Source organism: Talpa occidentalis, unplaced genomic scaffold (assembly GCF_014898055.3).
Source record: "Talpa occidentalis isolate TD23 unplaced genomic scaffold, MPIMG_talOcc4v2.1, whole genome shotgun sequence".
Lineage (NCBI taxonomy): Eukaryota > Metazoa > Chordata > Mammalia > Eulipotyphla > Talpidae > Talpa > Talpa occidentalis.
In genome coordinates, this window is record NW_026555331.1 from 152,830,252 (window position 1) to 152,952,147 (window position 121,896).

General features: G+C 65.6%; 10 protein-coding genes and 1 long non-coding RNA gene across 21 annotated transcripts; 6 read left to right on the top strand and 5 right to left on the bottom strand.

Annotated features, from left to right (window-relative positions):
• Positions 1–7,761: 7,761 nt before the first annotated feature.
• On the bottom strand, positions 7,762–37,748 carry KCNH2 (potassium voltage-gated channel subfamily H member 2). Of its 4 annotated transcripts, XM_037515249.2 has the most exons (15): positions 37,280–37,748; positions 34,444–34,674; positions 20,428–20,592; positions 19,168–19,617; positions 18,202–18,413; positions 14,191–14,619; positions 13,374–13,761; positions 12,678–12,877; positions 12,048–12,300; positions 10,884–11,077; positions 10,609–10,708; positions 10,025–10,291; positions 9,767–9,953; positions 9,302–9,479; positions 7,762–8,313 (listed from the first exon to the last, which is right to left on the bottom strand). In XM_037515249.2, the coding sequence occupies exons 1-15, from the start codon at positions 37,353–37,355 to the stop codon at positions 8,164–8,166; spliced, it is 3,480 nt and encodes a 1,159-aa protein (XP_037371146.1). In that variant the 5' UTR covers positions 37,356–37,748; the 3' UTR covers positions 7,762–8,163. The 4 variants fall into 4 exon arrangements, with proteins under 4 accessions (XP_037371146.1, XP_037371159.1, XP_054548723.1 ...); XM_054692748.1 differs by lacking the exon at positions 7,762–8,313 and having other exon boundaries at positions 9,428–9,479; positions 9,767–9,832; positions 37,280–37,428; XM_037515256.2 differs by lacking the exon at positions 7,762–8,313 and having other exon boundaries at positions 9,428–9,479; positions 9,767–9,967; positions 37,280–37,428.
• A 12,868-nt stretch (positions 37,749–50,616) lies between these two features.
• On the top strand, positions 50,617–60,181 carry NOS3 (nitric oxide synthase 3). Of its 2 annotated transcripts, XM_054692752.1 has the most exons (16): positions 50,617–50,774; positions 51,852–51,954; positions 52,263–52,411; positions 52,629–52,791; positions 53,905–53,996; positions 54,074–54,215; positions 54,461–54,600; positions 54,695–54,869; positions 55,339–55,440; positions 55,926–56,120; positions 56,231–56,304; positions 56,379–56,523; positions 56,709–56,813; positions 59,208–59,272; positions 59,570–59,686; positions 59,785–60,181. In XM_054692752.1, the coding sequence occupies exons 1-16, from the start codon at positions 50,617–50,619 to the stop codon at positions 60,107–60,109; spliced, it is 2,250 nt and encodes a 749-aa protein (XP_054548727.1). In that variant the 3' UTR covers positions 60,110–60,181. The 2 variants fall into 2 exon arrangements, with proteins under 2 accessions (XP_054548727.1, XP_054548728.1); XM_054692753.1 differs by lacking the exons at positions 59,208–59,272; positions 59,570–59,686; positions 59,785–60,181 and adding an exon at positions 57,709–57,801.
• Positions 60,182–61,326: 1,145 nt separating this feature from the next.
• Positions 61,327–64,265, top strand: LOC129145251 (nitric oxide synthase, endothelial-like; the record flags this gene model as incomplete). Its single annotated transcript, XM_054691929.1, has 7 exons — positions 61,327–61,549; positions 61,648–61,726; positions 61,830–62,017; positions 62,441–62,613; positions 62,840–63,050; positions 63,137–63,224; positions 64,133–64,265. Coding segments are annotated over exons 1-7 (1,095 nt in total), but the record flags the coding sequence as incomplete, so codon positions are not given.
• Positions 64,266–66,344: 2,079 nt separating this feature from the next.
• On the bottom strand, positions 66,345–73,590 carry ATG9B (autophagy related 9B). 2 transcript variants are annotated; one of them, XM_037515288.2, is made up of 14 exons: positions 72,999–73,548; positions 72,838–72,881; positions 72,618–72,682; positions 72,265–72,426; positions 71,659–71,800; positions 69,477–70,231; positions 69,164–69,317; positions 68,821–69,000; positions 68,233–68,469; positions 67,943–68,076; positions 67,726–67,822; positions 67,478–67,601; positions 67,246–67,387; positions 66,345–67,115 (listed from the first exon to the last, which is right to left on the bottom strand). In XM_037515288.2, exons 1-13 carry the CDS (start codon positions 73,546–73,548, stop codon positions 67,260–67,262), a joined length of 2,772 nt encoding a protein of 923 aa, XP_037371185.1. In that variant the 3' UTR covers positions 66,345–67,115; positions 67,246–67,259. The 2 variants fall into 2 exon arrangements, with proteins under 2 accessions (XP_037371185.1, XP_054548725.1); XM_054692750.1 differs by lacking the exon at positions 66,345–67,115 and having other exon boundaries at positions 67,243–67,387; positions 72,999–73,590.
• A 3,376-nt stretch (positions 73,591–76,966) lies between these two features.
• ABCB8 (ATP binding cassette subfamily B member 8) lies at positions 76,967–90,365 on the top strand. 2 transcript variants are annotated; one of them, XM_054692757.1, is made up of 17 exons: positions 76,967–77,135; positions 79,849–80,158; positions 80,471–80,626; positions 80,704–80,798; positions 80,919–81,024; positions 81,612–81,773; positions 81,880–81,965; positions 82,075–82,172; positions 82,389–82,494; positions 85,012–85,045; positions 85,157–85,293; positions 85,451–85,545; positions 85,678–85,811; positions 86,424–86,571; positions 87,648–87,898; positions 88,306–88,444; positions 89,678–90,365. In XM_054692757.1, exons 1-16 carry the CDS (start codon positions 77,041–77,043, stop codon positions 88,429–88,431), a joined length of 2,139 nt encoding a protein of 712 aa, XP_054548732.1. In that variant the 5' UTR covers positions 76,967–77,040; the 3' UTR covers positions 88,432–88,444; positions 89,678–90,365. The 2 variants fall into 2 exon arrangements, with proteins under 2 accessions (XP_054548732.1, XP_037371253.1); XM_037515356.2 differs by having other exon boundaries at positions 88,306–90,365.
• Positions 90,366–91,854: 1,489 nt separating this feature from the next.
• Positions 91,855–95,314, top strand: ASIC3 (acid sensing ion channel subunit 3). 2 transcript variants are annotated; one of them, XM_037515461.1, is made up of 11 exons: positions 91,855–92,392; positions 93,025–93,175; positions 93,353–93,480; positions 93,605–93,806; positions 93,899–93,955; positions 94,061–94,208; positions 94,432–94,523; positions 94,612–94,691; positions 94,778–94,849; positions 94,944–95,002; positions 95,139–95,314. In XM_037515461.1, the coding sequence occupies exons 1-11, from the start codon at positions 91,859–91,861 to the stop codon at positions 95,215–95,217; spliced, it is 1,602 nt and encodes a 533-aa protein (XP_037371358.1). In that variant the 5' UTR covers positions 91,855–91,858; the 3' UTR covers positions 95,218–95,314. The 2 variants fall into 2 exon arrangements, with proteins under 2 accessions (XP_037371358.1, XP_037371357.1); XM_037515460.2 differs by having other exon boundaries at positions 91,859–92,392; positions 95,119–95,314.
• Positions 95,315–96,095: 781 nt separating this feature from the next.
• On the bottom strand, positions 96,096–99,990 carry CDK5 (cyclin dependent kinase 5). The gene is made up of 12 exons (XM_037515627.2): positions 99,850–99,990; positions 99,172–99,260; positions 99,018–99,085; positions 98,828–98,888; positions 98,669–98,725; positions 97,908–98,003; positions 97,689–97,763; positions 97,452–97,548; positions 97,206–97,275; positions 96,661–96,721; positions 96,478–96,558; positions 96,096–96,397 (listed from the first exon to the last, which is right to left on the bottom strand). The coding sequence occupies exons 1-12, from the start codon at positions 99,884–99,886 to the stop codon at positions 96,311–96,313; spliced, it is 879 nt and encodes a 292-aa protein (XP_037371524.1). The 5' UTR covers positions 99,887–99,990; the 3' UTR covers positions 96,096–96,310.
• Positions 99,991–101,630: 1,640 nt separating this feature from the next.
• Positions 101,631–103,492, top strand: LOC129145372 (uncharacterized). The gene is made up of 2 exons (XR_008550904.1): positions 101,631–101,641; positions 103,439–103,492. It is a non-coding gene; the product is annotated as an uncharacterized LOC129145372 (long non-coding RNA).
• A 9-nt stretch (positions 103,493–103,501) lies between these two features.
• On the top strand, positions 103,502–114,621 carry SLC4A2 (solute carrier family 4 member 2). The gene is made up of 22 exons (XM_037515762.2): positions 103,502–103,552; positions 104,978–105,143; positions 105,241–105,482; positions 105,562–105,680; positions 107,029–107,261; positions 107,343–107,485; positions 108,259–108,439; positions 109,596–109,731; positions 109,805–109,970; positions 110,091–110,205; positions 110,303–110,487; positions 110,567–110,792; positions 110,904–111,122; positions 111,208–111,356; positions 111,440–111,634; positions 112,100–112,366; positions 112,477–112,566; positions 112,766–112,932; positions 113,289–113,542; positions 113,623–113,792; positions 113,936–114,109; positions 114,184–114,621. Exons 1-22 carry the CDS (start codon positions 103,502–103,504, stop codon positions 114,262–114,264), a joined length of 3,729 nt encoding a protein of 1,242 aa, XP_037371659.1. The 3' UTR covers positions 114,265–114,621.
• Positions 114,316–118,454, bottom strand: FASTK (Fas activated serine/threonine kinase). Of its 4 annotated transcripts, XM_037515773.2 has the most exons (10): positions 118,328–118,447; positions 117,179–117,601; positions 116,535–116,714; positions 116,290–116,429; positions 115,667–115,880; positions 115,435–115,594; positions 115,171–115,262; positions 114,962–115,097; positions 114,775–114,889; positions 114,495–114,697 (listed from the first exon to the last, which is right to left on the bottom strand). In XM_037515773.2, the coding sequence occupies exons 1-10, from the start codon at positions 118,407–118,409 to the stop codon at positions 114,590–114,592; spliced, it is 1,650 nt and encodes a 549-aa protein (XP_037371670.1). In that variant the 5' UTR covers positions 118,410–118,447; the 3' UTR covers positions 114,495–114,589. The 4 variants fall into 4 exon arrangements, with proteins under 4 accessions (XP_054548734.1, XP_054548735.1, XP_037371670.1 ...); XM_054692759.1 differs by lacking the exon at positions 114,775–114,889 and having other exon boundaries at positions 114,316–114,697; positions 118,328–118,432; XM_037515782.2 differs by lacking the exon at positions 117,179–117,601 and having other exon boundaries at positions 118,328–118,454.
• A 555-nt stretch (positions 118,455–119,009) lies between these two features.
• TMUB1 (transmembrane and ubiquitin like domain containing 1) lies at positions 119,010–120,948 on the bottom strand. The gene is made up of 3 exons (XM_037523861.1): positions 120,919–120,948; positions 119,743–120,164; positions 119,010–119,481 (listed from the first exon to the last, which is right to left on the bottom strand). Exons 2-3 carry the CDS (start codon positions 120,132–120,134, stop codon positions 119,130–119,132), a joined length of 744 nt encoding a protein of 247 aa, XP_037379758.1. The 5' UTR covers positions 120,135–120,164; positions 120,919–120,948; the 3' UTR covers positions 119,010–119,129.
• Between the last annotated feature and the right edge of the window lie 948 nt (positions 120,949–121,896).

Sequence of the window (121,896 nt, forward strand, 5' to 3'; positions counted from 1 at the left end):
ACAGGACGTTCGGCCCCAGCTGCAGCCCGCTTTTTAAAATATCTTTTCCTCTTCATGTAGAAGACAAAGGACTGTTTCTGCTTGCAGGGGGAAGACACAAAGCACCGCAGTCGGGAGCCAAACCAGGTCTGTCAGCCAGTCGCCACCTGACGGGGAAGAGGCCTCAGCCCCACAAGCTAGAACTGTGTTCTCATCCTCAGCGCGGCCATCACTTTAGGCTGGAAAATTCTGTCCTGGGGGCTCTCCTATGCCTGGCCTGGTGTGGCCCCCTCCCTGGCCTCTGTCCAAGAATGCCAGTAGCCACTGTCCTGCCCCCTCTCCTGTGGTGACACCCACAAAGGAATCCAGCTGTTGTCAAATATCCTGGAGGGTCACCCCACCCCCGCTGGACAGCCATGGGCCAGACACGCCCCTCAGTGCCTTCCTACTCTGTCCTTCTACGGCTCACACAAGGTGCATCCTAGGATCTGGACAGGCTGGCAAGAAGCCAGAAATGGACAGGTGGGTGGTGAAAGGATCAGGGAGGCCGTGGAGCTGGGGGACAGGCTGAGTGACCGTCCAAGCAGACAATGATTGAAACCCACTCCAGCGCCTCCACCCTGTCCTTAGAAATGCAGTAGGAGGACACAATAGGGGGTGCTGAATGTCCCCAGAGAAGGACCCCCAAGCACAGGCTGTCTGCCAGAGTCTAGTGCACTGTCTGCAAGCCCAAGGAACAGTCTGGATTTGACAAGGGTCTGGCCAAGGCTGGGAGGGCCATGCGTTGGGCTTCTGGGACGGGGCAGGCAGAGAGGCCAGAAGATCCAGGTTCTAGACCCGGCCCTGCCGCAGCTACCTGCGTGCGGTGGGTGCTCTGGTCTCGCAGTGTGTCCCTGAAATGAAAGGGCGGAGCCAACTGCTCCCTGGAGCTGTCCTGGCCCCTTGGCTCCAGGTACCCGCTTCCAGCCCAGCCAGGCTCGCTCTCCCCGCTTGTTGAGCTCAAAACAGTTAACTTGTCCAGCCCTGACACGTCCAGCCCTGAGCCTGCACCAGCTCAGTGACGAGGGGCAGTGACAAAAAAGGACCAAAAGGGAACAGTGGGGTCCTGTTTGCCGTCCGAGGGGACATGGGCCCAGGGGACGGTGCAGCTGCGGCTGGGGAGCATGGCTGGCTCAGCTGCCTGCAGGCGCCCCGGAGACAAGCTCACACGTGTTTCTATTTTATCAAAAGTGAAAATGCCACCTTCTCAGCGACAACCACCAGTAAAATGTGTCCCCAAAAAGCCAGCTTAGGGCAGGTCTGCTTCATCATGTTTAACCCTTGATGTGGGCGTTTAAGCTCTGTATGAAAGTACAGAAGGAGCAGCCGGGGCTCAGGCTCACTCTCAGCACGACCCCCCCACACCCCCGATGGTCACGCAGACCATTCTGCTCCAGCTGGTCCTTTCTGCTCTGGGCTGAATATCTATGGCTCCCCAAATTCACATCACCCCCCAAAGGAATAGTAGTGGGGGGTGAATTTGGGAGGTGATTAGACCACAGGGGCGGAGTCCGGGAATAGGATTCAGTGACCTATAAAGGGCCCCCGGAGACCTCCCTGTCCCGTCCCCACGGGAGGTGAATGGGAACCAGGAAGCGGGTCCTCAGCACCTCAAAGTTGGACTCCCCCTTCCAGAGGGTGAGGAAGAGGCTTGAACTGTTAGAAGCTCCCGGCTGTGGTTGTGTCACCCACCCAGCAGCTTCTGCGCCCCCACCCCCCAAGAGCGGCGGGGACGGCTTTCTGGGTGGCTGCAGCCGAACTGTCACCAGGCTGTCCCTCCTGAGTCACCGGGGCCGACAGGAGCCTCTCCGGTTCCAACTTGTGGACCCCTCCCCAGGTGGGCAACTTTGTGCCCGAAAGTTTTCAGAAAATGCCCCAGTGCTGTGGTGCCTACGCAGGGCGGGCGCAGGGCCACGGGTGAGACCGGACCCAGTGCACCAGGTAGAGCGCAGGTGCTCTGAAAGGAAACTGCTTTTCAATCGAGTTCACCTGGCTTTGAGGACACGTCTCCAGAAGCAAAGCAAACGAAGGAAAAGACCAACAGCTGGGCCACACCAAACTAGACAGCTTCTGTGCAGCAAGAGACAACCAGGCCGAAGAAACACCCTACAGGACGCCAGCCAGGGAAAGCCCCTCCTGTGCCATCACTCGGGGTCTCGGCCGAGCACCCGCAGGCCCGCAGGACCTGGGCCACCTGGAGAAAGGTGGCTCCCCCACACCTGAACTGAATAGCGGACGCCCTCCCCCCACGACCATCCAGGGATGAATGAGAAGCCAGAGGACAGCAAGCAGAGCCCCCCACCCCCCGGCAGAGCCCACGGGAGCAGGAGGGGCAGAAAGACGAGCTGCAGACAAGTGCCCCCCAACAGAAACAGCTGGGGTCGGGGGAAAGCAGACCAAAACACTCCACACCTGGGGCCTCCCCGGTGGCGCAGCGGTTGAGCGCTGGGCTGCGAAGCTGCCCGCAGCCTCTGCAGTGCCGGTTCCATCCCCGGCCACCAGAGGAGGGTCCCACATGGCGCGCAGACCTCTCCTGCCGCCCGCTGCTCCCCTCAGCAGTGTCCTTCGGTCCTTCTGCCTGCTCTGCTCCCCACTCTGGCTCTGGTGAATTCTCTCACCCTCCCGCACTTCTGACTGTACCCAGTGCTTGTTTGAATAAATAAATAAATCTTAAAAAAAAAAAAAAAAGAAAAACACTCCACACCTGCTTCTCACTACAGACAACGGTGGGCGGCAGGGTGGGGGGGGGCGCTCAAACGAAGGTCTGATGAGGGTCAGAGGAACCTGGAGAAGCCGTCCCTTCCCCGGGGGGCGGAAGGAATTCCCCGGGGTCAGGAAGGACAGAGTTTGCACTGCAAGAGGGAACAACCTGGCTCCTGCAGGGGAAACCCGGGCGGGCTGGGCACAGGGCAAGGTGTGTGCCGCAGGTGTTGGGGCACCGGGCAGCTCAGCCTTACTTGGAAAGGTGAATGCTCTGCGCCAAGCTGACTGGGAGGACTTTGTCCTGCAGGCAGAGGGGCCGTCTGTCCCTGCAGGACCCATGTGCAAGGGCCCATCTGCTCACACAGCGTGGGCAGGCAGGTGGCCGAGAGGACCTGGCACGGCCCCTCCCCCCACCCTGGGAAAAACAGGGCCCCAGGGCCACCTCTGCACCTGTGGCCTGGCTGGTGGTGTGGCCGCTGAAGGGGTGCTGAGCTCAGCTGTGTTGGGAAGGAGAGGCAGGGGCTCCCCAAAGCTCAGGCAAGCAGCAACCATCACAGGAGGCCCAGCTGTGCCCAAGAGGCCCACCAGCCCCAGAGGGCACCAGACAAGGTCCATAATTGTAACTCAGAGCAAGCCCCATCCCCGAGACTGAGCCAAGCTGTAGGGTAAGGAAAAAATGTCAGGCTTTTCTGCCCTCCCGCCATCAGGATAGATGATGGATCCTTGCAGTCCTGAACGCATGCCTGATGGCGGCACCTGGACTAGGGTGTGGGCCTAGGGAGATGGGATTCCCCTGGGCTGAGACTGGGCTTTTAAGGGCGGCGTCACGGGGACTCCAGCAGAAGCTGAGAGAGAAGCAGAGCCACAAGAAGAGCAGAGAGAACGCGAGAGAAGGTCGGAGAGCCCAGAGTGAAGACTTGCTGGGGGCTGGCAGGCCTCCCAGCCCCCCAGCCTGCCGTGTACCTGGTAATCTAAATAAAAAACCTACAAAAGCCACTGAGAACTCTGTCTCCTCCTTTACCCGGTCTGCTGGATCCTAGAAAACCTGCACTGTGTCCTGTCCTGCCCTTACAGAAGCCTAAGAATAAGCTATAAGCTGCAAACAGCATGGGCCCTTAGGGGCCACCCCTGGGTACCAGACCCCACCTCAGCTTATCCCAAGGAGAGCCCAGACCCCAGCCCTCATGCCCCAAGCCTGCCGCAGCGAAAACACAGCCCCCAACTCTAGAGCTTTCTTCTGCCGCCTAAAGTCAAACACGCAGCTCCTTTTGATGGCAAGGATTTTGCTGCTAATCACCACAAACCCAGGGTTATGCACTCAGCAAAATGCCACGTGACCGCCTGGGGCACCTCTGTGCCTGGCGTGTGTGGGGGTGGGAGGAGGGATAGACACAGACACCCTGCAACACAGGAGGGATGAGGCCCCGGACCCGGCCGTCCACGGTGGGGGAGCAGAGGGTGCTCCCAGCCAGAGGGAGGGGTAATCCAACCATTACCCCAAAGAGTCACCTGAGAACCAGCAGGAATTCACTAAAGGTACAAGAGTCTGCAGGGGAGAGAAGGTTCTAGCAACCCCAGGCTCTTGCAAATGTCTCCTAGTCATTGTCCCCACAGAAGGGAGGAGGGTGCTCAGTGCTAAGCGGGGCAGGCGGAGGCTCAATGGTTGGGCTCACTCTCAGCTCCCCCCCTGCCCACCCCCCCAAGAGTCACTTGAGGTGCTTGGCTTGGGTTTCAGCGGCAGGAATAAAGCTCCCCACACAGGGCGCACTCAGTGATATCAATTACTCTTATTTGTCAAAGAAACGAGAGCTGCACCGCCTGGGCTGAGCAGGTGGGAGTCCAGGTAAGGACTCCAGGTAAGGACAGGTGTGCGTCGAGCTTGCACCTGGACTGGGGGCTCGGGCTGTGTCATGGATGCAAAGGTAGAGGTGGGGAGAGGTAGTGGCCCCACCCTGTTCCTGCCCCACCCTACCCCCAATGGTCCTCCAGCTCCCACACCACCCCTCTGGCCCTCTCGGTTTGAGGGGCTCCTAAGTTTTCACAACAGCCCTCCCAGCCCTGCAGCAGAGGAGGGCACCGCTTTGCCGCCCTTGTCCCGTCCCCACCACCAAAGTCCTGGTGCTTCTGGGAGCCCAGCTGACAGGGCCGGCCAGGGAACAGCTCCGGTGCCAGGGCCAGAGTGGGCATGGGACGGGCACAGAAGAGACATGGTGACAGGTGAAGGGGCCAGGACTCTTCTCACAGCTGCTCCCAACAGCCACATGAGGGCTTCCTCAGCCCTGCCCATCTAGTCCGCGGGTCTCTGTGCCTGGAAGGAGGCTGTCCTCTAATCCATTCACTCATCCACCCACCCTCCCACCCATCCATCCACCCACCCACCCACCCATCCATTCAGGAAACACTGAGCATTCCCAGTGCTAGGCTCCGGGCCAGACCCTGCGGAGCCCAGCGAGGCCTGTCCTCAGGGCGCTGACGCTCCGTATTTTATTGCCTTCAGCCAGGAGAGGAAGCAGCCCTGTGCCGGGAGACAGGGCTGCGCAGGGCCTGGCACCTCCTCTTCTCCTTCTTCTGCAGCCCAAGGCCGAGCTGCCCCTTGGGCTCCCACCTCCCGGGCTCATGGCTGCTGACCTCACATTGCTCCTTCCGCTTCCTTCCAAAGAGTTTTTACAGATTGTTTTCACACAAAAAAATACAATTGTGGTGGAGAGGGCAATGTGGGTGAACGAGGGCGGTGCTGGGGAAAGGAGCCTGGCATGAGGCTGTGCTCCCAGGTGACATGGTGGCAGAGTTGGGGCTCCCCCCGCCCTCTCAACACACCTAAGAACCCCCCAAATTCCAGGGATGCAGCAAGGGGCCGCAGCAGTCTTAGCACTAGCCGGGTGTGAGGCGGGGCGGGGCCCAGACTGGCAGGGCCTGGAATGGGGCAGGGCATCACCTGGCCCCGGGAGTCCATGCTGGGCTCTCACACTGGGCTGCACTGCCCTTTGAGCCCACCCCTGCCAGGTTTTTGGGTCCCCAAGGCCCAGGTCTGAGCCCACGCCCCCGGCCAGGACTGTGCCCCAGTGTGGGGCCCTGGGGGTCACGGTTGCTCCTCCCGGGAGTCAGAAGCTGTGGCCTGTCACCTGCCGTGACCGCTGGGCAGCCAGTGAGTCACCCTGAGCCTTATTCCCCTGCTGTGTGATTACACCCACCTCTGCAGTGCCAGAGTAAGTGACGCAGGCACCAGCACCCAGCTGCAGGCCGTGACTGTTGTCCCCCACCCACCCTCCACCCAAGCTAGCGCCTGGCAGGGACCTGGCACAGGCGTCTCCATGCAGAGCCGGCTCAGGGCAGCGGCAGCTCCTCCGTCCAGACCGAGCAGACTGACCCCTGGGCCCTCACCTGCGTCCACCAAGGACGAGCATTTAGACTCCCACTCTGCTGGCCTGGCCTCTCTGCTAAGAGCAGTGCATGCTCCCAGACATGCACACACACGCACACACACACACAGGCCCACACATGTGCGCACACACACACAAACACACATGCCCACAGGCCCACACTTGTGTGCACACACACGCACACGCTCGCCCCCAGATTAACTCACGTCCACCCCAGGCCCCCACGGCCCAGGCACCTGAGGCAGGAGCTGACTGTGGAGGTTGGCCCGGAACCCCAAGAAATAGCCTGTGTCACCCCTGCCACACAGCCTGAGAGCCGGGCCAGGGTTTCTTCTCCTCCCCCTGCCCCTGTGCCCACGGCCCACACGCCCCTCACACCTCATCTTGCCCTCGCCCTCACCATGGCCTCGCCTGGGTCTGCCTCCTGCCCCAGGTTGACATCCCCACGGGGTGTTCCCACCTCCTGAGTCCATAAACTGAATCTAGGGCACCCGTGGGCCCCCAAGTCCCAACCTGCACACACCAGCAAGGCCTGTGTGTGAACTCACAAACCGTGACGTGTGCTCACACTCACACGTACACACCTGTGCACTGTGAGGCATCTCCCGTTGTGCAAAGCTATCCTCTTGCTGGGGCGCCCGTCATCCCCTCCGCCTCTGAGCGCAGCTCTATGCTCCATGCCCATCCCCCTCCCTGGACACACTGGGCTCCCGGGTCCCTCCTGCCTCCCTCCTGGGAGGCGCCGAGGCTGGTGCAGAGTCCCCTGGGCAGAGTCTCCCTCTCTCCTGCCGCTCTGGGCAGGGGCCGCCCCAGCAGTCACCCCATCACAGCCAGGAGGCGCCGCACTCGCCCTGGCCCGTAAAGCAGAATGAACAAGCCATGTGGCGCTCAGGAGCTGTGAGGTCCGGCATCGACGGCAGAGTTGGCTGGGCCTAGCGGGTTTCCCAGGCCTTAGCAGGGCTGCCCAGGTGTCTGCTGCAGGTGGGCCTCACCTTGGTCACCTTGACCTTGTGATCGCTGAGGAACAGGCATGCCAGGGTCACCAGCAATGGCTCCTGGGGGCTCCGCCCTCACAGACCAGCCCCCCACACACACACGCATGTGTGCCCTCACACAGGCGCGTCTGTCTTGACGGTGCCCCGATAACAAGAAGGGGCCAGCCTGGAACTCCCACCGTCCTGAGGAAGAGTTCCTCAGCAATCGCTAGGTCAAGGTGACCAAGGTGAGGCCCACCTGCAGCAGACACCTGGGCAGCACTGCTCAGGCCCGGGAAACCCAGGGCACCCAGTGGGAAGGTGCAGGGACCCTCAGGCACAGGACCCTGGTCATCTGGGTCGGGATCCCGAGGCCAAGCCTCGGCCAGAGTAGGACCAGGCAGTCAGCCAGCGTTGGCAGCATGGGCGGGCTCCGGGCAGCTTGCACCCAGCGCACAACAGGGGGCTGGCCCAAGGCCCCTGCCCCCTGGGGCACCCCTATCATCAGACCGTCCAGGCAGTTCTCCTGAGTCCAGAGGAAGGGGAAGCAGGCCCTGAGGAGGCAGCCCAGGGCACCCCACCCAGACGACAGGGCAGCCTCTGCGCACCCAGAAGCCCCCAGATTCCTGCTGCATGTGAGCACCGGCCCACGAGTGACGTCTGCACCCTCCCGGTACCAGAGCAGGCTCCTCAGGATAATTATTTATTATTCATAGTCATCAGCATCTTCATTAATTATTCATATGATCCTTAATTATTATCCTTAACAATAAGAGCAGTAAATAGCAGAAAAGTCCTTGAGGTGCCTAAGGCCCAGGGCCGGATGCCTCGGGCAGTTAGACCAGCTAATGCCCCCAGGGCAGTGGGGGGACCACAGACCCCCATCCACTGCCCGGCCCTGCCCCTGCCCCTCCCACGGGGGCCCAGGGGACTGCGGAGGAGATGGTCCCAAGGGCTGAGGGAGGAGCTGTGCCTCACGGCTCCTCTCCCGTCTGCGGCCAGGGCCTCCTGGGCAGGGCCTCAGGGGGAGGGGCCCAGGCGGTGTGCTGAACTCTGGGTGAGCCACGTGTCCACGCTGGGCAGCCCCACTAACTCCCCGGGTCTGAGCCGTGTCTGTGCAGGGGCTGGGAGGTGAGGGCCCCCAGCTGGCCCGGCAGGGAGAGGCGTCGAGTGGGGCCGTCTTGGGGGAGCTCCGGGGCCCCCGGGGGGAGCTCCTCACACGCCATGAGCTGGGAAACCTGCAAAGAACACAGGGGTGAGCAGGCCAGGAGCCCTCGGGGGAGGGGGGAGGGTCAGCACCCAGAAGACAGGAGAGCCGAGGCGGACAGAGCAGGACGTGGCACGGGGGGTGGGGGTCCTCGAGGCCAAGACTCAGCCACGTCCGTCCCCAGGGAACGTAGATGGATCCAAACCCTCCAGAATGAGGGGACCTGAGTCGGGACAGAAACCGCAAAGGAGAGAGAAACACGTCCTTTCCGCCAGCCTAGGGAGGCTCAGGGACGAGCAGCAGAGGCGGCGGCGCGGGCCTCCGGAGGCCGGGAGAGCCAGGGCAGGCGGGAGGGGTTTGTGGGTGCTGCCAAGTCTGCAGTGAGATCCCTGCGGGGGAGGCTGAGAAGGGAGACTGGCACATTTGCTGACGTGGGCCCTGGTGTCTGCAAACAGGAGCAGGCAACATATGGGAGGGGGGAGCAGATGCCAGAGAGGGGGAGCAGATCCCAGGATGCCTCGGGGAGCCAGCGGCGTCCCCTCTGGGGGCCCAGATACAGTTGTCCTGTCAGGAGTCCAGGAAACTACGTGTCCACTTGGGAGAGGACAAAAGGCAGCAGCCCCATATCTGGCAGGAAGGGAGAGGCAGGCCCGGAAGTGCAATCGTGGGGACTCAGCAGAGACCCCGAGATAGGCCAGCACAGTGGCTGGCAGGAGAATCAGGTGGGGGGTGCCAGTCCCAGCAGTGACCTAAGGCCCTGCCCCAAGGGCACAGCAGTGCATGGCACCCACCCCCAGGTCGAGGGCTCCGTCGGTCACACAGGCCTCGTGAGCAGGTGAAGCTGCCAGCCTGCTGGCTCTCGTCCCCCGCCAGCTGGGGGCTTCAGCGGAGGGGTTCCCCTGCCCCCGAGGAGGGCAGCAGGGAGGAGGGCAGCAGGGGTGGGAGAAGGCTGGACCCGGGGGCGAGGCAGAAAGGGCAGCAAAGCCAGGTGCCCTGGGCGGGTGGGCTTTGGCACTTGCCTGAGAAAGCGAGTCCAGGGTGAGGGTGGGGAGGGGGCTGACAGGCAGCAGCGGGGAGGTGGAGGCAGGCCCGGGCCCCGGGGTGGTCACGGCACTGTAGGCGGGCGGGACCAGCGCCATCTGCCTCTGCAGCAGCTGCATGACGGTGGCCATGTCCGCGCTCAGCCGGGTCTCCAGCCTGCGTCAGCGAGAAGGAGGGTGCCCTGGGTCTCAGGGAAGTGGAGACACCAGTACCTGGCACTTCGGGAGCACCCTAGGGATGGGCCAGCGGGTCAGCCCCCAGCCCACGCTCCGATGCGCCCCAGGCCCAGGCCCCAGGTGGAAGGGGAGGGGCCCGCTCCGCACAGGCAGCCAGACCTTCACAGAACAGCCCCTGCCCCTTCGCCTGCCCGCGCCAGGGGCCAACGCCCAGCTCCTCCACCCTCCACACACAGCAGGGCTACGCCGATGGCAGGGCCCCCTGACCTGTTGAGCTGCCTCTGCAGGGCATCCAGCCTGCTCTCCACGTCACCCCGGGGCCGCCGGCCGGGACTGGCAAGAGGGATATTGAGGAGGCTGGGGGTGGGGGCGGGGCAGCGAGGCAGCTCCTGGTACTGGCGGCCCCGACTGTCCCCCCAGAAGCTGAAGATGTTGGACACTCCCGAGAAGGCGCCTGGAGCCGGAGAGCTGGGTTGAGGCGGGGACAGAGGCCACATCCCACCCGCCGGGCGGCCCTCGCCCTACCTGACAGCGGGTTGCAGGTGTCGCTGCTCTTCTCACAGTCCTCCGTGGGGGGCCCGGGCGGCTCCACCGAGGGCCTGGGGCTGGAGAAGGGCACCAGGCGGAGGGGGCTGGAGCTGCGGCCCGGGCCCTCGTCCTCGCTGCTCTCCGGGCTGGAGGGGCCGCTGGACGGGCTCTCTCCCCACGGGCCCCCTGGCCGGCCCCGGCTACTGGGCCCAGCCCCGGCCCGGCCCAGCCCCAAGGCCGACACCTCCCCGGGCTGTTCCGGGTCTGTGGGCAACAGAAAGGCGATGGGCTCAGAGGGAGGAGGCACGGGCAGGAGCAGAGCCTAGGCCGGGACAGGACGCCTTGTGTGTCCCCGCCCGCTCTCTTCTGCTCTCCAGCCCCACTCACAAGCGCCGGCCGCTGCGGGGCCAGAGTCTCCGGGAGCCCCGGGCCTGCCTGGGCCACGCCCCTCCCCTCGTGCTCCTGCCTCCTCTCCCCTAGTCAGCTCAAGGCCGTGCCCACCCAGAGAGCAGCCCCACGAAGACCAGAGGAGCCAGGCTGGCCCCTGCCCCTCCCGCAGCCCCCGTCCCCGCCCGCCTCACCCTTGTCCGTGCGCCGGCGGAAGGACAGCTTGCGCTTGCGTTGCCGGTTGAAGCCGCCCTCGAGCTCCGCGCTGCCGGGAGAGCCGGGGATCATGTTGGTCTGGAACCAAGAGCCGTGTCAGGGCCCCTCGCGCCCACCTTCCTGCCCTGCCAGGCCAGACCCTGCCCTGCTCAGAATCTGAGGAGGGGGCGCAGGGAAGCCCCGGGAGGGCCAGGGGAGGGGGTCACACCGTGAGGGGGCTGCCAGCCAGGCCGGCCGCGGGTGGCCCACTCACGTCTCGCAGGTTGAAGGTGATCTCCAGGCTGGACCAGAAGTGATCCGAGAACTCGGGGTACATGTCCAGCACCTCCAGCAGGTCGTCCCGGTGGATCTTGTGCAGGTCGCAGTAAGTGAGGGCCCGCACGTCCCCGTTGGACTTGCCGGGCCGCGCATACAGGTTCAGAGGCTCCCCGAAGATGTCGTTCTTCCCTGGGGCCACCGAAAGTGGGGAGCTCAGCCCTGGGCCCACAGAGGCAGCGTGGTACCCTAGCTGGCCCTCCAGGCGGTCAGAGCACCCACCAGCTGGCCCCCCGCCCCCAGAGCACCAGCCGGCCCCATGACCCTTGGCTCCCGTCCCCACAACAGATTGTGCCAGGCCTCAAGGGCCAGCAGAGCCAGACTGGAGCACCCCCTGCCCATGGCCCTGGCTCTTTGGGCTCCAGCTCTGCTTCTACCTCCCAAGCCCCATGTTCTAAAAACCCCCGATCACTACACCCTCATGTCCAGCGTTCCTTAGTCCGGTCATCACAACACAGCAGTGCACTCAGACCAACACCGTGTTTACTGAGAGAAGCCAGGACGGTGGTGCTTTGCACAGCAGAGGACAGAAACCCCCAGAAAGTATCACATGTGACATACAAGATGTGGAGGTGTTTGTGGAATGAATAATAAAAATCTAAAGGGACCCCCCAATACATCTGCCCTATGGTGTACAGAGCCAAGGAAGCAAGTGGAAGCAGAGGGCACACCTGTCCGCGTGTGCAGGTCGGGTAGAAAGGAGGGGGTGGAAGGGAGACAGGGGGTGTCTCTTTGCTTGGAGACCGCGGGGGCCAGGCTTGGCTGTAAGGTTTGAGGACATTTCCGTAGTAAAGTCAGACCCAGAGCCTCCACCACGACCCACCCTGCTGCATCTGGATTGGGTCATGCTTTAGGGAAGGCAGGGTGTCACCGCCCCTGAGGAGATCCCAAAGGGAGGTAGAATCCAGGAACCCCCAGAGCCCAGCACCCTGTTTTAGGCTCCCCTCCACTCTCTCCTTGCAGGGCCAGAGCTTGGGTGAGTTAAAATTGCCAGGGTCCCTGCAGGCCATCCCGGGAGGGCAGCCCCCGACAGCAGCCTCAGGGCTGGGCCCTCTCCAGGTCCCGGTGGGCGCCTCTGGCCCAGGGCCCATCCCCCCCGTACCCAGGATGGCCACGACCACGTCGCCCCGCAGGATCTCGATGGAGCCCCGGGAGATGAAGTAGAGGGCGGTGAGGAGGTCTCCGGCGTGCACCAGCGTGTCCCCGGGCGGCGCGTGTGTGGTCTTGAACTTCATGGCCAGCGCCCGCAGGCAGCCCTTGGTGGCCCCTCGGAAGGGCTTGCAGTGCTGCAGCAGCGAGCGGTTCAGGTGCAGGCAGATGTCGGCCTGCAGACACTCGGGGAAGCCCTTCAGCACCTGCGGGGGAGGGCGCTCAGCACACCTTCTCCGGAACCGCCCAGAAGGTTCTGGGAGGAGCATCCGGAGGTCAGTCAGGGAAGGACCCAGTGCCCATTTCAGCCCAGCCAGCCCAGCTGTTCCCCCCTGGGGGCTCTGGACCTGGATTTTCTTATCTGTAAGGTCTAGAGACCCGTCTCTGTTGGGGGCTGTGAGGATTACGTGCTCCCCTCACCTATCCAAGAGCGCTTTCCCCAAACCAGGCCTCTCGGGGTGCAAGAGCCCGGGGGCAAGAGGGCGGTAACAGGCCCTAAGCACTAACGCTGACCACCCCCGCAGACTCTGGCTCTTGGCGGCTCTCAGGCTCCCCGCTCCCGCGCTGGCCCCGAGCCGCTCACCGCGTTCATGTCGATGCCGTTGGTGTAGGACCAGGCGTGCTGGAAGTACTCCTCCAGGCGCTGGCGCAGCGGGTTGGGGATCTGGTGGAAGCGGATGAACTCGCGCACCCGCAGCATCTGCGTGTGGTAGCGCGCGGTGCCCGAGTACAGGCGCTGGATGATGGCCGACACGTTGCCGAAGATGCTGGCGTACATGAGCGCTGGGGCGGGGGCGAGGCGGCCCGTCAGCGTCCGAGGGGCGCTCCCAGCCCGCTCTGGGTCAGGGGCGCTAGCGGGCCCCGCTCCATGGAGAGGCGCGCGGGGCGCATCTGCATAGACGCGCGCCCTGACCCCCCACTCCTGGACGCGCCCTGACCCCCCGCTCCTGGCTGCGCCCTGACCCTGGCTCCTGGCTGCGACCTGACCCCCAGCTCCTGGCTACACCCTGACCCCTGGCTCTTGGCTGCACCCTGACCCCCCGCTCCTGGCCGCGCCCTGACCCCCGGCTCCTGGCCGCGCCCTGACCCCCAGCTCCTGGCTGCGACCTGACCCCCGCTCCTGGCTGCACCCTGACCCCTGGCTCTTGGCCGCGCCCTGACCCCCGGCTCCTGGCCGCGCCCTGAGCCCCCGCTCCTGGCCGCGCCCTGACCCCCCGCTCCTGGCCGCGCCGGCCCTCCTCCGCCCCACTCTGGGCCGCACTCCCCGGGGGTCACTCACAGCCGATGAGCATGACGCAGATGGAGAAGATCTTCTCCGAGTTGGTGTTGGGGGACACGTTCCCGAAGCCCACGCTGGTGAGGCTGCTGAAGGTGAAGTAGAGCGCCGTGACGTACTTGTCCTTGATGGAGGGGCCGCCCAGGCCGCTGCTGTTGTAGGGCTTGCCGATCTGGTCGCCCAGGTTGTGCAGCCAGCCGATGCGCGAGTCCATGTGCGGCTGCTCCATGTTGCCGATGGCGTACCAGATGCAGGCCAGCCAGTGCGCGATCAGCGCGAAGGTGCACATGAGCAGGAACAGCACGGCCGCGCCGTACTCCGAGTAGCGGTCCAGCTTCCGCGCCACGCGCACCAGCCGCAGCAGCCGCGCCGTCTTCAGCAGCCCGATCAGCTGGGGGCGTCGGAGGGCGGTGTCAGGGGGGCAGAGCGGGCACCGCAGCCCGGGAGGGCGGGCAGGGCTTGCGCAAGGCCTTCCTCCCCTGTGGGGGCTCCTGCGGGGATCCGGGCCCTCCCACGCGCCGGCCCGGAGTCCCTCTGTGTGGCCACTTTGGGACAGGATTCACCGACCCGTGGTGGCTGTGGAAGGTGGTACACCCGCCCCGAAGTGCCTGGCCGGAGCTCCCTCTGGCTTCCAGGGCACTTATGTGGGAATTAGCTGGCAGCAGCCTCTTGGCATGGCAGATTAGAAAAAGATGCCCCTCTGGACCCTGACAGCCCGGGCAGCTTCTGCGGAGAGCAGAGCCCCGCAGGTCCAGCCCCCCAGCCCTGCTCCCCACTCCCTCCCGGCCCTCCCCCACCCCGCCCACGCCCTGCTCCCCACCTCCTCTGAGCCGGAGCCAAAGATGAGCAGGTCAAAGGGGATGGCGGCCACCATGTCGATGAGGAACCAGCCCTTGAAATAGTGGACGGCAATGCGGCCAGGGTGGCTGACCACCTCCTCGTTGGCGTTGACGTAGGTGGTGCGGAAGTTGATGAGGATGTCCACGATGAACATGATGTCCACGATGAGGTCCACCACGGCCAGAGGCTGGCAGGTGTAGCCGCAGTTGGGGGTAAGGGACCCGTCCTCCGTCTCCTTCAGCAGGAAGGCGGCTGAGTAGGGGGTGAAGACGGCCGTGTAGATGACCAGCAGCAGGATGAGCCAGTCCCACACGGCCTTGAAGGGGCTGTAGTGCAGAATGGTCCAGCGGTGGATGCGCGGCGCCTGCAGCTTGTACTCCGGCAGCACGTCAGCGCCCAGGGACAGCACCTGGAAGGGGGCACAGGGTCCACCTGGAGGCTGGGCAGGGCTGGGCAAGCAGGGGGGACCTCAGGAGAGGAGCGGCTGACACGTCCGCTGGGCCTCCAGAGAGGAGATCCAGCAGGGGGAGGAGGGAGGCCAGCAAGTCTCCATCCGAGTGCCCACACCCTCGGCCCAGGGCCACCCTGCCCCGGGGCCCCGAGGCGCCCCATCCTGCAGGGGGACCTTCGGGCAGGGACCTGAGTACTGCCGAGGGGCACTGCTCCCAGCAGCAACACAGGCCCACTGTGGCAGCTTGCCCCCACGCCAGACACACCATGCATGTGTCATACATGCAGGGGACATGTCGCATCCATAATACACGAGTGTGCTGCGTGTGCAGGGCTGTTGCGCGTGGTGCAGACACACGTGGACCAGACATACACCACACACATACGCCATGGTCTCAGAAAAGGCTCTGGCCTGAGCATGGCCTGGGAGTCTGACGCTTCAGACAGTGCGGATGGCGCAGCGTCTGCCAGTCCCACTGCTGGTGGCCGGGGGCTGCGGGGCTAACGGTCCTTCATGCCACCAGCCACCCCATACTCAGCCTCCCAGGGAAGGATACTAAGACGCCCCCAAGCCTGCTCCTGGGGCCCAGGATGGTCTTCAGTTCTACACACACACACTCTCTCTCTCCCCAACCCCAAAGGGCCAGAGAGCCTCACCCAGCAGAGACATGGCCAGATGGACAGAGGCCACACACCCAGGCCAGAGTGCGGCAGGTCACACCAAGCCCTGCACAGGCTAATTGGCACCGGGCCCTCCTGGCAGGCAGCCTGTCACCCAGACCAGGGGGCAGCAGCCACATCCTCTCCCCAAGCCAGCTTTCCCACCATCCCGGAAGCTTTTGTCTGTCCCCCCGTGGCCTTCCCCTGCCCCCAAAGCTTCCCTCACAGGCATTCGACTTAAGCCCAGGGCCTAGGTGCGAGCTCTCCCCTGGGCTACCCCGATGAGAGCGAGGGTCACCCCCAGCCCTCAGCAGCATGTCGGACCCAGCCCCCACCCTCAGGCCCAGGGTTGGGGAGGGTGTGGTGGGTAAACCCCCCAAAACTCCCATGCATACTCAAGCTGGGGATCCCTTGGGCTGTTTGGGGAACAACGCCTCAGAGGAAATCACTGGAAGTTAAAATACACTCAGAGGTTTCACCACGCTGGGGACAACGTGGGGCCTCCAGAGGCACATGGTGGGTGAGGGGAGCCCCTGGGGCAGGGCAAAGAGTGGGCCCCTCAGTCCTGCCGTCAGCCCAGGCTGCCTGCTCCATACGCTGATGCCTGCAGGGGCAAGTGGGGGCTCAAAACTGGGACTGGCTGGGCTCCCCAAGACAAGGTAACAGAAGGAGTCACTGCCTTAGATGGGCTGCCCCACCCCCATGCCTGAGAGGCCCCTGGGGCCTATGGTGTGCAGCAGTGACCCCGCCCCAAGTCTGCCCAGGACAGGACAGCACCACGCCAGCACACAAGCATGCCTGGGATGGACGGTGGGCCAGGCCGGCTCTGCCACAGCTGCCCCGCCCAGAGTCTCACCTGAATTCCCCACACCTGCTCCGGGCCGGAGGCGCATGAGCCAGGTAGAGCACTCAAGTGCTGGGTGGGGGTGAAGGCGTGAGATTCTCAGACACCCCCTGAGCGGCCTCTAGCTCCCCCTCCCTGAGCCAACTCCAGGCTCTGACACTAGCCCCCGGTGAGCACAGAGGTGGCTCCCAGGAGGTCCTTATAGGATCGTCGGCTGCTGGGCCCTGGCCCGGGCCACCAGCACCCGGAGGAGGTGCACTCAGCCTGTCCTCACCACCCACCCAGGGGCTTCTGACCCCCACCTTCCCCAGGCTGTAGCCTCCAAGCCTGGACCCCTGAAGCGGCCCAAGCTCCCTGACAGTCCGCCCAGCACATGGGTGGCAGGGCCCCGGCATCTCCATGCCAGGCCTGCTGCTGCCGGCCAGCCCTCTAGACACCCCTGGCTACTGGGGGATACAGGGAGGAAGAAGCTTCTCACAGGAGAAGCCCACCCAGGCCCAGCGGGTCCAGAGCAGAGCACGCTGGCGCCCAGAGTGGGCCACCCGGCTACAAACCTCCTGGCTCCCCAAACCATCCAACTGCTCGGAGCTCCTCGGCCTGGAGCCAGAGCCCTCTGGGCAGCATCCGGCTGGCAGCTGCAGGTCGCGGTGTCCCAGGCCAGGGGGAGGGGCTGGGGTCACCTACCTCCTGGGCCACCAGGCTGGAGATGCGCACGGCCCGCCTCACCCGGCCTTTCTGGCCCCTGGGCTGCAGAGCCCCTGTCCCGCTCGCCTTCCCTGCCGGGGTGGCCATGGAGGCCTTGGTGCCCCCCAGCCTGCCTGTCCTGGGGCCCGAGGGCCCCACCAGCGCCTCACCCACGCCCCAGCAGCAGTCCCAGCCCCGGCTGCGCCCCAGAGGCTGGCGGCCTGGCTCCCCGGGCAGCCTCTGGCATGCAGCCAGGGTGGCTGGGGCTGGGCCCCGGGCAGGGGTCACCCTGGCCGTGAGCGTGGACAACAGCCCACTGGACTCGGGTTGCCCATGGCCCCCTGGTGCGGGCCCAGCTGCCAGGGTGCCGCGCTCTGCCCGCCGCCAGCCCGGCAGCGCAGCGGTCGGAACTCGGCTCCTCCAGCCGGCCCCTCCTCCTCCCAGGTCCCCACCCCCACCCCCACCCCGCCCGCCCGCGGTGCCCGGCCAGGGCCCCCTCCCCCGCGCGCCCAGGGCTCCGGCAGCCGCTCCCGCGCTCCGCGCCCCTCCCCCGCCGGCCCGGCCTGTCACCGCAGATTAATGATCTCCCCGACACGACACCCCCGCCCCGCCGGTCCGGTGCCCAGGCAGCCGGAGTCAGGCAGACACCGAGATGGAGAGCCCGCCATGCACACGCACAGACGGGCACTGGGCGGGCGGCGCGGGGCTCCAGGTGGGGGCAGGCCCGAGGGCTGGAGGGGGAGGGGCAGGCAGCCAGATATGGGGCCAGGGGAGAGTGGGAATGTTCTGGAGTCAAGGCCAAGGGGCTGGAGACCTGGCAGGGACTCAGCGAGCCCGAGGCAGCAGGAGCAGGGGGAGCGGAGGCCTGCCCAGGGCAGCTCCCTCAGGAAGCCAAGGGGCGCTACTCCAGGAGGGCCAGGAGGGGCCCGGGATTGAGGTGTGGCTCCCCCACTTTCTGGGTTCTCACTCTCCGCGGAGCCCCCACCCTCCCCACCCCCACATGCAGGGCGGAGAGGAGCCGCGGGATGGGCAGTGGGGCTGCCGTGGGAGGCCAGGCTGGCCCTGCCAGCGTGCAGTGCTGGGCAGCACCCCGAAGGCGGGTGGTCTTCTCCGGCCCCATTCCAGGACTTGATCTCACCCTGTCTGTGCACCCACCCCCTTCCTCCAGGACCTCTCACACTGCTCTCTCACCCCAACTCTGGAACAGTCCCCCCAATCTTGTCTACCCCAGCCAAAGAGACCCTCACTGACTGGACCCCTCCACCCCCACTTTGGCCACAGTCCACACCCACCCCACCTCCAATCTACTCCAAGGTGAGGGGAGGTGAGGGGAGCCGGGGAGCCGGGCCCTACCTGGGTGACCTTCTCAGTGACATTGTGGGTCCTCTCCTTTATCTTGGGTGCTATGATCTCCCGGTCGCTGGTGGGCGAAGCCAGGAAGGGGTCACCCTTGAGGTCCACAAAGTTGAGGGTGATTTGGGGAATCTTGCTAATGGTGCGATAGCGCACGAGATCCGAATCCGACGTGGAGTTAAGCAGGCCGCTGCGCAGGGGGTGCATGGCCCCTGGAGTGGAGGGAAGAGTGGGGTCAGGGCGGCAGGTGGGGGGTCGGGGTGGCGGGGGGGGGGTGGTCAGGGCGGCAGGCAGGGAGTGTGAGGCTCCTGGGTGGAGGGGAAAGCGGGGTGGGGGCGGCAGGCAGGAAGTGCAGGACCCCTGGATGGAGGGGAAGCGGGGTCAGGGCAGCAGGAAAGGGGTGCAGGGCCCCTGAAGTGGAAGGAAAAGCGGGGTCAGGTTGGCAGGGAGGGGCAAAGGACAGTCAGTCAATGACACAGATGAGGGGGAGACCGGACGCCGCCCATGCCAGGTGAGGGGCGCAGTGCACCAGGGAGGCCGCTTCAGAGACAGGGGCAGACCCCGAAGACAAGCAGGCCAGACCCTCCCACTCCCGCGAGAAGCGCCATGCGCCCCAAGGCCGTGACAGGTGACAGAGGAGGGGGGCCTGTCCCTGGGCTCTGGGAGCCGGCCAGGGGGCCAGGAGGCCATGGAACTCAGATGCCGCTCCTGCCCTTCGCACCCGCCTGCCCTCCCTGGTCCCTGCGCTGGGGGCCAGCCCCGTGGGCCCGCCCAGGCGCTGCGCGTGGAAGAACGAAACGGGATGAATGAACATTTAATGGCCACTTAATGGGATTAAATAAGTGCTTAATGGGATTTCCATCTCCCAGGCACACCGGACAGGGTGGAGGGAGAAGAGCCGGGGGTCCTGGACGGCCGGCCTGGCGCTGGGGGGCGCGGGGCTCCTGCGGGGGCGCCGGCCCTCACCGGTGCTGGCGTGGCGCGGAGGTGGCGGCAGGGCCCCGGCGCGCATGGCCTCGATGTCGTCGGCCGAGGAGGCCCGGCGCACGCTGGCGCAGCTCTCCCGGGAGCGCGTGCGGGCCAGGCTGCAGCTGGAGCCGGAGGCGTCGGGGTTGAGGCTGTGCGCCCGGGGCGACGGGTGCGGGGGCGCGCCGGCGGGGGGCGAGCCGGGCCCCACCAGCGCGCGCCGCTCCTCCGCCGGCCCGCGCCCCGCCACGTGGTTGTCCAGGGCGGTCACCTCGTCCAGGGCCAGCGACTCGCTGCTGTGCGCCGCGGGCGTCAGGTCCACGTCCACCACCACGGCCCCCGCGCCGCCCGCGCCGCCCGCGCCGCCCGCGCCGCCCGGCCGCGCCGACGACTCCCGGGCGGTCAGCGCCAGCAGCGCGGGCAGCTTCAGGCGGAAGGTCTTGGCGCGGCCTGCGGGGGCGAGGGGAGGCGTGCGGCTGTAGTGGGGGGGGCCGGAGCCCCGACAGCTGGCACCCCAGTCCCCGCGCCCAGACTCGAGTCTCACGAACGATTCGGGAATATAATCGTGCCTCGGGCTCTGTGATAAACCACCATTCCCCGGCGCATCTGGGCGGGCGGGCTGGACAGTCACCAGCCCTGGCTCTGACCCCTGCACTGGGGGTATCCTGGCCCCACATGCGGAAAGGGGACATAAGTGAGGCATGTGCCGGGGTCACACAGTAAAGCCACAGAGTGAAGCACCCTCCTGCGCTGTGCCTCCATGGCCGCCGCTGCAGCGGGGAGGGCCCAGGGCTACTGGCTGGGTCACCTTAGGGCTTGCAGGACCATGGCTCTGAAAGTAAATTCAAATTAAACCCCAAAAAAGGGTCCGTGGGGGAACACTGAACCTTCGTGTCAGGGGAGGCTGAGTGAGGCCCCCACGCCTCGGGCCGCAGGGGGCTGACCCACCCAGTGAGGGGGCCAGGAAGGAGCTCATGGGGGACACAGCCTTCCGAGGGAGCAGCTCCCGGACCAGCAGGTGAAGCCCCCACCCCTGGAGGGCACTGTGGGGAGAACCCCCCTAGGTGCCAGGACCTGTGAGTCAGTCCCTCCACCTGCGTCTCCATCCGGAGCCCTTCAGGCCACATCCTCAATGTTCTCACCCCACCTCTGAAGCCCCCCACCCCGCACAGTCCTTCCTGCAAAGCAGCAGCCCCTTGCGGAGACCAAAGACCTCAGGGAAGGGAGACCACGTGGTCCCAAGCCGGCTGCCATGCTTACCTGGGGCCAGCCAGCTGGAGGGGGGGCCGCGGTGATTGGTGTCACGGGCCGGGGACCCCCCCAGGTCGGTCTCCATCACCACCTCGAAGTTGAGGATGAACATGATGACGGCACCATCCTCATTCTTCACCGGCACCACGTCCACCAGGCACAGGAAGCAGCTCCCTGGAGGGAGAGAGACGCCGCTGGCACCAGTGGGCAGAGCAGAGAGGCGAGCAGGACGACCCCCCAAACCTGCAGGGACCCATCCACTCCTGCTCCCCCACAGCCTGCACACTGCCCGCCTGTCCCTATCTCCTGCCCCCGCCCTCCTACCCGCCCCTGCCAGCTTCTCCCTCGAGCTCTCAGCGGGCAGTTGAAGGGGCCCTCTCCCTGGCAGCCCCTTTCTCTGGTCCTCCCGCCCCGATGCACTCTCCCTCTGGCCCCCACACCGCCGTCTTTTCCTCTCATGTCCCCTTGCCTCCCTGTCGAGCTGAGCCAGGCAGTGCCTCAGGGAGATCAGCCACCGACGCCGGCAGGGGACCTCGGGATACAGATCCCCCTTCTGCGTGGTCATTTACACACATTCCTCAACCATCTCCCCTCCCAGGGCCACGCGTTCCTCAACGACAACGTGGGCATAACAGTCTTCTCATGAGCTGCAAAGATTAAGTAATCGCCACCTGCCAAGTGTCCTGGCAGGTGCTGGGCACTCTGGCTGGGTGAGCGGAGCCGGCACGCCCTCCTTCTCCCAGGGCCCCCTTCCTGAGCTTCATGATCCAGTCATTGGGGGCCGGCAACATCCGAAAATGTGCAGGAAGACATTTTGAGAGAGAGCCACACTCACCCAGCCCTCACTGCGGGCCCTGCTGCAACTGCTGGACTTTGTTATCGGTCACTGTTAATTTCTCATTGTGCCTCATTTGTAAACGAAGCCGTATGCCAGGCTTATGTGGATAGGAACATAGTACGTGGAGGGTTCGGGGGTATCTGCCATTTCAGACCTCCACTGGGGGTCTTGGAACCTGTCCCCCGCCGTGAGAGGGACCACTGTCGCCTGTGCCCCATCTCTGTTCTCTCTACATTGGCCTGGCGGTGTAGCATGGGGCCTGCAGAAGCCGGAGCCTGGCTGCAATTGGGCGCGGCCACCACACCCGAGCGCGTGGTGTTGTATTCACAAAAGTATCGGTCTGTGACAGGTTAGAAATAAGGAGCCTGGTGCTTCACCAAGGCGGCAGGAAGGACTGCTTCTAGATCTTTCCTCCGTCTCTCCTTGTCTTTGTCTTGGTTTTCCCCTCCCAATCTCACTCTCTGACCACCTGAGCCCCTGTACCGGCTGAGGTCAGCCCACTGGGCCAAATGGGCCAGGCCCACCTCCGTCCCTGTCCAGGGCACGGCCCTGAAACCTCCTCAGTGTCGATTTCTCCGAGAGACCTGGCATGCGCTCAAGTTCCCTCTCAGACCCAGCTCTGATCCTCCACCTGCAGGAAGTCCTCCCTGATACAGTAGCACCCTGTCCCTCCTCCTGGGCCCTCTGAGGCCAGACTAGGCGTGCTCCTGATCGTCCATCTTCCTTCATTCCAAAGACTTCTCGCCCCACCTCTTGCCCCCAGCTCACCTGCCCTCTCCGGCCTGCAGGGACTAAGTGGAGGAGGGAAGGATGGAGAGCACAGGGGCGAGTATGGTAAGCCATTTGGCCCCGTCATCCCTACCCCCCCCCTTCTCCTTTCTATGACCCACTGTCCCTTTGGGCTGGACTCCCATCCCTCTGTGCCTCCCTCCCGCCCACCCTGGCGGCAGCGCAGCTGCAGGGTGAGAGCGGTGGTGTAAGTCCAGGGAGAGGCCATTAACCCAGGGGCGCTGGCAGCCCGGGACTGGGGTGGGAGCTAGGCCTTGGGGTGGGGGCAGCCTTCTGGATCAGCCCGCGCAGTCCCGGTGCTGAGGGCCTGACTCCTGGGAGAGGCCGGCCAGGCTGGGACAGATGTGGGGACTGGCTGAGAGGGAAGCAGGTCAGCGATTCTAACAGCGGTAGGATTAATCACTGGAAGCAGATCCTCTGCAACCAAGGGCGCAGGATGGGCCTGGGGTGAGGGGGCTGGGCCAGAGGGGCTGGTAGGAATTCTGTACCCACCTCAACACACACCTAGGCCCCCGGGGATCGGCCCACAGGAACTGAGCTGGAGAGCCCTGCCCGGGGCCTCCCACAGCAGCCCTTTCTGTCCCCTGACCTCCGGCCTCTGACCTGGCCCAGCTGAGGCACAGCTGTGGGGCTGGGAGCTGCAGGGGGCCGGGCCCAGCTGGAGGCCGTTTGGCACCCAGACAGCCGGCTAGCGTTTATGCCCTAATATGGTGGTGGCCAGCGGCGGCCTGAACAGGGACAGACCTCAGCTACTAAAGAGAGGCTACACACCAGGACACCTGAGCCCTGTGACCTCCAGCGCACCCCCAAGGACCCCCACAATCCGGGCCCTGATCACCTGGAAGCTCATCTCCCAGATTCGTGGAGTCTGCAACCCAGAGGAGCCCCATCTTTTAGGATGGCTGAGGGGTTCTGTCCCGAGGCCTCGGAAGTCTCAACTTGAGGTCTCAGCTCCCTATCCCCACGGCAGTTCAGGCTCCTCAGTAAGAGAAATGCATTTTGCCACCCGGGATCCTGGCACCCCAAAGTGCCACACACCCTGCTGCACTGCGGAAATTCTCGCTGCTGGCACAGGCCTGCAGCTGCTTCAGCATGTGCGCGTACACACACGCACACACGCACACACACGCGCGCGGCCCCCTGGCCCTCTCTCCTGGTCGACATGCAAGGAATTTTTCCTTTCAAATAACCCTGTCAAAGCCTGGTTATTTCAAAAATGTGAACTGGAGCCCTGCCTGAGGCTGCGGGGGGCGGCTGGCGGGGTGGCCCCGGCTGCTATTTTCAAGGGGACTGGAAGGAAAACGGTGGCCCCTGAGTCAGCGAAGTCTCTGCCTGCGACACCCTGAAGGCTGGGTGGGGTCGTCCTGAGCCCCGCATCACCCTCCCGGCTCTTCAGCAGGCCCAGCCAGCAACCTGTGCCTCACGAGGGGGAATGACAGGGCCTGAGCTCCTGAGGGCAGCTGAAGATCCCTCCGGCCGGGCGGGTGGGGCGGGACGCAGGACCCCGGCGCTGGCATCAGCGCGCACGGGGCAGCCTGGGGGCGCCGGCCGGAGGGCACAGCCTCGCAGCAGCTCCCCCCTCCCCGGGGAGCCCCGCGGGGAGAACCGCGCCTCGCCCTATACGGGCCCAGGCTTCTGCCCACGCCGGTCGGGTCCAGGGCACCCCTCTCCCTGCCCCGGGCGGCGCCCCAGGGAGGCCGGCCCCCCGCCCACTCCCGGGCCACGGGCCGACGCCCGAGCTGGAGGTGCAGTTCCCCCGAGAGCCGCTCGGCGGCAGCCGCGGCCCGCCCCGGAGAGCCAGGAGCTGTCGGAGGAGGGACGGGATGGAGGGGGGCAGGCAGGGACCCCTCGCGGCTGCGGGGAGTCCGTGAGGTTCCCGACAAAGGGGAGGGCCGCGGCGGCGGAGTCAGGGGGCCTTTGCTCCTGGCATCAGAATGACCTTGGGCAAGTCGGCTCCTCTGCCAGGCGGCCCGCAGGCTGCTGGAGGGTGAGTGACAGGATGTATGTGCCAGGAGCCGGGCCAGGGGGGGTCCTGATGAAGGGGAAGAGGGCAGGAGCGGGAGAGGGCCAGGCAGCAGGGCACAGGGCTGCCGCTGAAAACAGCCTCTGCAACCCCCACCCCATCCTCGCCCACGCTGGCGACCCCTGGCACAGGACGAGGCCGCATGCCCAGCCTAGGCCACCTCCTGGGCTAAGCCCCCCCACGCACGCCTTCCAGCGAGGGCGCCAGCATCAGCAGGACACAGGGTGTCCTCCGGGTGAGGCGGTCAGAGGGATGGATGTGACAGGCAGGTGCTCTTAGGGGAGGACAGTCAGTGTCCCAGTGCGGAAGGGAGACGGCTCTGTCCGCACCACTGCCAGGGCAGGCCACCACCCTGGTCAGTCTTTGGACACGTGCTTACCCGGCACCCCCCACAAAGCCCATCCTAGCCTCAGAGCCCCGACTCTTGGGAGAGGGAGGAAGCACACCCCAGCACTCGCCTAGGAAGAGTTCTTAATGGGGAACCTCCCCTGATGGAGCAGTGGAGAAAGTCTTCACAGGGGGGCCCTTTGGGCCTGGTAGGATGGGAGGAGGAGGAGGGAGTGGGGAGCAGGGGTCCCAGTGGAGCTGGGTGGGCAAGAGGGGGTGCCAGAGCTGACCACTGTGGGGCTCAGTCTGTGTGTCCAGCGATGGGGCATCCCTCACACCGCCTCTGGGTGAGGAGGTCAGAGGAGGTCAGCCCACCTCCAGCAGGCCACCTGGGCATCATCCCGCCCACAGCCCCACGGCCAACGCCCCACCTCTGGGCACCCCTGGCCTCGACTGGGTCCCAGGCAGGAGCTGGGCCCAGCCTGATCTCTCAGACACTGTGTGTTGGGGGGGAGGGTGTGAAGTGGAGGCCCGCGGTGACCTTGAGTGTCCTTGGGTGCAGACCCAGGCCCAAGTCTCTGGCTGCTCCGCTGTAAACTAGATGTTGCTCGTAGCTCCTTGGGGTGGCCTTGGCCCCCCATAACTAGGCCCTGAGCACTCAAATGTGCAGTGTTGGGCAACAGGAACAAGACAGGCTGGCGCCAGCCCTCCCTGCACTACTCTAAGGAGTCACAGGACCCCAATTCAGAGCCCAGCAGGAGGCTGAGGAGGAGCGAACAAGCCAGCAGGGGGAGCAGAGCCCATCTGGCCCAGCCCCGAGGCCTGGCCTCTTGCTGTGTGACTGTGGACGGGTCTCCCACCTCTCTGAGCGCCAGCCTCCCTGTGGGCACCTCAGGGACAAGTGATTCCTGCCCCAGGCACCAGATGAGACGACAGATGGCCTGGTGGAAGCATCCAGAGCTGTAACAGGGAGGGTGCCAGGTCCCTGCGGGGAAGGTGACCTCGGGAGGCAGCCATCCTTGCCCCGTCACCTCCCTGCCTCCCTCCCAGCAGGAGCGGGGCCCAAAGTCACACTGAGGGCAGGAGGCTGGGGCCGGGCAGCCCTGTCCGCCCCCAGGCAGAGGCTGTCTCCGGAGCAGCCCAGGGCTGTGCAGTGTCAGGTTATATTTAGCCTGGTGGCGGCGACAGGAAGATGCAGCAGGAGCCGCTCCTGGCCGGGGGCCACTGTGTCGCTAACACCGCTCTCATGGGCGGCCGGGGGCCTGGGAAGGCTGGGCCGGTGCCGGCCGAGGACGGAGTCGGGAGCTTGAGAAGCCGGCAGTGAATGCATGTGCGAGTGTGCACACACGTGTGCCTGTGTGAGGCCATGCCTGTGCCGCTGACACCAGGAGCTGGGGTGCTCGTGTCACCAGGGCACACTCACGGCACGTGGGAGGAAGGAGCCAGGGAGCAGACCCCACTCCCAGAAGGGAACCCCCAGAGAGATACCTCCCCCAGGCCTTGCCGCCTGCCACTGCCCCCAGGGATACACAGGGCCATACAGAGGCCCTTGGGAGCCCCTTGAATCATCTAGACCCCCTCCCCGACCCATCGCCCCCCGCAACCCCCATCCCCATGACAGCCTCAAGAGAAGAGCCCTTTCTAGAAACTGCCTGGGGCCCACTCCTGCCGTAGCCTCTGGGTGCCACCCACATCTCAGGGGCGCATTCACGCTCTGTCCTGCCCTAGCAGCCCCCAGGAGGGTGAAGCCAGGCCATGTCTGCAGGGGGTGCTGCTCCCAGAGCGTCATCGACCCCATTCTGCTCCTCTGGAAGGCCTCCACACTGACCTCCCTCCTCGCCCCTCCCGGAGCCTGTCCCTAGGTCCCCACCACATCTGACGCTGCAGCCTGGCCCTCCACTGGGTGCCCCATCCCTGGACACACAGACTGAGCCCCACAGTGGTCAGCTCTGGCACCCCCTCTTGCCTACCCAGCTCCACTGGGACCCCTGCTTCCTACTCCTTCCTCCTCCTCCCATCCTTCCAGGCCCAAAGGGCCCCCCTACGAAGACTTTCTCGACTGCTCCATCAGGGGAGGTTCCCCATTGAGAACTCTTCCTAGGCGAGTGCTGGGGTGTGCTTCCTCCCTCTCCCAAGAGTCGGGGCTCTGAGGCCAGGATGGGCTTTGTGGGAGGTGCCGGGTAAGCACGTGTCCAAAGACTGACGGTGGACCAGGGCGGTGGCCTGCCCTGGCAGTGGTGCGGACAGAGCCGTCTCCCTTCCGCACTGGGACACTGTCCTTCCCTAAGAGCATCTGCCTTTCACATCCATCCCGAGTCTGGCCAGCAATCAGCAGCGGTGGGGAGTTAAGGGGTCTCCCGCTGCAGCTGCTCAGTCCTCAAGGTTAACATGGGGCCCGGAGGCCAAAGACCACCAGGACCCAGGCAGGAGCCATAGCAGGACAGCCGCAGCCGCAGTGTTTGAGTCTCAGGCCCTCCCAGCACTCCACAGGCTTCTGGAAGCCTGCTCCCACCAGCACCCATTCTCCTAACACTGACATACCCCAGGGGGCCAGGGAAGCCTTGAGAAAGCCCCACCCCAACTCCAGTCCTCCCACCGGGCACAGTCAGCCGCAGCTTCTCAGTCATTAAATGGAGGATTTTAATCCCTCCAGGACCCAGCCAGCTCACAGGACATGGACTCTCACAAACAAATGCACCGGCCGTGAATACCTCCTGGAAAGTCAGATGGAACATTCGCACATCACAACATATGACAAAACAGGCCTCCCTGGTGGCGCAGGGGTTAAGACGCAACCTATGAAGCAATCCGCAGCCACTGCAGCACGAGTCTGATTCCCGGCCGGCCAGGGAGCTACCCACATTGCGCAGCAGACCTCTCCTGTCTCCCCACTGCTCCCCTCAGCAGTGTACTTCGGTCCGTCTGCCTGTTCTGTTCCCCACTCTGTCTCTGGTGAGTCCTCTCACCCCACGCATCTCTGGCCTGTACCCCAGCTCTTGTGTAAAAATAAATAAATCTTTAAAAAAAAAAAAACAACAACAACATATGACAATGACCCAAACATAAACAGGAGAACCGCCTTCTCATGGATGACAAGATCATCTCCCTAGCGAGCCACCAGGTTTGACATCTAAATACTTAGAACTGGGCCACCCGGGTAGCCTAGGGGTTAAGTCTCAGCGCTACCACCATGAAGACCTAAGTTCAATCCCCAGCCAGGGAGCTACCCACACGGCGCAGCAGACCTCTCCTGTCTCCTGGCTGCTCCCCGCAGCAGTGGATTTCAGTAGATCCACCTATTCTGCCCCCACTCAGTCTCGGGTGAATCCTCACTCCCTGCACCTCAGCCTGCACCCCAGTTCTCCTACACAAATATAAATAAACCTTTAAAATACAGATATTAAAATATTTAAAAAAAATAAAGTCTGGCTAAGCCGCCAGCTCCAAGGTCAGCCAGCAATGGGCAGTGCTTCTCCCTACCCGCGCGTGTAGAATAGGGGGCCCAGGAGGAGGGCTTTTTCATCACCGCAACAAAACTCTAAGGATCTACAAATTGACGAAGGAAGCAGAGGGCCATCGAGGGTGGGGGGGCCACAACTTTGAGTGACTAAATGACACAGAGGAGAATGGGGGGCAGCCAGGTGCTTCGACGTCACAAAGATGTCCGTGCTCCCCAGATGAATCTATAGAGCTCACCCCCATACCTTTCAAGATTCTAGTGGAGTTTTTCTTTTTGGAAACTTGATAAATAAGAGGACACAAATAGTGTGTCCACCTTTGGGCCCAACCAGGACGGGAGAGGTGCCCTTGCAGACACTCAGACACGAAACGCCACCGTTGCTTGTCCCGTGGTTTCAATGGAAAAAGCAGCAACCAGCAGAAAGAGAACAGGGAGTGCACAGGCACGCCCAGGAGCATGTGGGGAGTAGGCCGGTGATAAAGGTGACCCCACAAATCAATGGAAAGGAACTGGCTGTTTACTAGACGCGTTGGGAAAATTGGCTCCCTCCTCGGAAAAAAATACAACTTGATCCTCCCTAGCGCCGGGCAGAGGCTCGGGGCGGTCACGGCCCCACGGAGAGAGGAGAGACAATTAAGTTAAAAGACGAAAATGGAGACCTTGGCAACGTGAGGCCGGGAAGAAGTTCTTAGGGGAAAACACTTCAAAAGCACAAACAAAGCTGAATAAAAATCAATGAATGTAGCTCTATCAAAATGAAGGATACTTGTGGGATAAATTTAAAAGGCGACCAGACGGAAGAGACTCGCAGCCCCGGCTCCGTGAGAACGGGCGGACAGCAGAGGTGTCGGGATGTACCGGGATGAACCTGTGCTTGCAGACCACGCGGGCAACGCTGCTGAATCAAGAGGCTCAGAGACAGCAGCCCCAAAAGAAAACGAGCCAAGTATCGAGCCAGGCAATTCATGGAGATGAACCCCAAAAGCCACTGCGCCCAAGGGAGGCTTAGACTCACAGGAGATCAAATAAATGCCCAGGAAAGGGGGGACATCACCTTCATCTACAAGCCTGGCAAAAATGAGCAAGGTGGACTGGCCGAGGCGTGGGGAACGGGAGCCTCGGGCCCTGCCCAGGGCATGGGGACAGCTGACCCTCTGACTTGTCGCTTAGCCGCTGATCCCCATCCTGGGGGTGCACCCTAAGGCCACCCGCGCACAGGGGAGCCACAGGGGCCGGGCTGAGGCGGCCACAGCATGAGGACGGAGGTCGTCGGGAGCGACTCCCGGCGAGCAGGTGCAGGAGCTGGGGGTGCCCACCTGGCGCTGCCGCCCAACTGGCTCAGAGGCGCTCCCCGGGGAGCACGAGCACCAGGCCCCAGCGCTAGCACCACCATTTACATAAAGTAATCCTCTGTGCACCCAGACAAAACACACATTTGCAAGAACATATGTAAGCGGCGCAGTCACAGGAAGCGTGTTTGAATGGCTGCCTGAGGGAGGGGCTGGGAGTGAGACAAAGAGAAAAAGGGGAAAGTAAATAAAAGTGAAATGAGGGGGTGACAGCACCGACAGCGTGGTTTCAGCAATTTGGGGGGGAGGCCGGAGCTGGGATCAGGAGTCTGCGAAGGGAGAGGGAGACACAGCGGGGCCCCAGTCAGGCTCAGGGCCGGGAGGGCCCACGGGGACCAGGAACGCTGAGGCCCTGGGGCGGCTCCCCCGCGGGCCGGGACCTGTGGCCACCTGGGTGAGGCCCTGCCTGCTGCGCTGGAGCCAGGCGCCGCCTGGACATCTGTCCCCTTGTTTGCAGAAGCCCTTCGCAGAGCCTGGCGGCCAGGAGGGGCAGTCCCACTCGGCAACTGGGGAGCTGTGGCCCTCAGAATTCAAGCTAAAGCCCCAGTTTCTGGGGCCCCCCCACGCCCCAGGCCCTCTGGGTCAGGACAGCCTGTGCCCGGGTGGCCTGTGACCACCAGTGTGGCGTCCTGGCAGGGGCTGGGGCCCCAGAGGACAGCCCGGGGCCCGCCCAGGTCCCCACTGCTGGGTACACGCGGCAATCCCGTGAGCCTTTCTCAATGAGAATCTTGCTCCTCTCAAATGTGGAGAGGTGCCTACCTTGGGGGGGCGGGGGGGGCACCACCTGCCATAAAGCAGCATCCCAGCCAGCAAGCTGGAAACGCAGTCACAACAGTACGTGTGAGCCCTGCTGCGCTGCCGCCCGCGCCCTCTGCTCTGCTCCCCCCAGCTCATCTCCGAGGGGGAGGCTGAGAGCCCCAGGTGCCCACCCCACACCCCAGGTAACAGGCCGCTTGCGCCTGGCCCACCTTCCTCTAACCCTAATGGTCTCCAGTCTCGCTGCCCCCCAATGCCCGCATTCTATGAGTCTAAGGCTCCTCACGGAGGGAGACGAGGCCCAGAGATGCGGAGTGGTCTGCCCGAGGCCACGCGGCAAGGGACCCCAGTCCAGTAGACACCCAAAGCAGGAGTCCTCCGAGGCTCACGAGATCCCTGGGGCCCTGGGGGGCCCCTAAGGACAGCAGGGGACTTTAGGAGGCAGTGGCACCCAAGAGCCTCCCCCACACTCACCCCCTGTCCTGGGCACCCCTCGGCCCCTGCCCTGACCCTCCCCAGCCGCCACCTCAGGGGGGATGGTTTCTATTCCTCTCCCTGGCACCAAAGGGCTGTTTTTCTGGGCATTGTGCACGGCGGAGGTGGCACAGGAGAGAGTGTGTTTGCAAAGAAAGGGAGAATCCCTGCCCGGGCACCTCAGGCCCCCTCGGGTTGCCAGAGCACGAAAGGGCTTTCCTGGACCCTCCCAGTCACACCCGACTGGAAACCACTGGGAACCACCTCTGGGGAGAAGCCCAGCTCGCACCCCACACCCCTACACTGGCCTTCCTGCCGCCCCTCCTCCTTCCCCTCCCCAGGGCCCAAGGCCACCTTCAAACTCTGCTCCCACCCCAGAGCTCTGCGCAAATATTTACATAGCTCCTCTCCGGGGGCTCCAGCAGACACAACACGGAGGAGCCGCCCTCCCGACACTCTCCAGACCCCGCCGTCGCTGCAGAGAAGTGCCAGCACCCCTCAGTCACACCGGGAAGGTCTCACCTGAGCTCCGAGCAGGGCAGGACACCCCGCTCCAGTTCCTGCTCAGGAGTGACCCCTGCCTGGGGCCTCAGCGAGAAAGTGCTGGGTGGAGAGAAGCAGCTGGGGTCGAGGGGGGCCCAGGAGGTACCAGCAGGCCCCAGTGCCCTCACCATGGTACCAGCAGGTGCGCCCACCTGCACGTCTCCACATCGTCCTGACGGAACGGATGGGGACTCCTCTGGGGGACTGGCTCCCCATGGGTGCCAGGGAGCAGCCTGCCCTGCTGGTCTCCACCCCTCCCCCAGCCCCCAGCTCAGCTGTTACAGAGGGGGCCCTCTGACCCTGTTACCATAGCAACCGGCCTGCAGCTGGAGTGGAGAAGCAGACAGACTCTTCTCTAGAGACACCCCCATCCCCACCCACACATAGGCTTCCTGGGGACACAGGGACATGGAGACCAGGCCAGGACAGTCGGAGGTATGGGGGGCCAGGCAGAGGCTTGGAGATGGAAGCCCAAGGGACGAAGAGCACCTGGGCAGAGGGTGAGAAGAGGGTGGAGGAGAGACAGATGCAGCGGGCAGGAGATGAAGGCCAAGGGGCTGGGGCAGGGAGGGCCGCCCACCGTGCACAGGCAGACAGGCCGAGCAGAGGGAACCCAGGGACAGAGAGCGGGGACCTCCACGAGGGCCTGGCCAAGGGAGGAGCTACGCTCAAGAGACCCAGGGCCCAGCCCCGCAGGCAGGCGGAAACCCTGGGGTGCCCAGCAGCACCTGCTGCCCCAGCGGCCCAGGCTCTGCAGGGGTGCCTCTGCCCCCCTCACCCTGCTGGTTCTGCTCCATGCCAGCAACAGCCCGGGTCTGACATTCAGGGGCACAAAAGCAGAGCCAGCAAGCCCCTGGTACTCCACATCTCTCTCGCCCTCAGCCCACACCCCCCCACCCCCGGGCCCAGCCTCCCCACCTCCTAGCAGTCCCAGCAACTAAATAATGGGGCTGTCTGGCTGCAGGCCCTGATACTGCACAGAGCTAGGCCAGAGGCACCGACACAGCACAGCTGTCCTCGTGGCGTCTGCCAGCAAAAGGCGCCGCCTCCTTCCCAGCCACCCACCTCCCTGGGGCTGCAGCCCAGGGACCCCTCCCCAGGCGCTGGCCCGGGCAAAGACCCTGAGAAGAGCCAGGACAGAAGCAAGGTGGCGCTGGCCTAGCTCTCCTCTGCCCAGGCACAGAGCCCAGGTCAGGCTACCAGGACCCCTGCGGCGCCGCCTCTCAAGGCGCAGGGAGGGGAGGTGGAGGAATTCTGACTGCAGCGTTGACGCAGAGTGCCAGGACAAGGGGGACCCCCTGACCTGAGAGTCAAGGGAAGCTTCTAGGCCAACAGGAGACGCCTGATCCCCATGGAAACACTGTGAGACCAGGGGAAGGGGCAGGCAGAGATGCTGGCATGGGATTTTCTGGATCGCAGCCCCTTCTGTAGTAACAACCTGGAAGAGGCAAAGAGCTCGCCCTGGGACAGGGGCTGGGTCTAGTCCCACTCCCTCCAGTGATTCCCTGGTAACCGGACCTCTGCTTCTCAGTGTCTCCTTCTGAAACTTGAGTGGGCTGGATTAAGTGATCCTCAAGGTCACCAAGATTCCATGATTCCATAACCTCTGCAGAAGAGGTCTCGTGACCATTCTCTCCCCAAGGAGCCAGCCTGGGGTAGGAGTGAGGCGCACTCCCCTTAGGAAGACACACTCACACACACTGACAGGAGCCCTCGGGGCCTGCTGCCAGGGAGCCCAGCAGGCACGTTATCCCAGGGTGGGAACAGGCTCGGGCAGTAACCAGCTTGTCCCACCTGACACCATTCCCGGTGTTAGACCTGCACCCGGACTAAGGTCTCCATGTGCTTTCATTACACCGATGGTTTGCAAACTGTCAAAATCAACTCCCACCTAAAGGGAACGGCAGTGTGAGTCTGTGGCTCTGGGGTGTTGCTTCTAACCCACAACAGCAGAGTAGAGAGGGTCGCGCTCTGCTCATACAGATTTGGGCCCCATTCCCAGCTCTGCCGCTTCCTGGCTTTGTGACTTCAGGAAAGTTTCTTACTTTCTCTGAACTTCAGTTTCCCTGTCCATAAAATGGAGATTAAAATAGTCGACCTCCCAGGGCTGTTGGGAAGATTCCATGGGCACATGTGAGCGAAGCATCTAGCCCCGTCCAGCATGCAGAAGCCACCCCCCCACCCCGCATAGCTAGTTCTCATGGGCAGGCAGAGAGAAAGCAGGTCTGCTCTGGTGAAGGTTCTGGGGAGACATCAGTGCACAAAGTGGGCCGTGCTTTCAGTTTGTGTCTAGTCTCCCAGCCAGAACCCCCACTGCTGTGAGCAAACCCGCTTCCAGCACCACTTCCCCAAAGCCAGGGGCCCCTCCAGTGCTGCCCAGGGATGTCAAGGCGCCTGCAAAAGCTGGGCCATAGCGGGGCCAGCCTTGCCCGGGCAGCCTCAGCCAGCCCCAAGTGGCAGGGGAGGCTCGGCGCAGGGGCCTCTGCAGCAGGAGAGCTCTCTGCAGGCGGGACCCTCGTCGTTCATCACCGGTCTTTCACCTCCCAGACTCTACCCGCCACTGGCAGCCAGTGAGCAGCAGGGTTGGGGCACCTGTGGGTCGGCCGGTGGCACTTTCCGGAGCCGCCTGCCCAGCCCTCTGACACCTGCCGCCCACGCCAAGCCCGGCCGCACGACCCGCACCCCTCCTAAGCAGAGCCCACCCCCCAGGACAGGACAGGCGGGGTGGGAGCCGCCGCGCCCAGGGCTCTGTTTATCCCTCTCCGGAAGCGCAGAGCAGCCGGGCCGGCGGCGGCTGAGCCGAGACACCTGGCGCGGGAGGGCGGTGGGCGGGGCGCGCCGCCGAGACAAAGGGAGCCGGGCTGCGGGGAGAGGCCGCACCTCCACCGAGGGGCGTGGAAGGGCAGGGGAGAGGGGGGCCGGACAGAGGCGGGCAGGAGAGAGGGGGGCGGGACAGAGGGGGGCAGGAGAGAGGCAGAGCGTGAGCCCAAGTCTTGGGGGGCCGGGCACGGACCGCCCTAGGGCGTAGAGGCCTGGGGCCGGAGGTCAGCGCCCAGCCGCCAGCCCGACCCTCTGGTCCCCCCATTCACGCCCGCACCTGCCGTCCCGGCCGCGGCAGATCCAGCCCACCTGGCTCAACGCGCCCCCAGAGGTGCCCAGCGGGGAAGGAGCCAGAGGCGCCAGACCCACAGCCCAGCCAAGCATCCCCTGGGCCGCCCCCAAGAACCGAGCCACCAGGGTGAGCCCGGCTGAGAGCCAGTCCGCGCGGCCCCCGGGCCGGCCACCGCGCCCCCGGCCACCGCGCCCCCGGCCACCGCCGGGCCCCGCCCCCAGGGAGCGCCGGCCCCGCCCCCGCGAGGCCCGGCCCCGCCCCCAGGGAGCACCGGCCCCGCCCCGCCCGCCCCGCCCCGCCCCGCCCCGCCCCGCCCGCCCGCGCCCCGCCCGCCCCGCGCCCCGCGCCGCCTACCGTCCTTCCGGTAGAAGGCGATCTCCACCTTGCGCTCCTCGGCGCCCAGCAGGGCCTGCGCGATCTGCGCGGCGGCGCGGCGCTGCGTGCGCGGCCCGTGCAGGAAGTCGCAGGTGCAGGGCCGCTGCATGACCTCGGCGCGCGAGTACCCGCACAGCTCGCAGAAGCCGTCGTTGCAGTAGATGACCGCGCAGTTCTCCACCCGCGCGTTGGCGATGATGAACTTGCGGCCTGCGGGAGCGGGCCGTGAGCGAGGACCCGCCTGGGGCTCCCGGCCCGGCCCCCGCGCCCTCCGGGCTAAACGGCCGCCTGGGGCCCCCCCCCCCCCGGGCACGGCGGGCAGGGGTCCCGGCCCAGGGCGGACGCAGCTGGGCCCGGCACAGGTGCCCGGGCCCGGCGCGCCCCTCCCCCGCGGCCGGGGCTGGCGGCCTGGCTTCCCCCGGGCGGGCTGCCAGCCGCCCGCCGCCCCCTGCGCGCCGGGGCCGCGGCCAGCCTGGGCGGGTGTCAGCAACGCGTGTCAGCAGCCGCGGCGGAGGCATAAACACTGGGCCTGGAGAGGGAGCCTGGAAGGGCCGGAGATGGCGGCCAGCCTTCCCTTTGCACCCGCTCCTCCGGCCGCTCCTCTTGACCCCCAGCCCCTCTCTAGACTGGGGGTGCTCCCCGGGCACTCCTTACCCCGGGGATCCCTAGGAAACTCCTCCCCCAATATCTGGGGACCCTACCAGGTCAGTACTTGCCGGGATTTCCTTGGCCCCCCCCCCCACCCGCGCAGTCAGGGGCTGTGGGGAGTGGGCCACTGAGGAGGTGCCGAGGAGCCAGAGCACCCACTTTGCTTTATCTCCTGTGATACCCCGATGGCCCCAGAGGTGGGCATCAGAGCCTTCCATAGACCAAGAAACAGGCTCCGGGAAGTTCGGAGCCGTGCCCACTCTCGCAGCCTGCCAGCCGCAGAGCAGCTTCTGAACTTCGCCCTGCCTGGCAGAAGTTGAAGGAATGGGCTGAGGGTGACAGGCAGAAGCCAAGGTCATAGGGCACAAGGAGAGGGACCTACAGCTCCAAACTCTGGAAACACCTGGCACCCAGCACTGGCCTGAGACCCTGACCCTGGTCAGAAGACAGCCTGAGGACAGGGGCCTCCCCCAGGAATGAGAGGGCTGCCTCAGCTTGGCCCCAGCAAGGAGAAAGAGCCCCCACTGGCCCCATTACAGTTTGCCTCGGCACCCCCCTCCATGTCTGCCCCCAGAGCAGGGCTGGCATCTGAGCAGCAGGCAGGCAAGCAGGCAGCAGCCCAGCCCGTGCCAGGGAACATGCTCAGGGATAAAAGCTTTTTACAAACACCAAGGTTTCCGGCCACTTTAGCCTCTAATGCTGGGGCTGTTAGTGCCAATCAGAACTCTACCCCCTCCGGTCCAGTGGGCACAGCCCTCGGGCTGCCGCAGCCGGCTCCCTCGCCCGGCTGAGACCATCAGAATCTGGCCTTCTCCTGCCTTCCTTGGCCCTCCCTGACCCTGGGCTCCAAGAACTTATTTCCTGAAGTTGGGTCATCCTTAGATCAGTTCCCCAAGCCCCCAAATCTCAGGCAGCTTTCAAGCCCAGGAGTCGGGACTCCCCATCAAATGGAAATCCACCTGAGCCCAAGGCAGGCAGAGTACCAGCCACACATGCCAGCTTCCGAGAAGAGAAGCCGCCTGGCCCCCACTCCCCGGCCCGGAGAGCAGAGCCAGATTCTTCGAAGGCAAGTCCCACCCCTACCCCCTTCGCCCAGGTCCTGGAATACGTTGCAGAGGAGCTGTAGAGGCCCATTGGGCCTGCCCCCTCCGTCCCAGAGGTGGAAACTGAGACTCAGACCCAGAAGGGTGCCGCTCAAGGTCATGTGGCAGAGTCATGGCAGAGAGGTCAGAAGTGAGACCCCCAGCCCCCCAGCCAGGTTCTTCCTGGGCCTCCGCCTCGAAGTGCTGGTGGAAGGAAACCCCTGCCCGCCCGCCCTGGCCCCTCCAGCATGTGTCTCCTCCCCTGGAGATCATCTTGTTCCCCAGCCTCAGACAATGCTGCTCATGGGGCTGACCCCTCCCTCCCCCACCACAGCCAGAAGCACGCGTCGTGCTGTGCTCACAGGGTCATGGGCAAGGAATGTCACCCGCACCCAGGCCCTTGGCAGTCACACCCACCGTGGCACATGCAGCCCAAGGGACAGGCACAGGCAGGCGGGGGGAGCAGACGCCCACACCCAGAACATTCACTCACCCGGGACACTTCGGGAAGCCTCCCTTAGCAGGCTGGCGTTAGGGGTGCTGTGGCCCCCATAAAGGGGTTTGGACAGTGCTCAGGACAGGAAAACCAACAAGGGGGCACCCCAAGAAGCCCCTCAAGGCCCAGCTTCAGCCCATGACTGCCCATCGCCCTGGGGCCTTGCAGACAGCGCCCTGGTCCCGCGGGGTCAGACTCTCGGGCGCCCTTACCCGCCCACACGCCCACGAGCAGGTGAGGCAGACGCCACCTGCTCCGTGTCGAGTGTCTGGCCACACGGTCCCACGGGCACACGGAGGGTGCACTCAGGGTCCCACCCTGGCTGCGCTCACTCTGCGGGCCGCATCCACAGCCCAGCCGGCCCTGGCGCCGGAGTTGGGGAGACCTGCCTGCGAGGTGCCGCTGGCCGCCGAGCTGCGCCTCCCGCCCGCCGCCCCCCGCCTCGAGCCTCGCCCCCGAGACCCCCGGGCGGCGCCTCCCGGCCGGCGGCCCCGGAGCTCGCGCGCGGCGGCGGCACGGGCCGGGCACGCCCCCCCGGCGCCGGGGACTCCGCCCGCCCGCGCCCCCTCCCCGCCCCTCCCCCACTCACTCTGGCCCTCAAACTTGCGGATGATCGTGTCCAGGAAGGTGTTCTGCGGCGCGACGTGGCCCCTCCGCACCGGCATCCTGAGCCCATGGGCGGGCCGGGCGGGCCCCCACCCACCCCGGCCCGGCCCGGCCCGACGCTGGGCTGCGGGCGGCCCGCCCGGCCGGGATCCCGCCGCGCGCCGCCGAGCAGAGCGCCGGCCGGGCCGGGGCGGGCGCGGGCGCGGGGTCCCCGCTCGGCCCCGGGCGCCGGACCGCGGGCCCCGCCTGGGCGCGCCCGAGCTCGGCCGCCGGGCCCCGCACACCTGTCCGCGGGCCCCGCGGAGCCGCCCGCCCCGCGCCGCCGCGTCCCCGCGCCGCGCTCCGCCCGCCCCGGCGCCGGGCCCGCGGCTCCCGCCCGCCCGCCGCGCTGCAGCCGCTCCGGCGCCCGCGGCTCGGGTGCGCCTGCGGCTCGGCGCGGCCGCCGAAGGGTTAACGCGGCGCGCGCCCCTCGCTCGGCCCCCGCCTCCCGGACCCTCCCGCCGCCGCCGCGCGCCCCGCAGCGCCGCCCCCCCCCGCCCCGCGCGCCCGCCCTTCCCATTGGCTGAGCCGCGCCGGGCGCCCCCCCACCCCGGCCCCGCGCTCGGCCGGAGCCCCCGGGACTCGCGGGCCCCCCGGGGGGGAGGGGCCGGGGCCGGGCTCCGCGGGACAGGTGCGGGCGCCGGCCCGGGGACGGCCGGGGCGGGCCGGGGACCCGCCCCCCGACTTGGAGGGCTGGGGAGTTGGACTTGAAGGGAGAGGGCTGGTCCCCTAAACCCTGGTCCCCGCCACGCCGAGCGCCCCTCGGCGCCCTGGCCCGAGCTCGCCCGCTTATGTGGGTGACCAGGCGGGGCCGGCCCGGGGAGGTCTGGGCGGCGGGCACCGCGCGGGCGGGAGAGGCGGGGGACCCGGCCCGCCGAGACGCGAGACCGGGCGGAGGAGCCCCAGGAGGGGCGTGCGCCCAGCGCGGGGCGCTGCTCCCCAGCAGGTCTCGTGGGGATCGGGGGGATCCCCCAGCACAGAGAGCGACACTCTGACAGGAGTTGCGGCCTCCTGGCTGCGAGATCAAAGAGCGGCCCCCGGGCGCGAGGCTCCAGCTCGGGGATCCCCGGGGCAGGCGCCCGCCCTCCCCCTGCAGCGCGGGGCTAGCCAAGCTGGCCCAATCGGCGGGCTCGGGGCCCTGCGGCGCTGCGGCGGCCCAGCCCCTCGGAAAACCCTGGCCCCGCCGCAGGCCCCTCCCCCGGCCAGCTGGCTCGCTCCAGCTGCAGCTCCCTTATTTAGGCAAGCGGCCTGAGGATGCTCAAGGGCAGGCCGGGTGTCTGTCCCGTCGCAGGCCCATCGCCTGGCAGGGGTCGAGCGAGGGTCTCCGGATGGGGACGTCCGGGCGAGCAACCAGGCAGGCCCAGGGAAGGCCAGGGTGGGGAGCGGGTGTGGACAGCTGAGCAGCCGGCGGGGAGGAGTCGGCAGCTGAACCGCCAGCCCTCGGTGCCTCCCCTGCAGCCCAGATCTGAGACCCCTCGAGATGGATGGGGCCGCGTGGGGGCCCTGAGGGCTTGCAGCTGTCTCTGCCCTTGCAGCGAGGGGGTGGGTCTTATCACCAGGGAGAACGTCCTAGGATGTGGGGGGAGGGGAGGAACAAAGGGCAGAGAAGGAAGCAGCGGAGTCTGGAAAGAGAAAGGCCCAGAGCAGAGGCCTGGGGGAGACCGCCCTCCCCCAGCCCTCACCTGGAGCACAGGGGCGCAAAAGGATGCAAGCGCTCGGGCCACTGGCCGGCAGATGACACCCTTCTTCATTTGCTGGTGGGTGGGCAGTGAGTCAGGGAGGCAGCCAGTGGGAGAGGAGGTGGCTCCACCAGCTGATGCTAAAAAAGACCAGAGGCTCTTGCCTTCGTGCTCATCCCTTCGGCCCTCTCCACCTCCCTCTGCTTCCTCGCTAGGACCCGGAGGCCCCAGGCCTCAGTGGCACAGGCTCCCCTTCCTTCGCAGCCCGACACAAGCGTGTCAGCACATTGGGGGACTGAGCAGAACCAGCTGACTGGCCCAGTCCCTTGCCCACCCCAGGCCCACCCTTGGCTGCTGGGCTGCCTGCCCTGCGTCCAGGGTGAGTCACAGTTGAGTGGGTGTCTCGCCTTCCAGGTCTGGGGATTGAGAGAGGAAGTCTGCAGTGAGGATGCCATGGGAGGGAGAAAGTGCAAGGGGGCATTTTCTGTAGCGTTCCTTCTCACCAGGCCACAGGCCCAAGAGAGCCAGCCGGGCCCTGAGGAGAGGGACCCAGCTCCCATGTATGCCAGTTCGCGTGCAGGGGTGCCTGCGTCTCCAGGACAGGCCTCTGCTCTGCGCCCACCCAGGGGCAGGACAAAGGACCTTGACACTCCCCAAAGAGAAGAGACTGGCAGAGACAGGCTAGGCCAGAGAGGCTGTTCCAGCTAGTTGAGGCATGCCCCCCACCCTCTCACACTCACACGCACACACACCCCCCCCCAAACCCTAGCGCAGGTTTCTGACTTCCTGGAGGCTGAGGGTCCCGGTTGAAGGCACTTCCCCTGAACCACACCAACGCCCCCAGCCCAGTACTGGGACCGGAAAAGGTGCACTCTCCCCCAAAGAATCCTTCCATGGACCAACGGTGCCAGGTACCAAGCAGTCAAGGGCACAGAGGAGCTGATGGAGAAGCCTCCCCTGCCCACTTCTTCCTACCCCCACTCCCCCCAGATCCAGGAAAAGAGGGACAAGCTAACTTCAATGCCCAGAGCAGCTGGAATCGCCCCATCACCACTACCACCCCCTCACAGAGCCCTTTGCAAGGACAATTCCAGGGAAGAGTCCCCCTCCCAGCCTGGGACTGAGAGGAGAAAGAGGCTGAATTGTCAGGGAGACACACAGACTCCTCCCAGCTCCCAGGGGAAAAAAAAAAAAAAACATTTTAGGGAGAAAAGCCTGAAGAAAGCATCCTGCCTGCCCCACTCTGCTCCTGCTCAGTCTGAGGGGGGGGGGCGGTCCAACCAGGACGTCCTGGGAGAAAAAAGAAATGGAAGCAGGGAAGCTGTCCCTGCTGGTGAGCCCCCAAGGAGCAGGCCAGACACAAGCAGAACTGGCCCAAGAGAGCAAGTGACAGTCACAGGGGGCCGGAAGCAGTTCCAGCCAGACGGGCGCAGGAAGACAGCTCCAGGGGCAGCAGTCCTCGGAAACCCCAGGGGGGAAGAGCCCAGGCCCAGCGGCTGAGGCTGCAGGCAGGCCCTCGCTTTTCTCTGCAACCAGAGATGTTTACAGATCAGCCGGGATGGAGGACAGGAAGCTCAAAGAAGCAGCGTGTTATGCTTTTAGACATGGGTGCTCAGGGTTTGTGATTGCAAGAAGGGAAGAAAAAGAGGGAAGGAGGAAGAGACCCCCTTCAAGCCCCCAGCCAGAGCCCCCTGAGTCCTTCCTTGCCACCTGCACTTCTACCTGCAGCGCTTCTATCACCCCCTGCTTCATAACCAAGGTCTCGTCCCACCGACCTGACTCCACCCAGGCGGGACGTTCCCCGGGCATGGTGACATCATGGGGTCAGGAGCCCCGATTCCACATTCTAGTGGCATCAACCAGTTTTTATGGGGAACCTCTTATGCACTGGGCCCTGGAGCAGACACTGAAGGGGCTGGGGGCAGCCAGGAGAAGCCTGGACTCTTCCTCCAAGGGTTCACTCTCCTGAGGCTGGAGGGAGTTGGTGGGCGCCAGGGCCTGCGCTGTCCTGTGAGAGCCGTGGGCTGACAAAGAGATGCTGTCCTTTTAATGGGAGAATTGGGGGCGCCAGGAGCGCTGGCAGGCCCTGGAGGGTGGAGATGCGGCCGGGCAGAAAGGAAGACACGACACGAGCAAAGGCACAGAGATTGGGCAAAGGCCGTTTGGGTGGTGGTGGTGCAGCAACTGGCGACCGAGGCCTGCAGCAGAGGACTGCGGAGTGTGGGTTTGAGTCCACGCACCGTGGAAGAGTGGTGGCGGCTGACACGCATTAGCCACCCGTGTGGAGCGTGGCGGTCTTTGCTCCGACCCCCGTGTAAAGAACCTGTCTAATAAATTGAAATTGTTGAAATTAATGTAATTATTTGCAGGGTAGATATGAGGTGCTGAATAACTTTTGCTACCTGCAGCCCCCCAGCCCCCCTTGACTTCAACCAATGGCAGCATTCTATTTGCTCACGAGCCTGCCACTTGGGCCAATTGGGTGCGCCCCACTCCACTGGCCTGGAAGGTCCGTCCCCTCACTCTTGGTGGCTGACGTCGGCTGTCAGCTGGGGCCGCGCAGGGGCCAGAACGCGCACGTGAAGCCTGTCCTTGCGGCTGCCCAGCTTCCTCACAGCACAGTGGCTGGATTCCAAGGTCAAGCGTCCCGAGAGAGGTCCAGGCAGCAGCGGAAACACCTGAATAACTGCGCCTCAAAAGTCACAGAGAGCGGCTTGTGCCATAATCACAACCATCAGATTCCAAGGCAGGAGCGTAGATCCACTTCCCCACAGGAGGTGCCGCTGGCAGAAGACGAGCATGAGCCACGGGCTCCCTTGGCACCACCCTCTTGGGTAAATGGAATCTGTCGCACGAAGCCCCGCAGCGGCTCAGGGGAGGGAAGTGGAGGATCTGACTCCGTCGGGAGTGGTAGAAAGAGGGAGCTGTGGGCCTTTAGGAGGATCATTAAATCTCACTGTCCTTGCTGCAGAAGGAGGGGGACAGGGGAAGAGCCGGCTGACCTCTGAGCTCTGCGGGCCCTCCCAGGGGGTGACTCCATCTCTGTGATCCTGCACCACCTCGACCTCGTTCTCCACCCACCAGCGGCTCCTCCATAGTCCCTCAACACCCACCTCCACCCCCACCTCCTGCCCCACCCTGATCTGAGTGGCCTGGAGGCTCACAACACCCCACAGACGCACCCTGGCCCACCCCACGCCTCTCCTGCAGACTTAAACTAATCGTAGTGGAAGGCCTTTAAGGACAGGCAAGAAACCCCTCCCCCCACCGCCCTCGGGCTCCCAAACCTCAGTGCCTGTCGCTGTAGTGTCTTCTGAAAGCAGAAGTGGTCAGGCCTCCACCCCCAAAAAACTCATCGTCTGACTGGGGCCAGAGACCAAAGAGGCATGAGAGGCCGAGAAGAGTCTGGCCTGACTGTGCTGCAGACAGCTCGCACGGGGGGGGGGGGGGGGGGGGGAGTGGGGGGGCTGAGAGCTGTGCAGCCGGGAAGGCTGATCCCCCTGGTGAGGGTGTGCTGAGGCACAGAGGAAGGAGTGGATCTCCTCATAAAGCAAGATCACAGGAGGAGGCCGGCGTGGGGCCTTCCTGCTGCTCTGCTGAGAAGGGAGAGGATTAACGGGGAGGGGCTGAGAACTTACAGCCCTCTGTCTCTTTGACTTAAGGATGGGGTCGTCCTCTGGCACAAGAAAGAAGGGGCTTACATGACGCTCTAGAACTTAGCGAGCAGTAGAAACTCCAGAATTGCAGAATTATACAAAAAGGACTGATAGGAAGGGGAACTGGTGGTCAGGGGACAAGGACGCTGCATGGAGACTGAATGTGCACGGATTCCTTCAAAATAATTATTTGCTGGGCCTCCCCGGTGGCGCAGCGGTTGAGCGCTGGGTTGCAAAGCTGCCCGCAGCCTCAGCAGCGCCAGTTCCATCCCCGGCCACCAGCGAGGGTCCCACATGGCGCGCAGACCTCTCCTGCCACCCGCTGCTCCCCTCAGCAGTGTCCTTCGGTCCTTCTGCCTGCTCTGCTCCCCGCTCTGGCTCTGGTGAATCCTCTCACCCTCCCGCGCTTCTGACTGTACCCAGTGCTTGGGTAAATAAATAAATATTTTAAAAAAGAATTTAAAAATATAATAATTATTATTTGCTGACAGTACTATGTGCCTGCCACTTCTAAGATATAGTATTGGGTTGGTTGGTTTTTTTTTTTTTTCATGATCATGCTCTCAGAGTTTGCAGAACCAGCGCACTGTTTTGACACAGATTGGGGATTTATTCTAGGGTGTCTTTGAGACACTGAGAAACGTGACGGAGCAAGCGAGTTTCGGCGCCACCCTGCCAGAGCAGGCGGGAGCTCTGTCCCTGTCCAAGGTGCTGAAAGCTCTCCCTGCCAGGCTCGGCAGGAAACCAGGGCAGGCAGCTCAGGTGATGAAGTCTGGGGACCTCCTTGGGACACAGTGAATGAGACAGTCATGCCAAGCCATGGAAATGCTTCTGGAACTAGACAGCAGCTCCAGGAGGCAGCACAAGGTGAGTCAGAGCCTCGGGTCTCACCTCCACGGCCCGAATGTGCTTCACCCCTCACGCCCCTCAAGTCATGGAGGTAAAAATATGGCTCCTCCTCTGGGCTTTACACTCACGATTGCTGGGCTTTCCCGTGGGAGCTTCTGTCATTTTATGAAATATTAGAATCAGAAGGGAACTTTCATAATTGAAATAAGAAAAACAGACACAGGGCAGTGCAGACCTTCCTCAAGCGCAAGAAGCAGTCGGCAGGTTCTTAGTTCTGCAATTTTCCCACCACACCAGTTGGTATCAGAGTTTATACACTGTATTTTTTTTAAATGGAAACTAACTTTTTTTTAGACTTATTAATTTATTTATACCAGCACTGGGTACAGTCAGAAGCGCGGGAGGGTGAGAGAATTCACCAGAGCCAGAGCGGGGAGCAGAGCAGGCAGAAGGACCAAAGTACACTGCTGAGGGGAGCAGCGGGAGGCAGGAGAGGTCTGCGCGCCATGTGGGACCCTCCTCTGGTGGCCGGGGAGCAGCCAGGGATCGAACCAGTGCCGCAGAGGCTGCAGGCAGCTTCGCAACCCAGCGCTCAACCGCTGCGCCACCGGGGAGGCCCCTATACACTGTATTTTAAAGGATGTTTGGAACTCAAGGGGGTGTGGAGGGGTGTGAGAAAGAAAGGTCTCTAGATGCGGAAGTGGCTATGTAAACTCCCAGAACTGTGCTCTGCTCGCAGGACTCAGAGCCTGCAGTGACTTGAGTGGGGGCATGAGCATGGGAATGCAAACCCAACACTAGTTCAATAGCCTGCGGGTGTCACCCCAGCCGTGGATGAACCAGCCAACATGAAGAGCCAGAGAAGAGAGTTCAGGTTCCACCGTCTCTCATCCCCTTTCCTCCCTGATCTCTTCACAATAATCCAATATTTCTTACATGCACCAGGCTGTGTGGGACCCCTAGAAAAATGCAAAGCCAACAATCCATCCCCCGGCCTTAAAAGGTTTGCAATTAGTTGGGTAGAAAAGACACCAATGTACGAATAGATAGTGTTACAGGAAGCCCACACAAGTCGCAGCAGCCAACAAGAGGAGTCGCGTGGCCCTGGGTCCCACGAGCCAAGCAGCAGTGCCCACCTCAAATGTTTCGACTTAGAAGTCAGGAGACAAGACTTTACAGCTTGTCTCAGAGGGCTTAAAAAGGAGCAGAGCTTTAGGGAGAATTCAGCTAAGCTGAGAACAGCAGTCAGGACCCTCTTCTCTGTCCCTCTGGGCACTTGCAGTCCAGGGCGGAGCCTTCTCATTGGAAGATAAAGCTGGTAAGGGTGTCAAGGTGACAGCAGAGACCGGTCACCACACAGGTGATTCTGTACCCAGAAATGTCCAGAGCAAATTTGATCTGGGGGAGGGGGTGGTGTAAGGACTCAGAGAGCTCCCCCTTCTGGATCCACAAAGCAGAACACCATCCCAAAGGGCCCCTCTGGGAACTGGCGAGGCCACTTCCTCCAGAAACCCGGGTGGTTTACCAAGTCAGACAACAGAAAGGGCGCCCAGGAAAGACCCAGATCGTGGCCGGCGCAAATATACCAGGAACGTCCTGGGCTGGTCGCTGAAAGGGGCTGATCGATCTCTTCTTTCAGCTGGGAGGGCAGGAAAGAGGCGAGATGATGAACGGAAGGTGGGTCAGGGTCTCTAGAGCTCACAGATCAGTAGGAAGAATCTAAAGGCTTCTCACCCACCTGCCTTGGCTAGAGGGTCTGGTCCCTCCCCAGAGCACCTGAGAGGCAGGAGGAAAGAGGATGCTCAGCCAATCCCCAGTGACAGATGCCACAGAATTTCCGCTGGCACACTTGGTGCTCAGAGGCTGGCTCCCAAGGGTCCCAGCGCCACAGCAACCGCCCCTGGAAACTGGGCCAGCCTGAGGGGTGGGTGGAAAGAAGGGGGAGCGGGGAGAGGCAGGGGCAGGCTGTCAGACTGGCCCCAACAACCATGGCCTTCTACTTCAAGTCCCCATGGCTGAGACAGGGACCCCACAGTCATCATTTGGGGGACCTCAGCCTGGCCTGAAAACCTCCTTGTTTCCATGCCGGATCCCGAGAATGAAGGGCGCTTCCTAGTTGTCGTGGATGTGCGATATTCACATTCATATTCACCCTGGTGTTCTTGGTGCAAATCAGCCTGGGAGGGGCGGACGCCAGAGAGGAGGGAGGGCGAGGAGTGAGCGCTGGGATGCACTGCTCACGGGCACACACACATGCACACTCATACACGCGTGCAGTACACTCACACTACACCTACACTGTATGGACACATGGACACACACTCATTTACACGCACGTGCACTCAGTCACACTCACACACACATGCGCAAACACGCCCCACAGTCACAGAATCACCTCGGGGCAGAGGTTCTGCAGCAAGACTAAAGCACCAGCAGAATGCAGGCCTGGAGACACCCCCCAGGGAGCCCCAAAGACCCACAGCCACATGTCACTTCCAGCGGAGTCCTGGGGCTCTGAAGTCCTCTCGGCTACTCGACGTCCCTGTCAGTCTGAGGGGCAGGCTGCAGCAGAGTCTCCAGAACAGGGTCCATCTGCCCTGGGGAGCCCACCTGTGTGATGGGGCAGCCCTCACAGCACCCGCAGGAGGCCCTGCTCCCCCACAACACCCCAGGACATGCTGACTGCTTCCCCTGGAGCTGCAGGTGCTCAGGCTTGGCTCGGGGCACCTCAGTGCTCACCCCAGGGGCTCTGCAGAAGCAGGAGCTTCCCAAGAAGGCACCCTTGCTCCTTTGGGGTCACAGAGACATTCTCAGCAATTAAAGGCTTATGCAAACAAACCACTCCAAGGGCGTGGAGGGCCAGTGCGGACCCACCACACCAGCGGGGACCCACCATGCCAGCAGGGACCCACCATGCCAGCGGGCATCCGGAGGCTGGCCTTAGGCACTTCCCAGTCTCCGGTCTCCAGAGCCCCAGAGCCGGCGCCAACCTCTTCTCTCCGGCTCTCTGCTGCCTCCATGTGGTTCGCTTGAAAAGGGCAGCACAGGAAAGCCCCTTTGAGACAAGCACCTTCCCCTGCACCCACCCAGCCCCAAGGCCCCCGCCCCCGCCCAGGCCGTCCCCAAATGTTCAGCCCCAGCCTTGCAACCTGGAAATTGAGCAAGGCTCCGCGTCCCCAACCTCCGGACACGGCGTGAGTTACATCCTGCGCTGAGGAGGCTCCCCAGCCCAGGGCCGCCCCCGCCTGCTTCCCTCCTTTCCCCTCAGCTCCCCACCCAGGCCTTGCCAGCGGGCAGGAAGGAAGCTGCTCATAGTGGGGAGGGTGGGGCACTTCCAGCTCACACCGAACAACCCCCGGTTGGACTATAAAGAGTCAGGGCCTTCCGCTCAGTCACCAGCCACTGTGGAGTGCCCCCACCCCCAGCAACCCCACACCCAGGGGCCCGGCCCTCCCTCCACCACGGTCAGGGCATCCCACCCCAGGCCTGGCACAGTCTGCTCCGAGAGGGAAGGCAGGAGCCAGGCTTACCACCTTCTGAGGGAGCAGGCGGAGCCCGGGACAGCACCCTTGCTCGCCAGAGCCTCAGAGCCAGTGAGGTGGCACGCAGCCTGGCCTCCCCCACGGCGGAAAACAGCCTTTCTCAGGGGCCCCGAGGCTGCGACCCCAGAGGATCTCCAAAGCCCCTTCCAGCTTGTACTCTCACAATTTAAAATTAAAATGGGGCCTCCCTGGTGGCGCAGCGGTTGAGCACTGGGCTGTGAAGCTGCCCGCAGCCTCTGCAGCGCCAGTTCGATCCCCGGCCACCGGACGAGGGTCCCACATGGCGCGCAGACCTCTCCTGCCGCCCGCTGCTCCCCTCAGCAGTGTACTTCGGCCCTTCTGCCTGTTCTGTTCCCTGCTCTGGCTCTGGTGAATCCTCTCACCCTCCCGCACTTCTGACTGTACCCAGTGCTTGTATAAATAAATAAATAAATCTTAAAAAAAAAAAAAAGATTGTGGGTTTTAAAAATAAATAAATGAATAAAATTAAAATGATTTCCTATGGATGGATTTTCAATACTGCAGGTCTTGAAATTTCGGTGGGGCCCAGAAATCATTCTTGAAATTGCGGTCTGTGACCAGAGCAGCCAGCCAGTAAGACGCACAGGTGTGCTCTGTCCCAGGGGCAGCCGGCAAGAGGGAGGCAGAGAGACCAGGACTGGGCAGAGTCCTGGGGGAGCAAGAGACTCCTGTCCAGGTGCAGGGGAGTCTAAACCTGGCAGGATTGCCAGGGGCCGGGATGGACAGTCCCTGGGCTGTGCCGGGACACACGGGGTGAAGCTGGCCTATCCCGGGCAGAGGGAGAAGGAAAGCGTCTACCTCCAGCCCGGCCTCTATGGACTGCCTCTCCTCTGCCTAGCCTTGCCGGGCTCCCCTGCCAGATCAGACGCCCATTCGGATCTGCCTGCCCCTCTTTCTCCCTGTACCCCCACCCTCACCATCGGAGTGGCCAAACTACTTGGGACGCAACCACCCTTGTGCCTGAAGAATGTCTGCTCTTGCACCCACCACCTTTCACCCTCGACCCCTTGCTTTTGCCCACCAGGCCCATCTGATCTCAGCTGACTCCCTTCTCGGAGTCCGTTCTCCATGGCTCTCCACACTCCTGGACACAGCTTCGGGCCCCCAGGGGGCCGTTGCAGCTAAACAAGCCATTGAGTCACCCCGTATGCACAGGGGACCCAGGCCTGGCAGCACCCAGAGGAGCAGAGCCAGCCTGGGCTCTGCCAGGGCACAAGTTGACTGGGGAGAGAAATCACAGGTGGGAAGCCAGAGCCCCAGGACCACCCGGGGCCACCAGAGGAGAGGAGTCCCGGGCCTGATAGCAGGTGACACAGAGTGGCCTAGAGGATGCTGCGGGGGCACGGACGGTGTGGGGCCGGGTTCCGAGGAGCACACCAAGCAGGAATGAGAAGCAAAGAGACTGACAGAGCAGTGCCTGCAGGCGGGCAGGAGGCAGAAGTCTCTGGAACTGAGGCTTCTCAGTTGTCAGCAGGTCTGACACTGGTGACAGGAGGAGGGAAGAAAGTCTCAGGCCACAGTGAACCTCAAGATCTCACCAGGCCTGTGAGCACACCACAGAAAGACGCTGTGGAGAGACGGGCTGGACAGGAGCGGTGAGCCGCACGCCTACAGCACAGGCCCTGCAGCTCCGGGAGCACGTGGCCTTGGACTGACGGCTGGCCCGGCTCCGGGGCTCTGGCTGCTGCCCGCACACGCCTGAAGCAAGAAGGCCAGCAGGACCCTCCAGAGTGGCCACGGTTGGCCCGGGAGGAAGGGAACGAACGATTTTCTCCAACCAGAAGGCAAAGGAGAGGCAGCCCGGGCGGCCTCAGCCCAAAAGCAGGAAAATGCAGGGGTGTGAGGGAACCCGTGAGGAAGCCCGCTGGCCTAGAACCCAGGGTGTGAGCCGCACATCGAGGGCTGGGCCAGCATGCCAGAGTGGCCTTGGCCTTGGGTAGAAGGTTTCAGGGTGAGCCAAAGCATGAGGTAAGCCCCGCTTCTGAGATGACTCTGGCAGCAGTGTGGACTGCAGAGGGGCTGGGGGCGGCCTGGGGTGAGGAGGCCACAGGGCGGGGCTCTGGGAAGAGGTGCCAGCCAGCGGGGGGAGGGGGCTTGGCATCGGGAGTCTATGGTCACCTGCCCGAGGAGGCCTGCCCCCAGCTCCACGCCCCGCAATCTGTAACAGGAATTATTCTTGGCCATGTGCTATCAGATGGCGGCTGAATGGAACCAGAAATGGGGTCTGTGCGCCCCGCCATTGTGGGTGAGAATGTCTGAGCCTAGATCCCACCTGTGGCCTCTCTGGCCTGAGCCCCCCCCCCCACCTGCCCTTTGTTGAGGGAGGACGCAAAGCTCCCCAGGTGGCCGGGCACTCGGGCTCCCGCCCCCCCACTGCCTCCACAGCCTGACGCAGAGCTCCCAGCACAGCCTGTTCCTTCCTCAGACCCGCCTGCCCCCAACCCAGGCCCACCCCAACCCTCTCCTCCACGGCTTTACAAGGGAGTCCGGCCAACACAAATCTCCGTGTTTGTTTGTCTGCCTCTCCCAGCCGCTGCCCTTCCGCCTCTCCACGTCCGCTTCTTTCTCGAAGTTTCTCTTAGTCTCTGCAGCCTCAAATCTGTGAGGTCTGGCCCTCTGCAGTCCCAGATGCCCGACTCCAGGCCTTTCCTCACCCCCCCCCCAGGGCTGGGAACTACAAACCCCAGCAGGCACTCCCGCCTGCGGTGCCTGGAGAGAGCTGATGTGCGCCACCGGCATTCTGGGAGTTGTAGTTTCCCCAGCCCCGTGCCCCTGCTAGGACGCCCAGAGCGCCCAGTGGGCCGCGCTGCCCGCCTGACGCCGGGTCTGTGCGCTGACCGGCCTCCCCCAGGGAAGCGTGCGTCACTGGCTGACAGGGTGGGGGCGGAGGCCCAGGATGGCAGCTTCCTGCTCTTTTGTGTCCCCCACTTGAGTCATGGGGGCGGGGGTTCCAGGAAATTGGGACTGGGAGGGGAAGGGGTACCCTAATGCCAGACCCAAGGACAAAGGGTCACTGCGCCTGGCTGGGCCTGTTTCCCCAAGACTCCAAAAGGGTTTGAAGGCAGGGGCCAGGAGCACGCACATGGGGGGAGGCGGCGAAGGAGAATGCCTAGACCGCCCCCGGTCACTGGGGTCCGGGCCTCACCCCTGCCTCTCACTGTCCGCCAGGGCCCTCAGGACGGGCCGGCTAGGTGAGGTGCAGCCTCCCGCTCTGGTCGGGGCCCCTGGCCGTCCCCCTTCCTGCCGCCTGTGCCCAGCTCCTGCACTCCAGTCCCAGGGCTCCACCAGACACCTGGGTTCCCACTTATCAGCCCCAGTCCTCCAGCGGAACCCAGGCGTCCGGCCCCCCACCCTCGGGCCAGTGGGCATGGAGCCGAGGCTTTAGAGCCTCCCAGCGGCCTTGTTCCTGTCCCATTGTGTGTGCGACGGGGCGGGGCGAGGGCCAGCGCCGAGAGCCCCCTCCCACTGCCCCCTCCCCTTCCTAAGGAAAGGCCAGGCCGTGCTGGAGGGCGAGGCAGAGTTGAGGCGGCCGGCATGGGCAACTTGAAGAGCGTGGGCCAGGAGCCTGGGCCCCCCTGCGGCCTGGGGCTGGGGCTGGGCCTGGGGCTGTGCAGCAAGCAGGGCCCAGCCTCCCCGACCTCGGAGCCCAGCCGGGCGCCTGCCCCAGCGCCACCCCCCATGCCAGATTACAGGTGAGGGGTAGCTGGGGGGCCAAGGGGCAGGGGGCATAGGGGTAGGTGGCCTGCAGCCTGTGCTGGGAAGGCTGCCTGGCTGCCAGTACAGAGGGGTGATGACTACGGACAAGGCTGATGGTGAGGGAGGCCCAGGGGGAACCAGGATGGGCACCAGTGGGCAACAGGTGGAAGTCGGGTGAGGTGCCCACCTGCCAGGCTGGGATGCTGCACGGCCACCGAGTGCCGTTTAACTTTGCGCGAGTTACTCCACCTTCCGAGCTCTGCTTCTAGAACACGCTCTCGTGCTTGCTGCAGGGGGCTGCTCTAAGTTTCCAGCTCCCGGAATCTTCAACCAAAGCCACGATTATTTAACAGAACGACAGAGCTGGGGAGGGTTGGTCCAGGGGTGAGAAGACGGTCTCCCGAAGGGGGAGAGTTGGGCCAGAGACTCAGGTTCTTGGCAGGAGTCTGAGAAGGCCCAGCAGCCGGGCCCCTTTCTGCACTGCGCAGGCCTCCCCCTGGTAACCCACACCCCAACACGGACCCAGCAGCCGCAGCCCCCCGAAGTGGCCTCCCTGGGACAGAGGTCGCGGATGCCAGTGGCGGGCCAGCCCAGGCGGGGAGGCTGGGACCGTGGGCAGCCCCAGGGAGAGGTCCAGGCCCGGCGGCCTCACAGGCGCTCTGAGGCCGCGTCCCTCCCTTCCTCCAGCGCGGCCGACGGCTCTGGGAGGAAGCGATAAGGCTTCTGAGGCTTCCCTTCGCACGATGGAGGCTGTCAGGAGGGTGTGCGCTTGAGCAGGGCGGGAAATCTGGGCAGAGGGCTCCCTGCTGGGGCGCCACTCCACACCCTCACCCTCATGGGGCTCCTTGCAGTTTAGGGGTCGGACACCATGTCCAGAGGCGGCGGGTGGGGGGTGGGCACGCCTGGGGCCAGGGGCTCCGGCCAGCGTCTGCACAGCCCGAGTCTAGTTGAGCAGCGGGAGGCTGGGGCTGGAGCCACTGGCCAGGGCTGGAAGGGCCAGCTGGGGACCTCGGCCCTCCGGTCACGGCGCCTGCCCAGAAGGAAATACAGTGCTCCCTCTTGGCTTCCAACAGCCCCCCGCTCACCCGCCCCCCGGAGGGGCCCAGGTTCCCCCGCGTGAAGAACTGGGAGGTGGGCAGCATCACCTACGACACCCTGAGCGCTCAGTCCCAGCAGGTAAGGCCCAGAGTCTCCCTTCCCAGGAGGGCCTGGGCCAGGATGGCCGCGCGTCATTCCCTGAGCTGGCCCCCGACCTCCAAAAAGAGGGGAGACTGGGAGGAAGCAGAACTGCTAAGGGAACTCTAGTGACCCAGCCTCCAATCCTTGCCCCAAGTTCAGCCCAGCCTCACCCCAATTTCCAGCCTCAGTCCCAGCCCTCAACACACACCTCCCCAGCCCGCCCACGCTCAGCTACCGGGCCCTGCACCTGACGGGGTCACCACCTTCGCGACCTTGCTCTCACCACCACCCCAACCTTGACACAGGATGGGCCCTGCACCCCAAAACGCTGCCTGGGATCCCTGGTATTTCCTCGGAAACCGCAGAGCCGGCCCTCCCGGGACCCTCCACCAACGGAGCAGCTGCTGAGCCAAGCCAGGGACTTCATCACCCAGTATTACAGCTCCATCAAGAGGTGAGCCCCCCGAGACCCGCAGGCCCCATGCCCACCCGTCTTCAGACCCAGGTCCTTGTCCTGCTCAGGCCGGGACACCTGCTCTGCACCTCCTCAATCACCCACCCCCTTCCTGACAAATGCAGAGTCCCAGCTTAGCAGCTGCAGCCAGCCCCCAACTCTCACACCTGGCCTGGGGGTCTCCCCCCCACTTCCCGCGATCCCCTCTCCTCCCTAGGAGCGGCTCCCAGGCCCACGAGCAGCGGCTGCAGGAGGTGGAGGCCGAGGTGGCGGCCACAGGCACCTACCAGCTCCGGGAGAGCGAGCTGGTGTTCGGGGCCAAGCAGGCCTGGCGCAATGCCCCGCGCTGCGTGGGCCGCATCCAGTGGGGGAAGCTGCAGGTGTGTGGGAGAGAGCAGGAGAACGGCCAGGAGGGGTGGGGGCTCCTGAAGCTTCCCAGGGCACCCCGAGCAGCAGGAGACACTTACCCTTTCCCCTAGAGAGGGGTGCTAGGGAGATAAGCCCCCTAGCGTCGCCTGGGGGGGGGGTACTACTGCCGCAGTGATTCTCTGGGTGTTACTGTCAGGGCAACAGGAGCCACCTTCTGGAAAAGGCCCTGGCTTCTGCCAGCGTGCAAGGAGTGGGCCTCACATGCCCTGCCTGGCCCCTCACCCCAAACACACCGCTCCCTCCTGCCCCCCACCCCCGCCCACGCCCTCCTCACACCCCACCCCCATGACTCAGGGTTCTGGGCCGGTCTGTGGCCTGGAGAATGACCTACAGGGGGTCTGTGGCCTGGAGAATGACCTACAGGGGACCCTGATCTGTGACCTTGCCCTCCTTCGTGTAACTGGCACCGGAGGACTTGGAATAGAGCCACAAGCTCAACAGAACCCCAAGGAGACACGAAGTAAACTAAGAGCCACCCTGTGGAACCCCCCTAACCCTTGAGCCCTTCAAAACTCTGGCTTGAATTTGACTCCACTCCAGGCTATTTCACCCCTTGACCTCCCCTGCTCCGTCTCCTCCTCCCCATCTCCTGCTGGGGCTCCTTCCAGCCACTCAAGAGGGCCGCTCCTGGCCTCATAATGTCTGGGGCAGAGTCTCCAAGGTCTCCCCAGTGCCGCCACCCCCTTCCCATCACCCCTGTGCTCCCAGAGTGAGCTGGTTGACTGGCGGCGGTGCCAGCCTTTGCTTGAGCGCTGTGGGTAACAGGGGACTCACTACCTACACCCTAGGTGGCCGCCCCACCTGTTGGTGATGGGCCCTCCCTCTGAACCAGGTACTGAGCCGCTTCTATAGGAATGGGGAGACATGTGCCCCCAGAAGGAGATAAGGAGCAGACCAGGCCATGCTGGGTGCATGGGGTGCAGGGCAGAAAAGGGTGTGAATGGTCAGAGAGGATCCCCAAGGAGAACACCCAGCTCACAGCAAGGACACCTCAGCCTCCTCAGCTTCTCAGAGGGCTGGCACTCACGCCCCTGCCCCCTCCTGCCCCCGCCTTGGCTGGTCAGGTGTTCGATGCCCGGGACTGCAGCTCTGCACAGGAGATGTTCACCTACATCTGCAACCACGTCAAGTACGCCACCAACCGGGGCAACCTCCGGTGAGTGCCCCACCCCGCCAGGCCGCCTCAGCCCGGCCCCGAGAGCCTGGGCTCTGACCAGCTCTGTCCCGTGCCAGCTCGGCCATCACAGTGTTCCCCCAGCGCGCTCCCGGCCGGGGAGACTTCCGAATCTGGAACAGCCAACTGGTCCGCTACGCGGGGTACAGGCAGCAGGACGGCTCTGTGCAGGGAGACCCCGCCAACGTGGAGATCACTGAGGTGGGCACCAAGAGGTAGAGTGGGTGGACTCTAGCCAGAAGGGTTCTGGGATGAGGGCGGGGTCAGTGGAGGGGTCGGTGGGGCCCCTGGGTGAGATGAAGGAGGGAGGCCAAGGAAGGGGCCTGGGGCTGGGCACTGTGAGCCAGCCCAGGAGGCTTCTCTGAGATGAAGGGTGGGGGACACCAAGGCCAAGGGTCTGGGACCAGGCCCAAAGAAGCGGGGCTCAGACCCCTGCCCGCTCGCAGCTCTGCGTGCAGCACGGCTGGACCCCAGGAAACGGCCGCTTCGACGTGCTGCCTCTGCTGCTCCAGGCCCCCGATGAGCCCCCGGAACTGTTCGCTCTGCCCCCCGAGCTGGTCCTCGAGGTGCCCCTGGAGCACCCCACGTGAGCACGGCAGGGCCAGGGCCTTTGGAGAGTCCTATACTGGGGGAGGGTTGGCCGGCCTCCACAGGGGCCTGATCCCGCGCCCCACCCCCAGGCTAGAGTGGTTTGCTGCCCTGGGCCTGCGCTGGTACGCGCTCCCCGCCGTGTCCAACATGCTGCTGGAAATCGGGGGCCTGGAGTTCCCCGCGGCCCCCTTCAGCGGCTGGTACATGAGCACCGAGATCGGCACGCGGAACCTGTGCGACCCGCACCGCTACAACATCCTGGAGGTGCGCCCGTGGGGGGCAGGGGGGAGCTGCGGCCCGCGCCCTCGGGACCGGGCCTTTCACTCGCAGACAGAGCCACAGAAAGTCCACACGCGCCTATCTGGGCCACGCCGGGTGCTGCTAAGCCAGGACTTGGAGTTGGGCCCTGCAGCCGCCCAGGCAGGTGCATGGGGATGGGGTGCAGGCCCACGTGGGGACACGTCTTTGCCTAGGACAGGCTCAGTAGCGCTATAGCTTCCATCGCATTCTCAAAGCAGACTTTGGCCCAAGCAATATGGAACGTTATTTTAGAGGAGAAATGAGGCCCAGGGCTGAGAAGCGACAGGCCCAGGTCCTCTCTGTTCCATGGTGCCATTGCCAGGGGATCCTGGGGGCCACCGCCCACACCCCAGCCCTCCCACTCATGAGTGTGAGCCGGAGGCTGCAGCCACTGCCCGTGCTGCCCGTACCAATGCGTGCGCCCCTGCTCCAGGACGTGGCCGTCTGCATGGACCTGGACACCCGGACCACCTCGTCCCTGTGGAAAGACAAGGCAGCGGTGGAAATCAACTTGGCTGTGCTGCACAGTTACCAGGTGCCCAGCCCAGGCTGGCCAGGAGGGTGGGCCGGGGCCGGAGGGGCGAGCGGACCTAGAAACGGGCAGGAGAGGCAGAGTCCTGTCGGCGAGGTGTCGGGGCCCGCCGGCCTGCAGTTCCAGAGGGGCTCCTGCCATCGCGGCCTGCAGTGTGGGGAGCCGGCCGATTTGTACTTAGTAATTCTGGTCCCGGGACACGCCGGCTGTTTTGTTTGCGGGACCCACTGGGTTCCGATGCTCTGGTTCCAGCATCGAGGACGTGCAGTGTGAGGAAACCAGGGCCTGCTGGGTACCTCTGGGGGCGTCAGAGTCTGGGATCTCTTGGTTGGTGGGCACACAGACACTGGAAGCGGGGGCAGCTGGACTTGGGGGACGACCGTGCAGGCTGCAGCTACGGGTGACATTGTGTGTTAGCTTAGGGGTGACTCGCACACCAGGGCTCGGTTGACAGTGGTGGAGTCTAAGTCCCTCCCCCCTCCCCCCAGCTGGCCAAAGTGACAATTGTGGATCACCACGCTGCCACGGCCTCCTTCATGAAGCACCTGGAGAACGAGCAGAAGGCCAGGGGGGGCTGCCCTGCCGACTGGGCCTGGATAGTGCCCCCCATCTCAGGCAGCCTCACCCCTGTCTTCCACCAGGAGATGGTCAACTACGTCCTCTCCCCTGCCTTCCGCTACCAGGTGCCCACCCTGCTGGTTCTTGCCCACTGGGGCCGGCTCTGAGGAAGCGGCTCCAGGCAGCCAACCTTTGGTTTTCTTTACTTCCCCCACCCCCCGCCACCCCCCTGCAGCCAGACCCCTGGAAGGGGAGCGCAGCCAAGGGCGCTGGCATCACCAGGAAGAAGACCTTTAAAGAAGTGGCCAAGTAGGTGCCCCAGGAGGGCTGCCCTGCCCCTCCCCGCACCACTCAGGCCCCCCTGACCGCTCGCTCGCCTGCAGTGCTGTGAAGATCTCCGCCTCGCTCATGGGCACCGTGATGGCGAAGCGCGTGAAGGCAACCATCCTGTACGGCTCGGAGACGGGCCGCGCCCAGAGCTACGCCCAGCAGCTGGGGAGGCTCTTCCGGAAGGCCTTCGACCCCCGGGTAGGGCTGAGCTCAGAGCGGCAGGGGTCTGGAAAGGGGGGGCCTTCAGAGGGGCCCGGGAGGACAGAAAAGCACCAGTCAGGGCCCATGAGGAGCCCCGAGACCCACGGGGATCCAGAGGGCCAGTCAGGGCCCGCGGGGAGTGAGGGCCAGTCCAGCGATGACGAGGCTCGTCCCCCCGACAGGTCCTGTGCATGGATGAGTACGACGTGGTGTCCCTCGAGCACGAGACGCTGGTGCTGGTGGTGACCAGCACGTTTGGAAATGGAGATCCCCCAGAGAATGGAGAGGTGAGCCTGCTGGGTGAGGGGCCACTGGGGCCAAGGGGAGACTCAAACATGGGGTGACAATCCCAGCTCTTCTGGCTCCCCAAGAGCCAAGCATGGTCATTCCATGAGGACCTTGAGCCTGCCCTAGCCGCACCCCCACACACAGCCTGTGTCCCCAAGGCGCCCGCACAACCAGCGCAGGGCCGCGGCGGCTGCTCCCCGCGGGCCGGCCGGGCTAGCTGGCTCTGGGGCGCTGACAGAGGAGGAGGACGGGGTGTCCTCTGCTCCGCAGTATTTCTGCTGCTTCTTGACAAGAGAGGAGCGCTGTCCGGAAGGCACCGGGGCCGGGCAACTCGGCTTTCTGAAATCTTTAGAACCAAAAACATCAGCGCCGCGCACTTACGTTCTCTATCCTTAACCGGCGTCTCCCCGGCCGCTCCGCCCTGGCCAGCCCTCGCTAGGCTCGCTGCCCGGGCCTTCTCGGCTCCAGGCTCTGGGCAATAAATGCCCTGTGAGCCCGAGGGCCTCCTCTGGTGCCAGAGGGGGCCGGGGTGCTGTTGGAAGCCTCCCCCCTCCCCACCCCCCGCTGTCCGGCCCAGCCTGCCCCTGGCCTGCCTTTTAAAGAAAAGCAGAAGCACTCGCTTTGGCTTGGGCAGCGTCAGGCGTCATTACACCACGTGACCCACGAGTCCTACCAAGATACAGATCATTCCATCACCCTGGAAAGCCCCCCGCCCTGCCCCCATGGGAAGCCACCCCAGTTCTGACTTCTGTGGCTGTGGGTCGGTGCCGCCTGCTCTAGAAAGGCGCGGAAGTGGGGGTGTCTAGTGTTAGGGCTTCTGTGTTGGGGCTCCCCCGCGGCAGCGGTGCGCGAGCTCCCCGGGTGAACACACGCTGTTTCCCCTCCTGTTGACAGACACTTGGGCTGTTTCCAGTTTTGAGCGATGATGAATAAAGCTGTTATGAACATTCTTGTGCAAGGCCTCGTGGGCTGATGTTTTCATTTCTCTTGGATAAACACCGAGGGGTGACAGCGCTGGTCACTGGGTGGATGTATGCTTAACCGTAACAAACGCTCCCCAGCACCGCGGCCCCAGCCTGGCGGCGGAGCACAGCTCCCCTCGGGTCCCCAGGGGAGCACGCCCAGGTACGGCCCATGGGAAGCGGCTCTCTTCGCTAAAGACACAAGCCAGAATATTTATAGCAGCCTGTTCATAAGCCCCCCACGCTGGAAACAATTCAAATGACTATCAACGTGGACTGGATAAACGGGTACATTCGAACACGTGCAGCAGCGAGGGGGGGAGGCGTCACCACTCAGCAGCGCAGATGAGTCAAGAGGGAACGTAGCACGAAGGAAGCCAGACGGGAGAATCAGGCCGTAGGGGTCACTTCCTATAAAGCTCAGAAACGGGGAGAACCCATCTGTGGGGTGATCCGTCACCCCAGGAAGGAGGCAGGCAGTGTTGACCCAGAGGGGGCGCGAAGCTGACTCCCAGGATACTGGGGGTGCATCTGGATGGATGCCACTGACCCGGGTAGGTCGAGCTGTGAAAATGCGTCAGGCCGCAGGTGACGTGTGCTTCTCTGCGCTGCCTGAAAAGTAAGGCCGGCCGTCCAGACGACGCCCGCGACTGCCGAGCCACGCGCAGCCCAGCTCGCGCTGAGGACTGGGGGCCTGGCGAGTTGGTTTTCCCCGAGTCCGGGGGGGCTGCATGTGGGTCAACGTGGTTTTCACAGCCGCGCGTGACGCGGCTCCGCCCTCGGGACACTGTCCATGCGCAGCGGGCGGGGCGCGCGCCCCAGGCTGGACTTTGTTATGACCCGGTGGCGGCCAGGCGGGCCGGGGAGGGAGGGGTTTGCCCCATCAGGTTTGAATCCTGGGGGTCGGCAATTGCATGTCTAGGGAGCGCCCTACGGAGCCGCGCGTGTCCAGCAGGTGCTGTTCGCACAGCCCAGGCGTCCGCGCGGGGAGGCAGAGCCCGGGTGCTGCTCTGGGGGGCTGAAGAGGAGCCGCCCGCAGGGTGCGCTCCCGCATGTACGTGTCAGAGGAGCTGCAAGCACAGATCCGTGTGAGCCCTACAGAACGGGCGGGGAGCCCCGATGCTGGGGCACATACTGGGGGCGGGGGCGCCGGGCGGGAAGAGAAGGCCCGTTTTCTCTTTGACACTCTCCCCACTTGCACTGCGTTTCCCAAAGCCGAGAGCTCGGGGCGCACTGGCTGTGCGGAGCAGCAGGATGATTTTTGATGGCACCAAGCGAACAGACGCACACATGGGGGGAGGCGCCCGGGCGGCCTTTGGAAGTTTCGAAAGAAATTAAAAGTCGCAAATAATACCCCCGGGGGCCGGCGCCTGCAGCCCACGCTTTCGCCGGAGACGCTGCAGAGCTAACCTGACCCCTCGCTCCCGCCAGGGCTTCGCTGCTGCCCTGATGGAGATGTCGGGACCCTACAGCTCCCCCAGGCCCGAGCAGCACAGGTGAGTGGGGGGCATAGGGGAGATGGGGGCGGGGGCGGCGAGGCTTCTGGAGAAACAGGAAGGGGTCTGGAGCTGCCTGGGCCGCCCTCCCCTGTCCCCCGCTCCCCTGCAGTCCCAGGAGGAGGGGCAGTCTGGAGGTCTCCTCCAAGAGGGGCGGGGTCCCCTCCTCTCCCCGCAGCCTGCTCTGGAGAGGGAGATCGAGCCCAGGGGCAGGCCCTTCCTGCCTCAGGCGTCCCTGAAGCCACCCCACGGGCATCTCGGCTCCCCTGACGCCGGTCTGTGTCCCTTTCTGGCCAGGAGCTACAAGATCCGCTTCAACAGCATCTCCTGCTCGGACCAGCTGGTGTCCTCGTGGCGGCGGAAGAGAAAGGAGTCCAGTAACACGGACAGCGCTGGTGCCCTGGGCACCCTCAGGTCTGGGCCTCCACTGGGGGAGGCTGCAGGGCGGGCAGGAGGCCTGGGCACCCAGGGCTGGACAGGGCGGGCTTCACCGACCGCTCCCTGCACCCCAGGTTCTGTGTGTTCGGGCTGGGCTCCCGGGCATACCCCCACTTCTGCGCCTTTGCACGTGCGGTGGACACCCGGCTGGAAGAGCTGGGCGGGGAGCGGCTCCTGCAGCTGGGCCAGGGGGACGAGCTGTGTGGCCAGGAGGAGGCCTTCCGGGGCTGGGCCCAGGCCGCCTTCCAGGTGAGCCCCTGCTCCTGCCCTGCCTGGCCTGACCCAGGCACCCCTCCATTCTGCCTCATCCCTCCTGGACCTCAGACCTGCAATACTGAGGCAGGGGCCTCCCCGCTGTCCCGCTCTTGTTGCGGTCTCTGCTCCCTCCGTTTCTTCTGAAACCCACCCTTGCTTTGCCCCTGCGCAGCCAGCCTTCTGGCTGGTCCTGAGTGCTGGCCAGCCGGGCGCAGGCAGAGGCAGACAGACCGGGCCCTAGAGATGGGACCCTCTGTGGACACAGGCTGAGCCCCTCGAGTGGGCACGGAGGGGCAGGGCGCAGGGAAGGTGGGGCGGGGGGAGAAAGGAAGGATGGAGAGAGGGTCACACGGAGGCAATGGCTGAAGCTGAGAGCAGCAGAGAAACCGCAGGGAGTCAGAGCCAGTGGGCCTGGGGATTGTGCCTGGACCCGGGGTGTCGGGGAGGTGAATGCAGGGTGGGGCGACGCTGTGACTGCTGAGCCTGAGCTTCCTGAGAGGCTGCTCTGCCCGTCTCTTATGCCTGCAGCCAAGCCGGCTCCTCCTCCCCACACCCCCCACACCCCCCACACCCCCTTCCCCTACTCTCCCCACACCAGGCTGCGCCAGGGCACCCTCTTCTCTCTTCACCTGGCCCAGCTGGAGGGCGCACTGGGGGGCGCACTGGGGGGCTCAATGGAGGGCCAGAGGCCCAGGCGGGGAGGAGGGAGAATGGAAAACAAGGGGAAAGACTCCAGATAAAGGCAAGTGGGGGGCGCGCAGGAGGTCCTGGGGCAGGACTAGGTGAGGGCGAGGGTAACAGGCCACAGAGCGCTTCCCACAGGAAGACTCCCAGCTGGCAGCCGTGGCGTGGGGGTAGGAAGGAAGGGAGGGGGCGAGGAAGGAAGGAAGAGATAGAAGACTTCACACAAAGGCGAGATTAGCAGGATGGCAATGTGGGGCGGGAGGGGTACCATGGTGAGTGAGCCCCAACTCAAGAGGCAGGGGGGAGGGCTGGCCAAGCAGCCGGCGGGGCTTGTGCATGAGCAAACACAGCCAGGACACGCACGCCCAGGGGGCCCTCCAGGAGAGACAGGCCAGCCGGAGACGCCCCGGGGCCCCCAAAATTCACGTCCGGCTTCAGTAGCACTTGTGGGCTTTCACTCTTCACTGGAGCCTGACAGGGTGTAAAGATGGGGAACAGGCACATAAACTGCGCGGGGGAGCCCAACTGGAACGCCGGCTGCAGGCCTGGCCGCGCCCCTCCGTGCCGCGTGCGAGCGCCGTGCTCCCCGGGACCGCAGGGAGACAGAGGTGTGCGAGAGGCATGCGAGGGGAGCCGCGGCTCCCGGCATCCATTCTCCTCCTGCCGGCGCCGCGCGGATGGGCGCCCAGAAGGCAGTGAGGGGCCCGCGGGGCCCGCTGGAGGCGGGCGGGCTCCGTCCTCACTCAGCCCCGCGCCCCGCGCCCCAGGCCTCCTGCGAGACCTTCTGTGTGGGCGAGGACGCCAAGGCGGCTGCCCGGGACATCTTCAGCCCCAAGCGGAGCTGGAAGCGCCAGAGGTACCGGCTGAGCGCCCAGGCCGAGGGCCTGCAGCTGCTGCCAGGTTCGGGCCTGACCTCCCCCGGCCCCCCGCCCCTGCTGGCGACAACACTCGGGGGCCAACAGCTCCCCGCTGGGTCTGTCTCCTCCCTCCCCCGCCAGGCCTGACCCACGTGCACAGGAGGAAGATGCTGCAGGCCTCCGTGCTCGCCGTGGGAAACCTGCAGAGCAGCAAGTCCACGTGAGGAAGACCCCGCCCCCCGCACCTCTCCTGCCCCGGCTCCCAGCACCCCCGCCCCGCCCCTCCCAGGCCGCTGCCCCTGGTAACCGCCCCTCTCCCCCAGCCGGGCCACGATCCTGGTGCGCCTGGACACGGGAGGCCAGGAAGGGCTCCTATACCAGCCCGGGGACCACATCGGCATCTGTCCGCCCAACCGGCCCGGCCTGGTGGAGGCGCTGCTGAGCCGCGTGGAGGACCCGCCGCCGCCCGGGGAGCCCGTGGCCGTGGAGCAGCTGGAGAAGGGCAGCCCTGGTGAGGGCCGGGGCCTGGGGCACCCAGGGCCCCCTGGGGGTCAGGACCTGGCAGAGGGCTGCCACCTGCCGTCCAGGCTGGGTCCTGCCTGCTCCGCGGCCACGCTACCTCCTGCCAGTCTGGCCTTGTTGCTGGATGGTCCGCAGAGCGGGTCCCCTTTCTCAGAACCTGTTCCCATGCCACCCCAAAGGCTGTCCCCTCCCGCTGAGACCCCCCAAAGGTTCCCCTGGCAGCACACGGGTCTGGAGCTGGCGTGTACCTACCTTTTACCTGGGGTTAAACTGAATTGGGTGGGGAGAGGCAGAGGAGCCCCCAAACACCCAGGGGCCTGCCCAGACAGGCTCATCTCCACAGTTCCAGTGCGGTGAGCCCCGTGTCGCCCCACAATGCCCTTTCCTCAGCGCTCCCCCCACACCGCCCTAGGTGGCCCTCCCCCCGGCTGGGTGCGGGACCCACGGCTGCCCCCGTGCACGCTGCGCCAGGCGCTCACCTTCTTCCTGGACATCACCTCCCCGCCCAGCCCCCGGCTCCTGCGGCTGCTCAGCACCCTGGCGGAGGAAGCCAGCGAACAGCAGGAGCTCGAGGCCCTCAGCCAGGTGGGGGGCCAGCGGCGGGGAGTGGGCCTAGTGAGGCAGGAGGAGCTGGGGCCCGGGATCCCCCGGCCAGTGTGAACTGGAGTTTGAAGATCAAGCTCGAGGCCTGCACCCAGAAGGGGCTCTGCATTGAGGGGAGAAACCCCAAGGAGGCGCAGCTCTCGAGGGTCAAGATGGAGGTCAGCAGGCCGGGCGAGGAGGTTCCAACCCCCACACCCTGCCCCTCCAGGACCCCCGTCGCTATGAGGAGTGGAAATGGTTCCGCTGCCCCACGCTGCTGGAGGTGCTGGAGCAGTTCCCGTCGGTGGCACTGCCTGCCCCCCTGCTCCTCACCCAGCTGCCCTTGCTCCAGCCCCGGTACTACTCGGTCAGCTCAGCACCCAGCGCCCACCCGGGAGAGATCCACCTCACGGTAGCCGTGCTGGCCTACAGGACCCAGGGTGAGGCTGCAGAGGGGCAGGGGCAGGCCACACAGTGGCCCCAGGATGGCCGCCTCACTGGCTCGCTCTCCTTCCCAACCCCTTAGACGGGCTCGGGCCCCTGCACTACGGAGTCTGCTCCACGTGGCTGAGCCAACTCAAGGCCGGAGACGCTGTGCCCTGCTTCATTAGGGGGTAAGTGTGCAGTGGGGTGCAGGCAGAAGGGGCATCAAGAGTCTGTCCAGCAGGAGGAAGTGCCACATGGGTGGCCTGGGACAAAGAGGAGTCGGCGGGCACAGGGTGAGGGTGGCGGTTTTGGTGAGGCGGTGATTGGGAACGGAGGACCTAACACGTCAAGGACAGGGCGTTCCCTTGGCCACTGCAGCACTTTGGCAAGCTTTGGGTCTTGCCCTAATTTGGGGCAGTGTTTAGAAGCTGCGCTGTGTCCTCCCCACATCCTTGGGGCCAGTCTGAGGTTGGCAGGCGTGGCACCCTGTTCAAGAGCAGGTGCCCAGGTAGTTGAGAGTGAACTAGCTGGCTACCACAGTCATGACAGAGAGCTCAGAGAAAGTGGAAGGGTCTCAGCACCCCCGTTCCGTTTGCTGGGTTCAGAAGTCTGGCCCCATCCACCAGCCAGGAGCCAAAGACTCCAGTGAGACTAAGATTTCCCAGTGGCACCAGCAAGGCCCAGTGCCCGAGCCCAGCTGGGAGGCTAAATGACAAACTACCAATCGGCTGAATACCAGCAAATGCCAACGTTAAGGTGGTGACTAAAATAATCACCCAACAATCCTGTGAACCCAAGGCTGTCCTCTTACCCCTATTTCTAAGTCTGCTCAACCGAGACAGCAAGAGATCCTTCGGTCCGGTCTGAACCATATTCCCTTTGACCCAATCAACTCCCAGAGCCCACGGGGTGGGGGCACTGCCGCCTGCAACTCCACTCGCCTTCCCTTCCTGGGAACTGGACGCTGGCAGGGGAGCACTGCGCGGGAGCACAACTCCCATTTCCAATGGGAGTGGACTCCTTGCTCAACCCCCATGCGGCTGGTAAGAGCGGGGAGCTAGGGAGGCAGGCGGGAACTGACGGAGTCTCTCATTAGGGCTCCCTCCTTCCGGCTGCCACTTGATCCCAGCTTGCCCTGCATCCTGGTGGGGCCTGGCACGGGCATCGCCCCCTTCCGGGGATTTTGGCAAGAGCGGCTGCACGACATTGAAAGCAAAGGTGAGGCGGGGCCAGGGAGTGAGTGGAAGGCAAGAGGCAGTCACACATCCTAGGGCCGGAGGGGTGTGGACTGGAAGGCAGGAAACAGGCAGGAGAGTGGGTAAGGAACCGACCACAAAGGTGAAAAGGAGTTTATCAGAGCAAGGGGGAGGGAGAGGACAGTGTGTGTCAGGCTTCTGGTGGCTGGCACAGCGTGGCCGTTGGGCTGGATTAGGGACGTGTGCAGGGAATGGGGCTGGGACTCGGAACACATAACCGCTGCCAGTAGACTCTGGACTGGACTCTGGCCTCAGGGCTGGAGGACGCTGTAGGGTGCTCAGGTTGGGCCCGGGGTGCCTGGGGCAGTCAATCGATCCAAAGAAGAGAGTTGTGATGGCACAGCAGGTTGCAGGTGTGGGAGGATGTGGGTTGGGTCAGGGCTGGATAAGACTCCCCCAGTGTGGTGTTACATGGCACAAAGGGGCGACTTTAGCACAGGGGCGACTCCACCCGGGGAAATCACTACCTCCTGTGAGCTCCTGCAAATCAGGAGTGTGGCAAGGTGTCTGTGGAGGCCTCTGCCCTCTCCTGGAGGCCAGACAAGCGAGGGTGGTCCTCTTCTGTCGGAAAAGCTAGCTGGCAGCCTGGGCCAGGGAAGCCAGTGGGAGGTGTCCCTAGGGCCGTGCCCCTTGGCGGGGGAACCTCTCCCAAGCCACGGTGCTGCTTGCAGGGCTGCAGCCCGCCCCCATGACCTTGGTGTTCGGCTGCCGATGCTCCCAGCTCGACCACCTCTACCGCGACGAAGTGCAGGATGCCCAGCAGCGCGGGGTGTTTGGCCGAGTCCTCACCGCCTTCTCCCGGGAACCCGACAGCCCTAAGGTGAGGGACCCTGAAGGGCGCAAGAATAACCTGAAGCCAGGGCTGGGGCGAGGCGGCTGTGCGCTCCAGCACCCCCCTCCCCACCCCTCTCCCCGCCACGCGCAGGGCTGGGGAACCCGCCTGCGCGCTCAGCAGCAGCAGCGCCCGCGGGCTGGACGCCCCTTCGGGCCTCGCGCACCCGCACCCAAGCCCCTCGCTGGCTCGGCCCCCGGCCCACCCCGCGCGCCGGCCGCACCTGGCGGCCGGGACTCACGCCCCGGGCCGGGCCCGACCCTCCCCAGACCTACGTGCAGGACGTCCTGCGGGCCGAGCTGGCCGCCGAGGTGCACCGCGTGCTCTGCCTCGAGCGAGGCCACATGTTTGTCTGCGGCGATGTCACCATGGCAACCAGCGTCCTGCAGACGGTGCAGCGCATCCTGGCGACAGAGGGCGACATGGAGCTGGAGGAGGCCGGCGACGTCATCGGCGTGCTGCGGGTGCGGAGGGGCGGGGCTGGGCGCTCGAGGGGCGGGACCGGGCGCTCGAGGGGCGGGGCCAGGGGTTCCGGGGGCGGGGCCTGGCGCTCCGGAGGCGGGGCCGGGCACTCCGGGGGGTGGGGCCGGGCGCTCCGAGGGCGGGGCCTGGCGCTCCGGAGGCGGGGCCGGGCACTCCGGGGGGTGGGGCCGGGCGCTCCGAGGGCGGGGCCCACTCCCGCGCGGATCTCAGATCCGGTCTCGGTTCCGACGCGCCGCGCTCTTTCCCGCAGGATCAGCAACGCTACCACGAGGACATTTTCGGGCTCACTCTGCGCACCCAGGAGGTGACAAGCCGCATCCGCACCCAGAGCTTTTCCCTGCAGGAGCGGCGTCTGCGGGGCGCAGTGCCCTGGGCGTTCGACCCGCCCGGCCCAGACACCCCGGCCCCTGAAAGCCGCTTGCTCTCCAGCCCGGCTCCTGGCGAGCGCGGCCGTCGGTCCCCCCTGACCCCCCCCCATCGGGCAGCCCGCGACCACCACGTTGCCCTCCCCTCCCGAGGTGCCTCCCGTCCGCCCCGTCTGCCGGGCCCCCCTCACTCCCGAGGCCGAGTGCAAGTGTCTCTGCAGACCTGCCCCCGCCCCCCCGCACCTGGAAGGCCACACCCCAGCGTGGTGTTCCAGAGGCCGCAGGTCACCCCTTGCATACTCCTTAGGTGAATTTAGATTCCCCTCCCCTCTTTCAGAGGTATCTTATCTTGAAACCTACTCTTTAAATCGATCAAATATTTATTATTGAAGATAAGAGACTGGAGCAGATATTCTTAGCGCTATGAAGATACCTAGCCCAGCCGGGTAGATTAAAATGACAGAACGACAGCTTCCTCTTCTTGCTGGTGTGGAGTGAGGGTGGAGTTCTTTGGCAGGGAGGCCCCGCTGCAGGCTGACTCTGATTTCACAAATGAGGTTTCTGGCCAATGACAGGCACCAGGTGGTGCCCTCCTGCTCGTAATTGAGAAGCAGGAGCGGGGAGGCCAGACACCAAGGTCCCAGGCTGTGCAGCGCGGCCAGGCAACCAGGCAACCTCTGCTGCCGGGTTCAGACAGGATGAGGAACCCAGCCCTCGTAAGATATCAGACCAATGCCCAACTCCGAAAAACAGCCCTCGCTGGAGGTTTGCACTCACCAGTCCCCACCAGTTACCCTCCGCAAGTCCCCTGGGAACTTGAAGGCCTCAAGAACCCACTCAGGTCCCATTCCTCATTGTTTGCGGACATTAGCTTGGCCTCAGGATCCAGTCTGGACAGCTCGTTGGGCCGGGGTTCCCTTAGGCCTTGTGTGTGGATCACGTGTAAAAGTTGTTTCCAGATGCCTTTGGCATCTCCTCCTCTCCCCTTTCTCTGCGCTCTGGGGCGAGTTTGTCACTGACCCCCAACTCCTGCCCAACTAGGTATACAGGGGACCAGGGTCCCTGGGGGATCTCTAAAGAGGGCTCGGCGTGTTCTTCCACTCCACCTTGTCACATCTCCCGGTGCTGGAGAAGCTGGAGAGACTGGGAGGGAGAAAAAGGCCCTTGGGGTTAGTTTCCAGAGATGATCACCCCATCACCCCAGATTCTGGCCACTGCTCCTATTGCTCCATTCTGGCTCCCCCCAATTTTCTACTTATTACACAATACCTACCCCCAGAAGGCCACTCAGTCAGTGCTAGGGGCCTGGCCAGGCTCCTTCTGGGCATCTGTGGTTTCCTGAAACCCTCCAGGGAACAAAGTCTGGTCCCGCTGGGCTCTCCACTGCTGTCTGGGGCTAGAGACAGGACTGGAGCCTGGTGAGAAAAGCCATCAAGTGGCTACTGCTGTGTCGCCAGCACACACACAGGCAATCAATCAGTCCCCCCTCCTCCCTGATGCCTCACCATCACTGGACCAGGATGGCTTCTCCTCATCAGGCGACAGTGTCTGTGAGGGGCTGGACCAGCGCCGGGACAGGGAGGTGGCGGAAGCCTCACCCCATGCTCCCTGCTGCTGCTGCTGATGGAGCTAAATGGGAAGGAGAGAATGAGGGACTCCCTCCTGCTCTCAGGCGGACCCAGACCCCGGGCTAGGTGCCGAGGGTTCTGGCACCTCAACTCCCTGCTTCTCCTTTGCACACTCCTCTACTCACCTGGTGCAGGTATATGGCGTGGAGACTCATCTCAGCAGAAGTCAGCTCTGGGAGCTGGGCCAGCTTCTGCCCCCCACTGCCTCCTGGGGACACGCAGCTGGAACAGAGGGTGCAAGGATCAAAAAGACATACCTTTCCCCCAACACCCTAAAGGGAGGGCAAAGCTTGATTCCCCCACCTCACCCTCCTCAGAGCCCCCAGTGACACTGCATCTCACCTTGGGTCCTGGGCAATTCGGGAGATGGAGGCCAGGAGGCTAGCTGTGGCCGCAGCTGGGCAGGGGCCGGTGGGGCTCAGGTCCCTCTGGGGCAGGAGGGGGTGCACCAAGAGGTTGGCCAGAAAGGTCTCAGGCTGGAGCAAACACAGAGGGGGTCAGAGGGAGCACAGACGGGGAGGAGGAGGTCATCTAAAGACGGCAGGCAGCGGGCTGGACTGCTGAGCAGGCGGATACTAAAGGTCAGAGAGGGAAGGGGGTGTTGAGGGCAGAAGGCCTGGTGGGGGACTCACCAGAGGAGAGGAGGAGTCACTGAGCACCCCAGGGGTCGGGGGGCTGCGAACTGAAGTGGCACCCCAAGCCGCAGCGTCTTGCTGAACCCGGCCTCTCAGGTGCCCCAGGAACTTGGAGCTGTGCCCTGGGGGGCGCCATTGAGGATGCACCAGGGAAAACCTCATCAAGGAGAGCTCGGTCTTTCCGTCCTCCGCGCGCTGAGACAGCGAGGCCTCTGTCTGTCCCGCTGAGAGCCACTGGGAGCAAAGAGCCTTTCAGGTGCTGTGGACACCGCACCTCGCAGGGCCGGTGGGACAGGACACACTAGCCCTACTTCCCAGGGGAAAGAAGGCGGCCCACAGAGGGACTTGCTCAAGGTCACCCCAACACCCCGCAAGGAGCAGGACTGGCTCTCGACAGCATGGGGTTGATGCCGCGCCTTCCTCTAGCCTTGGCGTTGACAGGCACTTGGGCCAAGGGAAGTGGAGCTCCTAGTTCAAGGTCACAGGCAGCAGGGCGGGAGCTGGGCTTGGACCCAGGTCCACTATGGGTGCGGCGAGCAAACTCCTCCGACCCACAGCCCCACACGGCCGGGGAAGGGCTCTAACCTGAGGGTGGCCGTGGCGCTTCACGTCCATGAGGGCAAAGGAACAGATGTCCCCCACCCCTGCCACGTCCACAGTAAAGTGATGGAAAAAGTCAATGATCTCCAGGGCGCGGGGGCGAAACCAGAAGAGCAGGAACAGTGGGGTGAGCAGAGGGGACAGCAGCTCCTCGAGGAGGGAGACCTGGACAAGCAGGATGCGGCTGAGAAGGGGGTGCTGAGGTCCCACCCCTCCTGACTGGGACGGCCGGGGACGCTCCCCAGGCCAGGACAGCCGGTCACTGCCGGGGTCCTGGGATAGCCAGACGGCCCCGCTCCCTGTCCCGGGCCAGCGGGCCGCCCCTCACCGCTCGGTACTGCAGCAGCCGCGCCATCTGCCGGTACGCGCTGGCCTTGCCGGCGGGGCCCGGCTCCTCGGGCAGGTAGTGCATGTGGGCCAAGGCCGCCTGCAGCAGCAGCTGGGGGGACCGGCCCTGGCACCGCTCGTCGGGCAGGAAGGACCTGGAGGCGGGGCCGGGTGGAGAGGGGCGCGCGGTCAGGCGGCGTGCGCGCCGGGCTGGAGAGACGCGGGCGGCGGCGGCGGGGAGGGGTGGGGGGCTCCGGGGGGCTCGGCCGCAGATCGCAGGGACGCGTCCCCCTCCCCGGCCTCTCCCGGCGCACCTGGCCACGGTGGCCGTGACCCCGAGCGCGGTCATGGCGGTGAGCACGTGCTCCACGGCCAGCACGTCCTCGTCGTAGACGGTGAGCACCAGCAGCGCGGCCAGCAGCGCGCCGGCGAAGAAGACCGCCTGGCGGGCCAGCAGCGCCAGCAGCGGCGCGGGGGGCGCGGCGGCGCGCAGGAAGGCGGCCGCGGGCCGGTAGGCGCGGGCCAGGCGCGCGCGCAGCTCGTGCGGCAGCTCGTTGAAGTGGCGCAGCTGCAGGCGGGCCAGGCGGGACCAGCGGCGCGTCCCCAGCGCGCCCGGCTCGCGCCGCAGCAGCTCGGCGTGGCTGTAGAAGGCGTGCAGCACCTGCCAGGCCAGCACCAGCGGGCTGAGCGCCAGGTTCACGGCGGCCAGCAGCAGCACCGCGCGCCGCCAGCGCGCCGCCAGGGCGCCCCGCTGGTCGCTGCGCTTGTAGGCGTCGGGCAGCTCCCAGCCGCCGCGGAAGAGCGAGAAGGGGCCGCGGAAGAGGAGCAGGTCCACGTTGAGCGCCAGCCCGCGGCTGAGGAAGCCCGCGCCGCCGCCCCAGGGCAGCGCGCAGCGGGCGGGCAGCAGGCCCTTGTTGGCCAGCGCCACCTGGTAGTTGGTGTAGCGCAGGATGCGGTGGTGCACGTCGAGCTCGGTCAGCGGCCGCGGCTGCACGCACAGCCCCCCGCTCCTCTGCAGCGCCAGGAGCCGGGACTGCACCTCCGCCCAGGGCACCGCGCTGAGCTCCTCCTGAGGAGGGGGACCGTGAGCGCGACCCGAAGGGCCCGCCACCCGCAGGCCCACCCCACCGCGCCCCTGCTGCAGCCGCCCCGCGGGCTCTCACACCCAGGGGCGCTGGCTGAGACCTGGGGGTGTGGCCAGGTGTCTGCCCCCTGCCCTCCCCTAACCCAGTCGCTGACAAGGGGCGCTTCCAGCTTCCTCCCTTCCCGCGCTGGAAGGCTGCTCCCCCAGCCCCAGCCGCTGCGAGGCCATGAGTCAGCGCTTCCCTGAGCCACCTCACACCCTAAAGTTGTCAGGTATTTGATAGGAGCTCTGGGGTGCAGGCTCGACAGAGCCCCCCCACGGTCCACAGTCCTGCACTTCCGAGACTCAGAGGCACCACAGCTGAGGGGAACCTCGCCTCCCTGTGCCGAGGGGGCCGAAAGCCTCACCTCCTTTGGCTCTGAGACCCCAGCCTGGCCCCACGCCATCCCCGGGTTAACCGTCCTAAGACACTGGCTGTGTCCACCCCGGGCGTGGGGGCGGTCAGAGCGGGGAGCTCATCTGCAACCTCATTTGAGCCCCGTTTCACCCAGCTGCCCCCGTCCAGGTTAGTCAAGTCCCTCCGGGCCAGCCTCTCCAGTCCATCCCAGGGTCTCCCTTCCCCTGGAAGGAACAGGAGGGGAGGGGAAAGAGGAGAGAAAAGATAGACAGAGAGAGGTCAGCGGGCACCCCAAGGAGCAGCGGCCTGACCATGCCCGCCCCGCCTCCGCCGCCCTGGCCTTCTCCACCGCCCCAGGCTCTGTGCCTGGTGCTTCCCAGCTCAAGGGGGCTTTCCAGAACCTCTCCCGGGGTGGTGCAAGCGGGTTGTGTGGAAGGTTCTGGGCTTCTGAGGGGCAAGGGAAACTGGCTGCAGGGTTAGCCTCAGAGCCGGGCCTTACAGAGGAACTTAGGGACAGCAAGTAGGAGTGACGGGGGTGCTGGAGAGGAAGGAAGGCAGGCAGGGAAGCGGGGCTGGGACAGCAAGGGCCCCGGCGGTAGGATGCTGCAGGGGGCGAGGCCAAGAAGAGGGGTGGTGTCACCCAGCGGCCTGAATAGCTTCAGGGGGGTGGGCTATTTGCCCCCTTCCTGCATCAGGGCTGGGACTGCCTCCACCCCTGTCCTGCCTAGGCTAGCCTGGATTCTCCCCACTCTGAGCTCTGATGAGTGTGTTTACACGCCTGTTGTTTTGATCACAAGCACGTGACTAAATCCTCTTCGGCAACCCTTCTACATCAGCCAAGCTGCTTGAGGTGAGGACTTGTTTTACGAGGTGGCACCCCGCCTTGTAACATTACTCGCAGCCTCAGGTAGGTGTCATTGAGGCCTTCAGCCCTCTTTCTAGTTGGTCCTTCGGTCTGTACTGTAGCCCCCCACCCACCTGGCACCAGACACACGGACACCCCCACCCAGCTCACCGGGGGGATGTGCAGGGCCTCCTTGTAAAACACCTGGATGTCCCAGAAGCTGAAGAGGTTGCAGACTGATCGAAGCAGCTGGAACAGCCAGAAGGCAGCAGCCAGGATGAGAAGAAAGACCAGCAGGGGGCTGGAATGGATCCTGGGGGAGGGACAGAGAGCGGCAAGAAAGTGGGGGCCCGATAGACAGGGGACCAGACTTAGGGAACCGTGGAGAAGACATGGAGGAGACCAGCTAGACCAGCAGTTCTCAAAGGGTCGGGGGTCCCTGAGCCTCTCACAAGCATAGTCAAGGTCAACATTTTTTTGCAAACTCTGGGTTTCTGCCATTGTCAGTGTCCTGTGATCGCCAGGGTGCAGCGGAGGCCTAGCATCCAGAGCGGGCCAGCACTGGGATGCGCCTGTGCTTTAGGTTCTAAAGCTGTTCTCGGCCTTCTGGCCTAACGAGGTACATATCCCCAGCCAGGATCCTCGTCTGCTAAAGCCCTTGGGAGGTCTCTGTCAACTGTAAGTGCACTAAGGACACCTGAGCCCATACACTGGGAGACTGCTGATCTAGACCACGGACCAAGGGCTCCCCACCCACCCTCAAGCACTGGCACTCACCGCTGGGCACACTGGCCGGAGGACAGGATGGCATCTGACAAGGTCACCTTGTTGCGGAGCAGCCCGGGACTCGTGCGGTTATTCAGTTGGTTGGCAAAGAGGACGTTGTAATCCACGCAGCGCAGGAGGAAGGTCGTGAAGGTGACAATGAAAACAAATTGTCTGGGACGCAGGGAGGCTACAGATTAGGCCTGAGGGCCGGGGGGCACCTGGCCCAGCCTCCAGGGCAAGCCCTGGGCTCATCCCACCAGGCAAGCCCTGGGTGGCTCAGGAAGGCTCTGGGTGGCCCCACAGCAGCAGGCAAACAGGGAGGGGGAGCCTAGGACAGAGTTTGGGTTCTGGTGGCATCTCACCCCAGCTGGAAGAGGTCCTCCAGGAGGATGCAGGTGAAGCCGTTCCTCTGGTGGTAGCTGTAGATGTGGACGGGTCAAGAAACAACCCAGCAGGATGAGCCTGTCAGGACACGGCCCCCAGCAAGCCCCCACCCACCGCACCCTCGAGTCTCCCGACAACGTTGGTGCCAGCCGCCCGGGGGTCTTCCTGGGCCACCGCCGTACCCAGCACAAAGGATATCTTGGTGAAGAAGCTGTCCAGGTTCTGGATGTGGTGCCAGGAGCCTGGGCACAAAGGGGAAAGGGTTGGCACCTGGCTGCCGCCTAAGTGATAAGCTCCCGACCCTCCATCCCTGCCAGAGCTCCTGACACCGCCCCCTCGCCCCACACCCACACACTCACCTCGGAGCCCTTCGGGTACATGCAGCAGGGGCTGCTGATCCTCCCCGTGGAGGGGGGAGTCTTGGGACCCCTCAGGGTCACAGTCCTCCAGCCGCTCATAATCCTGTTCAGGGATCAGAGGGCCTATCCGCAGCCCAGGAGGGTCCTGGGGGCATCGGCGTGAGGGAAGGGGAGTCACCGAGGCCAGGGATGGGGTGGAGTGGGAACCCCAGCAGCGGGGAGCAGAGATGGGTGTTGTGGTGGAGCTCGCCTGCTTGGGAGGGGCTGCTGGGGTGGGGAAGGCACTGCGGCGAGGCTGAGAAGCCCCAGGACCCTGAACCACTGAGCAGGAAGGTCCCGGGGCTGCAGCAGGAACTGAGGACCGGCTGCTTCTCATGTGAGGGACTGGGGACAGAGAGAAGATGGAGACCCTCCCGCCCCCAGGCCCCCGACCCGGAGGAGGAGGAAGAGGAGGCAGCGACATGGGGAGGAGGGGCACTGATCCAGGCCCCGGGTCTCCCCACCGCCCCAGCCGCCCCCTGCTCCCCCCCCAGCCTATTCGCCTCACCATCGGGCTGGCGGCCTCTCCCGAGATCTTGGACGATGGGAGCTGCTGCCACTGCCACGGACGACGGCCGGGTTGCCGAGCAGGACTTCAACAAGGACAGGGACAACAACAGCACATGACTCAGTGGGCCGGTCACACCCCTTCCAGGGCAACCTGCGGCCAAACCTCCAGAGCCCCGCCTCCTCCTTGCTGGGAGGGGCAGCAGTTTGAGGGGCAGGAGCTGAAAAGGCCTCAGACCAGAGGAGACACCTATTATCCCTTCTGCAGACCGGGCAGGAGTTAGAGCCCCGGGAGCAGCAAAGTAAGACAAGCAAAAAGAAAACCCTATCAAGGAATCCTAGGATGATGGACCTACATGTTAGGAATTGGGTTTCTTAAAATCTTGTCTCCCTCCCCCACACACACACCCATAGTGATTAACAGAGCAATGTTTTAAGGCCAAAAGCAAAGAAAAGAAAAAATGAGGCTGCTGGTTGTCTGTCTGCCAGGACTAAGAGAAGGAGGAAGGCCGACTTGGCAGGCAGCTTGAGGGAAACCTGGAAGGAAGGAGAAGCAAGGATAGGAGCTGCCTTGCATATGAGAAGTGGTTTGGGGAGCCTAGAGTAAAAAAATGGGGCCCCTTGGAAATGCTATTATGTTTATTTCTTTATCCTCTTGAACCCTGAAATCCATTCCCCCAGGTCTTGGTCCAGTTTCTGGGGTCCCCTGAAGTATCCAGGCTTGGGGCTTGAGAACCTGCAGAGGAGGGCAGCTGGGGTTCTGGGGTTTGAAGGATGACCTGACTGAGCGAGTTCCTCATTGTCACCCCTGAAGGATGGAGGAGGAGGAGGTGGCCAGGCAACTGGTCGGGTGGCTTGTCCAACGCCATTCTTGAGGCCTTGAATCACCAGGTTTCCTACCGAAGCCCATTCCTGAGGTGCTGACTCAGCCACCCAGGTGTCAGGCCTGCAGGGCTTAGCCCAAGGGCCAGGACCCAAGCTCTGGGCAGAACGGAGCTTCCAGTTGTTCACTGGAAGAATGTGCAGGCCATCGTGAAACCACTCACAGAATGTACCCATTCTCCTTCTGCGCCTCCTTCCTGGCTGGGGGAACCCCTTAGTAACTCAGGGTGTGCACAGCAGGAGGCAGAGCTAGGAAAATGAAATTCTCTCCTCCTAGATGTACCCAAAATGGAACCCCACACTGCAGAGGACATCTGTCAAGATTAGCTATGTGGGTTTTGTCTGCTCTCTCCTCGCTCACCCCCATATTCCACCATACTCACATTAGGACGCCTCCCCCCTCACCATCCCCATACACTAGAAACAACCTCAAACTGTTGTAAAGCAACCCCGATACAAAACGGGGTGCCTGACTGTGGGTCCTCACCCGCACGCTTAAAAGGACTTATCAATGCTCTACTGCAGGCACACGCGAAAGGTTCATAAAAGGTTTATTTACAAGGGAAGGGGAAATGAGGAAATGGACAGCTCAGGGAGAAAAGTGGGAGACAAAGTTTTAAATGCGTCCTACCCGATCCGCCGATCAGAAATCCCAAATGGCGCTCTGAGAGCTGGCCGCCAGCCAGGAGCCCTGAAGCCAGGAGGCGAGCGATAGCCAGCCCCCGCAAGGCCCATGTGTTTGGTTTTTATACCCAACCTGGCTGCTTAACTCCACGCTCAGGTCCCAGCCACCCTCCCTTTGGTGGTGATGGGATTTGTCTTTCCCAATGTCCTGATGGCTTTAGTCTGGAGTGGGGGTGGGGTCCACAAAGCCTGTATGGGATTAGCTCAGGACATCCTTTCCCCCTAACAAAACCAATCCTGGCACATTTTCCTACCCAGTTCTGTTAGGGGGAAATGATGCCCTGAGCTAATCCCATACAGGCTTTGTGGACCCCACCCCCACTCCAGACTAAAGCCATCAGGACATTGGGAAAGACAAATCCCATCACCACCAAAGGGAGGGTGGCTGGGACCTGAGCGTGGAGTTAAGCAGCCAGGTTGGGTATAAAAACCAAACACGTGGGCCTTGGGGGGGCTCGCTATCGCTCGCCTCCTGGCTTCAGGGCTCCTGGCTGGCGGCCAGCTCTCAGGGCGCCATTTGGGATACCAGATCGGCGGATCGGGTAGGACGCATTTAAAACTTTGTCTCCCGGGCCTCCCCGGTGGCGCAGCGGTTGAGCGCTGGGCTGCGAAGCTGCCCGCGGCCCCGGCTGCTCCCCGGCCACCGGAGGAGGGTCCCACATGGCGCGCAGACCTCTCCTGCCGCCCGCTGCTCCCCTCAGCAGTGTACTTCGGTCCTTCTGCCTGCTCTGCTCCCCGCTCTGGCTCTGGTGAATTCTCTCACCCTCCCGCGCTTCTGACTGTACCCAGTGCATGTATAAACAAAAACAAAGAAAGAAAGAAAGAAAACATGCCTCTATATAAAAATAAAAAAAATAAAATAAATAAATAAAACTTTGTCTCCCACTTTTCTCCCTGAGCTGTCCATTTCCTCATTTCCCCTTCCCTTGTAAATAAACCTTTTATTAACCTTTCGCGTGTGCCTGCAGTAGAGCATTGATAAGTCCTTTTAAGCGCGGGTGAGGACCCACAGTCAGGCACCCCGTTTTGTATCGGGGCTGCCCTATGACAGTTCCACCTCGGATTCATTGACTGACAGTGCCCCTACCACCACCCACCACTCAAGCCAATCTATTATAAGACTGGCACGCTCCCCTGCCAGGCAGCTGGAGATGGGCGGTCGAACGAATGAGACAGAGCCACTAGCCTAAAAGACGTCACAGCCGAGTGGAGGCGGGCTGTGTAAACAAATAATTAACGCGGGACAAAAAAGATGCCCAGCTGAGCTGCGGAAGCCTCAGGCAGCTCAGCCTGCCGGCGGGAGGCGAGCACCCGCGGGGAGATGGACCCGAGGACCGCCACACCGGGGGTTCTCAATCGTTGGCTGGGGGGGGCGTGTCAGAATCGCCGGGGGTGTTTCTACACGTGACTGCCATCCCCGGAGCTCTGGCCCCAGGGAGAGCAGGTGGGTGGCAAGGCTCCTGCATCTCTTGCTTCCCGGTCGACTTTGTCCCTCGGTTCTCCAGAACCCGCGCTCCACTCTCCCTGGAGCCCCGGGATCCCTGGCGTGCGCCAGGGGCGCCCTAAGGAAAATGGACCCGCGGTGAGCGGCTGACGCGTTGCTACGGACACCGGGGCGGGGAGGGCCGGGCGCCACCACACAACGTCACCCCGGAGGCGACCCAGAGCCGACCCGGGCGGCGGACGGGACACGGCGCCCCGGCGCCCCGCCTCCAGAGCTGGGGGCGGGCGGCCGGGCGGCTCTGTCCAATCACAGTTCCCGGAGGAGGAAGGCGGACAAGTGTTCTCCAATCACAGCTTGCAGCGAGATGGATGCGTCCGTCCACCAATCCGTGCCGAGGCGCGAGGGGCTTGTCGGGAGCCAATATGGCGCCCTCACTGGGATCGGGGTGAAAGTGCTGTCCGGCCGCAGCTCTTCTCCCGCCCCATCATGTTGGTGCACTTATTTCGGGTGGGGATTCGGGGAGGCCATGTCCCAGGCAGAACGCTACTGCCCCTCCGCTTCCAGACATTCTCGGCCTTCAGGTAAAAAGGGACAAACCGACCGGGGCCGGGGGCCGTGACCGGCCGGCAGGCGGCGGGCCGCCGGGAGATGGAGTCCCGGGCTCGCGCGAGGCTTGCTGGGAGTTGTAGGCCGGCCGGGTGGAATGTCACTCCCTGGGGGATTGGCCTCAATTATTTACTGTGATGATGCAGGTGCGGCCCGTCCAGGTACAGCCGGAAGCTCCGTGTCTCTGGGTCGGCGATCCCGCCCGGTCCTGCTCACCACCAGGGGGCGCCGTGCTGCCCGGGCGGTGGTCTTGGAACTGGCCCGGCCCTTTGGACAAAAATTCTTAGTGACACTTAGAGTTATTGGTGGGGCGCCCAGGATTCAGAGTGAGCTGAACAAAATGGTTCCTCTCCCTGGGTACTTTCATCACAGATAAAGGATCTGGTAGCTCGGACGTGTGTTTGCCTTACACGCTTTGGTCCACACACAGATGAACAAAAGCCCTGTAACTCCCACTCCAGTGTAAATGCTTTACTTCTAAACCTGAGGGGCCAGGCAGGCAGAGATTCACTGGGTGTGGATCCAGAGCTGTGACTGTTTGGGAAGGCCATCTGACGGATAGATGGCAAGCGCTGTCCTGGCTGGAGCTGGAAGTACTGCTGCTGGGAAATAACCCTCCTGTGCTTGGCAGTGACCGAGAGCTTTTTAGACCTTTGCAGAAGAGAGAAGCTGGGGAGTGGCGTGGTAAATTATTAAAGGGCTTGAACACAGCCCTTAGAAAAGAGTAAGGGTGTTGATATTTTTTAAACCAGAGAGAAAACCAAGGAGAGACATCAAATAACATTCAAGTGTTTGTGTGTTCACTAGTGCAGGGGTTTTCAAAAGTGCAAGTCGTGACACAATAGAGTATGAAATGAATTTAGTGAGTCGGGGCCATTTGGAAGTGAGTGTAAGAGAAAATACCAGAATACACGGTAAGAAAATCAGGAAAGTGTTGTTTCATGAAGCATTTCAACTGTGTGATATGGTCCTGCTACTGGGTCACAGTGAAAACTGCTCCTTTGTCGGCCTTAGTAGGTCTGCAGAAGTGCTAACACCGCAGTTCGTGGGTCCAGTCAGATTATTCTGCATCTCTAGTGAAGTCAGGCCCTCAACAAACAATGTTTACTGACCCCCATTATGTACCAGAGCTCTCCGTGCCAGGGGTGCCAGCATGACTAAGACTGGGAAGTTGGACAGCTACACAGGGCAGGGAGGGCGAGTGCCCCCACCTCAAGTGCAGGCTCGACACCAAGGCCACAGCGGGCAATCCGAGGGAAAAGCAAGCGGGGGTGCTGGGGTGGACAGCATAATCTAGAGCAGGCAAGAAGCACAGGCCTCCTTGAATTGGGGCAGTGGGATGAAGCCTGCAACCAGGAGTGTCCGGGAACATCCCAGCCTGTCACCCGGAAGGACAAGCCTCTCCTTTTGGAGAAGCCTTTCCCCCCCTCATTGGGATTTGTTCCCCCCTTCTCTCTTGGCCTGGTTGTCACTTCTGTTTCTAAGGACTGCCTTGGCCGCCCTGTGGCCAGTCCTCTCCTCCAGCCTCACCCTCTGCTATGGTCTTTCAAATGCAAATCTGATTGGGTCACACCCCAGCCTAAAAACCAGGATAGGCCTTGTCACTCTCGAAAGTCCTGGTGTTTTATAAAACTGCTTCTCCCACCAGTACCACGATTCCCTTCTCCTTTCCCTACGTGTCACCCCACCCCTCCACCTGGAGCTCTCCCCACTCTGTCCCCCACACCCCCACCTGTTCACCTTGGAGCCTCACTGGGAAGTCCTTTCCTGACCTCAGGCAGGGGGAGCGGCATGGGCTCTGTGCTCTCACGCACTCCCACCATCCATCATTGTCCTCCCCACATGGGTGGCCTGTTACTAGAGCAAAGACCAGTGACCTGGGCCTATTTGAAGTGGCAGGAGATAGTGACGGGCTGCGTTCTTAGGTTTGTATTCTTTCTGCTGACTGGGCGGGCACATGTTGCTCTTTCCCTCCACTCCAGTGTCACATCAGCCTGGGTGACGACGGGGTGACAGGGCGTGACGAGCACGGACTGGCGGTCTGGAGCCGGGTCCAGCCCTGGCCTGCCCCCCCCAGCCTGAGCCGGGCCACCCACAGAGACAACAAGCAGGTTCCGGGACCCGGCAGCAGAGGTCCCCGCCTGTCCCAGTCCTGCCACTTGGGGACAGATTCTTTGAACTCCCTCATCCCCGTGTGACTATTTTCCTCTGTCAGCAAGAACCGGGGCCTCCCCTCCCAGGGCCGTGAGGACCAAACACGCGACTGTTACGAGGTGGACTCACCTCCTGCGCCAGCGTGGCTGGGCACGGGGGCGGCCCTGCCCTCTGAGCCCGGCTGCCCAGGGCCTAGCGCACCCCAGTCTGTAGAAGTGGTGCCCTCTGAGCCCTGCTGCCCGGCGGCTCTGGCTGGCGACGGTCCCTGGGCTGAGACCGGTGCCACTGGAGGGGACGGGGCCCTGGGGGCCTTTCCGCCTGCAGACATGTTTCTGTCTCTTCCTTGGCAACCTTGCACGTGCACTGTGCGTTGCTCTCAGAGACTGAAGTCCTTAAGAACCGGCCTGAGAAGGGCAGCGACGCACCTGGCAGAGAAGCAAGCGCTCGTCTTGGAAGTTCAGCCCAGCAGGCCGCGCATCTGCCAGCGGGAAGACCGTCGCGCCTCGGGCCCTCAGTGCCATTCTCTCCCTGCAGGAGCACCGATGGCCCTGGCTCCTATCTGCTCCGGGCTGTGGCCCAGCTGCGCGTCCAGCTCTGGGCCCGCCCGCCTCAAGCACGCCTACCTCCCTGCCGAAGGCCCTCTGCCTGGCGCTGGGTTGGGGGCGTCCTCCTGGGCCCCGCGGCACTGAGTCTGGGCCCCCGCCTCTACCTGGTGGCACTGTGTGAGGCTGAAGAGGCCCTTCCCGCACGCCCCAAAACCTGTGCCGTGGAGGCCCACTTTAACTGGAAGCTCTTCTGGCAGTTTCTGCATCCCCACCTGCTGATCCTGGGGGCAGCCGTCGTGGTGAGGACCCCCCGCACGCGGGGCAGGGAGGCACCCAGTCAGAGCTCCGCGGGGACAGCTTCCTGCCTCGCCGAGTCTCGGAGACCCCAGGCGGCAGGGGCAGGCTGGCTCGGGAATGGGGGGCCAGGGATGCCAGGAGCACCCTCACCCGGCTGCTGGGGCCACGGGGGCCCCCGGGGCTGACAGCCGGGGCTTTGCCTCTCAGAGAGGCTCAGAAACAGCCATGCCGTGGGCAGCAGCTGAGAGGAGGGGCCGCGGTCAGGGGCTTTGGTAGGGAAGACCATGGCCCCCTCTAAGCCGCGCCTCCCCCAGATGGCACTGGGCGCGGCGCTGGCGAATGTGCAGATCCCCCTGCTCCTGGGCCAGCTGGTGGAGATCGTGGCCAAGTACACGAGGGACCACGTGGGCAGCTTCCTGACCGAGTCCCGGAACATCAGCGCCCACCTGCTCCTCCTGTACGGCCTCCAGGTACAGAGCAGGAGGGTCTGGGGGCGCACAGGAGCCGCCGTGCCCTGGACCCCCGTCAGTGCCCGCCTCTCCCCCAGGGGCTGCTGACCTTCGGGTACCTGGTGCTGCTGTCCCGCATCGGCGAGCGCATGGCCGTAGACATGCGAAGGACCCTCTTCAGCAACCTGCTCCGGTACGGCCCGGCGGGTGTGGGCAGGGCTGCCCAGTGTCTGCCAGGGAGCCCGGTGAGCGTCAGGGTGGGCAGCTGCGTCCTGAATCACATCTCCCTCTTTCCCCCACATCCCGCCACCAGACAAGACATTGCTTTCTTTGACGCGACAAAGACAGGGCAGCTGGTGAGCCGACTGACCGCTGACGTGCAGGAGTTCAAGTCCTCCTTCAAGCTCGTCATCTCCCAGGTCAGTGCCTTGGTCTCCCCTGAGTGGGCAGCCCAGTCTCGTCCCGAGAGGGCCGCCTGGCTTTACCCTGGCGGAGGCTCACCCCACAGCCGGGAGCCGTCTGGTGCGGGTGTGGTGGGGATTGAGGAGCGCAAGGCGGGAGGTACCACGAGTCCAAGGTCAGAACAGGCCGTTTCTCTGCTCTTCTGAAATCCTGCCTCCCAGAAAGCCCTCTAGGGGCCCCAGACGGGAGCTTTCCCGACCAGCGTGCCAGGCGCCAGGCCACTCCGCCTGCTTTGCCCCGGAAGGCCTGGCTCGCTGACAGCCCTCCCCGCCCCCCACATCGTCACTGTGGCTGCTGGGTGACTCCAGACCCTGCCTGTCGCCATCACCCTCCTCTCATTGTCCCGCTGCCAGGGCAGAAAGAAGCCAGTGGGGCTCTCCGGGGAGATGCTCCAGTCCCTTCCTGTCCACCGGGCGAGGCGTTACCTGCTGGGAGACCAGTGGCTTCCCCGGGTCAGACCTGAGCCTTGGCCTTGGGAGGGTGGAGCTGTTGCCCAGCTGGAGGTGCTGGTGTGAGCCAGCCCCCCGGCCACTTCCACCCCCAGGGACTGCGAAGCTGCACCCAGGTGGTTGGCTGCCTGGTGTCCCTGTCCATGCTGTCCCCGCGCCTCACTCTGCTGCTGATGGTGGCCACGCCCGCCCTGATGGGTGTCGGGAGCCTGATGGGCTCAGCGCTCCGCAGGTTGTCTCGCCAGTGTCAGGAGCAGGTACCGAGTTCCCGCCTGTCCGGCCCACCTCGTTCCTCTCTGCCACGCACCCCTCCATCCATCCTCCCTGGCTCCGAACTGGCCCCCAATTGCTTGGACTCTGCAGATCGCCAGGGCAACGGGCGTAGCGGATGAGGCCCTGGGCAACGTGCGGACCGTGCGCGCCTTCGCCATGGAGCAGTGGGAAGAGGAGTGAGTGGGGAGCAGCGGTGGGGTACCGAGCAGGGAGGGTGTCCCAAGCTCACCCCGGTCACCTCCGCCTCGTCCTGTCCCAAGTGCTGATCTGGGCCTTTGTCCCCAGGCGCTACGGCGCGGAGCTGGAGGCGTCCTGCTGCAAGGCCGAGGCGCTGGGCAGGGGCATCGCGCTGTTCCAGGGGCTGTCCAACATCGCCTTCAACTGTGAGTGCGGGCCGGGCCCACTGTCCACGGGGTCTATTGGGGGGGTTGGGGAGGCTCCCTTCAGCCCTTATCTCAAATGCCAAGTGAAGGCAGGGACTGGCCCGAGCGCTAGTCCATCAAGGCCGGGTCGGGTCGGGAACCTGGGGCTGCTGCTGCTCGGCCACGCCTGTCCTCTGCTGCAGCCACCATCCCCCTGACCCCCGTCCCGCCCCGCAGGCATGGTCCTGGGCACCCTGTTCGTCGGGGGCTCTCTTGTGGCGGGACAGCAGCTGACGGGGGGAGACCTCATGTCTTTCCTGGTGGCGTCCCAGACTGTACAGAGGTGAGTGGGGGCGGGTCCCCCCCCAAGAGTGCTGCCAGGGCTGGCGCGGCGCAGGGGCACCGGCCAAGCGTCCCGTGGGTGTCACGCTTTCCACACTGTGGGAGGACCTGCATGGCAGGGACCCTTCCCCGTGTGGAAGCAGAGTCTGCAGCATCACTTACCTTGCCATGTGGCCGCCCAGCATCCTTCGGCACCACTGAGTCTGTCCCCCTGAAACGCTAGGCCCCTGCCCGGCCCCCCATCCTCCCCTCCCTGTGTGTCTGATGACACGGGCCTCACGACCTACTCGTGGCGCTCGGCACCACACGGGTTCATCGGTGTCTGAGCATCGCCCCCTTGTCAGCCCAAGTCAGTGGCCAGAAAAGCACATCAGGTGGGGGCACCCCATCTTGGACGTGGTCTGAGAGCTGCCCGCGCTAGTCTGGCCCCTGCAGATGAGCGCCCACCCCAGTGGCTCATTGCTTCCGGTTGCTCTGAGATCTGCCTGCCCTGCTGGGCTCTGCGGCACCCCACTGGCGCAGTGGGAACACCTCAACCTCTCGTGGACCAACGAGCCCCCAAAGCAGGCCCCCCTTTCCCATCTCTTCTAAAACACAACACAAGCAGTTCCTCCCGCACTGCCCTTTGCTCCGCCTCTCCCCACGCTCTCCGGGTGCCCGGGCACGGCCGGCCTGAGTATACGTTCTCGTGCATGATTAAAGAGCTTGCTGGAATGAACAATTGAAGAGGAGGATTGGGGCTCACCAGTGTGAGCAAGAAAACAGCATCCCCCAAGATGCCCCCCAGGTGCTCCCAAGTCTGGCTCCCCCCCCCCCACCATTCTTGCAGAATTCCTTACCATCTCCTTCTTGGCTTAGGGGCTCCCCAGACATGGCCACAAACCCAACATCTCACTCATTTCTGGAGCCATACTGGCATCATCCTGAACCCCATCTTTCCATGCTGCTCCCTGGTCTGGGCCCCTACATCCTCTGGTTCTGAGCACCCAGTCCCTGCTCGAACCTGGGAGCTGTTCTCTGGTGGCCTTGGGATGACGAGGCTCTGATGCTGTGGAGATGGGGGCTTCCCTCTGCCGCCCCCAGTGCTGACTCATCTCCCCCCACCAGGCCACGCTTTGGCCTTGTGGGCACCTTGTGGTGCCATCCAAGCCCCTGGCTCGCTCGTGTAGTCACCCGGAGGCCGTCCGTGGGAGTAGGGCGGAGCCATGGTGGGCTCTCTACCCATGTGGCGGCCATCCCCAGGTCTAGGTCCCCTGAGACTCCCCTTCCCCAGCCCCTCCTGCATGGCCAGAGGTCGGGCCCTCTCAGCCCTTCCCTCCGCACGGCCTGTGGTGTCACAGCTCCACACGGGGCTCTCACCAGTGGCGTCTTCTCCAGCCAAGGTGTGGTGCCTTGGGCCTTTTCCTCACTAAAGAAGGTTATGTGTCTCCCTCAAGGCTACAGAGAAGATTGGGGGCAGCCTTAGGCTTTGGAGCCCACATCCTAAGTGTTCTTTCCAGTGGTACTGGGTCCTGGAGGCGATGGGGGTGCCCAGCAGACCACAAGCAGGCCAGGCAACCTCGTCCAAGTCCCGTGTGGTCCGGGCCTCACTGGGAATGGCCCCCCCCAGCCAGGCCTCTGGGCAGGACCCCTCACCCCTAGCTTCTGAGCCATCTCTCAGGGCAAGGTCATCGCCCGCCCACCAGCCTCCCGTGTCTGGCTTTCAGTTGCTGCCCAACATCTCTGCCAGCCCTAATGGCTGCCCGGCCTCTGATGGAGAACCTCCCTGCCCATCAGCAGCCAACTCTGGGTCCTGGCCAGTCCTTGCTCCAGGCCTCCTTTGCCCTTTGGCAAGTGGATCGATGTCTGGGTGCCTGCCAGAGCCTTTCCTTGTGGATTTGGGGGCTCCTCCCCTGCTGCTGGAGCCACGAGACTGCCAGGGAGTCAGTGTTCCCTTCAGGGGAGCGACCACTGTCTAGAGTGACACACGCACAAGCCCACAGTCTGCAGGGGGTGGGGGCACCCAGGGGTCCTCTGCCTTGTCCTTCTTTGTCTGCAAGGACCTCACATTCGCTTTCCACCTTTATTTGACTTCAGTCCGTGAATTCCCCAGGTCCCCATGGTCGTGCCAGGCCTCAGCCCGGCCTCTCAGAGCAGCAGCGGCACAGGCTGCGGGCAGGCAGCAGGGCCTCCTACCCCCTAAGTCCTCGGCCTACTTTCTGTGTGGCTTCTTCCCTGGAGCCGCTGTCCTGAGGCCACTGACAGTTGTCAGGCCTCACTGGGAATGGCCCCCTCCTGCCAGGCCTCTGGGCAGGACCCCTCACCCCCAGCTTCTGAGCCACCTCTCAGGGCAAGGTCATCGCCCGCCCACCAGCCTCCCGTGTCTGGCAAGGAGAGAGCCCGCCTGGGTGGCCAGTTCTGGGTGTTCTCTTTGATGGCCGCGTCCTTGCCTCACCCAAGGCCCCCATGCCGGTGAGCCCAGCCCTCGCTGCGGCCCCCTCGGCGCAGGCTCTCACCCCGTCTCCCCTCCTCCTCACAGGTCTATGGCCAACCTCTCTGTCCTGTTCGGTCAGGTGAGTGGCAGAGTCAGGGTGCCCTGAGGGTCAGACACCAGATCTGAGCTGGCGTTGCCTACCCCGCCCCGCTGCCCCACTCCCCTGACTGCAGTCTGACTCCACCCCCAGGTGGTGCGGGGCCTCAGCGCCGGTGCCCGAGTCTTTGAGTACATGACCCTGAGTCCGGGCATCCCGCTGTCCGGGGGCTGCCGCGTCCCCAAGGAGCACCTGCGTGGCTCCGTCGCTTTCCAGAACGTTTCCTTCAGGTCAGTACCCCGCTGGCCGCGGGCTGGGCCTGGGGGGACCGGTGGGTCCAGGCCTCCCTCTGAATAAGCCGCCCAGGGGTACAGCGAGTCTTTACAGGGGACCCAGACCGCAAGGGGCTGGGCCCGGGTCTGATGGAGGTCTCTTGGCTCCTCCCAGCTACCCCTGCCGGCCCGGCTTCCCGGTGCTCAGAGACTTCACCCTCACGCTGCCCCCTGGCAAGATGGTAGCCCTGGTGGGCCAGTCCGGGGGAGGTAAGAGGAACGCCTGGCCCTGGCCACAGGGGGCTGGGAGAAGGGGCCCCTCTACTCCACCACGGCTCCCTTTCCTGGCACGTGCTCCAGAAAGCAGGCCCCTCCCTCACTGCCCTGCTCCCCAATTCCCAGGCAAGACCACCGTGGCGTCCCTGCTGGAGCGCTTCTACGACCCCACGGCCGGCGTGGTGAGGCTGGACGGGCAGGACCTGCGCACCCTCGACCCCTCCTGGCTCCGGGGCCAGGTCATTGGCTTCATCAGTCAGGTGTGAGGCGACTCCCCTCAGCGCCTGCCCCCACCCCCGCCCAGCGAGTCTTTAACTTCCACCTGCCCGGATTCCCGCCTCCCTCTCAGGCCTCTGGCACCTGGACCTGCCTGCTCCCAGGGCTTTGGCCCTCCTCAGCGGGCCGTAGGCTGGGGAGGTTGTTATAGGACCCCTGGTTGCTCTGACAAGTGTGTGGTGTCCAGCAGGCCCAGAGGTTCTCACTGGGGACTGCTGGTGGCCCACTACCCACCAAGCGACACCCCACAACCTGGCCCTGAACACTGTGGCGCCACCATGTTTTCTGTAGGAGGCCCACCCTCCCGTGTGTGGGTAACCAGGGCACCCTGACCGAGCCAGAGAAAAGCAAAGCACAGGCCCCCCTCCCTAGCTCACCAACCACCACCCCAGTCCTGGACCCTGTTCCTGAGGGACACCAGCCCCGGGGGCTCGGCCTCTCCCCGCCTTCATGCGCCCTTCTGTGCTCCTTTGAGCCGTGGTTTGGAATCGACCGGCCTGCCCTCCAGAGAGTCCCGTCTGACCCAGATAGCCTCCCCTGGCCCTCAGGGCTTCAGGGCACAGTGAGAACATTTCCTGTGGACACCCCCGCCCCAGGAGCCTGTCCTGTTCGCAACGACAATCATGGAGAACATTCGTTTTGGGAAGCCAGATGCCTCCGATGAAGAGGTGTACGCGGCTGCACGGGAAGCCAATGCCCACGAGTTCATCACCAGCTTCCCTCAAGGCTACAACACTGTTGTGGGTGAGTCCCCCCAACCCGTGGTGTGAGGGGGTGGCGCCCCAGGAGCCCGGGCCTCAGGAAGGCCAAGGGGGCAGAGATGGTGCTGTGGGGAGGGAGCACAGGCCCGAGCAGGCCGTGTTAGGGGCCAGCACGGGAGGGGGGGAGCTTGAAAGCAGCGGCAGGAGCAGCCAGCGTCACTGAGTGACCTCGCTCCCTGTCACTCTGTCCTTTGATTCCTTGACTGCACCTGCTTCTCTTGGCATCCCTGGGTCCAACTTGGTTGAGAGGGCGTCTCTTCTGACTTCCCCAGGAGAGGGCTTGGAAGGTTCTGGAACACTGCAGCGGGGCGAGTCGTGCCAGACAAGGCTCCTGCCTCAGCTCTGCGTGGGTCAGAGGGCCCTTCTGCTGGGACCTCGGGACGGGTGGAGCTGGGCTCTCAGCTCCCTCCTGAGTGTTGGGCCAGCCTGGCTCAGCACCAGCTCTGCGTGTCTGAGCTGTCCTAGGGTGCGTTCCTTCACGCAGAGTTACTGACCACTCCGGTATGCAGGGCCCAGCCCCCACACTGTCCCCACCCTGGGCGGAGCCTCTCCTTGTTCCCCTGACCCCAGCACCTGCCCTGGCTCCGCTGGGTCTCCAGTCGCCCCTGGCTGCTCTGGGGTGCTGTCCCCTTGAGGCTCATTTCGTTCCCTGGCTTCCGCCCCTGCAATTCAGCCCCCAGTGTGGCGTTTGAAGAATGCCAGGGCATGAGCTTCAGCTCCCACCAGGCTGTCACTGCACCCCCCCACCCCAGGTCCTGAAAATCCCCACAGCAGCCGGCTAGGAGCAGGCTGCAGCTTCAGGGCCCTGCAGGGCTCTGAGGCCCTCGGAGGGTACTGGGGCGCTGGGTGGCCCTGGCTCCATGAGCCGACTGTGGGACCCGTGTCACCCTGTGCACGTGTGCGCATGTGTCTGCATGGAAGCTGCCAAGAGGCGCCCCTTCTGCCCTCAGAGAGGGTCCTGAGGAGCCAGATTGGACATTCCAGACAGACCACCCCCTTGGCGGCACACCCCCTTCAGCTGAGGGTCGCTCACACCCCTGCCCATGTCTTCCTCTGCAGGAGAGCGGGGCGCAACCCTGTCTGGTGGCCAGAAGCAGCGCCTGGCCATTGCCCGCGCCCTCATCAAGCAGCCCCTGGTGCTGATCCTGGACGAGGCCACCAGCGCACTGGACTCGGAGTCTGAGCGGGTTGTGCAGGAGGCCCTGGACCGCGCCAGCGCCGGCCGCACCGTGCTGGTCATCGCTCACCGCCTCAGCACCGTCCGGGGCGCCCACCACATCGTTGTCATGGCCCACGGCCGCGTCTGCGAGGTCAGCCCCCTGAGGGTCCCCAGTTTCACTCTGACAGTGGAACGAGTGGCTCTGCTGGGCCGCGGGGCCCGCCCATGGGTCTAGGCTCCTGGCTTCAGATACCCTGGGCCTCGGGCCTGCTTGGGGCACGGCACTCTCTGACTCGGGGGACCAAAGCGAGAAGCTCCGGTGTTTGCAGGGTCAGTGAGCGCTGGGCCGGAGGTGGGGCTGCAGCGGGGCTGTGGCTCTGGCCTGCACAGGCCTCTGGGCTGCAGTTTTCTGCTCTGTGAGGGGTAGACCGGCGGACACAGGTGCGGGCCGTCCCTTCAGGGCCCTGCTTTGGTTTCAGAAGCTCAGGTGTGCTGAGGCCTCAGGCTGTGAGCACTGAGCTAGGTTGTGGTGACCATCTGCCCTTTGTCCCCTCCTAGATGGGCACCCATGAAGAGCTCCTGAAGAAAGGTGGGCTCTATGCGGACCTCATCCAGAGACAGGCCCTGGACGCCCCCACCGCCAAGACTCCCAGAGGCCCCGGGAGCCGCCACCCTGAGTCCTGAGATGCACCCTGAGGTCTGGTCACCGCTGAGCCTGGGGCCAGGGCTGCTGGGGGAGCTCCTGAGGGCCACAGCCTCTGCCCCACTGACCACAGTAAAGGGGCCGGCGCAGGCAGGAGGTGCAGCCTCCCTTGCCCTCCCCTCCGTGCCAGGCTGCTGCCTGCTGCCAGAGCCACTTGCTGGGCTGCATGGGTGGGGCAGTGACCTCTGGCCCCTCTGCCCCATCCTCCCTTTGCCCAAACCCCCCCACCCCAGCCCTCAGAAACCTTCCTTCTCCCCTCCGCCCACTGCCTGAAGGTGGCCAGGCCTGGCGCCAGGGCACCCGTGCAAATCTGGACTTGGGGGTGAGGATTCAGATGAGGCTCCCTTCCCTCTCCACACTCAGCCCTTACCCTTCAGCCTCTGCCCCCCACTCTGTGAGAGAAGAAGCCCCATTCCCTGCCCCATTAACAGCCCCTACTCCAGATGACTGCCCCCCAGTCCAAGTGGGATGGGTCCCAGACACGTACCAGCCTGTCCAGTGAGCGTCTTAGGAGCAGGCACGCTGGAGGCCATTTCCTAGTCTGGCCTGCCCCCAGGCACCACCCAAGCCCCTAGCCGAGCACACACCACCTGAAGGGGCCTGGGAAGAGCCCCGCCCCTAGGATGCAGCCTCAGGCATGTGGGGTGAACAGTCACCAGGCCAAAGAGAGCTTGATGGCAGCCTAGATGGCAGCCTCGGGCTGACAAATACCTAGTCAACCCCAGAGGTGGGACAGCAACTCTGCCTCGAGGGAGGCTTAGGCTCTCCAAGCTGTGAAAGAGGCAGGGCTAGCTTCCCATGGGCTTCTGAGGGTTCCGGAAAGGTGCAGCTGAAGGACCTTCGGATCGAACTGGCATCCTGAGGCCACCGGGCTCCCCTGTGTGTCCTCCCAGGGCTGGGTTCTGCCCCTGTTGCTCCCCTCCCCGCCCAGAACCTTCCCACAGCCGCTTCTGGGCTAAGAATTCCACCCAGCCCTGCTCCCTCAGGTGCAGGAGGGGAGTGCCTGTGCAGACCTGCCAGCCAGCCAGCATCTGGAATCTGCCTGTGGGCCCAGGGCGGTGCTGCTGGGTCTCCAGCAATGGGCTGGAGCAGCAGAGTCAGCTGTAGCTGGAAGCCAGCCTGGAAGAGGGAGCAGTGACTCCGGTGTGGGTACAGGAGCCCAGGCTGAGGGCCCACCCAGGCTCTGCCAGTGCTACTTTGGGGTCAAAACACCCATATTTATCCCAGGCTGACCCCTGACATCCTGACGTGTCACATCCCAGGGCAGCTGCCGCCCAAGAAGCAGAAGGCCAGGCAGGCTCCAGCTGCTGTGCCACCAAACCCCTCCCCACAAGAGCAGCCTCCGCCGGTGTGCGGTGGCACCGTCTGGAAGAGCAGCCCAGGCCAGGCGGCTCCTCCACTGCTCTGGCCCTGGCCGGGCTGCCGGACACCTTGACACCGCATGCCGGGTCTCCTTCCCTCGTCAGGGGGACACCCCCAGGCCCTCACGCCAGGAAAACAGTGACATCCAGTCGCGCACTCACTCGGGCCTTAACCTCGAGCTTGGCTCCTGCTGTGGGCGCCGACCGGAAGCCAGGCTGCACTTAATCTCGAGAGCTTGTTTGAAGACTAAACGGGATAACCTGTGGTCAACTCGACACTGCTGGTGCTGCAACTTCCGACGGTGGTCAGGACTGGGCAATAAACCTTTAGCCACCGGCTGTGTCCTGTTCCTTAAGCCCCTGTCCTCTGCCACCGCGCCGCGGTCAGGGACAAGGCCTCCCTGCCCCTGGTCTCAGGACACACGGGGCACAGGTGACCGCAGCTCGGCGTCGGGTGAACTATGTCGTTTTCTGCTCCCAGCCCGCGGTGTGCACCCGGGGTCCTCGAGTGCTTTGTCGGAGGAGACGGAATAGAAGTGATTTCTGTCAGCAAGGTCGTGCTCTCTCTCTGTCCTGCAGCGCCACGGCTCCCACTTCCGGGCCCCCGGAGGCCAGGAGCAAAGCTCCCATGGGCGGGGCTCGTTGGGCCCTGACCGCCCCACACGGCCTGCTGGCGCGGCCCCTGTGGCCCCGAGTCGGGCCCTTGACTCGCAGCTGCCCAGCCTCTCTGCTGCCCGCTCGCCCCCTGCACCTCTGCGGAGCCCACGCCGCCCCGGACCCTGGTTCTGCCCCTGCAGACGCCTGTTTTGGAGGTGTCTGTCCCCCGCCCCCACCGCTGTCCCCGCGGGTCGTCTGCAGCATCCTCGGGCCGGCGCCCGGGCAGAAAGGGCGTGTCCGTGGCGCAGAGGCCCACGCCGGAGCGGCTCCCGCGGCGGGCACGGCGAGTCGTCCCATCACCTGGCCGGCCTCGGCCTGGCCTTTGCTTCAGGGGGCTCGGCTCTGCACGCGCTGCTGAGAGCCCTCTGCTGCGAGAGGCGGGAAACCCCCATGACCATGATGGGGGCGTGAGCACGCAAGCGGGGTGCGGCGGCATGATGGGGTAGCGCGCAGTCGCCAAGGACGGGGACACGCTCCGGGGCCCGGGGGTCGCGTGCTCCCGAGACAAAAAAGACGTGAGCTCCCCGGGCACACGCGTTCCACCTGGGGCCATGGCGCGAGCCCCCGCCCGGGCAGAGGCAGGAGGGCCTGAGCAGAGGCAGTGGGAAGGGGGTCCTTCGAGAGAGACGGCCCCTGGCCCTGGGCCTGAAGAGGCCGGGCCGTCGCCGGGACGCTGGGGGCTCAGAAAGAGGAACCCGGCGCAGCCAAACTCCCACCACTGGCCAGCTTGGTCACGGGCCAGCCCCGCTCTCCGTGAGAGGACAAATCCCGGGCAGGAGAGCGGGGAGGGCGGGCGGGGCTGGGTCAAGGGTCAGCGGCTGACCTCGGGCTGGACTTCACGGCGCTCGGCTGGGAAGCTGCAGACCCACAAGTCACCCGGCCTCAACTCCCCCTGGCCCCTGCAAGCCCCACCCAGGACAGCGGTGGTTTCCCGCTGGCGCCTCTGGCCTCCACAGGCCCCCCCCATCCCACAGCACTAATGGCTCAGCCTGGGGCCCCAGGGACCTCCCCCCCCAGACTGCTCTGCCGGCCCCCCGTCCCCCTCGCTGCTGAAACCCAATCCTCTGCGGCAGCTCAGGCTCGGCGGAGCAGCCTCCAGCACAGCCGTCCTCTTCCAGGCGCCCGCGCCCTACCTGCTCCTTGCTGCAGAGCCCAGCCCGGCGCCGAGCCCGGAGCAGCCTCGGCCGGTTCCTGGGGGGCCGCGCAGGACGACCGGACACCGCACCCTCCAGCCAGGCCAGTGCCACCCCACCGCGGGCTTGGCTCCTCTCCTCGCCCCACCTGCAGCGACCCTCGCCCGGCCCCCGCATCCTCGCTCGCCCCCAGCCCCGGACCGGCTCACTCTCCTTCCCAGCCCCGCCAGCCCGGCCCCGGGGCCTGGGCTCCGGTCATGAAGCCCCACTGCGGGCCAGAGGAGGCCCGACGGCCGACCTCAGACATCCGCGTGTTCGCCAGCAGCTGCACGCTGCACGGGCTGGGCCACGTCTTCGGCCCCGGGGGCCTGACGCCGCGCCGCGCACTGTGGGCCCTGGCCGTGCTCCTGTCGCTGGCCGTCTTCCTCTACCAGGTGGCGGGCCGCGTGCGCTACTACAGGGAGTTCCACCACAAGACGACCCTGGACGAGTGCGAGAGCCACCGCCTCACCTTCCCGGCCGTGACCCTGTGCAACATCAACCCGCTGCGCCGCTCGCGCCTCACGCCCAACGACCTGCACTGGGCCGGGCCCACGCTGCTGGGCCTGGAGCCGCACGAGCACGCCGCCTTCCTGCGCGCCCTGGGCCGGCCCCCCGCGCCGCCCGGCTTCATGCCCAGTCCCACCTTCGACATGGCCCGACTCTACGCCCGGGCCGCGCACACCCTGGAGGACATGCTGCTGGACTGCCGCTTCCGAGGCAGGCCGTGCGGGCCCGAGAACTTCACCACGGTGAGCTGGCCAAGCCCTGGGGACCCGGGGCTAAGCCCTGGGGACCCGGGGCTCCCGCCAACCCAAGCCCGAACCCAAAGGCCTGGTCTTACCAAAGCCAGGGAACCTTGCCACTCTCGCCCGAGGAGCCCGTCTTCCCCAGCCAGGCCATGTCCCCCACCCACCCCAGTGCCTTTCTGTCCAGCCCAGGACACTGTCCTTCTTGGGGCCCCTCCCTGGCACCCAGCCAACTGCAGTGCAGCACGTGCACACTCGCCCAGCCTGGCTCTGAGGTCTGGTGTGCATACACTGTTCTGGGGGTGGGGGTGCGAGGGCTGGGGAGTCTCTAGTGGGCCTGCACTAGGGCAGAAGGCCCCTTACTCTGCCGGGGCGCTGGGACTTGTGTTCTGCCTGCCTCTTTCACATTCGCCAGCCCCAGAGGGCCCGAGGCCTTCCAAAGAACACCTGTGCCCTCTGGAAGTGATGGGGCGGGAGGGTTCACCTCCAAGCGCCTGCATGAGGGCGGTGCTGAGACGTGGGCTTGGTGTTCAAAGGGGGGACGAAGGAGGCCTGTGGTCCTGTGTTGGCATGGGGGAAGGGCTGGCGGGCTTGCTGCTCTGCTGAGCTGTCACCTCTGCCCCCCGCCCCCTGAGATCTTCACGCGGATGGGCCAGTGCTACACATTTAACTCTGGCACCAACGGGGCCGAGCTTCTCACCACACCCCGGAGCGGTGCAGGCAATGGGCTGGAGATCATGCTGGACGTCCAGCAGGACGAGTATCTGCCCGTGTGGAAGGACACAGGTAGGAGAGCACATGCGCAAGCTGGGGGTGCGCAGATGGGTGCCGAGGGAAGGAGAGGGTGCTGGGCAGGCTCTGAAGGCGTATCCTGTCGGGTTGGCGCAGCACAACCTGGGGAGAGGGGGTGTACAGCAGAGGGCCCCCTGGGACTCGGGCCTCAGGGCCCCCCTCCCCCTGCAGAGGAGACCCCATTTGAGGCGGGCATCCGAGTGCAGATCCACAGCCAGGAGGAGCCGCCCAGCATCGACCAGCTGGGCTTTGGGGTGGCCCCAGGCTACCAGACCTTCGTGTCCTGCCAGCAGCAGCAAGTATCCTGGCCTTGCCTCCCGAGCCCTCCTCAGCACCCCCCCCACCCCAGGGCTCCAGCCCACCCCGCAGCTCACACCCCCCTGGGCTCACTCTCCAGCTCTCTCCTTAACCAGCCCCCGACAGCTGAGCTTCCTGCCCCCGCCCTGGGGCGACTGCAGCTCCGTGTCTCTGGACCCTGACTTTGAGCAGGAACCATCTGGTCCCCTGGGTGCCCCGAGCCCCACCCCAGGCCCTAGCCCTCCCTATACCCTAATGGGGTGTCGCCTGGCCTGCGAAAGTCGCTACGTGGCTCGGAAGTGCGGCTGCAGAATGATGCACATGCCGGGTGAGGGGCGGAGGCGGGGGGCGGAGGGTCTCACGGTGGGGCAGGGGGTGTGAGGGGCCGGGCCCTCCTGGAGCTGCCTCCCTCTCCCGCAGGCAGCGCGCCCGTGTGCAGCCCCCAGCAGTACAAGGACTGCGCCTACCAGGCGCTGGGTAAGGGGCCTCCCGCGCCCGCCGCGTCCCCTGGACCCCAGCCCTCCCCGCTGCCCCCCCGCCCCCCCCCAAGGCGGCCCTGACCGCCCCCGGCCCGGCCCGCAGACGCCCTGCTGCGGAAGGACGCGTGCGCCTGCCCCACGCCCTGCGCCAGCACGCGCTACGCCAAGGAGCTCTCCATGGTGCGCATCCCCAGCCGCGCCGCCGCGCGCTACCTGGCCCGGAAACACAACCGCAGCGAGGCCTACATCGCGTGAGCGGGCGGGGGGGGGGGCGGCCGGCGCGCTCCCCAACGCGAGGCACACCTGCCGCCCACCCTCGCGGGCCGGGCCGGGGCTGGCACGCACCTTCCCCGCCGTCTCCTGCGCGGAGGGGCCCTCCCTCCCTCCCGCCCTCCCGCCCGGGCAGAGTGGGCGCCTCCGCCGGCAGCGGGACCAGCGAGTGTCCATCCAGCTCTCCCGGCCTCGCTTCCCCAGGGAGAACGTGCTGGTGCTGGACATCTTCTTCGAGGCCCTCAACTACGAGACGGTGGAGCAGATGAGGGCCTACGAGGTGTCGGAGCTGCTCGGTGTGTGTGTGTCTCGCGCACGGGGTGCTCTGGGGGCGCGGAGGCCGGGCGGGGCAGGGGCCGAGCTGACCGGGGTCCGTCTCCACAGGCGACATTGGGGGCCAGATGGGGCTGTTCATCGGGGCCAGCCTGCTCACCATCCTCGAGATCCTGGACTACCTCTGCGAGGTGGGCCGGGGCCCCATGGGGCGGGGAGGCATGAGCCGGGGATCCGGGGCGGGAAGGCTGCACTGGCCACCTCCTCCCGTGCCCAGGTGCTCCGAGATAGGGTCCTGAGATACTTCTGGCACCGCAAGCGCTCCCAAAGGCACGCCAGCACCAACCTGGTAACAGCCGTCTCCCCCTGCCCTCCCCGGTGCGGGCTCACCTGGCGTCCCTGGAGGACTCGCCCCTCCTCTGACCCTGTCCCTCCTCCCGCAGCTTCAGGAAGGGCTGGGCAGCCACCAAACCCAAGCCCCCCACCTCAGCCTGGGCCCCAGGTAACACAAAACGGCCCCCTAAGGTCAGGGTGGGGGGGCAGGTCTGGCCCAGGAGGTGAAGTTCAGGGCCAGGAGGGCCGGGGCGCCAGCAGGGCGGTGGAGCGGCCCCGCCCCAGCGCTGCGGTCTCTTCCCCAGGCCCCCCACCCCTCCCTGTGCTGTCACCAAGACGCTCTCTGCCTCCCACCGCACCTGCTACCTGGTCACGCGGCTCTAGCGCCCATGACTGTGCCCGGGCCACACCTGCGCGCCCCGGACGTGACTGGCCTGCCTGGCCTTGCCACCTTCACCTTAAATAAAGTTCTGGTGCGTCAGCCTCGGGTGCTCCTCTTAGAGGCAAGACCGCGGGCCAAGGCCAGCAGCTCAAGGCCGGGGCCCAGGGCCGTCACCCGAGACAGGCGTGGCGGCGGGCGGGGCCTCGCGGAGGGGCGGGGCCAGGGGCTCCTGGGGTGCACAACAGCGGGAGGCGCCCGGTGAGGCCCCAGGAGCCCCTGCTGCGCCGGCGCGGACGGCAAACCCAAGCGCTGGGGCAGGCTCGGAGCCCGGAGGAGACAGGCCCGTTCCTCGGGAACACACGCCGCAGCCCGCCCCAGCAGCCGCCCGTGGCTCCCCACAAACAGCTCCTCTCCCCAGGAGCAGGCGGCCCCCGCTGGAGGCGGGGGCGGGAGGGCCCCCCCCACACCCCACTCCTGCCAGCAGGGCACACCCAGGCCCAAGCCCATCTTCTTGGCTACCCCACGCCCCAAATGTTGGAAAACCAGCGAGAGGCCTGTTCCTGACGTAACCCCAGCTTTGGGTCTCCCAGCCCCAGGCGGTGCGCATGGGGGTGAGGTAGGGACACAGGCAGCCCCCGGGAAGGCCCCGCACTTCCCAGTCCCTCTGGGGAAGCCCATGCCGGTCTTGCCTGCCCAGCCCCCGTGACCGTCCCCTGCGCGGCGGGGCAAGGGGAGAGCATGGGCGCAGCTGCAGCCGCCCAGCCCCAGGCTGAGAGCCGCGGGCTCCAGGCGCCTCGGGTCACTCAGACGACGGGAAGTCGGCCGCGTGGGTCTGAGCCGGGCGCAGGACCGTGGGCGTAAGACCCCTGCCCCCAGAACCCACCCGTCCAGAGCACTCATGCGCCAGCCAGGCTGTGGGAAAGGAGCCAATTTATGAAATTAAATAAAGTCCAGGGGGAGTCGGCCCGTGAGCGAGGGCCCTGGGCCCGGGCCCAGCACAGCTGGGGCTCAGCGCACGGCATCCCCGCTTTGCCTCCCCTCCCAGGAGGGGCTTCAACCAACCAGGCCCCAGCCTGGCAGCCAGGGTTCCAGAGCCTAGGGGGGACAGAAGTCGGAGAAATAGGGGTGCTGCAGGGCCTCCTCTGCCGAGATGCGCTGGACAGGGTTGCACTTCAGGAGGTTCTGGGGGGCAGAGAAAAGGGGGGTCGTCAGAGTCCCCGGACATGTGTCCCTAACCCACCCTCCACCCTGCCCTCGCTCACCTGTAGCAAGTCCCTCCCCGTGGCATTGAGCTTGGGCACGACGTTCACCAGGGACGTGGTGGCTGGGTACATCGGGTAGGGCTGGGGGGGCGGGGGGAGATTCAGGCCAGGGCGCGGGGGCAGGGAGGCCGTCAGGGCCAGGAAACGAGGGGCCCTGATGAATGCCCCGACCCGCCGGCGCACCTTGTAATCCGGCAGCTTGGTCATGGCAGGCCACTGCTCCTCCGTGGGCGTCCCCAGCAGCGTGTCCAGGGGGTCAAGGGCCACTTAGGTGGAAAGGGACGGGGGTGGCTCTTCCCCTCCCAGGCCATTCTTCATACCCACCCACCCTCCTCACTTACCCGGCCCCTGGAGCGGTGGACAGTGGGCCAGGCGCTTTACAGACAGGCACCATGAGCCCAAACCGGCATCGGTGGCAGCGAGCCTGCCCGCCTGCCCTTCCTGCATGAGCCGCCCTCCTGCCCGCGTGTGGGCATCCTCGGGGGCCACTGCTCAGCGGGAGCAGATCCTCTTGGCTCTGTCCCCCCATGTGCCCTCCAAGCCTACCGGCTCCGCCCTCCAGCTGCAGGGTGCGCCTGCCTGTGACAACCGGGGGTGTCCACCACTCTCTGCTCTCAGTCCCTCGCTCTTGGGGGGGCACTGCAGCCCACCCACTCCTGCAGCAGCCCCCAGGGCGCCCCCCGCCCAACAGCGCTCCGGGGGCTTGGGCAGAGGGGCCGGGAGGATATCGGAAGATCCTCTTCAGCTGGTCGTCCACGTCGTTGCCAGGGAAGAGCGGCCGCCCAGCGTTGGCCAGCTCTAGAGAGAGACGGGGTAAGCGGAGGAGACACATGAGGAAGCCCTCACACCCCTGGGTGCTGCAGCCTGTACCCTCCTCCCCTCCTGGGCTCCCTCTCCCTTCCCCAAAGAGGGCCCTCCAGACCCTGTCTGCCCACTCAGTGGGAGAGAAAGCACCCCAGGCCCCACCACGTCACCTGCGAAGATGCAGCCGGCTGACCACATGTCGATGGACGTGGAGTACAGCTTGGCCCCAAAGAGGACATCCGGTGGGCGGTACCAGAGCGTGACCACCTGGGGAAAACCCCACCCACACTTACAGGGCTGGGTAGGAGGGGGCTCAGAGAACAGAGGAAAAGAATGTTTGGGGCCTGGAGGAGCAGCTGAGATGCTCGCTGGGGACTCCCCACACCCCAGAGCCCGTCCCCGCTCACCTCAGCCGAGTAACAGCGCACAGGGATGCCAAAGGCTCGAGCCAGGCCGAAGTCTGCCAATTTCAGCTCCCCGTTCTGCGCGGAGAAGGGAGGGACAGGCAAAAGGGCTTCGCCCACCGCAGGGCAGCAGCCTCCCCGCTCCACTGTCCAGCCCTCAGCTGACGGCTCTTGGTTCCAGCCACCCCACACCCCACTTCCCACCCTCTCCCGGAGACGCACCCTGTTTATGAGCAGGTTCTGGGGCTTCAGGTCCCTGTGCAGCACGTTGCGGCTGTGACAGAAGCCCAGGCCTTTCAGCAGCTGGAAGAGGAATGACTGGGGGGGGGGTTCACACCCTCTGGAGAGGAGGCTGTGCTGGAGCGGCCCCTGCTGCCGCTTACCCTCTGCTTAGCCTCGAAACTCCACCCAAAGCCCACCCCCAGCACCCAGCTCGGCCTGCCATCACTCGTTCACCGCCACGCTCAGGGTGACATCGCTAGGTCAGCTCCAAGGACCCCTTCTGCACTGCGCTAGGCGCTCGAGGAAAATGGCAAAGGGGCTCTGGCCCCCACCTTTCCGGAACGTCCCTGGCCTCGCTGGCCACACACACAGCAGCCCTCAGCACCTACACTGTGCTCTATCATTATCCGGCCTTTACTTCCCCCGGAACTGGGACAAGGCACTCGGTCCTGGGCCTCAACAGCCCCAGGCGCAAGGCAAAGCGGCCACAAGTGCTTTTGGAGGGAATGAAGGACCCTTGGGAACCTCACTCGCTCACCTCTCAAGGGTAAGTCACGTAGTGACCTGGCAGCGTTACCGTCAGGCCAAAGAGATCACGGAAAACGCTGGCTCAGGTGGGGCTTCTTGAGGGCAGGGGCAGGGTTTGCTCCTCCCCCTGACACCCCAGAGCGTCCCTGTTCATGGCCTCAACTTGCACCCCAAAGCTGAAGGCAGACCCCAACCCCGGCCTCAATGGGTCCCCTGGGCCCCAGGCCGCTCACCTTCACAATTTCAGAGTCTAGGTCACCGTTGCAGCTGTCAAAATACTTCTTAAGGTCCTACACAGGGACAGGGTGGGGGTACGGGACAGAGTTTATGGGGCCCTCGGTCTGGGCCCCTCTACCCTCCTCCCAAGGCTGCTATCCCCAAGCCCCTTTCACCTGGTCGCAGAACTCAAACACCAGAGTCAGCTTCTTGTCGCTGTGCAGGACATCGTGCAGCCTGGGGGAAGAGGGGCTCAGCCAGGCAGGTCCGCACGCCTGGGACTCCACCCCAGTGTCAGCCCAGCCCACCTCCAGGGCTCCCACCTCCGGCTGACCACACACATGGGGGGGCCTGGCGGCTACGCACCTGACGATGTTCTTGTGCTTCAGCTCTTTGAGTAGGCAGATTTCGCGGAGGGCAGAACTTGGCACTCCCTACACACGGGAGGGGCCGGGCAGCAAGAGTCACATCCCACCCAGCCTAGGCCCCGGAGCCCCTGCCGGCCGCTGTCCCAGCCTACCTCATCATCGTCATCCAGCCTCACTCTTTTCAGAGCCACGATCTCATGGGTCTCCCGGTTTTTGGCCTTGAACACTGTTCCATAGGTGCCTAGAAGGAGGTCGGGGTTGAGGAGCAGGATGGGGCACCCTTCCCCCCTCTGGGCCGTCCCCCTGGGGAGAGTTATTTCTGACGCGTGGAGGAGTAAGGCAGGAGATTGAAAACCAAGGCCCGGCCTCCTGGAGGAGCTCTGTGGGGGCGTGAGGACGCGGCGGTGAAAGCGCCTGCGGATGGCCCAAGGGAGGGCGTGTGCTGCGGGGAAGGCTGCTGCAGCCGGGCTGGAAGGTCTAGAATAAAGGCGGCGCTTCCGAAGGGTCTGGAGAGGCGCGCAGGGTCTGGGAGAGGAGGGTCGGCAGGGGTGTTGCGGCCGGAGGTCGGCTGCGAGAACTGCGGGCGGGGCGGGCAATGCAGGAAGTGCTGAGGTCGGAAGGCCCGGCGGAGGCTGGGAGGGGGTCTGCAGGAAGAGCTAGCGGGGAGGACGGTGTCTGCACGGAGGGCTACGCTCGGGCCAGGGCTGCAGCCGGGGCTGAGTCGGAGTCTGCTGGGGACTGAGGACGGTGGGCGGACGAGGCAGGGCTGCAGGCAACGCTGAAGGGTCTGCAACGGAAGCTCTTGCAGGAACACCTCGCGGCCCCATTACCTTCCCCAATCTTCTCCAGTTTCTCGTATTTCTGCATAGCGGCGGCCGCGGGGACCCCTGCGGGCCCTCGGTCCTAAGACTCCGGCCGCGGCGTTGCAGAGGAGGCGGGACCCCAGCCTCCAGTCCTGCCCCTCCCTCTTGCCTGCGCATGGGCTTCTGGGGCTTGTAGTCTTAGGACGGCTACGTTCCCCAGGAGTGCCCGAGATCGTACGCCGCAGAGACTACAAGCCCCGGCAGGCTGCGCCCCGGGGCTCTGCAGCACTCGATTCCCGGGGCTCCGCGTCCAGCGCGGAGGCGAGCCCTGGACTTCAAGTCCCAGGAAGCCCCGCGCGTCCGCTTCCGGGCGGCGCCGGCCCCCGCGCGCCCCGCTGCCGTCACGCCCGGGAGCGCGGCTTCTCCCGGGCCGGGGCTCCGCGCCCCGAGGCGGCCGGGCCCTGAGCGGCTGCGGCTGCCGAGCCACCCGAGGCCGCCTGGCCGTCCCGGCGCGGCGGCCCCCTCCCCCGGGCCCCCCAGCGACCCCCAGGCCGGCCGGGGAGGGCGCGGGGCGCGGGGCCGCGTCTCCCGCGGGCGGCTCTGCGGACCCGGTGCCCCGGGCTGGGGAGAGGCGGGGGACCCCCCGAGGCCGGGTTCACCACGCCAGAGCCCCGCCCCCTCGCCCCCGCCCGCCGTCTCGGAGCTCGGCTCCGGCCGCCAGTGGCGCCGACCCCCGGGGCCGGGAGCCCCCCAGCACGGACCCCGCCCGCCGGGTGTGGCCGGGGCGGCCGCCGCCCCCCGGGGGACGCGCGGGCAGAAGCTGCGCTCGCGGCGGCCCGACCTCGCCCGGCGCGGGGGACTGAGCCCTGTCATCAGCCTGGGCGCCCGGGCTGCGGTCCCGAGGCCGCGCGCCGGGCCGGGCGGGGTTCATTACCCGCGGGCGGCGCCCCGATTTCGGCGGCGCGGGCCCCGCCCGGCGGCGGCCCGAGGAGGGCGGGGCGCGCCCCCTGTCCGGGTCACGTAGCGGGGAAGCGGAGCCACAGCTGGGGCGACAGGCGGCGGTGGGAGGGGGTCCCCCCGAGGCCGGGGGCCGGGGGCGGGGCACCGCGGGGGACCGGGCAGGGCAGAGTCGGCCCGGGGCAAACGGCACCCGACCTCCAGGCGCTTTCAGGGCGCTTTCAGGGCGCGGGGGCGTCCTGTGGGGCGGGGGCGAGCCTGGATCCCGCCGCGGCTGCACGTCGGCGCCCTCCCGCCCGAGCCGCCCGGTCCCCCGAGCCGCCCGGTCCCCGCGCGGGGCGGGCGCCTTCCGCCGGGGATGCCCGCGGGCCCGGGAGAGGCGTCCCCGCGCGCCCCAGTCCCGGCGGGGAGCCCGGCGGCGGCCTCGCGGGGCCGGGCGGCGGGACGGCGCGGGCCGGGGCGGGCCGGGCCTGCGCGCGCCCCCGCCGGGTCTCGCCCCGCTCCCGCCTCCCGCGGGGCCGCGCACGGCGCGCGGGGGGCGCGCACGCAGGGGGCTGGCCGGCGCGGCGCGGGGGAAAGTTGAGTTGGGAGAAGTTGGGAGCGGCGGGCGCGCGCCCCGAGGTGGGCACCGGGGAGTCGTCGGGAGCGCGCGAGGGCGCCTGGGCGCGGGGAGCGACCCCGAGACCCCCGGGGCGCGGAGTCCGGAGCGAGCGGGTGAGCGGCGGGGCGGCGGCGGGAGGCCGGGGGGGAGGGGAGAGGAGGCGGGAGGAGGGGGACGCGGGCGCGGCGGGAGGGGTGGAAGTGGAGGAAGGGCGGGGACGCGAGGTCTGGGGCGCGAGATGCCGCGGGGAGCGAGGAGCTGGTAGTCGGCGGAGTCTGGGCCCCCGAGGGCGAGCGGGCCGCGCCCCTGCCCCCCAGGGGTGGCCTCGCGGGGCGCCGCCGGCCCCCAGCCCGCGGGTGGCTCCAGACGACGCCCCCCGCGACCCCCCACTCGGCCCTTCCGGGTCGCTGGGCGCCCAGCCGGGGCTGCCCCGGGCCGGGAGGGGGCCGGGAGGGGGGCCGGGCCAGGTCGGGCCGCGGGTCGGGCCGCAGACCGCGGCGCGCGGGGATGGGAGACCGGCCGGTCGGCGGCCTGGGCCCTCCGGCGCGGGGGCGGCGCTGCCCGCCCCGGGTCCCGCCCGCGCCTCCCCCGCCGGCCCGGGAGAGCCTTGGAATGCGCGCGCTCCCCGCGGGGCTCCTGCCCAGGTGGGGGGCGAAGGTGCTAATCCCGGCCGGGAGAGATGCTAATCCTCGGGCCGGTCGGGGCTGGCCCCGGGAATGCGCCCCCACCCCGGATTATCTGCGGGCGCCGGGACAGAAGTTGCTTTGTGCGCGGAGCCGCGGGGAGGGGGGGGAAGAGGGGCTGGAGGCCGCGGAGGGCGCCCGGTGGAGGTGGGACGGGCACCTGCCGGCACTGGGGCTCCCACACCCTTCCCGGCCAGGCCCGGCCGCGCCGCCGACCCCTCACCCGCGCCAGACGGGCCCTGGCCCAGGGCCTGCGGGGGGAGGCGAAGGGAGCAGTCAGCTGAGCCGCAGCGGCTGCCAGGAATGTGTCACTCCTGCTCCCCACCCTGCGCGGCCCCCCGGCCGGTGTGGTTTGATCGCCGCCGACCTGTCTCCCCGAGCTAGCCGCGGCCCTGCGGCCCAGCGGCCCCCCAGCTTCAGCCTCTCAGAGTCATGACTGCCCCTGCGCGTCCCCGCTGCATGTGGGGACCCCGATCTACACGGGCGTGCTCCCTGGCCACTGCTCTTCCCCACCTCCACCGTCCTGCCCACACCCCTGGCCTGTAGTCATGGTCAGGAGGGTATCAGCCCTGCCGCTCAGATTTTCCTGCCCCACACGGGGGGAAGGACCCCCCCATGGGTTTGTGTCCACCCTCCTCCCAGTCGGCAGGTGCCCCTCCCCCATGACAAAGCGCTGCCCCAGCCCTGCCTGGGTCCCTGCCCTCCCCCCAGTGAGGGCTCCTGCCCTCCCCCAGGAAGCCTACTTCCCTCCCCTGCCAGCGGTCATCAGGACAGGCGCAGTCACGCACCCCCTTCCCGGGCCGCGTCTCTGGAGGCCCCCTGGCTTGCTGTCCAGGGCTCCTTGCTCTTCCTCCCCCATCTCTGCTCCCCAGCACACCCTCTCTGGTGTCAGCTCCCTCCTGTGCCACCAGCGGGTCAGCACTCCTGTTCCCGGCTCAGCCTGTCCCTCCCTCCCTCCCTCCCTCCCTCCCTCCGTCCCTCCGTCCCTCCCTGCTGCTGCTGCTGCTGGCCTCCAGGTTTCAGCCTTGACTCCTTTCTCGCCCCCCCCTTGCAGCCTCTCCCACTTTCTGCTCTCTCCTCACTCTGTCCAGTCTCCCGGCCTCCCGTTGGCCCTCTGCGGCCTCCTCGGCCCCACTCCCTGTCTCTTTATTCTTCCTTTTTCTTCCTTTTTCTTCCTATTAATAACTCTCCCCTTTGCTCTGGCCACCCTCAAGGGCCACTGGAGGGCCCTCCATCGCCCGGAGGCTCCTGCCCAGCGAGGAGAGCCCTCTTGGCAGGCGGCCTGCCCCGGAGCCTGGGCCAGGGGGCTGCGCCATGCCGGGGCCAGGGCACCCGGCTCTCAGGCGGTGACCAGACCTCTCCCCCACCCCCCCAGGTTATGCCTCCGCCTTGTTGCCCTGAAAGCCGCAGCGACAGCGAAAAAGGCTAAGATTTGGCCATGAGCAGCGGGCCCCGGCACCCCGCCGCGGGCGCAGATTCCTTCCGAACTGTGAGTATGGCCCGGCCCCTCCCCAGGCCACAGGTGTTCTTGGCCGAGGGTCCCACCCGAGCAGGGCGAGTGTCCCTGGAGAGCCCCGGGAGGGGTGGCGGCACTGCACTGGGGGGGTGCACCATCCCTGCCGGCCTGGCCTGGCCTGGATGGGGCTGGGGTCCGGGATGGGTACTGGGTGGGCGCTCGGTGGGCTTCCACTCCGGCAGGGAGTTGCGGCTCCGAGGCCCTCAGGGCGGTTTGGCCTCAGAGAACTCGGGACCGGGGTCTCTAACCTGGCGACCCCACCCCTGCCAGCCTGGAGGCAGCTCTGCGCAGGGCAGCTCTGGGCCTGCCCGCGGGCACCACGGCCCCGCCCCCGCCCCATGCGCCTCGCAGACCCGCCCCTCGGCCCCCACGTGGTGGCCGCCGGACTTTCCTGGGGAGTGTAATGATTAACCCTGGAGCCGCGGGGGCGGGCTGCCCCCATGGGTCACTCCGGCCAGCGGGGCACGTGACGGGGAAGGGGCGCAGCGCCCCCCCCCTCCCGAGAGCCCCGCCCGCCATGGATTTCCTCCTGCGGCCTCAGGTGCGAGGGGTTCGCCACCCCCTCCCCCGACCCCGCTAGCGCCCCGCCTCGCTCGCCCCGGCCGCCTCCCGCGCTCGTCCTGGTGAGAGTGGGGCGAGCTCTTGGGGGAAGCCCGGCCAGACCCGCGCCGGGCTGGGGGGCCGCCCCCGCCCCCGCCTGCTCTGCGCCGCGGCCGCAGCGGTGTCCCCAGACCCACCTCCCCGCCGCCTGCCCCGCATCCTCGCTCTGCCGCGAAGGGGTTGGCTCGTACCCGCCCTTGGCGATCCCGCGCCCTTCGGGTCCAGAAGCTCTTGAGCTAATATTTGGCGGCACCCGGAGCTGAGACGGGCGGGGGTGGGGGGGAGCGGGGCCAGGCCGGCCCGGGTAGCGGGGAGCCCCCGCGGAGCGCCCCGAGTGGCCAGGCCGCCGCTCGCTCTGCAGCATGACTCAGGTGGGGGGGGGTGAGGGGCGGGGCCGGGAGCGGCGAGGGGCCCGGCTCTGGGGGCTCCCCAGCCCTGCGCATGCATCGCGGGCCCAGGCTTCCCTTCAGGGGCGCGCAGCCCAGTTCCGGTCAGTGAGCGGAAGCGCCTCCAGAAGTTACTCCTCTGGCCCGGCAGCTGTCCTGCAGCCAGCAGGAGTCCCTCGGCCCCAGCCTGTGGGCTGCCAGGGTCACACCCTGCGCGGCTGCACACCCTGGCCCTGCTGAGACTCAGGGTGGCGCGCGGTGCCCCCCCTGCCCCCCACACACCCGTGTGGCACACGCGGGCACAGGCGCGTCCCAGGCCCGAGGGCCCGCGGACAAACTGACTGTCCCCGCGGGTGGGACCCTGTCTGCGGATCTGGGGGAGTCCCACGCCCTCTCTGCTGTTTCCTTCCAGCCTGAGCCAGAGGGCTTGGGCCCCGGGACGCCTGGGTTCCCGGAGCAGGAGGAGGATGAGCTTCACCGGACCCTGGGCGTGGAGCGCTTTGAGGAGATCCTGCAGGAGGCCGGGTCTCGAGGCGGGGAGGAGCCAGGCCGCAGCTACGGAGAGGAAGACTTTGAATGTGAGGGGAGACTGGGGTGGGGAGGGAGTTCCAGCGGGAGGGGCTGTGGGCTGGGGGGGCCGGGCCTGCGCTCAGCCACGCCCCCGCGTCCCTGCAGACCACCGCCAGTCCTCCCACCACATCCACCACCCTCTGTCTACCCACCTGCCTCCGGACACGCGCCGCCGCAAGACACCCCAGGGCCCGGGACGGAAGCCTAGAAGGCGCCCTGGAGCCTCCCCCCCTGGGGAGACCCCTACCATTGAGGAGGGGGAGGAAGACGAGGATGAGACCAGCGAGGCCGAGGGAGTCCGGGCACCCGCCCAGCCGACCCCTGCCTCGACACCCTCGTCGGTGCAGGTGAGCAGGGGCAGGGCTTCTGGGGCCGTCAGGTGCAGGGTCAGCCCGGCCTCACCTGGCCCCGCGGGCCCCGTTGCAGTTCTTTCTGCAGGAGGATGAAGGTGCTGACCGGAAGGCGGAAAGGACCAGCCCGTCGCCCCCGCCCCCGCCGCCCCACCAGGAGGCAGCTCCTCGGGCCACCAAAGGAGCCCTGGCGGGGTACGTGTCGTGTCCCCCGTGGAGGCCCGCCCTGCTCTCAGCCTGGGGCTCCACTCTCAGCCCCGGCTCGCCAGCTGCTGGGACAAGCGCTGGCCTCCCTGAGCCTCCGTTTCCCGCCTCACTCCGAGCGTGATGGACGCTTCCCCACAGGGGTGTGGGGGTGGCAGCGTGGTGGGAATTAGGGCTCTGAGTATGTTTTAGCTGCACGGAACACATTTGGGGGCCTGTCCCCGCCACCTCCCCACGGAGGCTTCAGGTGGCGTGACATTGAGCCCTGACTCAGGCTCTGGACTGGTGGCCCGCAGGCACCCCCTGGGTCCAAAGGGGTGAGAACAATAGGAGACCCCCCTCCCGCTCCTGGGGAGCTGCCAGTCCCCCCTGGTTGTCATCACGTGAAATGGCACCAGAACAAGTTACTGTGCCCAGCACCACGCTCGGGCACCGTGTCAGTACCAGCAGGTGACTGCAGTTTGGGGGTGTTAGCCAGAGAAGGCTTCCTGGAGGAAATCACTTTGAGCCAGGTCTCAAGGTCACTATTATCACAGACCTGTTGTTTCTGGGTGCCAGGCAGCGTGAAGGGCGCGTTGCCCCTCCAGGGCGTGCACAGGCTGGTGTGGGGAGACGGCGGTGCTGGTGGAGCTGGGTCCACAGCGGCCGTCCGCAGGAGGGAACTGGGCGCTTCAGAGAGAGCATGGCCTTGGAAAAGTGGGTCACCCTTGTGGGCAGGGGCGCGCCGAGGCCAGGGCAGCGGGTGGCTGTAGGCGTGGACGGAGGAAGCCGGCTGGAGGGCTCTGGCGGGGACTGGGAGCCTGGGCTGCTGCCAGGGGAGGCGTTTAGAAGGACTGGCTGTGGCAGAGAGAAGGGGGCCTCCTGGTTTTGGAGGATGGGAGCAGAAGTTGGGGTCTGTAAAGGACAAGGAGTTCGGTGGGGGTGGAGGACTATAGTTTTAAAGAGTTCTTTCCCCCGGGGATCCTGCGCCCTTCGGGTTGGGGGGTGCCGGGAGGCGGGGGGAGGAGGGGCCGGGGCACAGCCTGTGTTAGGAGCAGGCAGCTTTGGGGCTTTTGCAGATGTCCCCTCCACCCCCTGGGGCCAGCCTGGGCACCATTTTGCTGCTGAGTGTTTCTTCTCTGGTGGCTTGTGCGAGGACCCGGGGGCTCGTGAGGGGCAGGGCTGGGTTTAGATGCTGCGTTCTGCTGCTGGAGTGCACGCCTTTCACACCGGCACCCAGCGCAAGTGGGGAGTTAGGGGAGTGGGTCCTGCGGGGTGCCCTTCCTTGCATCCTCCCCTGGGGTTCGTAGCCATGGGCGCAGGGCTGGTTTTCTCTGACTCGCGACAATTGTCTGTCCAGAGCCCCAGTGGAAGAGGTGGTGGCTGTGGCCAGTGGCACTGCCGGAGGTGACGATGGGGGTGCCTCGGCGCGCCCCCTGACCAAAGCCCAGCCCGGGCACCGCAGCTACAACCTGCAGGAGAGGCGGCGCATCGGGAGCATGACGGGGGTGGAGCAGGCCCTGCTGCCCCGCGTCCCCACAGATGAGAGCGAGGCCCAGACGCTGGCCACGGCCGACCTGGACCTCATGAAGAGTGAGTCTGGGCCTGAGCCAACCCGAACCCATGGGAACAGGGCCAGGAGAAGGGGGAGCCTAACTCCGACTTTACCCCCAGGTCACCGGTTTGAGGACGTCCCTGGGGTGCGGCGGCACCTGGTGCGGAAGAACGCCAAAGGGCCCTTGCAGAGTGGCCGGGAGGGGCGCGAGCCTGGCCCCACGCCCCGGGCCCGGCCTCGGGCCCCCCACAAGCCCCACGAGGTACTGATCCCTGCTTCCTGCTCCTCCTCGTCCCTGTGCCTCTTCTTCCCCCGCATCCCCCCTTCTGACCTGAGCGTCCGCTTCTCGTCTACACGCTCTCTGCTTCATCGTCAGGGCCGTGTTCTGACCGACTGGGAGGGGCTTGGGGACTTGGCACCGGGGAGGTTTGGGGGAGCAGTGTTACCGAATCTGGTGTTCTCTGCACACATGACCTGTCCTCCCACGACCTGAGAAGATGATCCCCGGTGGCACCAGCCTCACACCTGGAGCAGCGGTTGGCCAGGGTCCCTCTGTCTTAGAAGCCAGGTCCCCAAGCCACGCTCTTCCAGGGGCTTTTCTCGAGGCCTGGCAGACAGGCAGCATGTGCACCTGGGTTACGTGTCCAGCTCCATGACACAGTTCTGCACCCCCGGCTCACCCAGCCAGGGCGAGCAACTCAGCAGAGCCCCCTCTGCCTGCCCACACGGTGCCCTCGGAGGGGACCGCTGCCTTGTCTCAGCTTGCCTAGCTAATGCACAAGGGGGATCCTGTGAGTTGTGTGTGTGTGCGCGCGCACACGTGTGTACACTGTCCACCCCACGCTTTCTCCCAGTCCCCGTGACTGCCCTCCAGGGCACCAGGGAGCCTCCCATTTCTCAGACAGGGAGAGTGAGTCTCGCGCGGCCTGCTTAGTAACTGACCCCGGCTCCTGCCTGGGCGCTGGCTCGGGCCATCTGGGGTCTGCGGCCCCGTCCTGACTTCTCTCGGGGACCCCCGGGCTCCTCTAACCCCAGGTGTTTGTGGAGCTGAATGAGCTGCTGCTGGACAAAAACCAGGAGCCGCAATGGCGGGAAACGGCGCGCTGGATCAAGTTTGAGGAGGACGTGGAGGAGGAGACGGAGCGCTGGGGGAAGCCGCACGTGGCCTCGCTGTCCTTCCGCAGCCTCCTGGAGCTCCGCCGGACGCTGGCCCACGGTGACTGCGCGCTCTTTCCCTGCCTGGCCTCACCCCGGAACCTGCCCGCCCGTTCTCGGAGGGCCGGGTGGTCTGGCCCCCCAGTTCGTCTTGAGCCACACGGCCTGTGATGTTCGAGCCCGTGAGGGGCGGTCAGCAGCCTGCTCCTCCCAGGGTGCAGGGTGACGCGGGGCCGGGCTCTTGCCGCACCCGCAGCAGCGGTTCTGTCAGTGGTGGTTGGGTCGCTGCTGTCAGTAGGGTCAGTGCCGTGGGGCTTCTAAAGAATTTCCGTGGAAGCTTTTCTGAGATGACCTGTGGGGCTGACCCTAATGCAGGACATCTCGGCTCCACGTCCGACATTGCTGCTCTTTGCTCGTTTCCTCCTTCCCGTGGGGGAGTCACCACCAGGTGCTGTCGAAGGGCCTATTTAAGCAGCCGAGGCCCAAGGCAGCCTGCGCTCAGGGCTGATGCCACCCAGGAGCGGGCGGCCCCTGAGTGAGCCTAGCGGCTCTGGCTGAGGTGCCAGCTGTGGGCGCGGGGCCCAAGCTCTGTGGTCCTGTGGCCGCTGCTCAGGGGCCTTGGGTCCTGTTTGTTTTTCATTTCTGTGCTCCTGAATGTTGACCTTGACAACAAAGCGACCCGGTAACTGTTGAAAGGACTTTCCTATCTGTAGGAAGTGGTGGCTCAGAGCGGTGCCAGGTGGGGAGAGGCCTGGGGACGCTCTGAGCCGCCTTCAGATTTGGGGAGCCCAGGTGGAGAGGGAAGCCTGCAGGCGGCCAGGATCCCAGACCAGCTGCGTCACTCTTGAGGGCAGAACAGGGGCAACAGTGGACACCGGGTGAAGAACCTTCACCCGTGAAGAGGAAGAACATTCTAGCAAAGAGTAGTTCAGCCTGAGTAGGAGGCTGCGTGTCCCTGGAAGGTGGCCTGGAGAGACCTAGGGTTCTGAGGCCTCTGCTGAGCCGGGCAGCATCTCTGGAGGGAGGGTGCAGGTTGCAAAGGCGATGGGACGTGGCCAAGGCAGAGTGGCCCCCGAGGTGGTTCTTGGGTTCCGGGGCCAGAGTGCCTTTGTGGATGTGCAGACCCAGAGGCCCCTTCTCCTGGCTCTCCCTGCTCCCACCCTGGCTTGGCCTGTTGCCCCGGGGATGAGGGCCTCTCCATGCTATCCGTATTCCAGGGGCTGTGCTCTTGGACCTGGACCAGCAGACTCTGCCCGGAGTGGCCCACCAGGTGGTGGAGCAGATGGTCATCTCCGACCAGATCAAAGCCGAGGACAGAGCCAACGTGCTGCGGGCCCTGCTGCTGAAACACAGGTGAGCCCCGCCCGCTGCAGGCTGCCTGCTGCCCCCAGCTGCCCCCTCACCGTGCTGCCCTCTGCCCCACCAGCCACCCAAGTGACGAGAAGGACTTCTCCTTCCCCCGCAACATCTCGGCCGGCTCCCTGGGCTCCCTGCTGGGGCACCACCATGGCCAGGGGCCCGAGAGCGACCCGCATGTCACCGAGCCTCTCATTGGCGGTGTGCCCGAGACCCGGCTGGAGATGGAGCGAGAGGTGAGGGACAAGGGCCCCGCCTGGCCAGGAGTGCAGGCCAGCGCCACGTGAGCATGTGGGAGGCGGTGGGGGGGCGGCGGGTGGCCCGGCTGAGCACCCTTCCTCCTGCCGCGTCCCCAGCGCGAGCTGCCACCGCCCGCACCCCCAGCCGGCATCACCCGCTCAAAGTCCAAGCACGAGCTGAAGCTGCTGGAGAAGATCCCCGAGAACGCAGAGGCCACGGTGGTGCTTGTGGGTATGTGGGGGCGCCGGCCGCCTCGGTGCCGCCCCTGGGCTGGGGGTTGGGGGGCCGCCTGCGCCCTGCCCTGGCCCACCCGGTCCCTCGCCCTCAGGCTGCGTGGAGTTCCTGTCCCGCCCCACTATGGCCTTCGTGCGGCTGCGGGAGGCGGTGGAGCTGGACGCGGTGCTGGAGGTGCCGGTGCCCGTGCGCTTCCTCTTCCTGCTGCTGGGCCCGAGCAGCGCCAACATGGACTACCACGAGATCGGCCGCTCCATCTCCACGCTCATGTCCGACAAGGTGCGCCCCTCCCTGCGCCCCGCTCTGGGCCCCGCAGCCTGCGGCCCATGCCCTCACGTGCTCCGTCCCTCTCTGGCAGCAATTCCATGAGGCGGCCTACCTGGCCGACGAGCGGGAGGACCTGCTGACGGCCATCAACGCCTTCCTGGACTGCAGTGTGGTGCTGCCGCCCTCCGAGGTGCAGGGCGAGGAGCTGCTGCGCTCCGTCGCGCACTTCCAGCGCCAGATGCTCAAGAAGCGGGAGGAGCAGGGCCGCCTGCTGCCCACAGGGGCTGGGCTGGAGCCCAAGTCGGCCCAAGATAAGGGTACGGGCCAGTGCAGCCTGGGGGCTGGGGTGGGGGGTCGAGTGCAGACGAGAGCAGGGGCGCGTGGGGAGGGCGCGAGGGCCGGGCGCCCTGACCAAGGCTGGACTGCAGCGCTCCTGCAGATGGTAGAGGCAGCAGGGGCAGTGGAAGACGATGATCCCCTGCGGCGGACGGGCCGGCCCTTCGGGGGGCTGATCCGAGATGTGCAGCGCCGCTACCCCCACTACCTGAGCGACTTTCGGGACGCCCTCGACCCCCAGTGCCTGGCCGCTGTCATCTTCATCTATTTTGCCGCTCTGTCTCCTGCCATCACTTTTGGGGGGCTGCTGGGTAAGGAGAGGCTTCGGTGGGGGCAAGGAGGGCGCCTGCTCTGGATACCTGTCCTGGCTCCTGAACTGGAACCTGCACCCCTCAGGAGAGAAGACGCAGGACCTAATTGGGGTGTCAGAGCTAATCATGTCCACGGCGATCCAGGGCGTGATCTTCTGCCTGCTGGGCGCCCAGCCGCTGCTGGTGATCGGCTTCTCGGGGCCCCTGCTGGTCTTCGAGGAGGCCTTCTTCTCGGTGAGGCCCCTCTTCCTCCACTCAACCCCCCCGCCCCCCCAGGCCCCGAGCCCTGGGCCTGACAGAGCCCCTCACGCCCCCAGTTCTGCAACAGCAACAACCTGGAGTACCTGGTGGGCCGTGTGTGGATCGGCTTCTGGCTGGTGCTCCTCGCCCTGCTGATGGTGGCTCTGGAGGGCAGCTTCCTGGTGCGCTTCGTGTCCCGCTTCACCCAGGAGATCTTCGCCTTCCTCATCTCCCTCATCTTCATCTACGAGACCTTCTACAAGCTGGTTAAGGTGGGCAGGCTGCCCCCGCTGGGCCGGGATGGGCACGGCTTCGGCACTGAAGGGAGCTGGGCAGCCGGTTCCTCTTGTTCTCCCCACTGGATGTGAGGCCACACTGGCCCCGAGCACCCCGCTCGGGGCTTGGCGCTAGCACGGCTTCTGGTCACGCGTCAAAACTCACGTCAGTTTAATAGCAGAGCAACAGCGCTTTTCCTCTAGCGCCGAACAGTGACGTGGGCAGAAAGGGAGCATCGAGGGGGCGGCCGCGGCCGCGCTCTGGCATCGGGGCCCTGGCCCGGAGCTGGTCTCCAGCCACCTCCCTGAATCACACCAGCCCCTCGACCCTGGAGCACCCCGAGCTCGCGTGTGGGCCCCTGGGTCGTCTCCTTCAGCGTGACGGCTTCTGGAGGAAGCGCTTAACACGGCTGAGCCCCCGAAGCCTGCCGCTCAGCTGACGGTGCCTTGTTGTCTGCCCAGATCTTCCAGGAGCACCCCCTCCACGGTTGTTCAGCGGTCAACACCTCTGAGGTGGAGAGCGGCGGCGGCAGCAGCGAGAACACCACATGGGCTGGGACCGAGGCCATGCCCGGCCTGCGCAACGGGAGCTGGGCCAGGCCCACTGGGCAGGGGAGGCCCCTGGACCAGCCCAACACCGCGCTGCTGTCCCTGGTGCTCATGGCCGGCACCTTCTTCATCGCCTTCTTCCTGCGCAAGTTCAAGAACAGCCGCTTCTTCCCTGGCCGTGTGCGTGGCTGGGAGGCCGGAGGGGGGTGGGAGCTGGGGCCGGGAAGGGGGTGACAGGGAGTCAGGGTGGAACGAGAAGGGAGGCCCCTGAGCCCGGTGCACGCCCACAGGTGCGGCGGGTGATTGGGGACTTTGGGGTGCCCATCGCGATCCTCATCATGGTGCTCGTGGATTACAGTATTGAGGACACCTACACCCAGGTAAGTGGCGCAGATGCAGAGTGGGGCAGGTGCTGCCCAGGGAGTGGCTCTGGACAGCCCCCTCAGGCTCCCCAAACTGAGCCGCCTCTTAGCTGGGCAGACACCAGGCCTTTCCCCAGCGCCTCCTCAACCTTCACCCTGCCTGGCACAGCTGGGGGGCTCCTTCCGAGGCTCACCCGCCCCCCTCTTTGCCCTGCAGAAACTGAGTGTGCCCAGTGGGTTCTCGGTGACGGCCCCAGAAAAACGGGGCTGGGTCATCAATCCCCTGGGGGAGAACAGTGCCTTCCCCGTGTGGATGATGGTCGCCAGCTTGCTGCCCGCCATTCTGGTCTTCATCCTCATCTTCATGGAGACGCAGATCACCACGTGAGTGGTCCCAGCCTTGGGGGCTGCGTGGACAACAAGGACCTGGTGCGTGGAGGGGCCAAACCCAAGCCAGGCTGGAGGACCCCACCGGCAGGGTGCCAGGCTGGCTGCTGGCTTATTTTGTCGGCAGAACACCCTGGTGTTGGCTAGGAGGTCCAATGTGGGCGGGGAGCTGTGCTGGAGGACAGGTGGGTGGGTGGACACTGTGGACAGGGCTGAGGCTTCAGCTCAGGAAGGGATGCTCATCCTGAGGGAGGGGCAGGGCATGCCAGGCTCCAGACACGGGCACGCGGGCCCTGGGGCGAGCCGGCTGCCCTCCGCGGCCGGGCTGGGACTCAGCGAGCGCTGCCCGCCAGGCTGATCATCTCCAAGAAGGAGCGCATGCTGCAGAAGGGCTCCGGCTTCCACCTGGACTTGCTGCTCATTGTGGCCATGGGTGGCATCTGTGCCCTCTTCGGCCTGCCCTGGCTGGCAGCGGCCACCGTGCGCTCCGTCACTCATGCCAACGCGCTCACTGTCATGAGCAAGGCCGTGGCGCCCGGGGACAAGCCCAAGATCCAGGAGGTCAAGGAGCAGCGGGTGACAGGACTGTTGGTTGCCCTGCTCGTGGGTATGTCTGCCTCGCGCCCTCGCCCTTCCCAGCGGGTCCCGCGCAGAGCCCTGTGGCCAGCGCGCTTTTCCTGCCCACAGGCCTCTCCATGGTTATCGGGGACCTGCTCCGGCAGATCCCCCTTGCTGTGCTCTTCGGGATTTTCCTGTACATGGGCGTCACTTCCCTCAACGGGATCCAGTTCTACGAGCGGCTGCACTTGCTGCTCATGCCGGCCAAACACCACCCGGACGTCACCTATGTTAAGAAGGTGAGACCCTGCCCTCCAGCCCCCCACCGCCGCCCGCCAGCCTCCACACTGGGTGCGCCGCCAGGCAGGCCCCCTGCAGTCTGCTTGCCGGGAAGGAGGCGCCCCTCGGGTGCCGGCCCCGGCTCATCTCTGCTCCGCCCCAGGTTCGGACCCTCCGGATGCACCTGTTCACGGCCCTGCAGCTGCTCTGCCTGGCGCTGCTCTGGGCTGTCATGTCCACAGCAGCCTCCCTGGCCTTCCCCTTCATCCTCATCCTCACAGTGCCGCTCCGCATGGCGGTGCTCACCCGCATCTTCACGGAGCGAGAGATGAAATGTGTAAGGCCTGCCCCCCCCCCGCCCCCTTCCCCCTGTGGTTGTGGGACCCAGGTCTTGACTCGGCCCCCCCGCAGCTGGATGCGAACGAGGCGGAGCCGGTGTTCGACGAGCGAGAGGGCGTGGACGAGTACAACGAGATGCCGATGCCCGTGTAGCCGGAGGACGGACGGACAGAGGGAACAGGGGCTGGGGCGCCCTCCCCACCCCGCCCTCGTTTTTATTTAAATGAATAATTTAAAGCCCCTTACACTCTCCTCCCCACCCTGTAGTAAAGTGCTTCGGCCCCCACCCGACCCCGCCTTCTGTCTCTGTGGGGTGAGAGGGCACGAATGGGAAAGTGGGGCTCCCGGGCTCCCGATCCCAGAAACGAGCTGCGTGGTGGGGCAGGAAAGGGCCTTTAATGCAAAACCCAAACGAGGAAGCCAAAGTGCAAATCGTCCACCCCCCATAGGGGAGCCATCCTGAACCCCCTGTGGCCCCTCACCCCCCTTCAGGCCCCCAGCGGAGGCCCAGCGCCTGGAGCTTCTGCCGCAGGTAGCTCTTGAGCTGGGGCAGGCCTCTCTGGGACTCCAGTTCCTCGAAGGGCAGCTGCAGGGAGAGGGCCGCAGGTGACCGCGGGCCGGGCGGGGCGCGTGGGGCTGCACGGGCGGGGCGGGTGCGCTCACCGGCAGGAGCTGGTAGCCCATCAGGCCCAGGTGCCGCTCCCGCAGGGCCCGGGAGCCCAGCAGGACCCGGCCGTCGCGGCAGAAGTGCCAGCGCTCCCGCAGCATCAGCACCACCCTGGGGACAGCGGCGGACAGCGGCTCAGGGCCTGGGCCCGCGCAGGGGAGGCCCCCCGCCCACCTCCCTTACCTCTGGGCGGGGTCGCTGGTGGTGGGCTGGGAGGCAGCGGGGCCCTGGGGACAGGGCCTGGGAGGGTAGGGTAGGAAGGGGTCCTGGGTCCTCACGGGAAGCACCGCGCCCGAGCTGCTGACGCACAGCAGGAAGTCTGGAGGGGAGAGAGGGCGCTGGCTTGCGGGCCAGGCTCTGTGGAACCAGCCCGCCCGGCCGCCCCAGCTCACCTGTGCTGTAGCCAGGGGGCACCGTCAGGTCCCGGCGGTATTTCTCCTCCCCCAGCAGCTGGCGCAGCCCCTCGGCTACTATGTCCTTGTGACTGTGAGGAGAGAAGCACGGGTAGCGGCGGACCCAGGCGCCCGGGCCCAGCCGTCCCCCCCAGCCCAGCGCCCCCGGCAGGGGCTGGGCTGCCTCAAGGCCTGGCGTTACAAGGCCGAGGCTCTTCTCTGCCGCCCGCGGCCAGTCCCCCCGGCCCCAGCTGCCCCGGCCACCTGTACTTGCAGCGGGCACGGTCCGTGATGAGAGGCTGGGGGAAGATGGGCACTTGCTGCCTTCGGGGAAGGCGGGGACCCCGGTAATCGGGGAGCTCCAGCTCCACGGCCGTGTCCAGCAGGGAGAGGTAGCGCCGCACGATCAGAGCGTGAGGGGTGCCTGCGGGAAGCGGGACTGAGGCTGGCTGGGCCGCGGCCCTGCGGCCCCTCCCCGGCCCTCCCGTCCGCGTACCACTGATGTGGCTGATGAAGCCCGGGGAAAAGACAAAGTGCAGGGCTCGGAAGGGCAGGCAGCGCAGCTGGCACAGCGACATCAAGATGTTGACGGTGGCCAGCGGGGCCACCCCCGCTTCCCGAGCCAGGATCCTCTCAAGGCAGGGCATGAACTGCTGTTCCAGGGGCAAGTAGTTCAGCCGCCCGAAGGGCAGAACCAACTTCTGTACCACCTGTGGGGGAAGAGCAGCGTCAGCCCCAGCTGCAGGAAGAGCTCCCGTTTTTAATGCGAGAGGGGCTCGCCCTGCGGGCTCTGGCTTGGGTCGGCGTAAAGTTCTCTGCCCTAACGGTCTCAGCAGAAGCACCAAAGCACAAGGGCCTTGAGCCCTGTGCACTTATCAGTCACCAAACAGTGACATGGCTGTGTGTCCTGCCGAGGCCCAGAGCAGGCCTTGGTGCAGCTGAGGGCACTGTGTGCGCAGACACCAGCACAGAACCAGGTGTGTGCTGGGCAACGCGGATGGGGACGGGGTGGGGGGGGCAGAGCAGAATTGCCCCCCAGGAAGCGGCCAATCAAGCCGGACAGAGGGCTGGGCCTGCTGGAAGGGCTGAGGCTGATGGGAGAGTGGTAGGCAATCCCACCTTGCTGCTGAGCTGGGCTTCCTGGACTACCAGGAAGTGAGCAATGGTTTCCAGAAGCTGGGGCTCCCGCAAGCGGTGCCGGGCCAGGTGCTGGGCCAGGAGCACCATCACGTGGGGGGTCAGTTCCTCTGGCCTGGCCTCTGTGAAGAACAGCCTGTCACACTGGGCGCACAGGCCAGACCACCACAGTCCAGATGACCCCACCTGCGTGCTCAGCACCCCCGCCTCCTGCACCCCTCCAGCACCTGCCAGGCTGCGGATGAGATGCTGCCTCGGATGCCGCAGGAAACGGGGGCAGCTCAGAGCCGCTTCCAACCTCTGCCCACCACACAGGACAGGTTTCGGAGGGGGTGGCGGCTTCGGAGGGAGGCGGAACCTTCGCTCCTGCTCCAGGGCATGCACCAGGGGCCCATCTGCTGGGAAGCCTGAGAGGCAGAGGGTCAGAGAGGGGGCAGTCCTGGTAGCGGGAGCTGCTCTCTGTTCTCATAGGGTTTAGTTAGTGACTTCCCAGCCTTCATCTCCGTTCTCGGGGCTGGAAGGCTGGCTAGAGTGCAAGTGGCAACACTGCAGGCATGAAACGCCACGTGAACGTGAGGTATCCAAGCAGTCTGCGGGGAAGGCCTCAGACAAAGGCCAGCAAGTTCTCATCTTGTGCAATGGTGACATCGTGGTGGCTTCCTAGAGCGCTACGTTAGGAGGATCTGGGGTGCCCCTAGCCAAGCTGATCGAAGGCTGCTGAGCTGGTGATGTCGCCGTGGTTGGGGGCGGGAGCAGCAGCCAGCAGGCCGGGGAAGGGGCCACTCCTGGCAAGGCCTGGGCGCTGAGTTCTGCCAGTGATCTCAATCCTCTCTACTCTGCCACTAACACCCGCCCCCAGGCCCATCCTCACCAAGTAAGACTGCAAGGTGCAGACACACATGGATGGTGTGAATGTCAAAGGAAGGGCAGTTTCGGATGATGAGCTGACTCAAGTCCTGCAGGGTGGCCTGCTCCACAGGAGGGGGCCGTGGCCTAGACCCCAAGAGCTGGCCCAGGCGATGAAGCGCCACAGGGTAGTGGTGGGCGCGCACCTTGGTGGGGTTCTGGCCCAGCCAACGCAGCAGCTCCCCTGGGCTCCTCGCCTGTTCCAGAAGCCGCTGCAGCCCCTGCACAGGGCCTGCATGGGGGCTTCCTCCAGGGGGCCGGTCCCCCCACTTGCTGGGCCCCAGACAGCAGGGCTGTACTGGAGGGAGCAGCAGCAGGCCAGAGAGCCGGGCAGTGGAGGCCTGGGCAGAGAGCAGGACCCGGAGCATGGAGCTGGGTGATGGAGACCCTGAGGGGCGGCCCAGAAAAGGGGGTGAGGGTTTCTCCCAAGGGGAGAGAGGTCGCTAAGCTACTCCTTGCCTCACTCCCCGAAGCAAAGGGCCCGGACTCCGGGCACCCCAGACTCATGTTCACCCCTCTGCTGGTCTCCCCACCCCGCCCCTCTCTGCTTCCTTCCACTCCCGGGAAAGAGCAATCGGAATCCTGGAGCGTTGTCAGCGCCGGGCACCGTCGGGGCAACTGCACATGCACTACCCGCCCCGACGCGCCTGCCACGCCCACGGGAGGTGGGCAGCGCCGGCGCGGCCCCCGCTTCGCAGGCGGAGAGACCAAGGCCCGGGGAGGTGAGCCCCGGGTCGCAAGTCGGGTCAGTGGGCGCGCCCAGCCCGGAGCTCCGCTCGCCCCGTCGGCGGCCCCGCCACCACCTCCCCCTCCCGCAGGAGGCGGCGGCGCGGGGAGCAGCGCGGCGGGCGGGCCGGGCTCCGGGCTGGGCGCGCCCACTTACCAGCGGCGTGACCTTGGGCCAGGGGCTGCGTCTCCCGGCCGGAGCCTCCTCGCCCGTGAGGCGAGAGCGCGGCGCCCGGCTCGCGGGGCGCCCGTGGAGCGCGGGCGCGCGGCCGGCGGCGGCAGGGGTCCCCACACCCGCCCGGCCCGGGGACGCCAGGACCCCGGGGCGCGGCCGCGGCGCCTACTCCCGCCGCCCTCCCGCGGCCCGGCCCGCAAGCGCCTCCCCTACATGGCTCCCCGGGCCCCGCGCAGGTCGCTCCCTCGGTCGGTCTCGGGGCCCGGGGGCCGGGCTCCCCCCGCGGCCTCCTCATCGGCGGGCCGCCGAGTCCGCCATCTTCCCAGCAGCCCCCGGAACGCCGCCCCGTCCTCGGCCAGCACTGACGTGGCTCCCGTCGGGCCCTGCGAGCCCGGGGCGCCGCCGGCCCCGCCCCGCTTCCGGGAAGCTGCGCGCGGGGGGCGGGGCCGGCGGGGGGCGGGGCCGGCGCGGCCTGGGCTGGGGGCGCCCGGGCAGGGCCGGCAGAGCCCCCCAGGCCCTCTCCGGGGGGCAGGGCCGCGTCCCCCCCGCGGGCCCACACAGGCAGACACACAGGAGGAGGGAAAACGTCACAGTCATTTAATCCGCACGCGTTTCCGACACCCCTCCGCGCCGCCCGGCCCCTCGCCGACCGCCGGCGTCCCCGGGACCCCAAAGGGCCCAACGAGCCGTCAGGGCCGGGAGTGCTCAGGCGGGACCCCGGGACGGCCCAGGGCGGTGGCCCGGCCCTGCCCAGGGCCCAGGCAGCGACAGCAGCTGCCTGACCCCGAGGACGCCACCGTCAGCGGCCCCGGCCGGCCGGCTGCCCGCGAGCCGCGGAGGTCACAGGGCGGGGCCTCCGCCCGCCCCCGGGGCGCTCCGCAGTGCAGGGCCGGGCTCCAGGGCGGGGGGAAGAGGCAGGCCCGAGAGGCCGGCCCGGGCAGACAGCAGCTCCCACTGTGGCGTGGGGAGCAGGGTCCGGAGGGGCCCGCGACCCCCTCGCGAGCTCGCGGAGGCACTACGGGCGGTACATGGCAAAGGCCAGGAGACTGAGGAGCAGGGTGAAGCCGGCCAGGCCCAGGGTGGCGGTCAAGGGGAAGAAGGGCCGGTACTGGATCTGGCAGTACCAGAGCAGCAGCAGCAGCAGCAGCAGCAGGGGCAGCAGGAGGCTGCCTATTTCCAGCCCGGAGGGGCTTGGCTCGGACCCCGGTGGGCAGGGGGGATGTGGGGGCCCGACCCTCGTGGACACGTGGCAGTGGAGAACGCAGTTGGGAGGGAGGTGAAGGCTGCCCAGCGTCTGGGTGTCGTCTCCTAGCAGCTGCCCTTGGTAGATGAGCCGTACCTGCTGCTCCCGGCCGGGAAACTGGGTCCTGAGGAGAGAGGGACCTGGGTAAGAGAGCAGGCCTCAGGCAGTCCTGGCCCCTGGCCCCAGAAACATACTCCCCCCTCCCCGCCACCCAGCTCACAGTCTCCAAGGGGGTGCCCACCTGCCAAAGGGGAACAAGTGTGCAATTTGGAGACCTCAGTTCGCTCATCTATAAAATGAGGGGGAGTCTCACATCTCCACGGCCCCTTCCAGGTCTTCACTCCCACCCCACCCCTAAACACTTCCAGTCCTCGGCCCAGCTTACCTTTTCAGGGAGCCAATAGTGTCGTGCGGCCAGGCCCTGGCCACCTGCTCTGAATCGTTGAGGAACTTCAACCGCAGCACTAGGGGCTCTTGGGGGGAGTCCGGAGGTGATGGTGGCATTGCTGGGAGCCCCGTGCTGGGCTCAGGCTGTGCCGCCTGACCTCTGTGTCTCAGACTGGGGGTCTCGGCTCCTGGGGCCTCTCCTCTGACGCTGTCGGTGACTGCCATAGTTTCACTGTGCTGTGCTGGTGTTGGGGTCCCTGATGGCTGGGGCAGTGGGTGGGCGCCCTCCGTGGTGTGCGTTGAGAACCAGGCCAGAGCCAGCACCAGAAGGCAGGCAAGCACGGCAAAAAGGACGGTCACTTCATCACCCACCCCTTCAATCAGGGCCATGGCACCTGCCTTGCCCGCTGCACTACCGAGCTGGAGAGGCACAAATAACCCATGAGGGGTGGGCTCCCGGGTCAAGGGGTCAAGAGCCCTCCGAACTCCACAGGCTCCCGGCCCCCCCACCGCAATGCTCCCAGTCCCGGGCCCTTCACCCGGGGCAGAGCGCGGAGGCTCCTTCCCAAGCACAAATCCCGAGTCCGAACTTTGTGTCACCTGAGTTCTAGGTCGCTATCCAGCTCCCCAGATCTTTCAAACCCTCTGGGGGGGAGGGGGGGAGACCTTGACCTTCTAAGCAACCTCTCCTCTAAATCCAACCCCCACCAAACTTTACTCCAAAGCATACGTAATTCTTCGCTTTACTTCATCCCAAAGTTCATCTCCCCCCACAGCCTCTGTCGCTGAAAGGGGAGGAAATGGGCCTGGAGGCGCCCCTTCCCCCACCCCGATGCCAGCCCCCGGTGCCCCCGCCGCGGCGCCGGCTGCCGGCCCAGGCCTCCCCACCCTGAACGTCAGACTCCGCCCCGGCAATCCCGAGCTCCCGAGGGCTGCCACCCCGCGCCCCGCTCGCCCCACCTCGTGCACTCAGACCCCACCCCGCGGCGGCGCCGGCGGCCGCCCCGACCCCGCCCGCGGGCCGACCCCGGCTCCCGCCGGGCACCCAAGCCCGCCCCGCCCCCCGCCCCCCGCTCCAGCTGCCCGCCCCCGAGGCCGCGGGCGGGCGGGCGCGGGCGATCCCGGGGCGGGGCCGGGGCGGCGGGGTGGGCGCGGCCTCGGCGCGGGGACTCACCGCCCGGCGCCGCCGGCTCCATCGCGGACCCTCGGGCACTTCCGCGCGGGAGCGCCGAGGTCGCCGGCACCTGGCGCCCCCCCGCCGCCCGGCGCATTGTGGGACTTGTAGTCCGGGCGGGCGCGCCCTCCGCCCCGCGGGCTGCGGCGCTCGAGCGGGCGCGCGGGCCGGGCCGGGCGGGGCGCGCGGGGTCGGCGCGGGCGGGCTCGGAGGCCGCCCTCGCCCCCGGGCTGTCGTGGCGGCGGGGCCCGCCCGTCCTCCCTCGGCACCTGGGGCGGCTGTCGCTCCGGAAACCAACGTCAGCCGCAGCACGTCAGACTCCGGCGTTTCCAGGGGGGACTCGGGGGAGCGCGGGGGACCCCCGCCCCCCTCCGCGCTCGGGTCCGCGTGGACGCCCGAGGCGCCCTGGGGCGCCCGCAGGACCCTGCCGCGCGGAGACCGGGGTCCGGGGGCTGCCCCGGCGGACGGCAGAGCCTCCCAGCCCTCGGGGCTCCTCGGGGGCTCGGCTGCCCGGTCCCCCCGCACCCCACTTCCTGCGGTAAGGCTGAAGGAAGCGTGGACTTTGGAAGCTGGCACGGACGCTGATCCTTTGTCCTGTGCTTCACAGCCGTGTGACCTTGGATCCCTCATTAAATCTCTTTGAACCTCAGTTTCTTCGTTCTTAAAACACACTTCACCGGGCGACCGTGAGAGACACGAGGGGTTTGTTAAAGCCGCGTGCGGACCGCGTCCGGGGTCTGTCCCAGGTGGAAATTTGCTCCCCTGGGGTTAGTGCCCCCTCCACCCGCATCTGGGCTGGGAAATCCGGCCCCTAGAACGTGACTCTTCAGAGGATGTCGTGCCCCAGCCTGGCCCGGCCCGGCCAGCTAGTTTCTGTGGGGTTTCCACCCCTCCTCTGGGCTCCTGGAGCCGCAGCCTCTCACATCCTGGCCTGTATAGGTCATTCTGGAATAAAGGTGATGTGAGCCTAGTATTCAA

What these genes read in the sequence shown, in the direction of transcription:
- CDK5 (XM_037515627.2), bottom strand. Translation starts at nt 99,886, where the DNA reads ATGCAGAAATACGAGAAACTGGAGAAGATTGGGGAAG. An exon ending in ACTGGAGAAGATTGGGGAAG is followed by an intron (nt 99,261 to 99,849) that starts GTAATGGGGCCG and finishes ACCTCCTTCTAG; the next exon opens with GCACCTATGGAACAGTGTTC. An exon ending in CGGGGAGGGACTTGCTACAG is followed by an intron (nt 96,398 to 96,477) that starts GTGAGCGAGGGC and finishes TCTGCCCCCCAG; the next exon opens with AACCTCCTGAAGTGCAACCC.
- ASIC3 (XM_037515460.2), top strand. Translation starts at nt 91,859, where the DNA reads ATGAAGCCCCACTGCGGGCCAGAGGAGGCCCGACGGCCGACCTCAGAC. An exon ending in CAGAATGATGCACATGCCGG is followed by an intron (nt 93,807 to 93,898) that starts GTGAGGGGCGGA and finishes CCTCTCCCGCAG; the next exon opens with GCAGCGCGCCCGTGTGCAGC. An exon ending in CACCTCAGCCTGGGCCCCAG is followed by an intron (nt 95,003 to 95,118) that starts GTAACACAAAAC and finishes GCCCCGCCCCAG; the next exon opens with CGCTGCGGTCTCTTCCCCAG.
- FASTK (XM_054692759.1), bottom strand. Translation starts at nt 118,409, where the DNA reads ATGAGGAGGCCGCGGGGGGAGCCCGGCCCCCGGGCCCCGAGACCGACC. An exon ending in GCACCTTGCAGTCTTACTTG is followed by an intron (nt 116,715 to 117,178) that starts GTGAGGATGGGC and finishes TCTGCCTCTCAG; the next exon opens with GCTTCCCAGCAGATGGGCCC. An exon ending in TCTCATCCGCAGCCTGGCAG is followed by an intron (nt 116,430 to 116,534) that starts GTGCTGGAGGGG and finishes TGTTCTTCACAG; the next exon opens with AGGCCAGGCCAGAGGAACTG.
- ABCB8 (XM_037515356.2), top strand. Translation starts at nt 77,041, where the DNA reads ATGTTGGTGCACTTATTTCGGGTGGGGATTCGGGGAGGCCATGTCCCA. An exon ending in GGTGGGCCAGTCCGGGGGAG is followed by an intron (nt 85,546 to 85,677) that starts GTAAGAGGAACG and finishes CCCAATTCCCAG; the next exon opens with GCAAGACCACCGTGGCGTCC. An exon ending in CCCACGGCCGCGTCTGCGAG is followed by an intron (nt 87,899 to 88,305) that starts GTCAGCCCCCTG and finishes GTCCCCTCCTAG; the next exon opens with ATGGGCACCCATGAAGAGCT.
- TMUB1 (XM_037523861.1), bottom strand. Translation starts at nt 120,134, where the DNA reads ATGGCCCTGATTGAAGGGGTGGGTGATGAAGTGACCGTCCTTTTTGCC. An exon ending in ACTATTGGCTCCCTGAAAAG is followed by an intron (nt 119,482 to 119,742) that starts GTAAGCTGGGCC and finishes CTCTCTCCTCAG; the next exon opens with GACCCAGTTTCCCGGCCGGG.
- SLC4A2 (XM_037515762.2), top strand. Translation starts at nt 103,502, where the DNA reads ATGAGCAGCGGGCCCCGGCACCCCGCCGCGGGCGCAGATTCCTTCCGA. An exon ending in CCTTCTACAAGCTGGTTAAG is followed by an intron (nt 111,635 to 112,099) that starts GTGGGCAGGCTG and finishes TTGTCTGCCCAG; the next exon opens with ATCTTCCAGGAGCACCCCCT. An exon ending in GCCGCTTCTTCCCTGGCCGT is followed by an intron (nt 112,367 to 112,476) that starts GTGCGTGGCTGG and finishes GCACGCCCACAG; the next exon opens with GTGCGGCGGGTGATTGGGGA.
- ATG9B (XM_037515288.2), bottom strand. Translation starts at nt 73,548, where the DNA reads ATGGTGAGGCGAATAGGCTGGGGGGGGAGCAGGGGGCGGCTGGGGCGG. An exon ending in AGGCCCTGCACATCCCCCCG is followed by an intron (nt 70,232 to 71,658) that starts GTGAGCTGGGTG and finishes CCCCCTCCTCAG; the next exon opens with GAGGAGCTCAGCGCGGTGCC. An exon ending in GTCACGGCCACCGTGGCCAG is followed by an intron (nt 69,318 to 69,476) that starts GTGCGCCGGGAG and finishes CCCCGCCTCCAG; the next exon opens with GTCCTTCCTGCCCGACGAGC.
- NOS3 (XM_054692752.1), top strand. Translation starts at nt 50,617, where the DNA reads ATGGGCAACTTGAAGAGCGTGGGCCAGGAGCCTGGGCCCCCCTGCGGC. An exon ending in CCCCCCATGCCAGATTACAG is followed by an intron (nt 50,775 to 51,851) that starts GTGAGGGGTAGC and finishes GGCTTCCAACAG; the next exon opens with CCCCCCGCTCACCCGCCCCC. An exon ending in CCAACGTGGAGATCACTGAG is followed by an intron (nt 54,216 to 54,460) that starts GTGGGCACCAAG and finishes GCCCGCTCGCAG; the next exon opens with CTCTGCGTGCAGCACGGCTG.
- KCNH2 (XM_037515249.2), bottom strand. Translation starts at nt 37,355, where the DNA reads ATGCCGGTGCGGAGGGGCCACGTCGCGCCGCAGAACACCTTCCTGGAC. An exon ending in CCGCCGGCGCACGGACAAGG is followed by an intron (nt 10,292 to 10,608) that starts GTGAGGCGGGCG and finishes TGTTGCCCACAG; the next exon opens with ACCCGGAACAGCCCGGGGAG. An exon ending in CACCTGCAACCCGCTGTCAG is followed by an intron (nt 9,954 to 10,024) that starts GTAGGGCGAGGG and finishes CTCCGGCTCCAG; the next exon opens with GCGCCTTCTCGGGAGTGTCC.